At 39.9% G+C, this 144,179-nt stretch overlaps 2 protein-coding genes across 9 annotated transcripts; one reads left to right on the top strand and one right to left on the bottom strand.

Moving 5' to 3' along the window:
* The first annotated feature begins 50,150 nt into the window (after positions 1–50,150).
* On the top strand, positions 50,151–87,022 carry LOC117091908 (protein FRA10AC1). 8 transcript variants are annotated; one of them, XR_004440569.1, is made up of 15 exons: positions 50,151–50,261; positions 53,144–53,220; positions 54,844–54,939; positions 55,068–55,113; positions 58,614–58,690; positions 60,925–61,008; positions 61,576–61,660; positions 66,532–66,577; positions 68,584–68,697; positions 69,837–69,879; positions 72,362–72,480; positions 78,220–78,258; positions 84,064–84,142; positions 85,039–85,144; positions 86,576–87,022. XR_004440569.1 is itself a non-coding variant. In XM_033224864.1 (14 exons), the coding sequence occupies exons 1-14, from the start codon at positions 50,226–50,228 to the stop codon at positions 85,079–85,081; spliced, it is 984 nt and encodes a 327-aa protein (XP_033080755.1). In that variant the 5' UTR covers positions 50,151–50,225; the 3' UTR covers positions 85,082–85,215. The 8 variants fall into 8 exon arrangements, 7 of the variants coding, with proteins under 7 accessions (XP_033080755.1, XP_033080810.1, XP_033080765.1 ...); XM_033224864.1 differs by lacking the exon at positions 86,576–87,022 and having other exon boundaries at positions 85,039–85,215; XM_033224874.1 differs by lacking the exons at positions 50,151–50,261; positions 86,576–87,022 and adding an exon at positions 50,699–50,901 and having other exon boundaries at positions 85,039–85,217.
* A 1,799-nt stretch (positions 87,023–88,821) lies between these two features.
* PDE6C (phosphodiesterase 6C) lies at positions 88,822–143,589 on the bottom strand. The gene is made up of 22 exons (XM_033224851.1): positions 142,921–143,589; positions 135,348–135,500; positions 135,152–135,241; positions 134,060–134,200; positions 130,496–130,570; positions 129,129–129,193; positions 128,959–129,025; positions 125,920–125,967; positions 120,340–120,489; positions 119,605–119,748; positions 118,178–118,246; positions 115,021–115,167; positions 114,680–114,787; positions 114,189–114,298; positions 109,292–109,379; positions 99,712–99,812; positions 95,871–95,978; positions 95,711–95,774; positions 92,762–92,836; positions 92,250–92,333; positions 91,718–91,868; positions 88,822–89,558 (listed from the first exon to the last, which is right to left on the bottom strand). The coding sequence occupies exons 1-22, from the start codon at positions 143,398–143,400 to the stop codon at positions 89,500–89,502; spliced, it is 2,577 nt and encodes an 858-aa protein (XP_033080742.1). The 5' UTR covers positions 143,401–143,589; the 3' UTR covers positions 88,822–89,499.
* Between the last annotated feature and the right edge of the window lie 590 nt (positions 143,590–144,179).

Genomic DNA, 144,179 nt, shown 5'->3' with positions numbered 1-144,179 from the left:
AACACTACTATGTCTGTATTGTTGATATTAGGATTAGGGATGATGTACATGGAGAGAATGTTGCAAAAAAGGCATTGGACTACTGATAGTTCCCCTGGAAATAAGTGGGAAGGGGGCAGAGGGCCAGATCTTTAAGATTACTTAGCAGTAGTGTGTCATTAGGATTCTTTGGTAGCAAGTGACAGACACTGACTCCACCAACATAAGCATAATTTTGTTGCCACGGTGGTAGAGTGACTCACAGAATCCAAGGAAGGGTTGACCAAGCAGGATTTAGAATGAAGGAACTTATGAAAGCTTGGGAATCTATGTGGCAGGAGCTAATGGATGATGCCCTCTGGCAAATTCAGTCCAACCTGTTCTTATCCTCATGTTCCTCCCCAAAGGATAGAGTATGATGGACTGAGCTTGTGTCAGGCGCCCTGCCCACTGCCCTGGGAAAGTGGGGCACCTTGACTGGCAATCTCACCAAGAGTGCACATGGTGGGAGAGAGGTGGTTCCACAAAAGCAAGTTGGGTACTGCTGTCAGAGCAGAGAGAACAGGCTGGGCAGGTGAAACCCAGGGATGCTCATTTGGGTAGGAGTGCTGGGCTCTGATACCTATTATCATTGGCCCTTGCCCCTAACTCAACCTCATGGTTTTAAAGAGAAATGACCAGAAGACAATTTAGACAAACAGATATGAATACTTTCTCCAAGGACAGCTAAACTTGCGTGTTCTAACTGTGGAATCCGGATTTTCACCTCTTAGAGTCCATGGGAATAAAACTTGGGCCAAGAAAGGGGTTGAGAAGTAATAATGAAAGCTGACTCCTATAAAATGCGTATTATGTGCCAGCTGCCATTTTAAAGCATTTTATGCATATTAACCCGCTTAATCCTCATAATAATCCCATGGGCTAGATAGATATTACTGTTATTTCCCCTATATTAGCAGAAAAGGAAACAGAGGGTCAGTAGGTTAAGTCGTGTGCCCAGGGTCCTGTAGCTAGTGAAAGGTAGTGCTGGGATGGAAATCAGGTGTCCTGGCTCTGATGTCCACAGCATTAGTCACTGCTGGTCACTGCCTCTCTGATGGGCTGTGTAGAATGAGGGATACTGTGAGCTGCTTCAAAGCTGGTAGTGCCTCACTGGCTGGGCGCTACTATTGTACTACAATTCCCAGCATGCAACTGAGCTGGCTCTCATCTTAACCCCTTCTTCACCAAAAGTTCCTCACTGTCTTGGGTAAAATCTTTTTTACTGGCAAAATCTGATCTCCCTCATGGATAACTATGCAATTGAGGCATAAATGTAGATATAAGTGGCAGTAGATAGTGGAGAGGGTAAGATTCTAAGTTAAAATACCCTCCGCATTTTTTAGTATTTGAAGGAAGACATTGGAGATTACTATGGGAAAGATTTTTTTAACTTAGAAATGTGTACTATGAAAACGTCGATGGGGATGTTTTAAAGCACCCATTCTCAAACTTGGCTACACTTTAGAATCACCTGGGGAATTAAAAAAAATACTTAAAGTTTGGGTCACATTCCTAGAGGTTCTGATTTAATTGTTCTGGGATGTGACTGTTAAAAGCTCCCTGTGAAATTCTAGAGTTCCCCATGGGTATAAAACAGGAGGCACAGCTTCATGCAGTGGGGGCATATGGGAAAGCATCAGAGCTGGTCAGGGGCCCGAGGGAGCAAAGGGAAAATGCAGACAAGAGCCTTTATTGTGATTTCTGCGGGAATGGTAATGCAAGACAGAGTAAACAGGCTCAGAATTGGCTGCTTTGAATAAGTTCAGTGAGCTTTGGGACATATGGACTGTCCCTGGTTGTCTGTTACCTGGCCCTGGGGTGATTGGAGCAGGTGGATAGTGGCCCTGAGAGACAGCCCAATAAAGGAAATGGTTGGGGGTATGGACGCTGGCTCAGTTGGTTTGCGTTGGAAAGGTGTGCTCTCCCACATGAGTCATTTACTGTCTCTCGGAATTGGCTAACCCTGGGAGGGGCAGTCCCTCCAAGGTCAGCACAGCTCCAGTTGTCAAAGCATCAGGATACAGAAAATTTAAAAACATGCTTAATGTACCCTTCCACTCTTCAGCAGAAAGCAGCTGACCGGGCTTAAAGAGAACAGGGAACAGCTTGAAGCCTGGGGAACCATCCCATTAGGAGTGGTGTTCCCAGCGAAGGAAGCAGGGGGGCCAGTGAAACCAGGAGGATTTCAGCCCCGGCCCTATTTAGTTGACCAAGATTCCAAACCTGTCACGGAATGACACCCAGGCAAATGGGAAGAAAGGCGGCAAGTTCTGCTTTAAAAAGCCTCCTTGTAGAGACATCTGCACTCCCATGTTTATTGCAGCACTATTCGCAATAATCAAGATATGGAATCAAATTAGATGTCCAACAACAGATGAATGGATAGAGAAAATGTAGCATATATACACTATGGAATACTATTTAGCCATAAAAAAAAAAAAACAGTGAAATCCTGTCATTCATAGCAACATGGATGTTGGAACTGGAGGACATTATGTTAACTGAAATAAGCCAAAAACAGAAAGGTAAACACCACATGTTCTCATTCATACATGGTAGCTTTAAAAAGTTGATCTCATAGAAGTAAAAAGTAGAACAGGGGATACTAGAGTCTGGGAAAGGTAGGGGGAGGTGGGGGGCATACAGAGAGTTTTGTTAAAGGATATAAAATTACAGCTAGAAAGGAGGAATAAGTTCTAGTGTTCTCTACCAGTGTAGAATGACCATAGTTAACAATAATATAGAGTTTCAAGTAGCTGTAGCTAGAAAGAGGATATTGAATGTTCCCAACACAAAGAAATGATAAATATCTGAGATGATGGATATGCTGATTATCCTGATGTATCAAAATATCACTGTGTACCCCGTGCATATGTACACTTATTATTTGTCAATTAAAAAATAAATTTTTAAGAAAGCCTCCTTGAAGCAGTACCCACAAATTATTTATCTTTCTGTGCCCTTGACTAAATGATCATTACCTGGGAGAAACGGTTAAAATGGTCTTGTAAAAGAGAAAAGTTAGTTTAGAGATGTGGGCTTTTACTTCACTCTTAAAAAATAGAGTCTTTCTTAATTTTTGTTACCAAAGTTAAGTATGCTGAATGTATACATTTCTATGCCTATCTTCAAACTCGAGCAGAACCTGAATTACCCATTGATTGGAGTTTATTGCTTACGTCCCCAAGGGAAGTGCCTCCTCTGGCTCATGCTGGTGGGAGAAATTGAACCAGCCCTGCTTTCTCTCCCGGGTTTAATTCCCAGCAAAGGAAAAACAATGTAATTCATGATGATGTCAATGACAATGACGACAACAACAATAACCAACCTTTAACACATCCTTATAATGTGCCAGACCCTGTTGTAGGTGCATTAGAATCATTACCTCATTTAATCATTGTAACACAGTTTGGTTAATTTGCCCCCATTTTTCATATGAGCAAACTGAGGCATGGAGAAGCTAGGCGGCATGGAGAAACTAGGCAGCATGGCCAAGAATAAGAGGCTGCGCTGGCTTAAAAGTGAGGCATTCAGATATTAGCGTCCTTGCTCTTAATCGCTCCACAGCACCATCTCCTTGGGTCGCAGTGATTTCCTGGAGCAAAGGTAATCTGATCTTACTCACACAGGAGCAGGCAATAACTGCCTGAGTATAGAACTCCAAAGAGGCGATTGGTATTGGAACCCTGAGCTAGTCTAGTTACATAACCAGCATAACCCTTGGAAAAGCTGTCGCACAAGGGAAGGCTGCCTCTGGGACTAGAAGAAAGAATATGCCAAGATCTGGTTCTGCAGTAGATGAGCTGTTTGACCTTGGGCCCAACTCTTCACATTTAGGCTCTGATTTTCAAAGGAAGTTCTTGGGCTGGGTAATCTCTGGAGATCCTGTCCTGTAAGCAGCCCCTGCCAGCACTCCTACTGGGGAGTGATTACCATAAAGACAAGGAAAGTGTTAAGCAGGTTCTTGCACCTCCCAAAGTAAGCAGCAAATAGCTGTTTGGGTGTCCTGAGGAGTTCTGAAAACATTGGGCCTAGTTGCCTCCTGCTTCATCTTGCACCATATGCCTGAAGTTAGTGAATGAATAAACATCACTCATGGCTATTTCTGGATGCTCAAGAAACTTTGAAAAAAAGAAAAGAATGATTATTTCGCGAGGAGAGTATATAGAAGACCCAGGGGAAGACAGGGTAGGGAGGAGAGTGAGGATTCTCTTTGTTTTGATCCTAGAATTCCCATTAGGTGGACTGGAAATGCTAGACTTCCCATTGTTGGACTGGAAATGCTAATATCCTGAAACTCTTAGGACCTCTGCATGAAGAATTGTCCTGCCCCAAATGCTCTGAGCACCCCTACTGAGAAGGAGTAAAAGAGTTTCTCACAGTGGAAACACTGCGAACCTCTTTGTGCACTTTTCTGAACATCAATCAATAATCCATTAACTCAGGGAAGCTGAATGCTCTTCATACAGGAATCCAAAATAAATTACAGATATTCTCTAGGAAGAACTGTAGAAAGGTTCTGCGAGCTTGAACAAGGCATTTCATTTCCTTGGGCCTCAGTTTATTTATCTTTATAGCACTAATATTCTATAGCTTCCTAATTTCTCTCCCCAGAAAGGAGAAATAACTTGTAAACACAGAGGCTTAGAAAGAGTTTGTTTTTCCCATTTGGGGCATGCTAGGTACATGTACTGCAGTTAACCAAAATGCACATGGTAAAGTTTAAGCCAAAAGAATGCAGAATCAGGCCGGGTGCGGTGGCTCACGCCTGTAATCCCAGCACTTTGGGAGGCCGAGGCAGGTCGATCAAGGTCAGAAGATTGAGACCATCCTAGCTAACACAGTGAAACCCCGTCTCTACTAAAAAGACAAAAAATTAGCCGGGCATGGTCACTGGCGCCTGTAGTCCCAGCTACTTGGAGGCTGAGGCAGGAGAATGGCATGAACTCAGGAGGCAGAGCTTGCAGTGAGCCGAGATCGTGCCACTGCACTCCAGCCTGGGCAACAGAGCGAGACTCCGTATCAAAAAAAAAAAAAAAAGAAAAAGAAAAAGAAAAAAGAATGCAGAATCAAATTATCCCAGAATATTTTTAATAAGGTATGATTTTAACGATTTAGCGTTTTTTTCTGGAAATATATTTGAATTTTATCAGACCTAAGCACCAAAAATTTAGGCAAGGTCATGGAAGGCCACCCTTTTCACTGACTAGACTTGAATAGAAATCTACTCAAGAAAAGACGTTTGTTAGGGGATTAAAAAAAGGATAATTCTAAGTCATGGGCAAGGTGAAAATAATCTAGCCAGAAAATATATTTGGGGGTGGTACTAAGGAAAAGCAGTGGCTCTAAGAGGTATTGCCCTAGAGTGGGGCATGGTTATTGTAATATAAAGTTGAAAATATGATTACTTTTCTATCTTCCTCTGCTTCTTTATGCCTGAATCACTCCCAAGATAGTTCTTAGCAGGTTTTCTTTTGTTTTGTTTTTCAACATTTTTATTTTTGAGACAGAGTCTCACTGTGTCCCCCAGGCTGGAGTGCGGTGGTGTGATATCAACTCACTGAACCTCCACCTCCTGGATTCAAGCGATTCTCCTGAGTAGCTGGGACTACAGGCCCCCGCCATCATGCCTGGCTAATATACATATATATATAGTATTTTTAGTAGAGACGGGGTTTCGCTATGTTGGCCAGGCTGGTCTGCAGTTATTTTTTTTTTAAAAAAAGATCCTTCTTCATTCTTTCGAGGAAGCTATTAACTACTTTTGTTTTGTTTTAGTTTATTGGTTTAAGATTCTGAAGTTAAGAGGAAAATCATGCAACTAATCTGTTCATGCTTTGGAAACTTGAACTTCATGATTTTGGATTTCAGCCTTTTTGCTTTTGTCCTATCCCTTTAGAAGGGATCTGTTTTGTTTTGTTTGGCTTTATACTCTTGCTCTGGAAGAACTCAGAGCTTTCCATTGCTGCTCGTGACTTATGGCCTGTGTTACACCCATTGGTTTCTGTAGGAATGATGACCCAAGAAGCGAAGAATTTGACCGCAGAAAATAGCAAAGCAATGACGAATCTGGTTATGACCACAGGATTAGTGCCCTGAGGGTCCAGGGCAGAAATGGGTGTTAATAGCAGGGAAGCACCAGGCTTCTGCACCAGCCTACTGCTGGCTCACATTCAACACTGCCCCTATTGCTCCCAGCAGTGCAGCAAAGAAGGCAAAGGAACCCAGGCTTGCTGGGCCCCCTGCAGGCCAGGTGCTTCCCATACATTGTCTCTATTGATCATTTCACCTGCCTGTGAGCAAGGCATTATCCCCACTGAAGCTTACAGAGGTTAGACTTGTCCAAGATCATATATTTTGGCTTCAAACTGACTTCTCTTTCCAAATATATTTTTCATGTGACTTCTTATTTTTGATGTATATGAACTTATGGACAGTTCTTGAATTTTTGTCTATGTGAAGCACATATTGTGTGACATATTTGCCCGGGGCCAGGCATGGTGGCTCACGCTTGTAATCCAGCACTTTGAGAGGCTGAGGCGAGTGGATTACCTGAGGTCAGGAGTTCGAGACCCGTCTGGCCAACATGACAAAACCCCGTCTCTACGGAAAATATAAAAATTAGCCAAGTGTGGTGGCAGGCGCCTATAATCCCAGCTACTCAGGAGGCTGAGGCAGGAGAATCATTTGAACCCGGGAGGTGGAGGCTGCACTGAGTTGAGAGTGCACTACTGCACTGCAGCCTGGGAAACAGAAAGAGATTCTGTCAAAAAAAATTTTTTTAAAGTCTGCATGGTATTGTTTGCTTATATGATGTTTAGAACAAGGAAATGACTGAGGCTGACCACACTCTGGCTCTGGAGGCTCTCTGGGGATACCTGAAGGACTCTTCGGGTCATACCAATCCACTAGGATGCAGCCTAATGTGAAGATTACAACTCAAGTCTTGGCTTTGCTATTTAGCAGCTGAGTAACCTTGGGCAAGTTTTCCTACTCTCTCAGCCTCAGTTTCCTCATATATGGCATGGAAATAATACTAGTGCTTCTCTTACAGGATCACTGTGAAAAGAACATGAGATGCCCTTTGCAGGGACATGGATGGAGCTGGAAGTCATTATCTTCAGCAAACTAACACAGGAACAGAAAACCAAACACCGCATGTTCTCACTCATAAGTGGGAGCTGAACGATGAGAACATGGACACAGGGAGGGGAACAACGCATACTGGGGCCTGTGGGGGGCAGATGGGGAGAGGGAGAGCATCAGGATAAATAGCTAATGCATGCTGGGCTTAATACCTAGGTCATAGATTGATAGGTGCAGCAAACCACCATGGCACACATTTACCTATGCAACAAACCTGCACCTCCCGCACATGTACCCCAAAACTTAAAATAAAATAAAATTTTAAAAGGACACGAGATAATGTAAGAAAGTAGTTAGCACATAGAAAGCTGTTACTATTCCAGTATGTCTCCTACTACCCACAGTGCCCCTTATATAAGAGCGCCCTCCTGAGGCTGTCAGAATAACTGGGCGAGACAGGAACTGAGAGGGGACACCAGGCCTGAAGAGTGGGGAGAACAGACTGGAATGGATTCCTGACCGAAACTACACCTGCTCAACCCCAGGCCTGTGTAATAGGCACTTCCACTTTAGTGTAAGGGTAGATCCCAAAACCCTGAAGAAACACAGTCCAGAGCTGGCATCCTTCTGGCTATTTGCTAGAGCGGAGCCAGATTTCAGAGGGCTCTCTCAAATGACAACGTCAGCACTAGGAGCTGATGGTTAAAGCTTTGCAAGAAAACAGCATCCAGCCTCTTCTTTTGCTACTCTCATGGGCCAACATGTAAGTGAGTAATGGAGGACACAGGCCTTGCTTAAGCGGTGAGTCTGCTGTGCAACCTTTGACTATAATTATGTTGCTCAGATTAGAACTAGGTAAACACTGGATTTGTTTTGTTTTTTTACTACGAGCAAGTGAATCTTATTTCTTACTCAGCATAGTTGTCCAAGTTTGTTTGTTCAACAAATGTTTAAGCGTGTTCTCTATGTGTGGCGCATGTGGCACCGGGCATTCAGTAGAAAGCTAGAGGCCGGGTGTGGTGGCTTATGCCTGTAATCCCAGCACTTTGGGAAGCCGAGGCAGGTGGATCACCTGAAGTCAGGAGTTCGAGACCAGCCTGGCCAATATGGTGAAACCCTGTCTCTACTAAAAATACAAAAATTAACTGGGCATGGTGTCACATGCTTGATTCTCCTACCTCTCCTGCCGGCTGAGGCAGGAGAATCACTTGAACCTTGGAGCCGCAGGTTGTAGTGAGCTGAGATTGTGCCATTGCACTCCAGCCTGGGCAACAAGAGTGGGACAGTCTCAAAACAAGACAAAAAAACAAAAAAGAAAGCTACACCCACAGAGCTCCTGCCTTCTACTGAAGGAGATGAGCAATTAAACAAGAGAAAACAAGTGCGGTGAGGGCGATGTGTAGGCTGGCAGAGAAGCAATAGTCGCACAGAATCCTGACTACGGTGTGGGGACGGTTTGAACTAAACCAAAGGGCCCCGACTCTGCCTTGATCCCTCCAGAAAACCTCCTAGGGCCCCAACTTCCCTGTGCGTGTCAGGTGACCTCGGCAGTGGGCAGCATCCCACCTCAGCCTCTTATCCCAGTGAGATCTGGGAAACCTCCTCCCTCCTTTGCCTCTGAATCCTCACAAACATGACCAAGGGTTTTGAGGCATAGTTTTTAGGAAAAAAACCAGGGAACAAGGAGAATAATAATAAACAAGAAAAAAGTACAAGAAGTAAAAGGTATCATGCCTTACTGGGACTTGCTTAGGTGGTGAACATTGTGCTAAGAATCTTTCTATGTATATCACACTGTGTCATTCATTTCTCTGTGGTTGGTACTGTTGATATGACCATTTTTCCAGATAAGGAAACTGAAGGTAAAGAGGAGAAAGAAATAGGTCATAAACCTAACCAAAGGCAGAGCTATGATTTGAACCCAAGAAAATGTGAAAGTAAATTGATCATTTCTTAAGGGCAATTTTATTTTATTTTATTTATTTTTTGCAGGGGCAGTAGAGGGAGACATTGCTATTACCAGAAAGGGGTCTTTAGGGAGAATAAAGAAAGGAATCATTGATAGGAGTGCTAAATCCTCCGGTACGTGGTAATGCTGGCCACAGAAGGAGCTCAGTAACTATTGAATAAGGCAGTGAGGGAGGGCATGAGGAAGGGAGTGAGGGAATGAGTGAGGCCCCTCCCAGCCTACCAGGACATGTACGGCGTTTTTCTCATGAATCCCAGTCACAGGCCAGCTGCCTGCATCCTCTTTTCTTCCATCTTGCAGCTGCCAGGCTTTCAGGGTAGCTTGGTAGTTGGTTTCCACCACTCTCCTCAGTCCCTGAAATCCTCCTTACAACACTGGCTGTACCTGGGACTTGGTTTCCATGGCTTCTCCAGATGTTACTGCCCTGGAAGGCAATCCCACAGGACCATTTTATTTTAAGGGTCAGAGGGCTATAGTAGTTTAAGACCCCTGGTGGATGCCTGAAACCATGGATAGTACTGAACCGTATATATATTATACTAAATTTTGATTTTTTGTTTGTTTTTGAGACAGGGTCTTGCTATGTTGCCCAGGCTGGAGTGCGGTAGCTATTCACAGCCATGATGGTAGCTGACTGCAGCCTCAATCTCCTAGGCTCAAGGGATCCTCCTGCCTCAGCCTCCTGAGAAGCTGGGACCACAGCAGCATACTATCTTTTTGATCTGATACCTGAGATGGCTACTAAGTGACTAATGGATTGGTAGCATAGACATCGTGGATACACTGGATAAAAGGATGATTAACATCTGAGGGTGGAGTGGGAGGGCGCAAGATTTTATCACGCTACTCAGAATGGTGCTCAATTTAAAACTTACAAATTATTTATTTTTGGAACTTTCCATTTAATATTTTTGGACCTCAGTTCACCAAGGGTAACTGAAACTTCAAAAAGTGAAACTGCAGATAAGAGGGAACCACTGTATGACAAACAGTAAATATAAGGAAGTTGTAGAGGTTATATAACCATCCCAAACACTCCATGAATGACCTACTTTTAGCTCTGACTGTCTATCACATGATCTCCCCAGAGTCAGATGACAGTCTTGCCACTTGCCACCTGGGTGGTGGTGATCTTTAGCAGGTTATTTAATCTCCCTAACCGTATCTGTAAAATGGACCCCATCTGCTCAGGTTGGAGTGAGCATTCAAGATCGTTCTGTACTTGAAAGCTCTTAGTACAAGGAAAATGCTAAATAAATGTTGTCAAGGACTGAATTTTGTCCCCCCAAAATTCATATTGAAGCCCTAACCTCCAATGTGACTATATTTGGCGATAGCACCTTTAGAAGGTAATTAAGATCAAATGAGGTCAAAAAGCATGGAGCCCTAATGCAATAGGATTTCTGTCCTTAGGAAAAAGGGGGCCGGGCGAGGTGGCTCACACCTGTAATCCTAGCACTTTGGAATGCCAAGGCAAGCAGATGGCTTGAGATCATGCGTTTGAGGCCAGCTGGGCAACATGGTGAAACCCCATCTCTATAAAAAATACAAAAATTAACCTGGCATGGTGATGCGCACGAGTAGTCCAGCTACTTGGGAGGCTGAGGTGGGTGGATCGTTTGAGCCTTGGGGGCGGAGATTGCGGTGAGCCGAGATGTGCCTCTGCACTGCAGCCGGGGCAATAGAGCCAGACCTTGTCTGAAAAAAAAAAAAGGAAGAAAGAAAAGAAAAGAAAAATGGAAGAGACACCAGAGGTGCACATGCACAGAGGGGAAAGGTCATATGGGGACACAGAGAGAGAGTGACTGTCTGCAAGAGACCTCAGGAAAAACCAACCCTGCCAACACGTTGATCCTGGACTTCCAGTATCCAGAACAATGAGAAAATAGATTTCTGTTGTTTATGCCATCCAATCTGTGGTATTTCGTTATGGCAACCTGAGCAGACTAATACACATGTTCCGTCTACTTCTTTTGCTTTCCTTGTTGTTTGAACACATTTGCCAGGTGAAGTGTCAGAGCTCCTGTATCAGAAAGTGGTCAATGTGTGGGTTGGTAAGAAGAATTTACCAAAAACAGTATAGATTTGAAAAAGGAAAGTTTTAGAAAGAAAGAACGCTGCAAAAGGGTGCAGCAGGGTGCCTCAGTGAGAGAGGGCTGAGCATGCCGCGGTGATTTTCCTTAGGAGCATTTATGGACCTTATGGTGGGAGCTTAAGGGTAAGTTTGGCCATATTAGCCAGGTGGGCCAAATCAAATACATTATTACATCTGTGGACATTTTGGTGCCTTAATGTTAGCAAGGGTTGCACAAGGAGTTTTGACATGCATGAATCCTGGAGATGTATAGAAATTCTAGTTACTTATGACATTTTTGAAAGAGATCTAGATACTGACTTTAGATACTAGGGAAGTTTAATTACTTCGAAATTCCTCAGATAAGGAGTTTTTGTCCTGGAGACTGCTCGATGGTCACAGGTGATTTTCCTCTCCTCATTTGCTCCCTGACAAATATCTTGGTAAAATCTTTGACCCTTTATATTCCCCCATGTTCATGTCTACCTGCTGCTTATTGGGGTCTCAAGAAAGGGAAAATGGCCCAGTGAAGAGGGGTGATGAATCTGTCTGGCTACTTCCTGCTGAAAGGGGGCTTTAAGGGGTAAGTTGCGTCTTTCCCTTTTTTGCTGTGTCATAGAAGGAATGAAGGGTCATGAAAAATGCATTCACCGGGGATGGGGACTGGCTTCTATCAAAAGGCCCTATATAATGGAAGTTGCTGTTGCAGGCCAGTGTTGAGATTGCATAGTCATCTGTAGGTGGAATCGTTGTATTCTGGAAGATACAAACTTATTGAGAGCTTTAAAAAGGCAGGGAGCAAATATTAAAAGAAAAATGACAATGAATAAAGGTTCAAGGAATGGGAGAAGCCCAGTCCTGGTTACTTTGGGAAAGTGTCTGTAACCATTTGGCTTGTTTGAAAATTTACCGGACATTAGTTTCCACTTCTCCAGACAACAGATTTTGCTGATGACAGCACACACTCCTCCTTGTTCAGGTGGAGGTAATCAAGAACCCATCTATTATCAAAAACCGTCTCTGCTAGTGAGTCTAAAGACTTTTCTAGTGCTGATAGACTTGTGCCAGTTTTTTCTAAGGCTATTTAAAAGGAGGTGGTAAGTTATTGTAGTGTGATTTCATGGTAAGTAAAACCTCCCCAAAGAGTGACAGTTGCGATAGTTTCCACAACTCCAGCCCCAGTAAGGCCCTGTTTCTTCTGGAATGGAATTCTGAATTGGAAGTTATACTCAAGACAGTGATTTGAGTGGGAGCTATTGTTCCTAGAGCACAATCACCAGAATGAAGAGAATTATCAAGGTGGAATAGGGCCAAAGCTTGAAAAGGGTTTAAATAATTATTGGCAGAGCCACAAAGCCATGAGTCCACGAGAGGCAGGTATTACAGTGTGATGAGTTTATGAATGCATAAAACATATGTAGATACGAATCTGTTTTATCATATACTAGTTCAAAACATACACACATCTATTTTATAAAGTTAAAATTTATCAAATCTTACACAAACACTTATGGACCATACATGGCGCCATTTGCAGTCAACAGAAATGCAGCCAAGCATGGTGGCACATGCTTGTAGTCCTAGCTGCTTGGGAGGCTGAGACAGGAGGATTGCTTGAACCCAGGAGTTCAAGGCTACAGTGAGTCATGATTGCACCACTGCACTCCACCCTGGGCGACAGAACGAGACCCTGTTTCAAAACAAACAAACAACACCCAAAAACATAAAGATGTGGTATTAAGTCATAATTGCATAAAATTAACTGTAGTAATACTATGCTACTGTAATAGTCTTGTAGCCACCTCCTGTTGCTATTGCAGTGAGCTCAAATGTTGGGAGTATTCACTTAAAACACCGTGTAACACTATCATCTCCATGTGAGCCATTCACCTCTCTAGTAAATTGCGTATCACAGTAAAAATGATTTCCTGAGATTCGTGTGCATTTTTTCATCATGTTTAGTACAATGCTATCAACCTTGAATAACACCACGGAACCCATACAAAGTTCCACTAGTGATGCTGGAAGTACTCCCAGGAAGCAGAGAAAAAGTCATGATGTTACTTTTTTTAAAAAGGTGAACTGCTCATTGTGTAACAGATTGAGATCTGCCGCTGTGCTTGCCCACCATTTCAAGATAAATGAATTCAGTGTAAAGACCATTGTAAAAGAAGAAAAGGAAATTCATGAAGCTATCGCTGCAGCAACACCAGCAGGCACGACAACCTTGCAATTTTTGCAAAAATTTTTTATATTGATGCATAATAGATGCACATAGTTCTAGGGTGTATGTGATAATTTAATACATTCATGTATTTTGTAAAGATCACATCAGTGTACTTGGGATATCCAACACATTAAATATTTGTCTTTTTTTGTTATACTAGAATTGTTTGAATTCATCTGACTATTTTTGAATGTTCAAGATGTCATTCTAAACTATGGCTCCCTACTGATATATCTAACCCTATTTCTTCTATCAAACCATATATTTGTACCCAATTTTCCGCTTTTCTTCATCCCCCTGACTCTTTCCCTTCCCAGCCTCTAGTATCCACCAATCTACTTCCTATCTTCATGAGATCCACTTTTTTTAGTTCCCACATCTGAGTGAGAACATGTGATATTTGTCTTCCTATGATTGACTTATTTCACTTAACATAATGTCCTCCAGTTCTATCCATGTTGCTGCAAATGACAGGATTTCATTCTTTTTTATGGCTGAATAATATTCCAGTGCAGTATATGTACCACATTTTCTTTATCTATTCATTCATTGATGGGCACTTAGGTTGATTCCACATTCTGGCTATTATAAACAGTGCTACAATAAACATGAGAGTGCGGGCATTTCTTATGTATATTAATTTCCTTTCTTTTGGATATCTACCCAGCAGTGGAATTGCTGGATCATGTGGAAGTTCTATTTTTAGTGTTCTGAAGAACTTCCATACTGTTTGCCATAGTAGCTATACTAATTCACATTCCCACCAAACGGTGTATAAGAGTTCCCTTTTCTCCACATCCTTGCCAGCATCTGTTATTGCCTGTCTTTTTGATAAAAGCCATTTTAACTGAGGTGAGATGATATCTCATTCTGGTTTTGATTTGCATTTCTCTGATGATTAAATGATGTTGAGCATTTTGCATATACTTGTTTGCCATTTGTATGCCTTCTTTTGAAAAATATTTACTCAGATCTTTTGCCATTTTAATATCTGATTACTTGTGGGTTTGCCTTTTGTTTTTGTTTGTTTGTTTGTTTGGTATTGAGTTGGTTTGAGCTCCTTATGTCTTCTGGTTGTTAATTCCTTGTCAGATGGGTAGTTTGCAAATACTTTCCCTCATTCTGCGGGTTGTGTCTTCATTTTGTTGATTGTTTCCTTTGCTGTGCAGAAACCTTTGAGCTTGATATAATCCCATTTGTCTATTTTCCCTTTGCTTGCCTGTGCTTTTGAGGTCTTACACAAAAAAATCTTTGCCCAGACCAATGTCCTGGAGTAGTTCTCCAATGTTTACTTCTAGTAGTTTCATAATTTCTTAGATGTAAATCTTTAATCCATTTCAATATGATTTTTGTGTATGGGGAGAATAGGGGTCTACTTTCTTTCTTCCACATACGGATATCTAGTTTTCCCTGCACCAGTTATTGAAGAGAATGTCCTTTCTCCATTACATGTTCTTGGCATCTTCGTTGAAAATGTGTTGGCTGTGAACACATGGATTTGTATCTTGATTTTTTATTGTGTTCCATTGGTCTGTGTGTTTGCTTTTATGCCAGTACCATGCTGATTTGGTTGTAGTAAATTCTGAAGTCAGATAGTGTGATGCCCCCATCTTTGTAGTAAATTTTGAAGTCAAATAGTGTGATGCCCCCAGTTTTGTTCTTTTTGCTCACGATTACTTTGACTATTTGAGGTGGTTTGGAGTTCCATATAAATTTTAAGATTTTTAAAATATTTCTGTGAAGAATGTCATTGGTATCTTCATAGGGATTGCATTGAATCTGTAAATTGCTTTGGGCAGCATTATCATTTGGACAATATTAATTCTTCCAATTCATGAGCATAAAATATCTTTCCATTATTTTTGTATTCTCTTCTATTTCTTTCAACAGTATTTTATAGTTTTTCTTGTATAGGTCTTTCACTTCTTTGGTTAAATTGAATCCTAGGTATTTTATATTCTTAGTAGCTATTGTAAATGGCATTGCTTTCTTGTTTGTTTTTTTTTTTTTCAGATTGTTTGCTGTTGGTTTATATAAATGCTACTAATTTTTATATGTTGATTTTCTATCACACAACTTTACCTAATTCATTTATCAGTTCCAACAGTCTCTTTGTGAATTCTTAGATTTTTCTAAGAATAAGATTATACCATCTGTAAACAAGGGTAATTTGGCTTCTTTCTTTCCAATTTGGATGCTCTTTATTTCTTTCACTTACCTAACTGCTCTGACCAGGACTTCCAGTATTATATCATCTTGTTCCAGATCTTAGAGTAAAGGCCTTCAATTTTTCCTTGTTCAGTATGATGTTAGCTGTGGGTTTGTCATATATGGTCTTTATTATCTTGAGGTATGTTTTTTCTATAGCTAATTGATGAGGATTTTTTACCATCAAGGGATGGTAAATTTTAGTGAATGCCTTTTTTGGCACCTATTTAAATAATCATATGGTTTTAGTTTTTGCTTCTGTTAATGTGATGTATCCCGTTTATGGATTTGCATATGTTGAACCATCCTTGCATCCCTGGGATGAATCCCACTTGAACATAATGAATGATCTTTTTAATGTATTGTTAAATTCAGTTTGCTACTATTTTGTTGGGAATTTTTGCACCTATGTGCATCAGTGATACTGGCCTGTAATTTTCTTTTTTTTGTTGTTGTTGTTTTATCCTTGTCTGGTTTTAGTATCAGGGTAATGGTGGCTTTATAGGATAAGTTTAGAAGTATTCCCTCATCTTCAATTTTTTTGGAAGAGTTTGAGTAAAACTGGTATTAGTTCTTTTCTAACTGTTTGGCAGAATTCAGCAGTAAAACCCTCAGGTCCTGGGCTTTTCTTTTATGGGTGACATTACAGCTTCAGTCTCGTTACACATTATTGGTTTACTCAGTTTTCTATTATTTTCATGGTTCAGTCTTGGTAGGTTTTATGTGTTCAGGATTTTAGCCATTTCTTCTAGGTTTTCCAATTTCTTGGTGTATAGTTGTTCATAATATTACATAATGATTCATTGTATTTCTGTGGTCCTAGTGGTTATGTCTCCTTTTTTTTTGTTTCTAATGTTATTTAATCAGTCTTCCCTCTCTCTCTCTTTTTTTTTTTTAGTCTAGCCAAAGGTTTATTGATTTTGTTTGTCTTTTCAAAAAAAAAACCAAACTTTTTGTTTCATTGATCTTCTGTACTGTTTGTAGTCTCAATGCCGTTTATTTCTGCTCTGATATTTATTATTTCTTTCCTACTACTAATCTTGGGTTGGTTTGTTCTTGCTTTTCTAGTTCCTTGAACTGCATCATTAATTTATTTATTGAAAGTCTACTTTTTAAAATATAAATGTCTGTTTTTATAAGCTTTCCCTTTAGTACTGCTTTTTCCATATCCCATAGATTTTGGCATGTTGTATTTCCATCTTCATTTGTTTCAAGAAGTGTTTAAATTTACTTCTTAATTTCTTCATTGATCCATTGTTCATAATTTAATTCAGAAACTATACAAACACATGGAAATTAAACAACATGCTCCTGAATGAGTTTCCTCTTGTTGTTGATTTCTGGTTTTATTCCACTGCGATAAAGATACTTGATATGATTTCTACTTTTTTGCATTTGTTCAGACTTGTTTTATGGCCTAAGATATGGTCTATTCTTAAGAATGTTCTGTGTGCTAACGAAAAGAATGTGTGTCCACAGCAGGTAGGTGACAAATTCTATGAATGTCAGTTAGACCTATTAGGTCTTGTGTGTAGTTTAACTCTGCTATTTCTTTGTTGGTTTTCTGTCTGGATGATCCATCCATTACTGAGAGTGAAGTATTCAAGTCCCTTGCTACTATTGTATTGTATTGCAGTCTGTCTCTCCCTTGAGATCTATTCATGTTTGCTTTATATACTTGGGAGCTCCAGCGTTGGGTTGCAAATATATTTATAATTGTTATATCCTCTTGCTGGATTGACCCCTTTATAATTATATAGTGACCTTCTTTGTCTCTTTTTACAGTCTTACAGTCTTTGATTTGTAGTCTATTTTATCTAAGTATACCTACTCCTGGTCTTCTTTCGGTTTCCAGTTGCATGGAGCATCTTTTTTTACCCCTTCCCATTCAGTCTATATTTGTCTTTATAGGTGAAGTGGGTTTCTTGTAGGCAGCACATATTTAGGTCTTTTAAAAAAAAAATCTACTCTGCTGTTCTATGCCTTTTAATTGGAGAATTGAGTCCATTTACATTCAGTGTTATTATTGATAAGCAAGGACTTACTATTGTCATTTTGTTGCTTATTTTCTGATTGTTTTGTAACTCTTTGCTTCTTTTCTTACTGTCTTCCTTTGTGGTTAAGAGATTTTCTCTGGTAGTATGTTTTAATTTGTTGCTTTTTATTTTTAGTGAATCTATTATAGGTTTTTGCATTGTGGTTACCATGAGGCTTACAAGAAATATAGATATAAAAAGTTATTTTAAAGAGAGCACAACTTATCTTGGATCATAAAGAATAGAAACAAAAAAATGAGAAAAACTATGCGTTAACTCCATCCCCTCCACATTTGACTTTTAGTTATCTCATTTACACATTTTTATATTACCTATCTCTTAACAGGTTGCAGTAGTTTTTTTATGTAGATTTGTTTTTGGGGCTTCATACTATAGTTATAAGTACATTGCACACCACAATTACAATATTAGAGTATTCTGGGTTTGTTCATGTATTTAATTTTACCAGTGGGTTTTATACTTTCAAATGTTGTTGTTTTTGCATGTTAACTTTTTTTTCAGATTGAAAAACTCCTTTTAGCATTTTTTAAAAGACAGGTCTGGTGGTAGTGCATTTTCCCAGCTTTCATCTGTTCAGAAATGTCTTTATCTCTCCTTCATATATTTTTCATTTTGTTAGTTTTTTATTGTGGTATAACATTCATAATATAAAATTCTAATTTTAACAATTATTAACTATTCACTTCAGTGGCATCAAATGCATGAACAATATTGCAAAACCATTATTATTTATTTTTAGAACTTTTTCATCATCCCAAACAAAAACTCTTTTTCTTCCTCTCTTGTTCATATTTGAAGAAAAACTTTGCTGGATACAGTACTCTTGGATAGCTGGGTTTTTTTCTTTTAGCACTTTGAAAATGTTGTTTCACTCCCTCTTGGCCTGTATGGTTTTCACTGAGAAGTCTGTTGCCAGACAAATTGGAGTTCTTTTATATGTTATTTGCTTTTCTTTTGCTGCTTTTAGAATTTTCTCTTGTCCTTGACTTTTGAGAGTTTGATTATTATGTGCCTTGGGTAGTTTTATTTGGGTCAAACCTGTTTGGTATTCCCTGAGCTTCCTGTATCTTAATATTAATCTCGTTCTCAAGTTTGGAAAGTTTCTGTTATTATTTCTTTGAATAAGCTTTCTATCTCTTGCTATTGTTCAACTCCCTCTTGATCACCAATAATTCTTAAATTTGGCCTTTTGAGGTCGTTTTCTATATCTTGTAGGTAATCATTGTTTTTCATTCTTTTTTCTCCTTTGTGTATTTTTAAATAGCCTGTCTTCTAGTTCACCAATTCTTTCCACCACTTGATCTATTCTGCTGTTGAAAGCCTCTAATTAATTTTTCAGTACAGCAAATGTATTTCTCAGTTCCAAGATTTCTGTTTTTAAAAAATTATTTCAATATCTTTGTTAAAATCCTCTGATAAATTTCTGAATTGTCTTTCTGTGTTATCTTGGAGATCACTGAGTTTCCTTAAAACTGCTATTTTGAATTCTTCATCAGATAGCTCACATATCACTATCTCATTAGGGTCAGTTACTGGTTTCTTTGCTTTGTCTGTTTGGAGAGTTCATGTTTCTGTTTGCTGTTGTTTCTTGTGGATGTACATCTATGTCTTTGCATTGGAAGATCAGATATGTATTTCTCCTTTGTCTGACTTGTTTTGGTTTTTACTGGATATGTTTGCTTGAAGCTTCTTTACTGCTAGGTCACAGCCTCCTTTTTGGCTATAGGTTGTGCCTTAAGCCCAGGTTCACTTTGGCTCCAGTAAAGGATTATAGCGCTGTCCTTTCCAAATAGGGGAAGTCCCAAAGGGGATGTACTGGTAATGTGGGAAGGCTGCCTACAGGTTTGTGCCTAGGGGACCTGTAGGATGAATCTCCTATAATGTGGCAGTGCAGAAAAGCTGCTCTGCTTTGGTGTCTCCTTTGGCTGAGTGAAAGAGCATAGTTTCCAGGGCTGTAAATGGCAGTCTTACCTCCCCTCTTTGTCTCTGCCTGTTGTAGGGAATATTTCTCCCTTCAGGTGCTCATGATGCTTCCCATGAGTTAAGGCAGGGAGAGGTTTCCTGCCAGGGAAACCAAAATGTTGGAGAAACTCGTTGTCCACCTCAATTTCACTTTTTTGTGGGGGGGGGGGGAGAAATCTTTCTGTTTGGTGCTGGGAAGAATGGGAGGAGGGGCATTGCAGATGTGGAAGTCTGAGTATATTACCATCTGCTTAGAGTTTATTTATTTTTATTTTTTTAACTTTGCTGTGGCCCAAGAAACTCTCTCATGTTGATATTTGAGCTCTGGGATATTTCTGGTTATGATCTCAGAGCTGTATATTTGTTTTTGGTTTTCTGTTGGGAAGAGGGAAGCAAGCTTGTTTCTACATTACCATTTTGGAATCAAAAGTTGAAATACCCTTTAATCTTGTATTGAAAATACAGCTTTTATGTGGATGCAGGACTGCTATAAGAAAGGCATACCCATAGACTCTAATATGATTAGTGAAAAAACAAAGTTCTTATATAACAAAGCATAAGGAAGGTGAAGGATCTAAAACTGGAGCATTTAATGTCAACAAAGGATGATTTGACAATTTTAGAAAGAGCTTTGGCTTTAAAAAGGTCAATATAAGAGAATAAGCAGCTCTTACCAACCAAGAGGCAGCAGATAAATTCTTGGACACTATTAGGAAAAGCACTGAGGGCTAAGTGCAGTGGCTCACATCTGTAATTCCAGCACTTTGGGAGGCCAAGACAGGCAGATCACCTGAGGCTAGGAATTCGAGACCAGCCTGCCCAACATGGTGAAACCCCACCTGTACTAAAAATACACACACACACACAAAAATTAGTCAGGAATGGTGGTGTGTACCTGTAATCCCAGCTACTGGGGAAGCTGAGGCAGAAGAATCACTTGAACCCAGGAGACGGAGTTTGCAGTGAACCAAGATCATGCCATGGCACTCCAGCCTGGGTGACACAGAAAGAGGGAAATTGAAAGTTTTCAACATGATCTTGGAGAAATGTAAGAGCTAACAAACACCACACCAAAGACAGCAGAAGACAATTTGATGGAGATGAGTGATTTCAAACCAGTGCTGGACAAAGAAGATGTACAGAAAGCAGTTCCAGAAAACAAATTGACATTAGACAATCTAGCAGAGTGATTCTGATCATTCATGACTGCTTTTGACTTTTTTTCTATCATGGACCCTACTAAGATATAGGCACTGAAACTAAACCAAATGGTGAAAAAAAGATTGGTACCATATAGAAAAATTTTTAGAGAAATGAAAAAGCAAAAATCAAACAGAAATTATAATGTATTGCTGTAAAGTTACACTGACTGTGCCTGGCTATTCCACCTTCTCTTCCACCTTCTCCATCTTTTCTGCCTCTGCCACCCATGAGACAGCAAGAACAACCCCTCTTCTTCCTCTTCCTCCTAAGCCTACTCTACATGAAGATGATGAGGATGAAGATCTTTATGATGATCTACTTCCATTTAATGAGTAGTAAATATACTTTCTCTTCCTGATGATTTCCTTAATGGCATGTTTTTCTCTAGCTTACTTTATTATAAGAATACAGTACACAGTAAATATATCATACAAAATATGTGTTAATCAACTGTGTCATTGGTAAGTCTTCTGGTCAACAGTAGGCTATTAGTAATTGAGTTTTTGGGAAGTCAAAAGTTATGCGCAGATTTTTGACTCTGCAAGGGGTTAGCACCCCAACCCCTGCATCGTTCAAGGCTCAACTGTAAAGTAACACGTGATTGTGAAGGGTTTTTATTAACAATTTTAGCCACTGTTGTCCTGTAATGGAGATGTTTGAGGGCCATAGGGAGAAGCCCTAGAACTTTCCAAATCATGCCGATTAAGTGGCCACCTAGTCACACGGTTATTGATTTTTACCTTAGTGTAAGAGCACTTACTCCCTTGTTACCTTAAATTCCTTTTGCCACCCATCTGGTTCTCCAGTTTCTAATTAAAATGTGGAAGTTTCATGAAAATTCGGCAGGAACAGTTTTGATGAAATGTTCGCTGCAGTGGAGCAGATTGTGCTGCTCGTCCGAGGCAGTTCTCAAACTAATTTAACTCTCAGCTCTGTAGACTTCATACAGAAAGGCAGGGGAAGCAAAAATGGAGCTGTGATGAATGATGCCAGTTGAAATGCCTCATGCTTCTGACTCATTTCAGAACCATTATCGTTTCGACAGAAACATTCCCTCTACCCTCCATATTTTTGCGAGGAAACGTTATTAGAAAAGCAAGGTCCAGAGAGAAGCAATGCATTAATATTGTGATTAGGCTTAAAGACAAAGCAGCACCAGCCATCCAGAATTGTCTTGGTCACTGGATCAAAGGGAAGAAATAGCATTGGAAAAGACGGGAAGGGAAAAGTCTACATACCTAAAGCAGGGCAGACACCATATAATAATAAATAGCTGTTACTTAACTAAATCTTTACTCTGTGCCTGACATTGTGATTATAAATAAATGTTCTCATTTGATTCTCAGAATTGCTGAATTAATCAGGTGAGGCTAACAACCATAACAAACATCCCCAAATCTCAGTGGTTTGATATTGTAAAGGCCGATTTTTTTTTTTTTTTTTTTTTTTGAGACGGAGTCTCGCTCTGTCGCCCAGACTGGAGTGCAGTGGCGCCATCTCGGCTGACTGCAAGCTCCGCCTCCCGGGTTCACGCCATTCTCCTGCTTCAGCCTCCCGAGGAGCTGGGACTACAGGCGCCCACCACCACGCCCAGCTTATTTTTTGTATTTTTTAGTTGAGATGGGGTTTCACTGTGTTAGCCAGGATGGTCTCGATCTCCTGACCTCGTGATCCGCCCGCCTCGGCCTCCCAAAGTGCCGGGATTACAGGCGTGAACCACCGTTCCTGGCCTTGTAAAGGCTGATTTTTACTCATGGCACAGTATAGGCAGAAGGAGGGGGAGGGACTCAGGCTCCTTCCTGAGTAAACTCACCCTCCCTAGGACCCTGAAGTTCTTCACTGGATCATCTGCATCTCACTGGCAGATGAGGATAGAAGGAGCAAGTTCATATGGCAGGGACCCCATGGGAAGGTTCTTAAGGTCTAGGCGTGGATATAGCATGCATCACTCCTGCCAACATTCCATTGGCCAGAATGCAATCACATGGCCTGCCTACCTGCAAGAAAGGTTGGAAAATGTGCACTAGGAGTACGACCAGGAGGAAAAGGAAAGTCTGAGGAACACATAGTCTCTGACCTAAGTACTTATCATTACCCCCATATTACAGATGAAGCTGAGTTTTAGACAGGTAAAGCAACTTGCCCAATGGTGCATAGCAAGTAAATGACAGAATCAGGATAGGTCTTTGGCATGGTAAGTTCTTGGAAGAGCCCAAGAACCTGAATAGAAATTATTGAGCTTTGCAAGTAGAGCAGAAACTGTCACATTTACTGAGCACATTCTCCAAACCTGGGCCTTTTTTTTTTTTTTTTTGAATTTGTGACATTTTAGTGAAATATGTAGACATTACAGTTTTCAACACTATAATGGAAAGACAATAGTGGGAACAGGGTGAGGACAAGGTAATCTAGAGGTAGTACCTCTTTAAGTACTTGATTCCCCCAAAGGTTCAGGTCTGGTCCCCTGGCTTGTTCCCCAGGTGTTAGATGATAGAACTGAGCTCATCTTCTGCTGCACCCAAATCTACACCCTTAACCACTGCAGCCTCTCTCAAAGATTTCTTTAAGATTCGCTTGTTTAACAGCACCTACTTTGATATGGCTACAGGGACACCACCACATTTTAGACTCGGGTGCAAGGCATTAGATCTTACCCCACCACTTCCCTGTCCCACAGAGTAGTGGTAGTCCCAGTGTGTCACCTGAGGCCTAAGGTGATGAATTTATCTCCCTATGCTGTGTTCAAGCCATGTAGAACTATCAATATTCGCATAAACTCACCATGTTCTCTTGACTCCAGGCCTTTGTACTCATTGTCCCCCCAGCCCCAATGAGTCTAGAATCACTGATGTGTACCTAGATGTCGGCAATTTTCTTTAGCTACTCAGGTGGTTCTATTTTATGGCCAGGGTTGAAATCCAATGATCTTGTCTAAGCCAATTATGGCCAATCACATTCTCCTTGACCAGATCAGTGAATGAACATACTTCTTATCAATCAACATAGATAGGATTCTGGGGAGTCAATTCTCATGATACGGTCACCATCAGTTCTCTGATTGTCATAGACTGTCTTGAGTGTATTTTCAAGGGCCCCTTGTATTGGTCATTTCTCACACTGCTGTAAAGAAAAACCTGACACTGGGTAATTTATAAAGAAAAGAGGTTAAATTAGCTCACAGTTCTGAAGGCTGTAGAGGAAGCATGGCAGCATCTGCTTCATGGGAGGCCTCATGGAGCTTTTACTCATGGCAGAAGGCAAAGTGGGAGCAAGCGTCTTACATGGCAGGAACAGGACCAAGAAAGAGAAGGGGGAGGTGCTACATACTTTTAAACAACCAGATCTCGTGATAACTCACGCACTCGCTATCACAAGAACAGGACTGAGGAGATGCTGCTAACTCATTCACGAGAACTCTGCCACTGTGATCCAATCACCTCCCATTAGGCACCACCTCCAACACTGGGGACTACAATACGACATGAGATTTGGTGGGGACACAGATCCAAACCATATCACTCCTATAACACTTTTAGCTTGTTCCTATCGTATAATTATTCCTTATTATGCAATAGGCCAGCCTGGGAGATGCTGCCCTAATAATTTGGAAGACTGTCTACTCCTATGTGCCATTGTAGCTCAGTAGGGCACCCTAGGGTCACCGCCACTCTGCAGGACACAGAAGTGGTGGCAGTGGGTTCTAGTTCTCTGCACCAAGTCTAAAGTGTGGTAGAAAGGGGAACTTTCAAAGGCATTTTGGTCATGTTCTGAGGAAAGAATGACTGCCGCTTTAAATCTTGACCCCTCTGTACACCATTTGGCTCTCAATATAAAATCCGTAAATAACCCTGCCTTTCTACATCTCCCAGCTCCCCACCCTGCATGGATTCTGTGTCCAGACAAGTGAAGGTTTCTTGTGGCTGACCCTGAGTTTCCTGTTACTCTGTCTTTGGTCACACTGTTTGCTTTCCTAGTGTGCTCATCTCTTCCCCTTCCAAACCTCCTCAAACATTACCACCTTAAACTAAAGCTAAGGGTTTCTAGGTTCTCCATGGGAGAGTGCAGTCAAGAAAAGGGTTCTAGGAAAATTTTAGGGTGTGGACGCTGCATCTGTTGATCCAGCCACCCAGGCACCATAGATGTACCTTAGGGACAAAGTGGCTCTGTGTGTGTAAACTGGAAGTTCGGCACCCCACAGGTGCTGTAACATCAGAAGCTCAGACCTGATTAGTGCAGGTGTTCCAAGGGTGGGCACGGTCCCAGAGCAAGAGAGAAAAAGAGAGAGAGAGAGGAAGAGACAGAGAGAGACACACACAGAGAGAGACCATTTCTCACCTAAAAATCTCTAAGAATCTTTTAGGACTGTCAATAGTTATCTGTCTTGATACTGTAGTAATGTTAAAGCAAGTAGAGTCTCATTCTAGATAACTGAACTTTATGGTTTTTGCACTGATGTAAAGCAACACAAATAGCAGACAACAGAGCTCTTTGGTGGACTCACCAGACTTTCTGGTTTCTTCTATGAGGTAATATTAACTAATTAACAATGAATAAGTTAATCACTTTGGACTATCTGCTCCTGGTACTTCTACCAGGGTACCTCATGGGATAAGTACCTTGCAGGAGCAGGATGGACTCCCCTGATCAATAAGATGGACTTCAGTCATTATGGTTTGAGCACTGTATTAGTCCATTTTCATGCTGCTGATAAAGACATATCCAAGACTGGGTAATTTATAAAGAAAAGGCAGTTTAATGGGCTCATAGTTCCACATGGCTAGGGAGCCCTCACAATCATGGTGGAAGGCAAAAGGCATGTCTTACATGGTGGCAGGTAAGACACAGAATGAGAGCCAAGTGAAAGGGGTTTCTCCTTACAAAACCATCAGATTTGTGGGACTTATTTACTACCACAAGAACAGTATGGGGGAAATCGCCCCCATGATTTAATTATCTCCCACAGGGTCCCTCTCACAACACCTGGAAATTTTTGGGAGTTACAATTCAAGGTGAGATTTGGGTGGGGACACATCCAAACCATATCAAGCACTAAAACAAATGAGACCTCGTGTTGCACCAAAGGTAGATGAAGCAGGACATGCCAATCAAATTGATGACATAAAGCACCTTTAATTTTATGTTTCATTTACTTCCTCATATTTCTGATGTACTGAAATGATTCAGTAAGTGCATATTAAGGGCTTGTCGTGTGCTGGGCACTCTTGCAAGTGCTGGGGTGTGGCAGGGAACTGCCATTCAGGGAACAGAATGGTCCCTAACCTCAAGGAGCTTCTGGTCTGTACCTAGAAGTTCTTGCTCTGTTTGCAGAATCTCTCTTTTGCTGGTATCTGGCTGTGATAGAGGGAATTCAAAAGCAACTTTAAAATGTTTCCTGCAGAAGAACAGAGCAGTAGTTATCAGTATGAGAAGAGAATTGCTACTTTGACACCTACAACTTGAAGGATGGATGCCTTTGTTTCACATCTGTTTTCTCCATGTGAGAAGCAGCCAGCTGCACCAATTGTGTACTTGTTGAGGGTGACCAATCCATTTTTCTCTCCTGGAAACATGTAATTTAATGTGAAGCATCTATTGATGAACTGCAAGTATGAAGAATTCTCAGGATAATGTACTTGATTTTCCCCTTGAAATGCAATTCACATTTATTAAGTATCTTTTCTATATGAGGCATGGAATAAGGTGCTCCACGCACATAATCTCATTTAAGCCTCACAGTCGCCTCTGAGGTAGGTGCATCATTAGCCAGCTTTTATAGACAGGATAAAAGGAAAAAGAGGAAATGGTAGCCCAGAGTTCCAAAAAGTGCAAATTCATTTCCAGTGGATGAATACGCTTATGATCTTTTTTCTCTTAGCTGGGTTATGATAAACATCTTTAATATTAATACCTGCCTTACATTTGCATAATTCTTTCAACTTTTCAAAGCACTTCCTTTATATCTCATTTGATGCTCTTGCTAAGCCCTATGTTAATAACAGTCTAGAACTCCTTGATGGTGTCTCTTTGAGAGCCTAAATCTCTGCAGAGGAACTGGCTTTTGTTGCATAGCTAAGGTTCAGGACTAAGCTAATAAAAATCTTGCTTCCAGAAATCTAATCTACATCTTCATTTGCAAGGTCTCCTTGGGATGGCGTAACCTGCTGTTTAGTAAGAACATCAGTGCTCTTGTACCAGTGATTACTGTGGTTACATCTGCCTCAACATTCTCTAAAGCCTTAGATTTTAGAAATATTGGTGTCTTTACTACCTTGTCCTTGTCTGAATCTTCCTGTCATGCCTGAGTTAATGATAGCCAAAGGGAAAGGAACGAAATAAAAAGAAGGAAAAAGACAGCTCTGTGAGCTTGTACAATGAGGTGCATTCATTCTCAAAACAAAAACAAACAAACAAAAAAAACAGAAACCAGCCTGAATGAAGAGGGAGGGGATGGTGGCAGATGAAGCATAAAGCAGGTGCTTACTTAATTGCTGCAGCTGGTGCCAAGTGTTTGGCATAATTTTTCTCCTTATTTTCAATTATTGGCACTGTTACTCATTTTACTTTTTAGCTGAAGCATCTGAGAACAGTCTAGGAAGCTTCTCTGCTCCTCTCACTTTTACAGGAAAAGCAAGCAGACATTTTTTTTTCCCTGAAAATATTGTAAATAAACACAATCCTTGAAATTTTTTCTTGTGCCCCAAAACAGCTCATCGACTACAGAAGGAAGAGAAATTGGCTTAAATGCAACTTGACGTTTTCCTTCTGCCAAAATTACTATGGGTTGAATTTTTAATTTGTTTCAAAAGACGATTCAACTGTTCAACCTCATCTATGTGATTTTGGTTTCAGAATAGCACGTCTGAGCCCAGAGCTTCCTAAGCTGTTTTCTTTTAAAACAGAGATTGTTCAATTCTCTAATTGACGTGCCATATTCATTTTGCTATTTGACTTTTTTCTTTTAAGTAGTGAAGGTAAAAGTTGTAAAAATATTGGATGAAAGTCATTTCATGCCCTGTTATTCCACCAGTTTTTAAGAAGAGTAAGCACAGTGCCAAAACGTTATACAGAACAATGTGCCGAGAACAATACAAGGACCCATGGGGAATGCAAAGACAAATGAGATGTGGTGTTTTTCTTTCAGCAGGTTTAGTCCTGAAAGGAGAATAAAACGAGTACAAGGAATAACCTAACAGTTTTGAGGGAAGTAACAATGATATGCTAAAAGAAAAAAAAAAAAAAAAAAAAAAACACATGTGTATCAATTACTTTTGATGGCAGCTCTAACATAAAGAAAATAAAAATGTTTAATCTTCCTCCCTTTTAAAGTGATTCTGCTTAGAGAATGCTGTTTAGTCACCGTATTTAAGGTAACATTTGAATTCTGAAGCTTTTGTCTCCTACTGACTCTATGAGAGAGAGAGAGAATGCACATGTGCATAGTTTTGAGCAGAACAAAAATATTTTTATTTTAGAATTTTGTTTCAGATTGCATTTCAGGAAGAGGAAAGGAGAAAAATTGTGCTCCCAGAGGTCATTGGGAGATGCGTTCTCACCTTCAGCCATTTGTGTTTCTGGGTTCCCGAGTGCTTAGCCTGGGTAACCCCAAGGTTCCTTTCAGTCTTCATAGTCTGAGTGTGATGCCGCACATCTTGTCCTGAATCAATCCAGTGGCTTTCCCATAGGGAGCAAAGGAAACTGGAGGCTTGAGGGAGTATCCAAGGTGCCAGGAGGAGTAGGGAAGAAAGAATGGTACTGGGTGAGACACTCTTGGGCCTCTCGGTTTTCTTAACTTGCTATATAAATACTTCATCATTTGTAGAAAGCCTTAAGTTCAGAGTCATTCACAATTTATACTGGGTCTGATTCCTTTTCATTCCCAGTGTAGCATTGGCTTTTAAGAATGTAGAAGCATGGCCTAGCCAAAAAATATATATATGTATATATATATGAGATTTACAGGCTAGTTAGAGTTTGTGCTGAGCTGTGTTTGCAAATAAGCCTTTAAGGTAAATGAAGTAAGTACTAAGGAACTTCAAAAGGAAATTGGGGAGAGTGTGATGTGAGAGTGAGGAATGTCATTTCTCTCTGCGGTTCTCTCCTGTCTAATTTCACAGCCAGCAGCCTGGTTCAGGCCCTAATTAACCACATTTCCTAGGCTGCAGCTGATGCTCTAACTATCTCCAGTCTTCAGACTGTTCCTGTCCAGTTTACACATCATTGTCCTTCCTCAAACACTCCCTTCACCATGGTGCTTTCCTAGGCAGTGATTTATTATGAATCCTTGTTACCTGGTACAACTCATCTCTTTTGTTTATTTACTTATTTATTTATTATGATTACATATATTTAAAGTATACAACATGGTGTTTTGATATCCATAGAGCTAGTGAAATGATTACTGCAGTCAAGCAAATTTACACATCCACCACCTTGCATGGTTACCTTTTTGTGTGTGTTTGTGGCAGAAGCTTCTAAAATCTACATTAACAAATTTTTAGCATACAAAACAATATTATTAAACTCTAGTCCTCATGCAGTCCATTAGATCTCTAGACTCATTCCTCCTACCTAACCACACGTTTGTACCCTTTGACCTACATCTCTCCATTTTCTCCCAATCTCTGCCCCTGGTAACCACCATTCTACTCTCTATTTCTATGTACTGGACTTTTTAAATATCCTACATACAAGTGAGATCATGCCATATTTTTCTTTCTGTGTCTGGCTTATTCCACCTAGCATAGTGTCTGTAGGTTTACACATGTCACAAATGGAGATATCTCCTTGTTTTTTAAGGTTGAATAATACTTCATTGTATACACAAGAATTGCACCACACTTTCTTTATCCATTCATCCATTGATGAACACTTAGATTGTTTCCATATCTTGGCTATTTTGTGAATAATGCTGCAGTGAACATGGGAGTGCAGATTTAGCACTATAAGGTGCTAATTTCATTTCCTTTGGGTATATACCCAAAAGAGGAATTGGTGGATCATATGGTAGTTCTATTTTTAAGTTTTTGAGGAATCTCCATACTGCTTTCCATAATGGTTATACAAATTTACATTCCCATCAGCAGTGTGTGAAAGTTCCCTTTTCTCTACACTTTGCTAACACTTGTTATCTCTTGTCTTTTTTATAATAACCATTTTAATATGTGTGAGGTGGTAACTTACTATGGTTTTGATTTGCTCATCTCAAATCTTTAGCTCAGGGTTCAAGGTCCTTCATCCAGGAAGCATGGTATTAAAAAATAGGAGACTGAGCTTTAGTTTTGGCCTTTGCAGCTTTAAAGCTGTATGATTTGGGGCAAGTTGTTGAACTTAAACTTCCCTTGCCTTCATTTTCCTCTTCTGTAAAATGACTTGGGATTGAGGTCTCCAGCTCTAAGTGGAACTGCTGGAACTGCTGCTCAAACACGGCCATTTTGGTATCACATTTCCCAGGAGTGCCCAGATTCAAATAGGCTAGTCTGTGGTCCTATTAGCACCTATGAGAAACTTGGCAGACCTTGGGTCCCAAGTTTTGGTTTTAAAAATGTGGTCCCCATAGCTTTCCAAGGCTACCTCCTGTTCTTCTCCAAGGCTCCAGACAAGTCAATGGCCTCAAGGGCTCTGAACAAACCTAAGTGCTTCCATCCTATCTGTTCTGGCTGAGTTATTGCCCAAAACCCCTGGTCCCTTACATTTACCCCATGGCTATCAACTCCCATGGTGGTAACTTCAAAAGCCATATTGTTGGCCCCAGTGGCCTTTGCCAATGTATTGATTTATTTTAAAGCTCCAATTGTTGCCCCAAGAGTATTTTTTTAAATTTTATTTATTTATTTTTTTTAATTTTTTGAGACAGGGTCTCACTCTGTCACCCAGGCTGGAGTTCATGGCTCACTGCAGCCTCAACCTCCTGGGCTCAGGTGATCCTGCCACCTCAGCATCCTGAGTTGCTGGGACTATAGGTGCTCACCACCATACCTAGCTAATTTTTGTATTTTTTCTAGAGATGAGGTTTCACCATGTTGCCCAGGCTGGTCTCAAACTCCTGGGCTTGGCTGAGCATGGTGGCTCACTCCTGTAATCCCAGCACTTTGAGAGACTGAGGCAGGTGGATCACCTGTGGTCAGGAGTTCAAGGCCAGCCTGTCCAACATGGTGAAAGCCCATCTCTACTAAAAATACAAAAAAAAAAAAAAAAAATTAGCTGGGTGTGGTGGTGGACGCCTGTAATCCCAGTTACTTGGGAGGCTGAGGCAGCACAATTGCTTGAACCTGGGCGGTGGAGGTTGCAGTGAGCCGAGACCATGCCATTGCTTTCCAGCCTGGGCAACAAGAATGAAACTCTGTCTCAAAAACAAACAAACAAATGAAACTACTCCTGGGCTCAAGTGATCTGCCTTCTTTGGCCTCCCAAAGTGCTAGGATTACAGGTATGAGCCACTGTGCCTAGCTCCAAGAGTACTTTTTTTTTTACAACATAATTTTCATCATATACATGCACTCTATTATAGGCTATTTTTTTCATTCAACATTATATCACGGATACTTTCTCTCATTGTCCCATGTCTGGACACTCTTGGGAAATGTGATATCAAGATGGCCATGTTTGACCAGCAGTTCTGGGAGATTACTTGGAGTTGAATTCTTGGTATTGTATTAACTTTTCACCTAATGTTGGACATTAAAGTGTTCAGTCTTTCGTTATTATAAATATCCCAATACAGATAGCCTTTTGAATTATTTTTCTAGTTAAGACTCAGATGTGTTGCTATCGTGAGATATAACTTTCTTACTTTTTATGTCATGCTGTAGTTTGGCGATCCTCCTCATGTCCCTAGCTGATTCTTAGGCACTCCTCTACAGTCCGTGTCCCTGGCCTCAGGGTCCCCTGCTACCCTCACATTCAGCAGATGGCCTTGCCTAGGACACTACATAACTTTGTCTCAAAGATCCTGCCTCTACAACTATTCCCTAATTTAGTAGTTCTCAAAGTTTAGGTGCATCAGAAACACCTGAAGGGATTGTTAAAACACCGATTGCTGGGCCCTCCTCCAGAGTTTCTGACACAGTCCCACGCAGGGACCAAACTTGGTGAACAACTGCTCTAATTCTTCCATCTGATCTTAGACGAAATGGTTTAGATTCTCTGACTCCAACCCATGACCTGTCCTCTGAACCTCTTTCCCATCTTCACTGGGACCAAGCTACCACTCCTAACCTGTTTCCTTTCAGTGGCTTCAATACCTGCACCTTGAAACCCTCCCTTACTCCATCCTTCAAGGACTCTCTTATTACTGCTATCTCAATTAACCTTTCCCTTTCCAACATTACCCAACTCTAATCACTAACGCAAAAATCTTTCCTCCTGCTGCAGGTTTTTCTTAACTTGAACTTCTGGTCTTTGCCTGCTGCTTCAGCGTCTTATCCACGTATTTCCTTTTTCATTTCCAGAAATTTCCCAAGGATGCTCTATTGAAATTATCTGGAAAGTTAAAAATGACTCCCTTCTTTCCAAAATCAATGGCCTTTCCTTATTATGTAATAATAGCAACCAATATTAATTGACTTCCAATTGTGTTCCAGGCATTGTGCTAAACATTATATAGACAGAAACAGAAGTAGCTCATGTGAAGATTATTCTTATATCAATCTTATGAGGTAGATATTATTTTAGAGATGGAAAAAACTAGGTTCAGAGAAGTGAAATAATTTGCCCAACAGACCAAGTGAAGGAGCCGGGATTGGACTCAGCTCTGCTTCCACATCCCATGTGTTTAAACACTTTCAGAATAAGCACAGACTCCCTGAGCACCTATTAAACTGCCAATTCCAAGCTCCAGTGCCAGAGGCGCTGACCCAGGTGCACCCAGCACCTGGGAATCTGAGTTATTAATAGTCCCCCTAATGATTCTGATATGTGTGATCCCAGAACCACACACATTTTGAGCAATGGTCCCTCTGTATTCACATAAAATAATTGGCCACTTCCTCTCCTTAAAGACTTCGCTCGGTTGCTATGATACAGTATATATATATATATTTTGTCCCTTGGGCTCTCTGATTCTGTTGTTCTCCATCTCATTCTCTCTCTCCTGCCCATATCACTGCCCCCCAGAGTCTGTGCTCTGCCTGCTCCTCCCTCTGCTGTCTGTCCCCTGAAGCCCATCCTCTTGCTGTGCTCCAACTCAGGCAGATGGTCCCCAACCTAGTGCCAACCTCCTGGCAAACGCCATGGAGCAGCATGAAATAATTTTGGAATGGCGAAGAGCTACAGTCCAGGCCCTGGACAAAACTGTGAGACAGGTGACATTGATCCTGGTGCCCCATCACCCCACTGTGCCCTTGGTCTTTCCTCTTGCTCATAAGATCTCTGTGCCTTGCAGTTTTCTAATCAAATCAGTTCAGCCAAAGAGCTTATCATTTTACGCTCTCATTCTAATGTGTTAACTCTCCAAGTCATTTGCATTTTGAAAGCCTTTTATCTCTCTTTGGGGGTTCAACTGTTGTTCATGTATTGAAGACTTCTTAGGCTTCACTTGGCAGATAGTGGGAATTTAGAGGGAAACCGGGACTGAAGAGGAAGGAGGAAGGTGAGCAGGTTTGGAAGCAGATCCTTTCTTCCCCTTGAAATGTTTTGAAGTTTAGAGCCAAAAGCAGAGAATAACACTGCTGGGAGGGCAGAACTTGGCCTCTCTTGCCTCTTGCATATTCCAACGCCCTGAGCACGAGCAAGCCATAACTGGGTTGCTGCTGACCTGTCCCTAGAGGTGCAAAAGGTGAGGACAGACTGGAGAGCTGGCGGCTCTGCTGGCTTCCTGCCACCCTACACTCGGAGTGGCTGACCTCTTCCTCTTTCAAGTCTCAGCTTAAATGTTCTCTCTTCCAAGCAGTCAGTTCTAATCACGCTTATGGGGGCCCTTCTTGGTGATTCTCTGCGTTTGGTAGTTTTCCTTCATTTCATTGATCATTGTAATTATTTTATTTACTAGTTCTTCCTGTCTCCATTTGTAGAGTAAGGCTAAAGAGAGCAAAGACCATGTCTGCGTGTTCCCTCTGTGCTCATAGCACAATGCTAGTTCATAGTATAAACTGAGTATTTGTAGTAGGAATGGATGGGTAGTTACACCTCCACCACCAGGCACTCAATAAATAGTTCTTGAGCTTAACTCAACCCTCCCCCAGTAGCTATCCTGGTGCTGAAAGACTTGAGGCAATCAGAGAGCATGGTGCTCACCCCACTGCTGCGATGAGGTGGGGAGTGCAGGGAGGTGGCATCAAGAAAAGTTAGGGAAGACTTTGAAGTAGGCAAAAAGATTACTGGGTGTCCTGTCTGGATCTCTGTTGAGTTTATATTTTTATGTCTTTGAGCTATTTTACAATTTGTAAATTGTAGAAAACTGACAGTAATACAAATGATTCTTTTATTTGTTTATTTAGTTAGTTATTTTTATTACACTTTAAGTTCTAGGGTACATGTGCACAACATGTAGGTTTGTTACATATGTATACATGTGCCACGTTGGTGTGCTGCACCCATTAATTTGTCTTGCCCATAGAGATGCAAATGAATTTTTTCTAGTGGAGGTGCAATTGGGAATTGCCCTGTGGATATTGACCAGCTTTGCATCTATTTGTAAATCCATTTTCACTTTCCTGATTGCCCATATACGTGTGTGCTTGAATTTTCCTTTGAACTGGTTGTAACATCATACTGGTTCCCTCATTAATTAGTAAGATAAAATTTCTGACCCAGGTTAATTTTATATTATACACCAGTCACAGTTTTAGCTTTTAAAAAATTATCTGTTTTTGGTTGGGTGTGGTGACTCACACCTGTAATTCCAGCACCCTGGGAGGCTAAAGTAGAAGGACTGCTTGAGCCCAGAAGTTCAAGGCCAGCCTGGACAAACTAGGAAGACCCCATCTCTACAGAAAATAAAAAATTAGCCATGTGCAGTGGCTCACGCCTGTAATCCCAGCTACTCAGGAGGTTGAGGTGGGAGGATCACTTGAGCCCAGGAGCTGGAGGCTCAATGAGCCATGATCATGCCACTGTACTATAGGCTGGGTGACAGAGTGAGACCTAGTCTCAGAAAAAATAAATTATCTTTTAAAATTGGACTTTATCAAAATCAAGAAGTTTTGTGCATCAAAGGATATTACCAAGAAAGTAAAAAAAAAAAAAACCCTACAGAATGGGAGGAAATATCTGCAAATTACATCTAGAATATATATATCTACAATATATAAATGTTATGATTTAAATGTATGTGGCCCTCCAAAATTCATACATTGAATCCTAATCACCAAGGTAATGGTATCAGAAGATGGGTCTCTAACTGAGTACCCTCATTTTTCTAAGAGATAGTTTAATTATTGTTTTCTCTCTCTTCTTTTCTCTCTCTCCTTTTCCCCACTTCCTTCACTCTGTCACCCAGGCTGGAGGGCAGAGGCACAATCTCAGTTCACTGGAACCTCTGCTTCCCTGGTTCAAGTGATTCTCCTGTTAACTCCTTTCTTCTTTCTTCTTTTTCTCTTTTGGAATGGGAATGTCCATCCTATGCCTGTCCCACCATAATATTTTGAAAACAAATAACTTGTTTGCTGGAGGGGGATTTGCCTCAGGATGAATTATACCTTGAGTCTTACCCACATCTGATTTAGATGATTTTTAGGTGAGACTTCTGACTTTTGAGGTGATGCTAGAATGAGTTAAGACTTTTGGGGCTATTGGGATGAAATGAATGTATTTTGTATGTGAAAAGGACATGCATTTTGGTGGGTTAGTGGTGGAATGCTGTAGTTTGAGTGTATGTGTGTCTTTCCAAAATTCCTGTGTTGAAACTTAGTGACCAAAGTTACGTCATTAAAAGGTGGGGCCTCTGGCAGATAACTACCTAAAGTTATGACATTAAAAGGTGGGGCCTCTGGCAGATCACTAGCTCCTGAGAGCCCTGCCCTCAAGAATGGGATAACGCTCTATAAAGGAAGCTTCAGAGAGCTGCCAGCTGCTTCTGCTCTTCTGTCACTTGAGGATGCAGCAAGGTGTCACTTTGGAAGCAAAGAGCAAGTCCTTATCAGACACTGACTCTGCTGGCCCCTTGATCTTGAACTTCACAACCTTCAGAATTGTGAGAAATAAATGTCTATTACTTATAAATTACCTAGTCTGTGGTATCTTGTTATAGAAGGAAAGACTAATACAATAAAGAACTAAAACTCAACAACAAAGCAAAGAACCCAATCCAAATATGGGCAAAGGACTTGAATACTCATTTCTCTGAAGAAGATATACAAATGGCCAATGAGCACATGAAAAGATTCTCATTAGTTGTTAGGGAAATGCAAATCAAAACTACAGTGAGACACCACTTCGCAACTACTGGGATAACTATGACAATAATTTTTAAAAGGAAAAAAATAGGTGTTAGTAAGGATGTAGAGAATGTGAGAATGTAAAATAGTGCAGCTGCTGTGAAAGGAGTCTGGTGGTTTCTCAAAAGGTTAAACTTAAAACTCCCACATGACCCAGCAATTCTACTCCTAGGTATCTATGCAAAAGAAAGCAGAGACTTGAAGAGATAAGTTGTACACCAATGTTTATAGCAGCATTATTCACAACAGCCAAAAGGTAGAAACAACCCAAGTGATATGGTTTGGATCTGCTTCCCGATCCAAATCTCATGTTGGAAATGTAACCCCCATTGCTGGAGGCGGGGCCTGGCGCGAAGTGATTGGCTCATGGGGGCAGTTTCTAATGGTTTAGTACCATCCCCCAGTGCTGTTGTCATGATATCTAATTGTTTAAAAATGTGTAGTGCCCCTCTACTTCCTCCTGCTCCCACCACGTGAGACACTTTGCTCCTACTTTGCCTTTCACAATGATTGTAAGTTTCCTGAGGCCTCCCTAGAAGCCAAGCAGATGGTCGGCATCATGCTTCCTATACAGCCTGTGAAACTGTGAGCCAATTAAACTTTTTTTCTTTATAAATTACTCAGTCTCAGGTATTTCTTTATAGCAATATGAGAACAGACTAATACACCAAGTGTTAGTCAATAGATAAATTGGATAAACAAGATGTGGTATATACAGGCCAGGCACCGTGGCTCATGCTGGTAATCCCAGCACTTTGGGAGGCTGAGGTGAGAGGATCGCTTGAGGCCAGGAGTTCAAGACCAGCCTGGGCAATACAGGGAGACCGTGTCTCCACGGAAAAAAAAAAAACATTTTTTTTTTAAATTAACCAAGTGCAGTGGTATGTGTCTGTAGTCCCAGCTACTGGGAAGACTGAGGTGGGAGGATCGCTTGAGCCCAGGAGCTCAAGGCTGCAGTGAGCCGCGATCATGCCACTGCACTCCAGCCTGGGCAAAAGAGTGAGATTTTGTCTCAAAAAAAGAAATGTAGTGTATACAGATAGTGGAATATATTCAGCCATTATAAGGAAGAAAGCGATATATATAGTGCAACATGGATGGACTTTGAAAACATACGCTTAGTGAAATAAGTTAGGCACTGAAGGACAAATATTGTATGATTCCACTTATGTGAAGTACCTAAAATAGGCAAATTCATTGAGACAGGAAGTAGAATAGAGGTTGCCTGGATTGGTTGGAGGTAGAATGAAGAGTTATAGTTTAATGGGTCCAAAGATTTTTGGGGGGATGATGAAAAAGCTTTGGATATAGATAGTGGTGATAGTAACACAACATTGTGAAAATAATTAATGCCCCGAAATGTCCATTTACAAATTATTTAAATGATAAATTTTATGTTACATATATATTTTTTACCACAATTTTAAAAATCATCTTTTAATGTGGAGAGAAACCATGGCGAGAATATGCTGTCGAGGGCACCATGATTGAGGATCTGAAAGTCTTGTGGCCTAGTTCACATTTCAGCTCAATTACAAGCTGTGTGACGTGAATAAGGTAGAGTTGACTGAGTTGGGGCATCAGTGTCTGAAAGGGAGGAGACAAAGGGAATTCTAGGTTTCTGGCTTGAGCACCAGGATGGACTGTGATGAGGAGAGACTGGCAGAGGAAAGTGTTACCAAACCAAACTTGGGTCCACTCGGCCAGTGCAGCAAAGCAAAACACTGACACTGAGATTTGCAGCAAGAAAAAGAAAGATATTTATTGCAGCGTACCAAGCAAGGAGAATTGGACAGCTAATGGTTAAGACCTGAACTCCCAGATGACTTACAAGCAAGGGTTTTTACAGGCAAGGGAACATTTCAGGAAAGTAGAAGTCGTAGGCAAAATCATAAATACCTGGAAGTTATACATTCATTTGGACCAAAAAGCGTGGTATCTTCAAGCAAGAGCTTACAGGTCATAGGTGGGTTCAGAGATTCCTTGATTTGCAATTGGTAAAGAAGCAAGGCTTTAGCTAAAAAACTTGGGGCCAGCAGAAAGGAATGTTAAGTTGTGGCCTGTAGGTGTGATGCTCTTCAGGCCCCTGAGGAAGAAAATTAGAACAAAGAATGGCAGTCAGAGTGTAGTTCTCAGCTTCCCCTTATCCAACACCTACAGGGGGGAAGTCAGCATTTTCTATCTGATGGGGCTCCAGGTTTCTGAAAAACAATTCAAGGTTCTATCTTTAGTTTCTATAGGGAATGAAACATTTTGTGACTCTGGCTTACTTGGATGGCTTTTTTTTTTTTTTTTTTTCTTTTTGAGACAGGGTCTCACTTTGTCGCCAGGCTAGAGTGCAGTGGCACGATCTCACGTCACTGCAACCTCCACCTCCCGGGTTCCAGTGATTCTCCTGCCTCAGCCTCCCAAGTAGCTGGGACTACAGGCCCCTGCCACCATGCCCAACTAATTTTTGTATTTTTAGTAGAGATGGGGTTTCACCATGTTGGCCAGGATAGTCTTGATCTCTTGACCTCGTTATCCACCTGCCTCGGCCTCCCAAATGCTGGGATTACAGACGTAAGCCACCACGCCTGGCCTAGATGACTATTGTTTAAGTTTTTATTACCTTCTTGCTTTGTGGATGATTCATTTACTTCTCTAATTGCTGGTTGAAAGGTGCCTGGAATCTCCCTTGAATGGATTCAAAATTTTTCCTTTATCCCTGGGATTTGGGGCCTAATCTTGCAGCCTAGTTCACATTTCAGCTCAGTTACTAGCTGTGTGACTGTGGAAAAGGTAGAGATGACTGAGTTGAGGCATCAGTTCCAACTGATGGCAGGCGCCTAGGAGAGGTCCCTGCCCTGTCTCGGAAGTGAGGTTAGTCTGGAGCAGAAACTCCAAAAACTCAGTTTTTGTCACATTAAGTTGGAGATAGCCATGAGGAGATGTTAAGCGAGGAGGTGACTATGGGAATCTGGAGCTCAGTAAAGACGTCTGGGCTGGAGGTATTAATATAAACTGGGACTTGTCGGCATGCAGATGGTCCTTTGAGCCATGGAAATGGCTGACAGCATAAGATAGAGAAGAACACCCAATCTCAGCCCCACAGAACAGCAGGGGCCTGAGAAGGCAGTCTCTGAAGAAGAGAGCTGAGTGTGGGGTCATGGAGGCTGAGAGGGACTAGTGGCCTTACTCTTGCCCTCTAACCACTCCCTGTCCAGTAACCTGGGGTCAATTCAGCTGCTACTTAATTTTTGTCATGTAAGAGGGCAGCACCCAATACGTAAGGGTTCTGGTCATACACAGAATGTTTTTAACAGCAACAGCACGACAGCATGCTTCTTCTTCTTCTTCTTCTTCTTCTTATTATTATTATTATTTGAGAGGGAGTATCCCTCTGTCACCCAGGCTGGAGTGCAATAGTGCGATCTCAACTCACTGTAACCTTCACCTCCCAGGTTCAAGTGATTCTCCTGCCTCAGCCTCCTGAGTAGCTGGGATTACAGGCGTGCGCCACCATGCCCAGCTACTTTTTGTATTTTTAGTAGAGAGGGGGTTTCACTAGGTTGGTCAGGCTGGTCTCAAACTCCTGACCTTATGATCTGCCCACCTTGGCCTCCCAAAGTGCTGGGATTGCAGGTGTAAGCCACTGTGCTTGGCCGACAGCATGCTTATTGTCAGAAATTTTGCTAAATAGGATAGGATGCATAAGAACACTGCCAAGTAAAAAGCAAATATGCACTAAGTGAGGACAACCTTTTATTTAAAAAGATTACTACAGGAGAGAAAGGGACTATTGCAGTAGGGGAAGTGTACTATTGCAATGGGGAAAATACTGAGACTGTAAGAAAGGGACTCTCTCTTAAACAGAGAAAAGTAACCAAGGCTAAAAACAACAGGGTGTGAGGAAAGGGAATGAAAGGGTGGACTGATGGGATAGTAGGCCATACAATGTCTTACTCTGAGGCCAGCCTGTTCTCAGGATTGGCTGTGTGCTGGCTCAGGCTGGGTGGTGAGGGGGTGGGCCAAAGCGCAGGGACTTAGAGGAAAGAGATAAATTGAACCGAAGTTTGGTTAACAAGCATTTTGTTCAATTGCTCAGTGGGGGCAACCAGTTCAGCTCATCATTTATTAGATAAGGAATGGGAATTTGTTGGTTCTGTATCTAATTTTGCTGTAGGTTAAACACAGGGCATCTGTGCATCTTATCTAAGTCATATGAGAAAGAGTTGTTCTGATGGAGAGCAGATGAGTCCCAAAATTGGGGCTTAGCAGGGGAGGGTTCTTGGCTTCGTGCAGGAAAGAACTCAAGGGCAAGCTGGTGTTAGACAGCAACTTTTACTGATGCAGCAGGCAGTGTACAGCAGCAGCAGAGGTACCAATGGCAGTGTGCCCAGAGTAGCAGCTCAAAGGCAAGTCTGCAGTCATATTTATACCCACTTTTAATTACATGCAAATTAAGGGGAAGATTATGCAGACATTTTTAGAAAAAGGGTGGTAGTTTCCAGGTCACTGAGTTGTAACTGAAAGAGGCTTAACTTCAGGGTGTTGCCATGGCAATGGTAAACTGACATGGCACACAGGTGGGTGTGTCTTATGGAGAGGTGCTTCCACTCTGTCCCTGTTTTAGCTAGTCCTCAATGTGGCCCAGTGTCCAAGCACCACCTCCAGAGTTGAGTCCCACCTCTTACCTCAATTCTTTGCAGTAAGCTGTTTTCTAGAACATGCAAAACAAAGTCGGTGTTGGGGGATGGGAGGGGTTTACTTTACCCTTCACTGTCTTCCAGGAGCAAAGGACTTCAGTGAAATTCAATATTGTCAACTTGCTCTGGGATGTGAATTCCATCCCTCCAGTCTGGGTGACACCTTCATCTTCTCAACCAGCATTGACATTACTGCCCAGGAACTTAAGAACTGCCCCTTGCTGTGGTCTGGGTCTCAAGGCTCTTCTCCTGGGAGTTTAAGACTTTTGTCTCTTCCCTTGAAGGCGTCCGCATGCCTCTGTGCCTGGCTTACCTGCAGCCTGTCTAACCCCCAGGAGATGCATCCGAGACAGTGGATAACCTCTGCTTCCAAACCACCAGCAGTAAAGGCACAGTCCTGAGGCAAACGAATCATCGCTTTGGAAATTTGCAACCTATGGACTGAATTTAGCTCACAGAAGTATTTTTTCCACAGGGTGTTTTGCTGTGATTTTTAAACTTGAATTAGATACCTATATAAAAAATCAGGATATTGAATCTAAAAATCCGAATTTTTAACTTCTCCTGAAAAGTAAATTGCTCCAGCAGTTCTGGCCTGTGTTTCTCTTGTATGCTCCTACACTGTTTAACAAAAGTTCTGACAATAAAATTTGTTATTTAAAAAGTTCTATTTATGAATACAAGTGTTACTTTGAGTGCTGTTACTTTTATACAGCCTAAGTGAGGAGGAGTACAAATTGCATCTTCTAATCACCACTGTTCCCTGAATCTATTCAGTCATTTATATTTTCTGTGGGAGTTTAAGTATTTCTATTTCCTGCCACCAGTTGTCACTTTCAGTACTAGGACAACTAGTCATAGAGATTTTACTTTCAGATAATTTGTTAATCAAGGCATCATTTAGAAAAATTACTTACTGCTTATTTTTAATTGTCTGACTACATAATAATGATGACATGTATCCTTAAACACATGACCTACTTCACTGGACATTTTACTTGATCATCCCAGCACACTCTCTGCATGGTCAACTTGGTGTTCATAAATTGTGAAATCATGTGATATGGTCAACTCCTACTTGGAGCTTGCTTATACCTTATATAGGGAGAGGGGTTGTGGGGCATCACTGGTGAGTGTAGGCGGCCTGAAAGGAAGTCCTATATCTCCCTCTCCTTTGGATGCAAAGGCAGCACAATTTGGAGCCCAGAGTTAAACTGTGTTTTCAGCATTGTGAACACAAGTGTAAAGTCCTCTGTCTCTGAAGCCTTCCCTTGCTCTCTCTTAGGATTAGGGGCTCCTCCCTTGTGCCCCCGTAGCTTTCTGGGCCTATTCCTATTACTGCCCACCCCATTGTATTGTAATTACTTGTTTCTGTGTCTGTGTCCTACCTAGAGGTGAGTCTTGAAGATGAGAATGATGTCTTTCCCATGATTATAGCCCCAGGCCCATTGAGGCCTTGAGGAATGATCCAGAGACACAGCACTCTTCAACCTTGATCATTACAGTAGGTCTCCTCACTTTTCATTTTCCTAAGTGAGGCATGAAACCTTCATACCTGCAGATATTATATGACAGAAAATAAGAGCATCAGTTTCCCAGTGATGTTTAGCGTTCCTGGTTTCTGCCTCTCGTCTCATCTGACCCGGTAAGTGTCTCCCTATCTCTTAATCACAAGCCTCCTTATCCACAACTGTCTCAGAGAGGGGTTTACCAGACATCCTGTCTCTGTTCTCATCTCCTGGGAGCAGGCCAAAAATGACAATCAATTCATTTGGCTAATTGGTATACTGCTGTCTTTCCACTTTTGCTTCCCAATGTCCATTACAGGCACAGAATTTGTGCAGTGCAACCTCTCTGGCAGCCTGCTCCAGGCATTTCCACAAGCAAGGGCTTGACCTTTGGCCAGCTTGCAGATCACTATTGGGCTGTGTTGTTTCTATTCAAGGACAGAGCTTTACTATGCAGGTGTGGCGCTACCTCTTTCCAGATCTGAGCTTATAATTGTACAGAAAGTGCGGGCTGACCTTGCCAAGTGTTCAAGGCCCGGGCACTTTCAATTCTTTGGATGCTGACTAGAGTCTTTCTCAGCATTTACAGAGCTCCCACGGGCCTCTGTCTCAATGCCTACAGGAAATTTGTCTTTGAGGATGTAAGCACTTATGTGGCATAATGTCCAAGGCCCCAGAAAATTCCACCTATGCACTTCCTTTCATGCCTGAAGTTGCTTAAATCACCAAAACTTCCATTTACCAAAGTTTTGAAAACCTCTAGGAGCAAGTAAGTTAATGTAAACTTTTTATTGACTATCACACTCATACATAAAAGTGCACAAATTATGGTTGTGAATGAACCACTCATGTAACCAACACCAGGACCAGAAACAGAACTTTGCCATGTCCTCAGAAGCCACCCTTCTTCCTTGTATCCTTTGTAGTCCCTTCCCCTCCTCTCATCAGGGAAATCACTATCCTAACTTGGAAAAAGATAGATTACTTGTGTTTGTTTGTTTGAATTGACATATACAATTATAAGTATTTACCCCGTACAACATATTGCTTTGAAGAACATATACAATGTGGAATGACTAAATCTAGCTAACTAATATATACATTACCTCACATAGTTGTCATTTTGTTTATTTGGTTTTGTCTTTTATATAAATGGGATCTTGTTGTATGTACTCTTTTGCATATGCAATGCTTCTTTTGCTCAGCTCAATACTCATGAAATTCATCCATGCTGTTGCACGTAGTTGTAGTTTGTTGATTTTCATCACTGCATAGTATTCCACTGTGCAAATAAACCACCATTTACTTAACTATTCCAATGCTGATGGACATTTGGGTTGTTTCTGGATTTTTATATGCAACTAGAGCTCTTACGAACATTCTTGTTCTGGTCTTTCAGTGAATACAGATACACTTCTCTGTTGGAAATACATTGAGGAGTGGAACTGTTGAAACCTAGGATAGGCACGATCAGCATTAGTAGGTACAAGGTACTATCAAACATCTTTTGCAAGGTAACGGTAACAATTTACACTCCCATCACCAGCATATAAGAATCACAGTCATGCCACATCTTCTCCAACACCAGATCTGTATTTTCCATTCAGCCATTCTGATGGATGTGTAGTGGTAGTGGTGTGCTTACTTGATATTTATCTGATAACTAGCAAAGATGAGCACTTTGTTTTATGTGCATTGGCCATTTGACTATGTTTTGTGTGTGTATTTTCCGGTCAAGTCTTTTGAGAATTTTTCTATTAGGTTTCTGTCTTTTATGTAATAATTTTTTTTTTTCTTTGAGACCAAGTCTCACTCTGTCACCCAGGCTGGAGTGCAGTGGTGCAATCTTGGTTCACTGCAACCTCCGCCTCCTATGTCAAGTGTTTCTCTGGCCTCAACCTCCTGGGTAGCTGGGATTACAGGTGTGTGCCACCATGCCTGGGTACTTTTTGTATTTTTAGTAGAGACAGGGTTTCACCATGTTGGCAAGGGTGGTCTCAAACTCCTGACCTCAAATGACCCACTCACCTTGGCCTCCCAAAGTGCTGGAATTACAGGCATGAGCAACCATGCCTCTTGGGCTGTCTTTTATGTAATGATTTTTAAAGATTTTTATATATTCTGGTAATTTGTTGGATATACATACTATAGATATTTTCTCCCACCCTGTGTCTTAACTTTTTATTTTCTTAATAAAGTATTTTAAGTGAACAGAAGTTCTTTATTTTGTTTTCCTTATTATTAACTCCCTGTGTGTCCCATTTAAGAACATTTTTCTTACCCGAAGGAAGTTATCATATCATGAAGATATTTTCCTATATTTTCTTTGAAGTTGACTTTTGTATACAGTGTGAGGTAGAAATCCATTTTTTTACTGTATTATTCAGTTGACTTGGGTCTATTTATTGAAAAAACTATACTTAACCCTATACCATTAATCATAGGACTAAATTATGTATATAGGTCTGTTTCTGGACTGTATTTGAGAAGCAGTTAATTGTTAAACTTTTTCTAATTATTTTCTCAAGTAGCATTTATTATGTACTTCCTATGAACGAGGCATCACATTACGCCAAGCATTTCACCTGTGTCATTTCATTTTAAATTTCATCAACCCTCTATGAGATAGGAACTGTTATTATCCCCGTTTATAGATGTGAACATCAAACGAGTTACCCAAGTTCTCCTAGCTAGTACATAGCAGAATGCAGGTCTAGTTGACTTTAAAGTACGGTTCTTTACTGTTTCCCAGAGCAACCTTTGAGGGGGAAAGGAACAATAACATTTTGGGGGTTGGTGGGGGAGAAGTGATGGATAGGAGTGAGGACCTATAAAAAGATGAACAGGTGAAGAATGAAAAAGTAGAGTATGCTAAAAACGAAGTCTGCAAACATCACACTTTTGCTTGGAAGAGGTATTTTAATCGTTTGTGTGTTTTGTTGTAGTGTCAAATCCCCATTTGAAGCCAACTTATCGTTTCCCCAAGACAATGTCATTTTTTAGTCGCCTCCTCCATTTTCATCAGAGGCACCTATGTTATTTCAGTGTCTTCAGTTTTGGAGGCACCTTTCACTTCTGTATCCTTTGTGCCCTATACCCAGTGACTCATAACTTTTATCACTTATTTCTTCAACTCACTCTTAAATGAAATTTTCCATTTCCATTCCCACCACTTCCTGCACTCTATCTATATTGCCTCCTCTTTAAAACAATAGTGAATATTTAAGTGAACATTTACTGAACATTTAAGTCTTACCATGTGCCAGGCACTAGCCTAAACACTTTAAATGCAACATCTAATTGATTCTCACAAGAATACTGTGAAGTAGTTACTGTCATTATTCCCATTTTACAGAAGATGATGAAAACTTGAAGATCATTAAGTGATGCTCAATGTCACATAGCTGGTAAATGGCAGGGCCAGGATTTATATATAAATTTGATTTCAGATATCTACCAGTCCAAACCACCACTGTATTCTTTACCATACTTCCCTAGCTCTAAACTAATCTCTGTACCCTAGCATTTAAGAATGCCCCAAATCTGGCTCTAATCTCTCTTTCTGATCTTTCTTTCACTAATCCTTTTCAAAAATTCTTCTCCAGCTCAAGTGATCTACTCAAATTCCCCTAAGGAACCTGTGGATATTTCCACCTCTAATCTTTTACTGAAACTCCCTTGCCTTGACTGCCCCCTCCTCTCATCTCCTCTCCTCTTAAGATCTACATTTAAGTCATAGCTTGAGTCCCACTTCCTCTACAAAGCCTTTCCTGCCTCTTACTAATCCCTCTGTCTCAATTTATCTGGTACCATTCCTCCATAAAAATAATTTCTAATTGTTTTAAGTATCACAAACCACCATGGGCCTTATTGAAAGGCAATATGTAGGGTGGTCAATAGTGTGAGCTTTGGGCTAACCGCTGTGGCTCACACCTGTAATCCCAGCACTTTGGAAGGCCAAGGTGGGAGAATAGCTTGAGCTCAGTAGTGTGAGATCAGCCTGAGAAACATAGTGAGACCCTGTCTCTACAGAATTTTTTCAAATAGCCAGGTGTGCTGGCAACAGCCTATGGTCCAGCTACTCAGCAGGCTGAGGTGGGAGGATTGCTTGAGCCTTGGAGTTGAGGCTGCAGTGAGCCATGACTATGCCACTGCACTCTAGCCTGGGCAACAGAAAGATAATTCACTCTCCCTACCTATTTCTCTCTATATATACATATGTGTGTGTGTATATATACGTACATATTTAGTATTAGTTCTCACATTGCTATAAAGAACTACCTGGGACTAGGTAATTTGTTAAAAAAAAAAAAAGAGGTTTAATTCACTCACAGTTCTATAGGCTGCACAAGAAGCATGGCTGGGGAGGCTTCAGGAAATTTACAATTGTGGTGGAAGGTGAAGAGGAAGCAGACATGTCTTACATGGCAGCAGTAGGAGAAAGAGAGCGAAGGGGGAGGTGCTACACACTTTTAAACAACCAGATTTCTTAAGAATTCTATCACAAGATAGCACTAGGGAGATGGTGCTAAACCATTAGAAACTACCCCCCTGATCCAATCACCTCCCATCAGGTCCCACCTCCAACACTGCGAATTACAATTCAACATAAGATTTGGGTGGGGACACAGAGCCAAACCATATCATATATATATGGTGTGAGCTTTGAAGTCAGTTATATTTGTGCCCCCATTTGCCTACTCATGACTCTGGAAGTGTTATATAATTTTTTAAAAATCTGTTTTCTTATTGTGGAATAGGGATAATAATAGTACCTACTTCATTTGTTCAATAAATATTCTGAGCACCTATCATGTGTCTGGCACTGTGCTGAGCACTGGGGATTCCACACTGAAAAAAAAGAGGTATGCTTCCTGCCATTGTGGAGCTTGCATCTCAGTGAGGGAAACAGGGCTAAATTATTACTGTGTATGTAGCTAAGTGCAATGGAAAGTAACATGCATATTATCAGTAATCCTATCTAGTCTGTGGGAGAGGTGCTCATAAAAGGCCTTTCCTTCACCTAAATTGAGTTTTGAAGGATAAAGAGGAGTTAGGGAGGCAAAGAGAAAGGGTTGAAGACCATGCCGGGTAGAGGAAATGGTAAATTTGAAGAGGCATGCATGTTGAAGAAACAAAGAAAGCCCAGCGTGGCTGAGGTCTCATCAAATGTTATGGAGGTTAAGTGAGAGAGCAGATGGTTCTGGATATTAATTGGTATATAACAAACAACCTCAAAGCTTAGTGGCTTGAAAAAATAATACTTAATACTTACTCTGATTATTAATCTGCAATCTGGGTGAGACTCAGTGAAGTTACCTCATCTCTGCTTCACTCCATGTCAGCTAAAGAAGTAGAGTGACAAACCCAGGCAGAAGCTCTATCACCTTTTGCAACTTAGCCTCAAAAGTCTCTTAGCATTACTTCTACTGTAGTGACTGACATGCCCAGATTGAAAGCTGTGCCCATAGATATTAGCTTACCATAGAGAAGTGTTAGCATCATATTATTCAAAGAACATGTTTAATGGGATATATTGGTATATTTGGTATATAATGGTATATATTGGTATATTTTTGGAAAATGCAGTCTTCTCAAAGACATACAGTATTAGTAGAATGCACATTCAGCCAGTTGCAGTGGCTCATTCCTGTAATCCCAGCACTTTAGGAGGCCATGGCGGGATCACTTGAGGTCAGGAGTTCGAGACCAGCCTGGCCAACATGGTGAAACCCTGTCTCTACTAAAAATACATGGTGGCTCACACCTGTAGTCCCAGCTACTGGGAAGGCTGAAGCAGGAGAATGGCTTGAACCCAGGAGGTGGAGGTTGAGCTGAGATGGCACCACTATACTTCAGCCTGGGTGACGAAGTGAGACCCTGTCTCAAAGAAAAAAAAAAAAAAAGAAAAGAAAAGAATGCACATTTGCTGGGCGTGGTGGCTCACGCCTGTAATTCCAGCACTTTGGGAAACCAAGGTGGGTGGATCACCTGAGGTCAGGAGTTCGAGACCAGCCTGACCAACATGGTGAAAGCCCCGTCTCTACTTAAAAAAAACAAAAACAAAAAAAACAAAAATTAGCTGGGCGTGGTGTGTGCCTGTAGTCCCAGCTACTCGGGAGGCTGAGACAGGAGAATTGCTCGAACCCAGGAGGCAGGAGTTGGAGTGAGCCAAGATCAGGCCACTACACTCCAACCTGGGCGACAGAGCGAGACTTGGTCTTGAATAAAAAAAAATGCACATTAATAGTTTATGTCAGAATTATTACTTGGTATTATCACCACCATCATCACCCAACTTCCCTCATCCTCACCACATACTTAATATAGTATTTTGTTGCTTTGAGTTACACACCATTAGTGCACATTTAAATTTTTCATATCTGTTGAAATAACATTTTATAAATTAGGAACAACAGGTTCATGCACTTACTAGACACTTGGCATATGATAGAATATATTGTTGTAGTTACTCCATATATTGTCTTTCTTACTAGTCAACCTTCAAGGTAAAGAGTTGCTGTTACATGCCTATAACTCTGATGTCTGGGACAGTATCCTGCCCAGAGTAGGCACTTAATAAATGTTTGTGTTTTTTATTATTATTGAGCTATAATTGTGAACTTGAGATTTCCTAAGCAGGTAGGTTTTCTATCCTGTATTATTTTTAGTTCAGATCATGCAATCTATGCCTAATATATATTTTCTATTTACTCTTTTTCAGTAACTGCTGTCTCAAAGTAAAAAATGGAAATCTTTGACTGAATGGACTGGTAGCAACAGATCTGAAATTCTTAGAAATGTTGGAACCAGAAGCTACTTCCCACACAATCCATGAAGTGGGGGAGAGAGAGAGAGAGAAGAGAGAGAAAGAAAAAGAGAGAGAGAGAAACTGGGTCTTGCAGAGAGACAGAGACAAATACTACCCAGCTCTTGACCCTCACCAGGTTTGTGGCTTTAGGTTCTGTGCCTCTCTTCCTCATATGTAAAATGAGGCTAATAACACAGCAGCACAGGGTTGTTGGAAGAGTAAAATGAAGCAACAAACAAGAAGATGTTAGGGATGGTAGAAAAATGCTAATAAATGTCAAATATGGATAGAAAGGAAATTGGATATGAGGTACAGGTCTGTTTAGTTTTATTAATAATAAAATAATTATGTATTTACCAAAAAAGAAACTGCTTGACAAAATAATTCAATATACTATAACGTTAAATTGTAAGGCTTCCTGTTGCTTTAACTTTTTTTAGTAAATGTTTTTGTTGAAGTATAATCTGATTGCATTTTGGAATAATTTAATTTACAATAATTTAATTTATCTTATAGCCTTTTAAGATCACATTCACTGCAATGGGTAAAGCAGAATGTTTCCATAATTTATTGTTGGGGTTAGAGACTTGAACTGATAAGAATATCGTTATCTACTGTTTAGGGCAAAAGATGTAAAATGAGTGTGCATTAAGTGCCAAGGTTTTCTCTAAAAAGGGCCCACTGTAAAAGTCAGAGGCGTGCCAGTTCAATTCAACAAATATTTAATTAGCACTTGTGATTTCCAAGGCACCATTTTGGGTACTGAGGAGGGAGCAAAAATGAATAGCTGCTAATGCCAGCGAAAGACAAGACATGAACCAAGCAACTAGACTGGAAAGAGTGGGGCGTCATGATGTAGAAAAGGCAAAGCATAGGAAGAACCTAGTGGCGCTTAAAATAATCCAACTTTTCCTGCCTTTCTTCTTCTTTTTAAGATTCTATTTTGGATCCCTTTTCGCATGTGCCAGGTCGCTTGTCGGCAGAGAATCCTCAACCCTGAGAAATCTCTCCTCCCTATTCTTTCTTTCTTCACAAATTCGATGAGCTCTTCTGCCATCAGCACTACTTTTGGAATGGTATCTATTGTGTGGGTGGTGAAACGATGGAAAGATATTTTTGTTCTAATTATGAGAACTGTTTTACTGGGGGAAGGAGGGAGAGGCTGATCTGAAGCGCTGATGAGATGCTCTGCGAGGATCCTCCGAGGAGGCGTTACTAAGGTTACTAGAGAGAGGACGGCAGGTGATTAGGTAGGGTAAAACAAAATATATTTTCAAATGAGAGGAGTGGGCTGAGCAGCAAGCAGTGCCAGCGGTACTAGATGCCGGATTCCCTAGAGGGGAAAGGAAGGCGGTCCAGGGAAAAACTGGGAGCCGCCACTTGGCGAAAGCTGGAAGCCTCTTCGTCCCCTTCCGGGCTGTTTCTCCCGCTGCCCTTGTTTCCCGTAGCTGTTCTGGCTGTAGCACAAGATCGGAGCACACGGGGGACGGTGCCATTTAGATGTAACACGTGGTCGTGCAGGACCGGAAGTGGTGCCCAGTCGGGACCCGTAGGGAGAGGCGGGTAGCGGCCGACGGCGACGGCCGTTGTGCGGGGGCTGCGCGGCCGGGCGCATGGGACCTGTCCTGCAGCGGCTCTCTGAGGCTGTGGGTCGTCGCTGCAGCTGCCGGGAAAGAAGGAAACGACGAACTTGGCACGCAGGGAGGAAGGGAAAGGGTGGGTGACGAGGGCTGTGGGTATGTTTGGCGTCAGGGAGAAGGACCTCAAAACTTGCTTTTCATGTAGTACTAGCTGATTGTTGGCTTTGGTTTGGTTTGGTTTTGGATGACAGATTCTGGAGACACCTGGCATCTCCGTTCTTGAGTTTCTGCCGGCTCTTGTCAGTTGATTCGTTGCCTGAAGTGAGTGATAGCTTTTTAGTTCAACCAGTGAGTTAAGAAAGGTATGGGTTGGATGAAGCGGCCAGCTAATAAATAAATGGGAGAGTGGGAGCAAGAGTAGGACGTGGTGTCCTGGGGCGAGGGACAAGATGATGATGATGATAGTTAACATTTACTGGGTTTCACTATAGAAGACAACGATAAAACCTTTTAGATGAGGTAACTCATTTAATCTCCATTCCTATGAGGTCAGTCATCTTACTAGCCTCTTTTTATAAATGAGGACACTGAGGCTTGGAGAGGTTAAGGAACAGGCCCAAAGAAAGACAAATGGAAAGTGCAGAGCCAGGCTGTGAATTCTAGTAGGCTGATCTCAGAATATATCTCTAAACTCCACGCTACAGCTGTCCCCCATCAAGATGGAAAGAAAGTGAGGACATAGGACAAAGAGTGAGAGGACAATATGGCTTGAACAGATGTGATAAGACAGCTGGAGTTGACCTTAAAAAGGGTGTAAAATCCAGGTGTGTAAGGCAATAACAGATGTAAGGGAGGGTAGAGTTGGAACTGTGGCTTTCTAACCTTCATCTCCAACCTTAACTAGCATCTTCCTCTCTAGGATTTTAGTGGGACAGAGAAGAGAGGTATATATCCACACACCTAAGTTTGAAAGTTGAGTTACAGACTTTAAAGGTTGTTAAAGATTTAAACAACTTAAAGATTATTTCTCGTAGCTACCTTGTTAAGTCCAGGGAGATGGAATGACTTATTCAAGGTAGCCAGGACTAGAAACATGTCGTTTATCCTAAATCCAATGCAATGAAGTTTAGGGAATTCTTTCCTCTTCTTCCTGCTGCACTTGCTGTCGTTATATTAGTTTTAATAATTTGATATATCATTTAACCTGGACTGTTCCTTCCAGCCATGTAAATTAGTTATTTATGACATCAAATAGTCAAATAATCCATCCATCCATCTTAGTGTGTGTTCCAAATTCAGTGTAAAGCTGGAACCAGGAACTTCTTCCAATACAATTGAGTGACAACTGACGTCTTCCAGCATTTCTAAGAGTTTCAATTCAAAAATGAAGTCCCAGCATTTTGGGAGGCTGAGGTGGATGGATTGCTCAAGCCCAGGAGTTCAAGACCAGCTTGGGCAACATGACAAAACCCCTTGTCTACAAAAAAAAAATTTTTTTAAGTTTGACAGGTGTGGTGGTGCATTTCTATAGTCTCAGCCTGTAGAGGCTGAGGTGGGAGGATCAGTTGAGCCCAGGAGATTGAGGATGTTGTGAGCCATCAAGGTGCCACAGCACTCCAGCCAGGGCAACAGAGCAAGACTCTCCAAAAATAACTAGATAAATAAAATGAAACAAGAGAAAGCTGGCTAGTCCAAAGGGAAAGGTGGTTTACCTTAAAGAAACTCAAAAGAAAATGGAAATCTCTACATATGTTGAAAAAGATTACAGGAAAATTTTCATCAATTGATGATGTACTGTTCATAAGTGCTGTAATTCTCCTGGAATATAGTAAATCATATTCCAGAGAGGAAATTTGGAGTAGTTGAAATTGTGGGCACAAGAATCAAGTAGAGCAGATTAGCCACTTACTGGATTTGTAAAATAGATTTACTTAACTTTGATTACTTCTTTCCTAAATGAAGATAACTTTCTAACTTGCAGAATTAGAAGCATTGTTTGTAAAGTACTTAACACAAATGTCTGGAACAAAGTTGGTAATAAACACACAGTGATTACTACTACTCTGAATCAAAAGTGAAGCATTGCTAAACCTTGTAAGCACTCACTGCAGCTTCTAGGCCTGGTTTTCAGTGAAAAGATCAAAGAGTAGCCTTCTTTGTTCACCTAATGACAATTAAGGGTGAAAAATGTTGATGCATTTTCTGAAAGATGTGTCTCTTATTTAAAAGTGAATGAAAGTTTTAGATGGCTAGTTGGCCTGTGAACAGGAATCTGCCCACAATGATCCTTTAAAACTGTAACTTATTTTTGAATTATTCTGTTTCCTGGACAATTGGCAACCTAGATTCTAAATAGCTGACTTTGTACTCCTTTACAGATGCATGGTCATGGAGGCTACGATTCTGATTTTAGTGATGATGAACACTGTGGAGAATCCAGCAAAAGGAAAACAAGGTAAGTAATTTTTTTTATTGATCTGTTTTTCACATCCTTTCTAGATTAATATGAAGTATAAATAAGAGTGAAATTTTCAAATTGTGTTTACATGTGAAGACAATTCCTCTAGTGAATGAATTTTTCATTAAATTAATACATTGGTTAAAAATTGGAGAACAATTGTGGGAAAAATAAAACATTAATTCTGCGAAGGGGTTTATTGAAAGGGAAAGAAGAGTTTCAGATTTCTGGAATCTTTTCAGAAATCAGTGAAACCTTTTCATTGCATATATTTTTCATTCAACTGTCAAGGACTGTTTATTTGCAAATGTAGCTCAGAAGGGGCTTGAATGGTGGTCTCTTGCCAGTACTTGCCTTCAAAGTGAAGTTAATATGGAGGATGAAAGTATAATGCAGCACAGTTCTTACAGATACATGAATGAGCAAACTAAGAGGTCACGGGAAGAAACGCAAGAAAGGTTTTATTGAATTGCAAGAAACAAGAACTCTTAGCACATAAAGCCTGTGCATTATAAGCAGGATACGTCTTGGTGGAGCTGCTGTGCGTAGGAGCATTGTTCTTAGCTTTCAGTGCATAGAAACTCAGTTTTATACTTTGACTCAGGAGTGGTTGACTGATGTCTGCTAACCAGATTTACACACCAGGCTGTTGACTAATTTTTGCTAAGCATACTTATAGAAATTGGCTTATTATTTCACACTGAGAGCAATATATTAGGCATACTCACAGGGTCTGAACATTTTTGTAGGATACTCAGTCTTTGCAATAACTCAAAGGATAATATTATTATAACATTTTTGATGCTTTACATTTTCTAGATTTTTCATTCAAAAATATTACTTTGTAAGAACAGAATTTGAGCAAATCTAGTTGGATACTCTGCTCCAGGATTATATTCATCACTATAACTAGGGCTGATTGTCTATGCCAGGGTGTCCAATCTTTTGGCTTCCCTGAGCCACGTTGGAAGAAGAAGAATTGTCTTGGGCCACGCACTACAGTGGAGCACACACTATTGTGAATCTGTTGGCTCATACTGTTGGCCTGGAGCAGTGCTGGGCCTGCATAAAATACACTAATGGTAGCCAGTGAGATTAAAAAAATTGTGAACAAATCTGTTAATGTTTTAAGAAAGTTTACAAATTTGTGTTGGGCCACATTCAAAACCATCCTGGGCCACATGAGGCCCACGGATTGGACGAGCTTGATCTATGGTTTGTTTTCTCTATAATCAGCCTTGCTTTTTGCTTATTATTAATTACCAGAAACTTCCTTATCACTATGTTACAGATAGAGAAATTAAGAAACAAAGATAAATAATCGAATCTTATTAAGATTAAAGTAGCAATTGACAGAATTAGGATTTGAATCAGGAACCTAGGTGATATAACACTAGAGTCCATGCTTTTGTTAGTTTCATCTTCCCCATGTTATGGGTATTAACGTTAAGGTATTAATTAAGCTATTTAAGGAAATGTAAAATACCTCATTAAAGATCAGTGAGTCTTCTTAAAGCTAAGACTTATATTCTTTAAAGTATATTCCAATTATGAAAATATAAAGAATTAGAAAATAACATTTGGAAAAAATGAACTCTTATTTTCTTCTTAATATACCAGGACAGTTGAAGATGACTTACTGCTCCAAAAACCATTTCAGAAAGAAAAGCATGGAAAGGTGGCCCATAAACAAGTTGCAGCGGAATTGCTGGATAGGTATGGTATTTCAGTGTCAATTCTATTTCTTGGTTTAAGTTGCTTCATCAATTATGGACTAAAGGGTTTGATTATGTTAATTTGAACATAGACATTTTGAATTTTCTTAAAACAATTTGTTTTAACAGGGAAGAAGCAAGAAATAGAAGGTTTCATCTCCTAGCTATGGATGCTGTATCCTTTTTGTATTTCCAGATTTTTATAACTAGTAGAACATTTTAAAATCTGCTTTTTTGTTTTATAAAATCTTGTGAAGTCAAATAGGTCTTTTTATATTTAAAGATAAGTATTTAGTGATGTAGGATTTTGCCGTTTGTACTTTTGGGTACAATTCTCTTTTACTAATGTATGGGAAAGATTTAGAGACAAAAATAATGAAACATATTACTAGTACTCTATAAATAGGTTTATAAAGTACATGAATCTGCAAATATATTTTCCTAATTGTTTTTTCAAGCTTTCAACATTTCCTTTTCCTATACTTATCTTTAGTCTCATTTTAATTTATGCTTTTCCTACCTGGTTCTTTGCTATTTAAGGTCTCTACAAAACTTGTATTTAAAATTAGGTCTATCCAGCCTGTCCCTGGATCTAAGGAAAAAGTAGAAATAAAATGAGGCCTGCCTGTGGACTGTCCTCAGGCCTGCCATGGCTTTAATTTTTAGGCATGACTTAAAGCTATCTTTAAGATAAACCCTGCCTTCTGGTTATAGCCATTTCTCAACTCAGTTTTTTAATAAGACTGGCTCATGACGCTTAACTGCTACACTGGCCATCCATACTGCTGTTGAGAATATTGGAGAATTAAAGAGAGACCAAGCAAGAACTGAAGTATCTTTGGGTATTTATTGCTGTGATCAGAATAGGGAGAAGGAGACAGTGTCAATTTGATACGCCCCCTACCTATAATCATCTGTTTCACTGTGTTATTCCAATATTTTTCTTTAAGTTATAGAAGTACCATTGTGTCACTAATTGATTTATTTCTCTTATCTCCTAACCCAGTAGCTTAGCTTTTCCATGGATCTCATCTGCCATTTGTTCCTTTAGCATTTAAACATTTGCTCTGCCTTCTCCGACACCCACTGCATTGGGGGCACCTAGTTATAGCCTGGTGAGAATGAAAGTATAGCCACTCCTTTTCTGGCTAGGTGGAGATGGAGCCACAGTTTTTTTGTTTGTTTTTTGTTTTGTGTTTGAGGATTTATTTTATTTTTTTCTTTATTTTATTGTATTACTTTAAATTCTGGGATACATGTGCAGAACGTGCAGATTTGTTACATAGGGTATACATATGCCATGGTGGTTTGCTGCACCTGTCAACCCGTCACCCTCGCCCTTCCCTGCCCACAGGCTCCAGTGTGTGATGTTCCCCTCCCTGTGTCCATGTGTTCTCATTGTTCAGCTCCCATTTGTGGGTGAGAACATGCGGTGTTTGGTTTTCTGTTCCTGTGTTGGTTTGCTGGGGATGGTGGCTTCCAGCTTCATCCATGTCCCTGCAAAGGACATGCTCTCGTTCCTTTTTGTGGTTGCATAGTATTCCGTGGTGTATATGTACCACATTTTCTTTATCTAGTCTATCATTGATGGACATTTGAATTGGTTCCATGTTTGCTATTGTGAATAGTGCTGCAGTAAACACACATGTGCATGTATCTTTATAATAGAATGATTTATATTCCTTTTGGTATATACTCAGTAATGGGATTGCTGGATCAAATGATATTTCTGGTTCTAGATCCTTGAGGAATTGCCACATTGTCTTCCATAATGGTTGAACCACTTTACATTCCCACCAACAGTGTAAAAGCATTCCTGTTTCTGTACAACCTTGCTAGCATCTGTTGTTTCCTGACTTTTTAATAATTGCGATTCTGACTGGGAGCCACAGTTTTCTCTGGGTTGTTTGACAAGAGTAGAGTAGTTATTGTCTAAAAGTTGTCTTGCTAAACTGACTCTTGGTCATTTGGTTAGAGAGAACAGGCTTTTGTTGAGGCTTTTTTAGTCCGTGCCTGTTGGTGTTTCCAGGTTGTCAGCTTCTTTACCTCCAAATCTAGGATATATGAGACAAAAAGAAAACCTAGGGAACTCGCTATCATGTCATACCATAGGTCTTCAGGAGGTCCCTAGTGGTGTGCCTTCTTCCCTCTACCTTTTAGAGTGTTTTTATGTTTGATATATAATGTACAAGGATTTTAGTTGTTGTTAGTATGAGGAATAGGGAGAAGTACATCTTTGCCTACTCCATCTTCCCGGAAGCAAAAGTTCCACCCACCACCTGTTCTTGTACATAAAATTATATTGGAATACAGCCATGCTTCATTTATATGTTGTCTTTAGCTGCTTTCATGCTAAAATGGCAGGACTGAGCATTTGCAACAGAGACCATATGGCTTGCAAAGCCTGAAATATTTACCATCTGGCCTTTTGCAGAAAATGTTTGCTGACCCCAGCTCTGATAGGTTACATGACTTGCCATGGTCATGTGACCAGTTAGTGGTAGATCAAGAGCTAGAATCCAGATCTCCAGATATTTGGCTTTTCTTTCTTTCTCTCTCTCTCTTTTTTTCCCCCCAAAATAGTAACTGGTTTGTTACAATATGAAAATATCACTTTCTGATTAAATTGTCTGTTAGTACACATTATGATCAGTTAAATCACTATATATCTTTAATGTAATAGTCACAGAGTATTGTAGAAGGCGAGGTTAGCTATTATATGTTTGGCTCTAGAGAGAGTGCTGTTGAGCTTTTTAAAACAGTAAAATGCTCATATATTTTGTTACACTGCTTTGAAAGTAAACATGGCATTTTATTCTTTGAATTTAAAAGACTATATAAAAACTGATTTTTTATATTTGCTTTTTTTGAAAGTGTAATGTTAGGATTTCATGTTATAAAAGTTGCATCTTCTACTTAGAGGCTTTATCATTACTAAAATAGATAAATTATATTTTATGATAATGAAAGATAAATTCTACTCTACTTTTAGAAACTATAATTTTAAAATTTTTCATATTGTGATTATTAGAATGAGTGGTGGTAGGAGGCTATATGCAGTTCAGCAATAGAATAAGAAGCTGTCTTTCTCCCCAGATGGAGATATATTTTTATCACAAGAGTAGTATATGCTTGAAAAATATTCAACAGAAAGCCTCTACTTTGCAGTCTTCACTTTCAACAATATATACCCTTCTAGATTTTCTGAATGTATAAGCATGTATACTATGTGAATACTTTTATTTTTTATTTTTATTTATTTGTTTACTTTTTTGAGACAGAGTCTCGCTCTGTTGCCCAGGCTGGAGCGCAGTGGCCTGATCTCTGCTCACTGCAAGCTCCGCCTCCTGTTTTCACGCCATTCTCCTGCCTCAGCCTCCTGAGTAGCTGGGACCACAGGCACCTGCCACCACGCCCAGCTAATTTTTTATATTTTTAGTTGAAACGGGGTTTCACCATGTTAGCCAGGATGGTCTCGATCTCCTGACCTCATGATCCACCCACCTCGGCCTCCCAAAGTGCTGGGGTTACAGGATGAGCCACCACGCCCAGCGGTGAGTATTTTTAAAAAAACTAAATAGACTCATACTATGCTTTTTTTACCCCCAATCAACAATATATTATGACACCAAACAACTCCTGAGAGAATAAAATCCTTAATTTTTTGCATTTCAGTATCAAAGACATACAAAGTTTGTAAATGACTATATTTTATATTATGGTGGCAAAAAAGAAGATTTCAAGCGTTTGGGGTAAGTATCAGGAAGTTTACATAGAAGGGAATGTGGGTTATGGAGAACTTTAAAGACCCACAGCTACTGTGCCTTCTGATTCTGTCATTCTTCCCTGATTTCTATTCCAGTTTGCCTTTTTTTTTTGTTTTAAGATGGAGTCTCACTCTGTTGCTCAGGCTGGAGAGCAGTGGCTTGATCTCAGCTCACTGCAACCTCTGCTGCCGTGGTTCAAGCGATTCTCCTACCTCAGTCTCCCGAGTAGCTGGGATTACAAGCTCCTGCCACCGTGCCTGGCTAATTTTTGTATTTTTAGTAGAGACGGGGTTTCACCATCTTGGCCAGGCTGGTCTTGAACTCCTGACCTCGTAATCCATGCGCCTTGGCCTCCCAAAGTGCTGGGATTACAAGCGTGAGCCACCTCGCCTGGCCCCTGTTTCTTTTTTATCTTATAAGGTAGAGATACCATCCACAGGTCCTAACTGAGTAGCTCTTCATGAATCTAATTTCTTTGAACAGGCCTCAGGTAGACTCTATACATGCTGAGCCGGGCACAACCCTGGTGATAAAAGGATATGTGAGGTATACCATGTGTCTTCTTGGCAAGGATCTTTGAAATAAGGAAATTTTTGGACCTTAATGTTTGGGATTGCTTTTTAAAAGATAGGTAAACAAGAAATCTCACTCTAGCATTTCTTGCATATCAAAGTCCTTCCCATGTTTAAGGCTCTTATATCAGAACTTCTTGTTTTGTTTTGTTTTTTGTTTTTGTTTCTGTTTTTTTTTTTTTTGAGAAGGAGTCTCGCCCTGTCACCCAGCTGGAGTGCAGTGGCGCGATCTCGGCTCACTGCAAGCTCCGCTTCCCTGGTTCACGCCATTCTCCTGCCTCAGCCTCCAGAGTAGCTGGGACTACAGGCGCCTGCCACCACACCTGACTAATTTTTTTGTATTTTTAATACAGACGGGGTTTCACCGTGTTAGCCGGGATGGTCTCGATCTCCTGACCTGGTGATCCGCCCGCCTCGGCCTCCCAAAGTGTTGGGATTACAGGTGTGAGCCACCGCGCCCGGCCTTGTTTTTGTTTTTTTAATTTTTATTTTTATTTCAATAGTTTTTGGGATACAGGTGGTTTTTAGTTGCCTGGAAAACTTCTTTGGTGGTGATTTCTGAGATTTTAGTGCACCCATCACCCGAGCACTGTATGCTATTCCTAAAATGTAGTCTTTTATCCCTCACCTCCCTCCCGGCCTTCCCCCACCTTAAGTCCCTAAAGTCCATTATATAACTCTTTTGCCTTTGCGTCCTCATAGCTTAGCTCCCACGTGTAAATGAGAACATAGGATATTTGGTTTTCCATTCCTGAGTTACTTCACTTAGAATAATGGCCTCCGGCTCCATCCAAATTACTGCAAAAGACATCATTTCATTCCTTTCTGTGGCTGAGTAATATTCCATGTTGTATATGGAATTAGTCTTCAAAATATACACCACATTTTCTTTATCCACTCATTGGTTAATGGGCACTTTGGTCGGTTCCATAGCTTTGCAATTGTGAATTGTACTGCTATAGTGTCCACAGGTCTTAGAACTTCTTAGTTTTATGTGAGTTTTTTTTTTCCCCTCTAACAATTTTCTGAGTTGGCAGCGCTCTGAGAAACTTTAGTACCATCTCATTTACCCCCAATTTATCTCCCCTATCAATTTATCCTGTATCTCCCAACAATCACTTTTTTTTCTTTTTCTTTTTTACCCCCAGACTGTTAGCATTTTATTTTAAAAGATCAATCCCTTTGACTCTCTTCCTCCTTTACTCAGTCTTCTACCTAGGAAACTGTAGTAAAATGAGATATGGAAAACTTTTCATATTTTTTAAAATTAAATCTCAGCAGAGTGGTGTTTTATAGACTTTTGGTTAGATTCTGAAACTTATTTTCATTCGCTTTTCTTTATTCATTTAGTGTTTAGTCAGGTTTCTCATTCTAGCTTTGGTAACTTAGCACCGTTTGTATAATTGAAACCAATGCTACAGACGGATTCCTTATGCATTTAACTTGCTTCTGTAGTACTTTTTTTTATAAGTACATTTTGAAAATACTGAAGTATTTTTATAAATATATGAACAAATATATATACTCACAAAAGAACTATATTCATGTATTATATTTTTAATAAAATTTTCCAAAACCTACAGAGCTATTTAACCTAAATTTGACTACTTTTGTTTTTGTATTAAATTAAAAAGTTCTGTTTTCCAGGGAAAATGACAAGACAGACTTGGATGTTATACGAGAAAATCATAGATTCCTATGGAATGAGGACGACGAAATGGACATGACTTGGTAATTAGCCATCAGAGGCATAATGCATCAAATGCTTTAGTCCTGTTTCTCCTGTTTTCTGAGTGGTTTTTTGTCACTTCGTCAAGGTGTTCAGCCCCTTCATAGAACAGTTCAGAATCAAGGACATAAAATCATACCTAGGATTATTTGGTTCTTTTGGTAATTTTTGGCAGTTTTAACTGACTTCTCATTGTTTGACTTAGTCTTCAAAAAAAAACATTGTTTTTTACAGTGTGTGTTATCTTGTGATATGCTATTATATGCTGCTGCTTTAATTTTTAAAATGTTTTGGAAAAAAGTCATACCTGAAAATGTTTTTTTAAATTCAAACATTACAAAGGGTAAACAGTGAAGAGTGATTCTCCTTCTCATTTGTGACTGTCATTCTCCAATTTCCCTCCCTGAGTGAACCACTTTTAATAGTTAGTATCCAGATATTCCATGCACATGTAAGTAATAGTTCTCTTAAAACTTTAATATTTATGTCATATGTATTCTTTGACATCACTTGAAAGTAGCAAACTGTGGTGAGTTTCTAAATGTATAATTATATTTTTATGGATCTAGGGAGAAGAGACTTGCTAAGAAATACTATGATAAATTATTTAAGGAATACTGCATAGCAGATCTCAGTAAATACAAAGAAAATAAGGTATGCTTTCCACGTATTTATAGAAAGAGGTTCTTATTCAAGTAAAATATTAACTTTTATTATACTATCATGCCCTCCCCCCACATTATTCTTTTAAAGATGCTAATTCTAGACTCAGTTGTCCTGCATTTATGATGTGTCATTTGGACCATTTAACCTCTGCAGCTGTGGAGTTTACAAAACGCCTTGGAAATTTAGAAGGAAATTTATGCTTTTTTTCTTTTGTGAGCTGAGGCATGAAAAGTCTAAAATTAAACACAAGTGGGTATTGGATCCTGTTTCATCCTGACTCTAGTCTAGAGCCTCTAGTGATTGTGATGAATGATTTAACTCTACAGAATAGTGTCTTATTTCACAGATGATGTTTGCAATTGATAGATTTTAAAAATTGATTACCATTTATAGAGATCCAGATGTACATCTTCTATTACGTAAATGTCTATTATAGTAAAATTAACATTTCAATCAGTGCTAATTAGTAATGGCAGATTTCCTTTCCCACTTTACATCTTACTTTAGTTAATATTTTTAGTTTTGGTTGGCTGTGATGGCTCATTCCTGTAATCTCAGCAGTTTGGGAGGCTGAGGCAGGAAGATTGCTTGAGGCCAGGAGTTCAAGACCAGCCTGGGCAATATAGTAAGACCTTGTCTCCACAAAAACTAAAAAAAATTAGCCGGGTGCATGCCTTTAGCTCTAGCTACTTGGGAGGCTGAGGTTAGAGGGTTGCTTGAGTCCAGGAGTTTGAGGCTGCAGTGAGCTCTGATCATGCCACTGCATTTCAGTGTGGGTGACAGTGAGACTCTAAAAAATAAAAAGTTATTTTTATTTCTATCTCTAACATCAAATTATAGCTGGAAAAGGTGACCCAGGAGCAGATCTCAGTTAGAAATGTGAGAGGAGGGAATGTTGCATAAATATGTATTGTAGATACTGTATATTTGTATTAAGACAAAAACCTGTTTAAAAAGCTATCTTACATTTATGTATCATGAAGATTTCTTTGTCATTTAAATCGTTTGATCTCATTAGAACCAGGTTGATTTAATAATTTTTTCAGTAGTGCCTTTAGTAAGTGTGTTGCTTCACAGTTTCTTATAGAAAATAGTAATAATGTTCATTTTGTATACCCTATTTATAAACTCATGTACTTAATATAGCCCCAAAACTTCTGTTTCTTATAAACTAGTTGTGGACTCTAGTTCACAGCTGTCTTCTCTGTACCACATCTGATTCAAAAAGCATCACAGTAATTGGAGTTACCTAACGTTACTATATTATAAATCAAGTGTGAAAATTATCTCTTTCTAGGAGCATGTAACAAAGGAGCTTTTTCAGCCCTGGCTTATTCATAAATTGTTCTTAAGTTGTTGTTTTTTTTTCTTTTTTTCTTTTATTTTTCCCCACTTCCTAATACCATCATAATTCTTCAGTATTTTGTTTTTGTTGTTCAGTATCTATTGAAACTGGACGAGGTACTGTGGATTAATAGTACTCTTCAGAAAAAACTAGTCTAGTTGAGGGGAGAAAATATACATAAATAAAAATCAAATAATTGAGTTCTCAGTTTTTTAAAAAGGAATACCCCTAGAAATCGTACTTTAAAGAGAATAAGCTTGAAAAAAAGTGTATTTTCCTGCTAGAACATGATGAGTGATTGTATTTGAGGGTAAATGCAGCAAGAAATCAGATATGACTCACAGATTCTGAGCACGGATGCTGAGAAAAATACAGAATTTGGAGGGTGATTTTTTTTGCTGGAGGGCAAGAGTTTAGTTTTGGTATACCATGTTTGAGGTGTTGGAGAAAGAGTAATGCCTTTGGTTCCCTCACTAGGATGCATTTTCTCTTCCCTTTATTTATACAAAGACAGTGTATTATTCACTTAATTAAAGACAGCTCCTAATATATACAGTAGATTCTTTTAGAGCATTTTTAGTGAATTTCCATATTTGCCTCTTACTCCTATTCCTTTCTTTATTGCATTTCCCCTTTTTAGTTGGATCAATGTATCATTGATAGGTCCAGCTACAGGGACAGAGAACACTCCCCGAAAAAAACCACTGGCTTGAATGAGCTGGAAAGTTTATTTTTCGTATACATAAAAGTTCAAGTCGATGGTGATAAAGTCAGAATCCTTGTTTACTGCTTGCATACGTGACCTCATTGTGATGAGTGCAGAGTGAGAAGAAAAGGAGGCTCGGCACCAAATCCTGAATAACTTCAACTTTAATCCAAACTAGGACATTTATGTCAGGAAACAATATACAGTCTTTAACTAGTAGGATATAATGTAATTTGTTTTGTTACATTTATTATTTCCTCATAAGATTATAACCTTCTTGTTGACACACTATTTTAATAATCACTTTTTATCCTCAGTGGAATGCCAAGCCCAGTAGGTAGTTGCTTAATAAGTTATTTGGTGAATAGATTAATGAATGAAGAAGAAAGTTTGGAAACTGTTACTGTTACACTTGGCTGTGCTTCAGTAGACATCCTCACATATGTTGGATGCAAGCAATCTCCACATACATATATATAGGCTAAAAAATAGAATTAAACAGAGTTATCCTGAAATTTTATTTTTTCCCCTAGATTTGGAGGATTTTATTTTTGTTGGGTTTTAATCAGAATATTTTGAAATATTTTGAGCCTTTATTTGCATTTAAAATACAAAATTGCCAAATTCAAGTAATAGATTGATGATTTTTTTAAAAAAATAATTGAAATTGCCAGGCACAGTGGCTATTGCCTGTAATCCCAGTACTTTGGGAGACTGAGGTGGGAGGATAGGTTGAGGCCAGGAGTTCGAAACCAGCCTAGGCAATATAGTGAGACCTTATCTCTATAAAAAGTAAAATTAGCCAGGCAGGGTAGCACATGCCTGTAGTCCTAGCTATTTGGAAGGCTGAAAACAAACAAAACAAACAACCCACAACAAACTGAAGTTAGCCAGGCATTGAACACTTTATCTGAATCCTCTGTCTTACTATAGCAATCCTGTGAACTTAAGGTTGTTACTATTTCCATTTTTATACATGAAGAGGAAGTACAGAAGTTAAGTAACTTTACGGCCGGGCGCGGTGGCTCAAGCCTGTAATCCCAGCACTTTGGGAGGCCGAGACGGGCGGATCATGAGGTCAGGAGGTCGAGACCATCCTGGCTAACACGGTGAAACCCCGTCTCTACTAAAAAAATACAAAAAATTAGCCGGGCGAGATGGCGGGCGCCTGTAGTCCCAGCTACTCGGGAGGCTGAGGCGAGAAAATGGCGTAAACCCGGGAGGCGGAGCTTGCAGTGAGCTGAGATCCGGCCACTGCACTCCAGCCTGGGCGACAGAGCGAGACTCCGTCTCAAAAAAAAAAAAAAAAAAAAAGAAGTTAAGTAACTTTCCCAAGGTTAAGACCTAATGAGTGACAAGAGCTTCTTGAGTTGGGTACAGGTATGCATGTTTCTAGCCTTGAGTGGTTTTTTGTTTGTTGTTGTTGTTTTTGTTTGTTTTTGTTTGTTTTGAGACAGGATCTTGCTCAGTTGCCCAGGGTGGATGGAATGCAGTGGCATGATCATGGCTCACTGCAGCCTCCACCTCCCGGGTTCAAGTAATCTTCCCAAGTGTATTTTTTGTTTGTTTTTAATTTTTAGAGCATTTTTAGGTTTACAACAAAATTGAGCAGAAAGTACAGAGTTCCCATATACCCCCTGCCCTCATGCATGCCTAGCATCCCCTACTGTCAGCATCCCACACCAGAGTGGTACATTTGTTACAATCAGTGAACTTACATTGATACATCATTATCATTTGAAGTCCATAGCTTACATTAGGGTTCACTCTTGATATTGTACATTCTACTGCTTTGACAAATGTGTGATGATGTGTGTCTACCATTATAGTATCATAGAGAATACTTGCACTGCCCTAAAAATCCTCTGTGCTCCACCTGTTCATCCCACCTTCCTTCCTAATCCCTGGCAACTACTGATCTTTCTACTTCATCCATAGTTTTGCCTTTTCCGGAATATCATATAGTTGAAATCATATATATGTAGTCTTTTCAGATTGGGTTCTTTCACTTTGTAATATGCACTTAAGTTTCTCCATGTCTTCATGGTTTGATATTTCTTCTTACCACTGAATAATACTAATTGTCTGGATGTACCACCGTTGTTTATCCATTCACTTAATGAAGAACATCTTGGTTGCTTCCAAGTTTTGGCAATTAGAAATAAAGTTGCTGTAAACAGCTATATTTAGGCTTTTGTGTGGACATTAGTTTTCAGCTCATTTGGGTAAATACCAAGAAGCATGATTGTTAGAGTCTACTAATTACTATTCTGAGTGCTTCATATGTATTATCTCATTTAAACCTCTTTAAACCTCTATGAGTACCAAGGAAGTAGGTACTCATATTTCTACTTTACATTTATGAGGAAGCTGAGGCAAAAAGAGATTAAATAATTTGCCCTGTACTATACAACTGTTAAGTGGTAGAGCTAAAATGCAAACATAAATAATCTGACTCCAAAGGCTGTACTTTTTGTACTAGAATATACTACCTCTTTACTATACCATAACCTCTTTTTTTCATGTCAGTCTTATAGAACAGGACATCTTATTTGTTAACTTAGGTATCTTGTGGTCTGGCACCTATAACTTTTAAGCTATCTTAAAGTAGTTTGTTCTTAACAGATAAATTGCTAATTGTTCAGTGTATTTTCTTCAAATCCTGTAAGAAGAGAAAAATCTGTCATGGGAATTACATTTATTTTTTAGATTGGTGAATGTGATTGTTGGCTCCATGTTTAGATGTCTGTATAATTTAAATTTAATTTAAATTTACATTGACATAAATGTAATTTTTTTTATTGTCAGTTTGGATTTAGGTGGCGAGTAGAAAAAGAAGTAATTTCAGGAAAAGGTAATTCTTTAAAATTTTTGCTTTTTAATAGGATAAACTTATTTTGTTAAGCTTCTGAATTGGAGTCATTAAGATCATTCCTAACATATACAAGAAATTCTTATCTACAAAAGTAAAATTAGAGAAGGTGAATTCATGGTACATTATTAGCAAAGGTCAGAATATAATGCTTTAATGATTGTTACCATTATAATTTTGCCTTTAGAGCATTCAGTTGAATGTTCTATGATTTTCTAAATATGTAGAAAATATTTAACAAATTAAAGATTTCATAGCAAGACAACTTTCAACAAAAAGAAAGCGTTATTCTTTTCCATTCTTTATTAATTTTTGGAATAATGAATTGGTATTACTGTTTTCAGCCAAATCCACATTTTGAAAGTAGAAGTATCATTTTAAACCCAATAGAATTTTGGGTCAGGCTAGTACTCATTTTTGGAAGTCCCTGAGATTGAGCCCAAATACTTAGTCTAATAGCAAAAGACCAGACATTTGGTAGGCAATCAGTAAATGCTTTTTATATGCATTATTGTAAATCTATTCATAACATTTTTCCTGGAAATTGTGTATCTCCATACTGTCTCTTGCTATAAAATTAGCTCCTTACTGAGTAATTGCATTTTGAGTGTTAAAGTACTGAAAACTATGTAGTAGCATTAAGGAAATAATTTAAAACTTACTTTAAAAAATATTTTAAATGGAAAGATTACATTTTTAAATGATTAAATATTTATGTTATTGTAGCTCATATATATCTTCCATAAATTGGATGTGTTAGTTGTGAAATTGGATATGCCATGAAACAACATTAAGGAAAAAGAATAAATTTAAAGCTATTTTAACTTTTCCTAGGGTTATACTTTAGTGTATGTTTTTATCTAAAATAATGAGAAATCCTGAAATGTCTATCACAATTTTAAGATGTACTTTTATTGAATGAGATTTTCAGGTGAGTTTATAATGTTACCTTTTAAAAAAAATTGATGGGTAGTCTCTAAATTCATATAACTGAATAAAGGACTAGTTAGGGAAGGAAAAGAAAGCTACTGTTGTGATTTCTTTTATAAAGTTATAATTTTGTTACTATTTTAACAACAAAGTCTTACCTACTAAAAATATAGATTTAATAAAATACTCATTTGGAATGAGTTTAAAAGGCTGATTTAGAAATCAGTCTTTTTAGGGTGTAATTTTCTAAATTCATTTTGATAATTTCTTAATTTTTATGAAAAAAGATTTGCTGGTTACAGATTCGCTCCTGTTGGTGCAAATTATTATGATATAAATTAATAAAAGTTTGTCTTGTCTTTTTGCCAAAGTAAATTACTGTTGAGTCGTTTCTCTTTTTTTCTCTCAGGTTATCAGTCTTTTTTGGAGGTTTTAATATATTGTGGACATGGTGATGTGGGTGATGTTAATAATAGTGTCAAGTTATACTAAAATGTAGAGTATCTGGTTTGACTACATATTGTACTTTGCCTCAAAGTGCTAGAATTTTTAATTGTGTTTTCAAGGCCATCTGTGCTAGTATTTAAATGTCATTATGCTAATACTTAAAAATATTAATTTTATTATGACCATTAAATATTGAAAGGTTTCATCCAGCTATAAGTGCGTGTACTTTGGAAAGTGTGTTTTTTTCTTTTGGGGTATTTGTGAGTACATTTTTTATTTGTTTGTTTGTTTCCTTAAACCAACTTTCTGAGAAATATGTCCATTCTTTAATACTGTCTTTCCAAAGTATAAGATTCCCTAATAGGGAGTCCTTAAAATGTCTATCTAAATACAGTCTATCAAGCAAGAATTCTGTGACTGATTTTTTTGGTAACAGTACTTTGATTCGATACTTGTTTACAAGTTGGTTGAACGTATTACTCTGGTCAGTTTTTAAAGGCTGACTATGGCTAATTTACATATTTTAGAAGTGCATTTTAGGGATAATACTAGATCATATAGATAAATATTGTCACCAACTACCATAGCTAATATTCCTTTCCTTTCTGCAGGTCAGTTTTTCTGTGGAAATAAATATTGTGATAAAAAAGAAGGCTTAAAGAGTTGGGAAGTTAATTTTGGTTATATTGAGCATGGTGAAAAGAGAAATGCACTTGTTAAATTAAGTAAGTTGATTTTAGGGGGGATACGATTGATTCTTCCAAGTTTGTCTTTAATTAAAAAAAATATATATAGACTTTAAAATTCGAATACAGTTTTTAAAATATCTTTCTGGAAGTGCTCTTTTTTCTTGGAGCTTCCCAAAGTCTCAACTTTTGAGCCTCAAATTTTTACATTTTTAGCATTACAATGGTGTTTCAGTAAAAAGAATTCTAATGTCAAATGTAAACTGGTAATTTGTAGAGTGAGGCTCTGTCTCCATTAACGTGAGAATGCCACCACATTACATAGCTAAGAGGCACAATATCGGAAAAGGCAGTGTAGAAACTCACATTAGCTGATTACTCAGTGATATTGTTGTAGCACAGATAATAAATAAATTCACTCTGTTTGACAGTATTAATAAAGAAAAACTTTAGGAAGGCGTCATTATTCTTGACCTCAGTCTTAAAACCATAGGGAATAAATACTGCAGAATACAGCAGTTTCCCTTAGGATGCATGTTTTAGAGTCTGTCATTCTTTTATTTATTTTTTAAGCTAGTCTTCATGTGTCAGCTGTTTCTCTCCCTCATCATATTATTGCCTTTAGCCTTCTCTGGGTTCTAAGTAAATGTGTCTTGAGAGTTTTCTGCTCACACCTAATAAAAGTCAAGAATGTCCCCACATGCTACTTATGCACGTCAATACAGACTGGTTTCTGAGTTCCTTCTGGAAGTCCTCAAGAGGAAAAGTCAGCCAGTGTGAACTGAGATTAAGGGGGGAAAAAAAAAGGAACTATTTGAAAAGTTCCTTTGCGTTTGAAAGTTCTTAGAATACTTCAGAGGAAATGACTATACCCACATTATTATTAGATATCTTTGATGTGAGACACATGTTAACGCGCCTGTGGAACACAATTTGTTTTTAGAACAAATTGACAACACATTTTTCTAAAATAATGTTAGAATATTTTCAATTCCTCAAGAAATCTAATATTTGTATTATATGTATGTGTGTATATATTTGCATTTTTGAGGTGATGAAGGTCGGATTGTTTCCCCTCTTACAGTAATGGAATATAAAGTGCGAATTTATGATATTAAAGCTAGATTAGCAGTGTGGTTATTCAAAATCAACCATTCATTGGTGTCTTTTCTTTTTAGGGTTATGCCAAGAATGTTCCATTAAATTAAATTTTCATCACAGGTAATGTCTTTTAAAATGCCATTCTTAATGTTTGGTAATCCAGGATATAGCCATTTACCTGCACTAAGTGTCTAAATGTAGACTTGGGTGGTTGATGGTTGAATTGGTTGATCATGTAGAAAATCTGGCGTTGTCGTATGGCTACGTAAACTAGGGGTTTAGAAGTCCACCATGCCCTATTCTTGCCAAGCAGTTTTAAATGTAAAGGCCTAGGTGGGGTGGTAGATGGATGTTAGAGTTTTTAGTTTGGAGCCAATGTCCTGACACTTTAATGTTAGAAATTACGTTGTAAAGCAGACTTCATAAAGCGGTTCTTGTGTCTCATTTAGACAGTGTTTTAGCTGGAGTTTGCTGTTCTTACAAAGGATTAGACACCTCTATGCTCATTTTAACGTTAATATCAAGGACAGACGCTGTGGCTCATGCCTGTAATCCTAGCACAGTGTGGGAAGGCCAAGTTGGGTGGATCACTTGAGGTTAGAAGTTTGAGACCAGCCTGACCAACATGGTAAAACCCTGTCTCTACTGAAAATACAGAAATTAACTGGGTGTGGTGGCAGGTGCCTGTAATCCCAGCTACTGGGGAGGCCGAGGCAGGAGAATTACTTGAACCTGGGAGGCGGAGGTTGCAGTGAGCCGAGATTGAGCCACTGCATTCCAGCCTAGCAACAGAGCGAAACTCTGTCTCAAAAAAAAAAAAAAAAAAAAGAAAAGAAAAGAAAAAAAAGTTAAAATCAGGCTTTTATTGAATGAGCTTTACTGTATCTGCCACATTGAATGTGTGGGAATACCAGTGACCTGCAGTCATGGGGTTTGAAATCAGACCTGGGTTTTTAATCTCAGCTTCTCCACTTGCTAGGCTTCCTCTTGGACAAACTGCTTAACCTCTGTAAGACTTAATTTTATCACCTGTAAAAATGAGGCTACTCAGGCTATTGTGGGGAATAAATGAAAGTGCATGTAAATTGCTTGCCACAGTAAGTGGCATTAAAGATGTTCAGACTGATTCTTTGCAACTTGCCTTTGTGATGGTCAGGTTTTATGCCCTGAATAACAGTTAAATTAGTTCAACTTTTGCAACTTTATTAAATGTATACATAAGCATATTAATTTTAAAATAGCTTTCTTTTTTTTCAATCACATGGGTTGTCAAAAAAATAACAGCTTTGTCATAAATGTGCCTATATAGTACTTTAGCTATTAAAAATAAATGTTAAATAATATTTTTAATTCTCAAAATTAGCAGAATTATTTTTATTATTTTCATTATTCTTTATTTTTTTGAGACAAAGTCTCACTCTATTGGCTGGGCTGAAGCACAGTGGTGTGATCATGGCTCATTGCAGCCTCAGCCTCCTGAGCTCAAGTGACCCTTCCATCTCAGCCTCCAGAATTGCTGAGACTACAGGTGTACATCACCACACCTGGATAATTTTTTTTTTAAGTTTTTGTAGAGATGGTGTTTCCCTATGTTGCCCATGCTGGTCTCAAACTCCTGGACTCAAGCAGTTCTGCCTCAGCCGCCCAAAGTGCTGGGATGATAGGCATAAGCCTCCACACTGAGCTGGAACTTTTTTAGATTACTGGAATGGCCTAAACCTTGATTTCCCCTTCCCATCAGTGATAGTGAAAGAAACCAGAGATTTGTTTTGACCTTAACTTTTGAACTTCATTTCAAAATGGAAATGATTCTTAAAAAATAGGCAAAAGTGGTTACTGCATTAAATACTATTATAGCATTTGGTATATGTACTTTAACTTGGAAAATCTACTGAACAAGTTTTTTGAAAGTAATCTTTTCTTTGTCTCTATCCTCCTTGCCAGTCCCAATTTCAGCATTATCACCTTTTCCCATTTAGTATTTTTTTAACCTATTAAAATTAAGTAATTGCTTGCCAACCTTGTAAACCCGGCCTAAAAGAGATAAAGCTGCAACAATAAGAGTATAAATTATAAGTGGCCTGATGTTGATATATGAATTAACAATAAGCCCTTTCCATTTTCATTCCATTATGCTTTTACTATATTCCTTTATTCTTAAGAGAAGAAATTTCTATTTACTGGTGGCTTAGAGTTGTTCAGCAGTTTCACCTTATTTGTGCTTTTTTAACATGTAGGTGGATATGGATTATGTGAAGAGAAATGAGATTTGTTCTTGTAATTTTGTTTTAAAAGGCTAAGTGATAGAACATAGAAAGAAGAAAACATACAATTATAATTTGTATTTACTATAGTTGTATACAGAACTTACAGAAAATAATTATTTGTCTCAATGTTAAGACTTTATTGTCTTACAGAATAGTTTTAATTAATATACTAGCCTAAAATATTTACAGACTCACTTAACATCCCTTATTATATAAATCACATTTAAAAAATAAGTATTTTAACTGATTTTGGGTTTTTGTTCATATGATGGTTTTTATTTTTGAAAAGGTCAGATGGAAAAGTTAACTTTAATTTTGTATTGTTTAACACAAAGGAGAAAAGAAATCAAGTCAAAAAAAAGAAAAGATAAAACCAAAAAAGATTGTGGAGAGTCATCATGTAAAAAATCCAGATTATCTTCTGCAGAAGAGGCCTCCAAGAAAAAAGATAAAGGTAAAAGGAAATTAAGATAAAGCATCTACTCACATTTATGAGCATGAAATATAATCTGCCGTATTTCATTCATCTAATTGGTGAATGCAGTTAAAATTTCATTTTATGGTAATTGAGAGGAAACTGACTGAGGATTTAGATATGAACTTAAAGTGACTTACAGGAGTTTTAAGAACTCCTCTAAATTAATTAAGAGTTAATTTTAGTTCATTTTTGGCAGATAGTATAATATTGCCAACAGTTTTCTAATTCCTGGCTTTGTCACCTACAGACTTGTTACTTTGGATAAGTCACTGAACTGCTTTATTTCTCTTATGTGTATGGGGTGAGGTGAATATCTGGCCTTGATGCTGGTCAAGCTTATTGTGGAAACTCAAATGAGAATGTGAAAGGCACTTTGATCAGTGCCTTTAAACAGTCTATAATGTATAAATCAATATAAAATTATAATACTGATTTTATTTATAATGGCCTGTGTGGTTTTTTCACTAGTTTATGAGTTTCTAGAAATGAGAAAAATTGTCATGTATCTGTGTTCTCAGAACCTAGCATAGTGCTGTGCACATATACTTAGAACTGCCTGCTTTTTCCTCAGCAGTCCTTAAGCTCTCTAAGACTCAATTTCTTTTTTTTTTTTTTTTTTTTTTTTTTGAGACGGAGTCTCGCTGTGTCGCCCAGGCTGGAGTGCAGTGGCCGGACCTCAGCTCACTGCAAGCTCCGCCTCCCGGGTTTACGCCATTGTCCTGCCTCAGCCTCCCGAGTAGCTGGGACTACAGGCGCCCGCCACCATGCCCGGCTAGTTTTTGTATTTTTTAGTAGAGACGGGGTTTCACTGTGTTAGCCAGGATGGTCTCGATCTCCTGACCTCGTGATCCGCCCATCTCGGCCTCCCAAAGTGCTGGGATTACAGGCTTGAGCCACCGCGCCCGGCCAAGACTCAATTTCTTTATGTGTAAAATGGTCATGATTCCTTTTAGAATTGTTCAGAAGTTGAAATGAGATAATTCATTAAGCAGTTTGCATAGTACTTGGCACATATTAGCTATTACAAAGGTTACTTCTAGTTGCTTTTTTCGTCCATAATAGAGTCAAATCGGCTGTAATTTATAGTGAATCATACTTAATCTAGATAGGTAATTGAATTAGATTCAAGCCAATGTTAATACAATATTTGGACAGGAGAGGGCTCTCTCGCTCCAGCTATGAAGATCATTAGCTATGTTGCATTCTTAGAAGCATTTACTTCTTCTTGCACATCATGATATATTCATTATGTAGCAGAGTTTAAATCTACATGCCCTTGTGATACTGTCTACTCCCATAGCTTCAAGTATATGGTGTCACCAAGCTTTAGTCTTCGTAAAATTGATAGATGGTGAGAGGAAGATATTGTCATTTTATTGCTTATTGAGAGATGGCATTTGTAGCAGAATGCCTTTTTGTCTCTATGTTAATTATTTTCCCCTCTAAGGTAAATTTTAACCAATAAATGTTAAAAATATCTTTTGAGTCTTAGAAAGTTATTTATCCTTATATGCTAGTAAAATATTTAATGTGCCACTTAAGAAATTTGTTGCCCTTGGCCGGGCGCGGTGGCTCAAGCCTGTAATCCCAGCACTTTGGGAGGCCGAGACGGGCGGATCACGAGGTCAGGAGATCGAGACTATCCTGGCTAACATGGTGAAACCCCGTCTCTACTAAAAACTACAAAAAAAAACTAGACAGGCGAGGTGGCGGGCGCCTGTAGTCCCAGCTACCCGGGAGGCTGAGGCAGGAGAATGGCGTGAACCCGGGAGGCGGAGCTTGCAGTGAGCTGAGATCCTGCCACAGCACTCCAGCCTGGGTGACAGAGCGAGACTCCGTCTCAAAAAAAAAAAAAAAATGAAATTTGTTGCCCTCATTGTATTATATGTTTATTCTTATCACAACTGTGATACCATGTTAATCACTGCATATTCCAAATGAAAGAACTAGTCTCTACTTTATAAAATGTTACTCAGTGCAATCAAAATAGATGAGGTAGATGAATACTGAGGTTCAGGGCTGGGATTGGACCCTTCATATTATGCATACATATGCATGTGATCTTCCTTATAGACGTTTTTCCTTTAGTGTTCCATCAGTAGATGACACCTGTGTTGACCTAAAAACTAATATCAGAAATCTGGGGATTATCCTTGATACTTTCTTTCACCTTATTATTTATGTTTGATTTGTCACCAAGTCCTGTGAATTTTACCCCCAGAGTATGTATTTCTGAAGTTCTCTCCACCCTACTACAAACCTCTATATTTTCTCTTATAGGCTACTGTTACATTCTCCTTACGGGTTCCGCCTCTGTCCTGCCATTCCACCTTCCCTCCTCTTAATCCATTCTCCATAAATCAATTATTTCCTGTTGTTTTTAGGCTGATAACCAAAATCCTGGACAAAGCTAAAAGGTTCTGTGGGATGCAGAACTTGTGTACCATACAAGGCTTGTTTCTCACCACTCCATACCTCATGTTCATACTCCCCCCATGTAACCTTTCAGTTTCTGCAAAATGTCAAGCCTCTTTCAATTTTAGGGGTTACATGGATGCTGCATCTTCTCTTCCTAAAACCCTCAGTTCTATTCCAGCTCATCCTTCAGGTCTAAGCTTTTAAATGTCTTTTCCGATCCTTTCCTGATTTCATCCCCCACCTTGAATCTAAATTAGGACTCTCATTTGTAATGCTGTCATGGCTTCTGACATTTTCCATTATTACACATATGACGATGTAAAAGCCAAAAGCCAAAAAGAGGCAGAGATTCTTCCTACTTTGTTCATTGCTATATCCCTGGCACCCCACTAGCTCATGTTCAGCATAAATAATAGTGAGAGAGTAAAAGACTTTGAAGATTCTTCAGGGATAGAAGACCAAAGCCAGGTGGAATTGAGATATCTCTTTCCTATGTATTCTCTATTTAGAGTGCCTTTGAAAGCAAAGTCTCTAGAAATGCAGCTTTTTTACCCCCAACTTCTATGGTATATAACAGAAAATAACAAAATTTTAGCAAACTTTTAGGAAAACCATGTGGAACTCTTTTATACTTTATCTGGGATCATCTGGAATTAGCTTTATCATTGATTTGATTCTTTCTTGCCAGACCACCTTAATTTGGACCAGACTTGAAGAGTAATTAATACATGCTTAACATCTCAGCTGCGTTTGGACTGTGTTGGCATGCCTCAAAACAACTTCTTTTAATTTTATTTCTGTCTTTCTGGCCTCTCCTTAGCTGAAGCTTTTTTTTTTTTTTGGTTGTTGTTGTAAGACAGGGTCTTGTTCTGTCATCCAGGCCCCAGGCTGGAGTGCTGGAATACAGTGGCATAATCTTGGCTTACTGCAGGCTTAACCTCAGAGGCCCAAGTGATCCTCCTTTCTCGGTCTCCCAAGTAACTGGGACTACAGGCCCACATTACCACACTCAGCTAATTTTTGTTTTTTGTTTTTGCATAGACAGGGTCTTGCTGTTTCCCAGACTGGGCTCAAACTCCTGACCTCAAGCAGTTCTCTCACCTTGGCCTCCCAAAGTGCTGGGATTACCAGCATGAGTCACCACACCCGACCTCCTTAGCTGCTTTTAACTGAAGTTCCTTCTCAGTCTTACATTTAGCTGTTAAAGTTCCTTGGTGCTCTTACCTAGATTTCTCTAGTTTCTCTCTGTACTCCCAGTGTAATCCCATCAACTCTCATAGCTTTAGGTTACTATCTTAGAAAATGTATAAGTAATAGATGGATGAACTAGATAGTTGAATGAATGGATAGAGAGAAAAAGTGAGAAAGATCAATAACTGACTTTAAGGACCAGTCCACTTTGGCAGGTATGGGGAGAACAAGATATTTAGGTAGACTGTCTTGGCAAAATGTTCAGAATCTTATCCGTCTCACCATCACCCCTTTCCCAAAAGCTACCTCATCCTTCAGGTTTCAGCTTAGCTCAGTTCCTTGGAAAGGCCCTTCCTGGCACCCTTTCACCTCACTTCTCCAAATAAGATGATGTTCCTCTTACATAATCCAATAATACCTCTCACTTCTCCTTTAGAAATACATAATATCCTTGGAATAATTTGTTTATTTTCTGTAAGGGAAGGGACTATGTGACATGTTTACTTTGTTATCTCTAATTTCTGATAGTGCTTGCTCCCATAGTAGGCATTCAATAAATGTAAGTGAGTGAATCAGTGAATTCAACCACATTTTCTCAAAGTCAGAGGAACTTCAGAGACCAGTTCTGGAATCATGACTGAAAGGATATTATTTAGTTTTGCTTTTCAAAGTATAGTCCTCTGGGCAGCATTTGGGAACTTGTTAGCAACTCACAATCTCAGACCCTTCCAGATCTACTAACAAGTTCCCAGGGCGAATCATATGCACTAAAGTTTGAGAGAGGCACTGCTGTGTATCATGTGATTGTTCTGCATTGGTTCAACATTTCCAGGGAAAAGGAACCCACTACTACCAAAAATAATGCTTTATATTTTCAGGTAGTTGTAATTGCTAGCATGTTTCTCTTAACATTCAGCCCAAATCTACAGCTTCCTCCCTTTGGTGCTAATTATGTCCTTGGGCCTCCAAATTAAGCCTAACGTCTTTTTTACCTGTAGAACTTTGGATATTGGGAAGCAGGTATCATGTTCCTCATTAGAGGATGACAGGAAAGAATACATTTCCTATTTCCTTACCCTGTAGTTCTTATACTCTTCACCTGGTCTAAAGGGGCCAAAAACTTTGGGTTATGAGGCCTCCTATCCGGGAACATTGGAGGAATTGTTACTGTCTATCTGTCACCTGCCCTTTTTTACTTTATCATCCTTCAGAAATATTTTCCCTGAGGTCTTATTGCAGGAAACTCTATCATGGTGATTTTTAAAAAAATTACACTGATAGATTTTCAGTGCCTTTCTCTCTCTGTTTCTGTCACTGGATGACCGTTGTAGAGCCAAGAATTTTTGTTTTATGACATAATTTTTGTGTTCTTATCAATTACTGAGAACTAATGCTCATCTGCATATGACTTTAGAAAAGATACTGTAAAAAGCAAGTATTTATTTGTAAACTGCTTTCAAATGTTGAACATCTCTATAGATAATAAATTATTGCTTATATTGCAGCTAATCTGTGAGGTGTTCTTTTTAGCAATACGAGATTTTTTTTGCAGGTATTCATTATTTTTTAAGTTTTGTGCTGGCTATTACAGACCAATGAGAACATAAGATATGATCCCTGCCTAAAAGAATGTAACATTTTAATTAGGGAGATAAGACTAAGGAACATGAAAGATTAGAAAACAGTGTGCGGTGGCTCAAGCCTGTAATCCCAGCACTTTGGGAGGCCGAGACGGGCGGATCACGAGGCTAGGAGATCGAGACCATCCTGGCGAACACAGTGAAACCCCGACTCTACTAAAAAAACACAAAAAACTAGCCGGGCGAGGTGGCGGGTGCCTGTAGTCCCAGCTACTCGGGAGGCTGAGGCAGGAGAATGGCGTAAACCCGAGAGGCAGAGCTTGCAGTGAGCCGAGATCGCACCACTCCACTCCAGCCTGGGCGACAGAGCGAGACTGTCTCAAAAAAAAAAAAAAAAGAAAACAGTGAAGTGCTTATCTGTAAGACTATAAGCAAACTAGAATATTGCTAAGAATTCTGGTTACAGCTACAATGATTGCACTACTACAGGATGATACTTAATAAATCAATGATGTTTCCTTTTCAGGGCATTCATCTTCAAAGAAATCAGAAGATTCTCTAAATAGTAAGTAACAAGTATTTATTTAATAAAAATATGCATTCGATGTATTTGCATTTTAGATTTCCCATGAATTGTATCTTACTCTGATGTGATTATTTGTTGTTTTTGTTAATTATTTTTATACATGAGAAAAACTGTAGAAAAAAGGCCAAAAGTGTATAGGATTTATTCCTCAATTAAGGGCATTAAGAAGTTTCTTATTTTAAGTATAGAGAGCATTAAAAATGTTTCCAGTAAATACAGTGGATATATCTTTCAATTTCATGTTATAAAATGTGAAGGAAGAAAGATAAAGGGATGAGGTTGAAATGGATTTAAATTAGTCCTATGGTTTTCCCTAGTTTGGATCAAAACCGATTGGATTTCGTTGAGTATTTGCTGCAAATTTTATTATTTTTTTCCCTGCAATATTCCAAAAAGTATTCACAATGACTTATAAAAACATACACAATACTTTTTTTAAGGTTAAAAAAGTCAGAATAATGGAAAAATAAGATAGAATAGCAATGTAAAGCTACAGTTATACACACAATTGTATTCTAAAAAGTCCTGCATAATTGCAAAGATAGATCACAGATTTGTCAGTGTTCTTCCTAACAACCAAACCTAAGAGTGAAACCAGCAGTAGAAAGATTAATTGTACCCATAAGATAATAATGAGAACTCCTAGAGTGTTCAGCTTTTTCCTGGCAGTTTTGAGAGAAGAGTCTTCTATGGGTTTATAAAAGGGTACATCAATTTGTGTCATAACAAACAGTAGCTTTGAATCTAAACAGTAATACGGTGTTGAATTTTTTAAAGACTTGTATTAGGCTCAAGGCCTAATAATAAGGTGTAGTTCAATAGCATATCTAATTCATTTTATACTCTCTGGACTTATTTCATAGAAATTTAGAAACTTGAGATTTCTAGGCTTACTTGATTATTTTATTTTATGTTTTTGGAGACGGAGTCTTGCTCTGTCACCCAGGCTAGAGTGCAGTGGCACGATCTCGGCTGACTGCAACCTCCGCTTTCCAGGTTCAAGTGATTCTTCTGCCTCAGCCTCCCGAGTAGCTGGGACTGCAGGCACCCATCACCACGCCCAGCTAATTTTTGTATTTTTAGTAGAGATGGGGTTTCTTCATGTTGGCCAGGCTGGTCTCGAACTCCTGACCTTGTGATCTGCCTGCCTTGGCCTCCCAAAGTGCTGGGATTGCAGGCATGAACCACCACACCTGGTCACTTGGTTATTTATAAACCTAAGAATTAAGAAAAAAAATTTTTTATGACTTTAAGATTTATTGTGGCAAACTGAGGGAAAAAAGTTTGATAATTATTCCAAATTCCAAAACTCAAATATAAACATTATTTGCATTTAGTATAATTCTTAAGAAATTTTAAATATTCAATGATCAGAAATTTTGCACTGAGAAAAATAGAAATTTTAAGATATTTCTTGTTTAAAAATTTAGTGGAGAGGGAGATGATGGAGGTATTCCTCTAGCTTAGGAATATAGTATATTCCTTATAATTATTTTGCTTGTACCAACTTTGTTTTCAACATATTTGAAGTATCTTAAAGCACTGATACTTTCTCTGCATGTAAATTCTAATTTATCAGGAAGTCCTTTCCTAAATTAGGTAAAATGTAGTGACAGTTTCAAAAATACTGCCAAGTATAAGATCAGTGGACCAATGTTATCTCAGGATGAAATCATAGGTACATACTTCAACAAAGGTGTACCCAGGCTAAAGTGGGAAAGTGTATTTTAGTTTTCATCTATTTCCAACAGTGAGAGGTGTGAATGTTTATGTAGTATAGAAAAAATTCCCCTTTTTCAGTTCTAATTTTTTTTTTATTAAAAAGTATTTTGGGGGAAATTCTTGAATCACTGATTTACATTATTCTTTTATTTCTTCTGCCTGCTTTCTCCCTCCCACTGTCTTTCAGCCCTGCCCTCTGCATCCTTCCCTGCCTCCTAGAAGTAGCACTTAATGCTCTTTTACCTCTCCTCAGCTAAGTCAAATTTTTACTAGTAGAAGCAGGGTGAATACTGTGAAGACTATATCCAATCTGAGAAACCTCTAGCTAGTTTGGCCTTAAAAAAACAAATTATCCACTTCAAGCTGACCTTCTGTTTGGCAGCCAGAAAGTTATTTCCCATAATAAGCAGGAAACATATACATTGTTATGGTATGCCAACCCCAGATATCCTCTCAGGCGGTCAGTCATCTGTATTACATGGTCTTGACAATTTCAGACCTCACATTTTGCTATTTATTTTATTTCCATTTGGACAATACTCAGTTACCTTCTTAACTCATTTGACTTCTGGATTATTAAAACCAAATCCATGGAGAAAAACTCAATTTCTGTTGGCACAGTAACAAGTGCTTTAGATATGTTACTTCATTTAATCTAATAATGTGCATTAATATTCTCATTTTGTAGATGAGAAAAATCAAGACCTAGAGAATGTCTTTAAATGAATGAAGAAACTCAGTTTTTAAAAATTATATATTTAAAGTGTACAACTTGATGATTTGCTGCCCTCTTAACAAATTTCAAGTATTGTTATCTGTGGTCACCTTGCACATGAGACCGCCCAAGAACCAGAGAATTGAAGCAAAGTGTCCAAGGTCAAATGGTTAGTGGCAAAGCTAGGGTTAAACATAAGTTTATAATTCCAAAGTCTATGCCCTTTACCTGTATTACCAATCAATAACTGCTCATCAGTGAAATCAACTGTATGTCTGTTCTTTATACCCCAGTTTTGGCATATGCATTGTACAGATCCACATTAAATGATTTCATCTGTCTATGTTTCACTTCTGTCTGTAAAATGGGTATAAAGAGACCTACTTTGTTGGATTATTATCAGAATCAAATGAGAAAACATACATGTAAAGTATGTGCCTGACACAAAATAAGTCCTTAATAACCTGTAGTTATCATTGTTATCGGAGAAAAGAAAAATACAGACATGTAAATCCTGTGTTTGTTCTCTAGAATTGATGAAATCAAAAGTTAAGTCTATAAAAATCTGACCTGTCCATTTGTTACCATGATTATTGGAGACATTTGCCATTGCTTCAGTAGGGCAAGTTATTAGTTACCATGTAATATCCACAAAAACCAAGATGATAGACCTACTTTCATTATCCAAAACATGTAGGGAAAATTGTGTACAATTTATTTAGGCACTACACTCTAAAGGGAACACTGAAAACTTGAAGCAGGTCAAGAAGAAAAAAACTGAGATATTGCGAGAACTTGAAATTACGTTGTAGGAAGAATGTTGGAGTAACTCCAGATGTTTACCTAGGAGAAGAGTGAAGGGATGGGAGGGAAGAGGTGAGGAAGTAGACATGGAAATTACTGTATGGAAATTACTGCAAGGCTGCTACTGTGTAGGAGACTTATTTTTTATGACTCTGGGTTGGCAGAACTGCCCGAAGACAGATTTTTGCCTTAATTTAAGGAAAAACTTGTCCCTTAGAACTGCCTGACAAAAGAAATGGAGAAATGGGCTGCCTCTGGAGTAATGAGTGTTCCAGCATGGATTGAATTGGCACTTGTTACTGGAGGTGTTGCAGTGAGAGGTTCATTCATTGGATAAGTGTTGGATTAAATGACCTCCGGGTTCCCCTTTCAACTCAGAAAGTCAGTGACTTAAATTCCGATCCCTACTTACCAATAATTACTGAATAGATTTGACAGTGATGCATTCTTTCGTGTTGCCTGTTCTTCCAATTGTTATGTCCTTAGTAACACCCCTCCCACCCCTGGCAGGTTGTAACAGTTACGATAGTAATGATTTGTAGTGACTGCCAGCCCTCAGGGAACCAGGATACTAGAGATTCATAGGGTTATAAGGGACCGTAAAGGTCATTTAGTCCAGTCTTGTAGACTTGATTCTCTAGGGATATCTGGCCACTTTTTTAATGGGTATTTTTTAAGACAATTATTTTATAATGTTACTCTAAACTGACTTGATTTTTTAGTAAAATTGATTGGTATCAGAAAACTGGTGTAAGAAAGCTGGCATGTGGAAAGTACTCTTGAAAGGGAACAAGATAACAGCTGTCCACTTCTAAAGGCCTTGTAGGTTTTGTTCTCTGGCATCATTAACATTAGCAGAGTAATATACTAGTAATAACCTTACTAGGCCTAATTAGTTTTTCTCTGCTTTCTTTATCTCATACTAGTGAGTTTTCATAAAAATAAGAGAAGATTTTAATTCTTTTTTTCCTCCACATTATCAATTTGGGACACTGGCCATTCCAGTGATGGCTGTCATTGAGCCAGGAATCTTGTTTTCAAGATTAAAATGTTATCATTTGTATGTAGATCATTAGAAAACAAAATACCCTCCCCCCTTTTGCCATTTTTGCTGGAATTGGTGCCAGAATAGATTCAGTTAGGAGCAAAGTTCAGACACACATGTTGATTCAAGGATCAGAGTCCAACAGGTAAAAGGCTAGATCCACCGTAACAAATCAATGCTCTTTTACTTTTGTTGTGTTTAACTAAAGGACATTCTGTATTGACAGGCCACATTTGTGCCACTTCTTTTTTAGACTAATAATCATTATTGGAGAGGAATTGTTTGCTAATGTAACTACTTTGTGGATTATAGTGTTATTGCGTGATAATTTTGCCATATTTTTAAAATTTTAGTTGACTAATAAAGGTGATTTATTTGAAACATGTCTATTTTGTCATATTTTTACATATAAATAAAGTATCTTTATTGTTTTTACTGATTTTGAAGGTAATTCATGCTCATTGTTTAAAATACAAACAATTTGAAAATGTTTAAAATAGAAGGTAAAATTATTCCAGGCCCACAGGTGATATAATCACTGCTAAATTTGGTTGGCTTTTACAAACTTACAATACATATATAAAATTACATGTATGTATATAATGTGCCTATGTTTTTAACATATGTGTTATACTATACATACTTTTTGTAACTTTTTAAAAATTTGATATAGAATGGACATTTTTCTATTGCAGTACATACAGATATGCTAATGTTTTTAAACAGCTGTATAGTATTTATTTAACCAGTCATTAATCCCTAATTGGTGGGGAATTAGGTTGTTTTTTGTAGTTGTTCTTATACAGTGTGCATCTTTGTACATATGTATCAGAGGTGCTTATTTATCTGTGTAAGTAATCAAATTCCTAAAAGCAGCATTGCTGGTCACAGGGTATGTGTTTTAAACTGATCTATATTGCCAGATTTTTCTCCAGAAGAGGTTTACAAAATTTCATTCACAGCAATGTGTGAGAATGCGAGTTTCTTCACTGAAACAGGCTTCTTCTCATTATGTAATCAGCATTAGTTTTTTAAAATGTCTGACAATTTTTTAAAAATAATTTAACTAGCTGGTCTTACATACTAGCTCAGTTCTTAAGGTGCTAATCTTAATGTAAACATGTTCTCTACAAATGTAAATCTTAACTTGCATGTCTTCTGTTAACCAAGGAAAAGAAGAAACTAGATCAGAAACTGTACTGCAAGAGATAATTCACTTATAAGAGTTAATATTGGAATTGCTACTTTAACTCAGTGTAACTTAGAGAAGTTTCCATGAGACTTAAAATCCTTGGCCTTTTTGCTGTGACTCTTTGTATCCCTTGGCCTATTTATATATGTTTTAAAAGAATTTATTGTACATGTGAGAGTGAATTAAATTTTTAGAAAGCCGTAAAAGTTGAAGCTGAGTTAAATAAAAAGTTAATTATTGGCGAATAGTTCAAAATGTGTTTTAAGTGTAATAGATTTTTAAAAATCATCTCTTTTAAATGAACAGGAAACTCTGATGAGGAAGAAAGTGCTTCAGAATCTGAACTTTGGAAGGGTCCACTACCAGAGACAGATGAAAAATCACAGTAAGTGCTGATATTAATAGATAATATCTATACTTTTCAATCAGTTTAGGAAGCTATAACCATGGCTTTATTAATGGAAAAATACAACATCATGGTGATCTATTTAATGCCAAAGACTGCCTAGCCTGGTAAGATTAGAGCTTATTCCCAGCCATTGTCGTAAGAGCCAACACGTCCAGCTTCCTCCTGGTAAATAAATCTTTAATCAGTTCACTTTAACAGATGACCCTCTGGTCCTTGATTGGATTTCTTCAGAGATGGCTGTTTCCTAAGCTTCCAGAGAAGCCTGTTCCATCATACTGTGATTATTATAAACCTATGCAAGGGAGCCCCTTGCATGGGAAGTACACTTCTACACTGCTATACTGCTGTCACACTGGTCTTTTAAAAGTAAAATAATATTTACTGCTACAAATACATAATATATTTACTATGCTCAGTGTAGTATAAAAACTACAGCCTAAGGAGATTTACCCAATTCCCCAGTATATCTTAGGCTTACATTTTTCCTTAAAAAGTTTCTTTTTTATTCACTTCTTGAGCAGACTATAATTTAAAATGAGAATGAACAGAGAAGTTATAAAGTAAGCCCAAAAAGTAAAGAGAAGCAATGACATTTTACAGATATTTCAAAGCAAAATTTTAGGTAATATATTTAGGGAGAGGTGCCAACATATGAAATATTTTTATTTTAATCAATCTGGGTATAGTTATGATTATTCTAGAAACCAAGAATTATTTGATGGCTGAATCATGGGAATATATTGATATATAGCAGAATCAGCCAATATGTTGACTTAAAGTATTTTATTTTTATTAATCTCATATAATGTATCATGTAGTAATTTTTTTACTCTATTTATCGATCTTAATATGTATGCTTTTTTTTTAAATAGGGAAGAAGAATTTGATGAGTATTTTCAGGATTTGTTTCTATAAGACGAGAGAAACTTAATGTGAAACTTCATGAAGTTTTAAACTTCATGCAATTTGAAATTTCATGTAAGTTTTTATCTGCGAGTTACAGCTTGTGTGGTTTGTCTTTGGAAATAAAAATCTAGGTTCTCTCAGAATGTCAGATGCTTTGGAAATTCATTAGTTCAATTAAAGACTTTCCTGTCCTTTAAATATCCTTTCAATTGCTTATCTACAATTCTGTTTTATCTAGCTCCTGGAGGATAGAGCTGGACAGATTCCATTGCTCCTACATTTTGTAGGTTTTTTTGCACTGCCTTCATTATTTATCTTCTCTTGCCTTCATTATTTTATTTTATTATTTTTTCTTTTTCTGTTTTTTAGAGCCACCAATACTGGATTTGTTTGTTTGTTTTTAATTTTTTTCTTTTGTAGAAACAGAGTCCTCTTGTGTTGCCCAGACTGGTATTCAAACTCCTGGCCTTATGCATTCCTCCTACCCTGGCCTCTCAAAGTGCTGGGATTGCAGGTGTGAGCCACCATGTTCTGCCAGTTACTTTAAATTACTAGGATTAAAGTAGATTATGTATGTCTTTAACCTTTGTCTTTCCCATTGATAAACTGGCACCCATCTTTTAAATACCTGCTTTCCCATTACCACCTATTTTCGGCTGCTTTTTGAGGTTTTTAGCTAACCTGTCTCTTGCTTCCTTCTTAACCTCTACCACTTAAGAGAGTTTGTTATAATCAAATTTGACTTCCTAGTCTGTGGATAATTTACTATTCAGTAAATGATTACCACAGGGAGCCAGTGAGGTCCTACTAGTCTAAAACAGTTCATGTGTTCACAAAACTGACTCCCCAGCAGAGATTATGCAATAAGATAATAATTTAACTGAATAATACGATGTGCGTATATCTTACCTCAGATACACTCATGCAAATATGAATATAATTCTGATATGGTTTGGCTCTGTGTCCCCACCCAAATCTCATCTTGAATGTGTACTCCCATAATTCCCACATGTTATGGGAGGGATCCGGTGAGAGATAATTTGAATCAAAGGGGCAGTTTCCCCCATACTGTTCTTGTGGTAGTGAGTAAGTCTCATGAGATATGATGGTTTTATCAGGGGCTTCTGCTTTTGCATCCTTCTCATTTTCTTTTGCTGCTGCCAAGTAAGAAGTGCCTTTTGCCTCCCACCATGATTCTGAGGCTTTCCCAGCCATGTGGAACTGTAAGTCCAGCTAAACCTCTTTCTTCCCCAGTCTCCGGTGTGTCTTTATCAGCAGTGTGAAAATGGACTAATAGAACTTCTATGCAGAAATATATTATAAAATGTTAACTTCTTAACATAAGATCCTACTTGCAAGGGTCTGTGGAGGTACTTCAGGAGATCCAAGCCTTTTTAGAAGCTATGTGTAAACTTCTGTGTATGTTTTTTGGAGGAAAAGTACATAAATTTCAAATTTTCAAAAATCTGGTTTTCAAAAGGGTTTATTGATTTCTGAAAACAGGTAAAGATCTGCTTTTATAAAGAGCAAATGGATAGATATAGGAGAAGATGCTTGACTTGATGAATAAGAGAAAGAACATATAGAAAATGAACTGAACATAAGCAGGTATTTTATTGAAGATATACTATTTTAAACAACATTTAAACATGGAATGATTGGCATTAAACTGCAAAATAAGTAATTTGGTATCTTATTTTAAAATGGTTATTATCAGAGATTTTCCTTTTATTAAACAGTTGTTATTCATTAATTCCACAAATATTTATCAGGCTTCTGTTACGTGTGAGGCACTGAGCTGGGCATGGCTGTAAAGGAACCATCTAGGAAGTAATTAGGCAATCATTTCTGAACCTGTTTCAGAAAAGTAAATCAGTGTTGGGTTTATCAGTGTTTAACATTGTTTGATAGTCCTCTCACTTCTTGAAGAAATTGTTTTTTTTAACCTCACTACTTATAGTATGTAAAAATCAATCTATATTTCTGAGGAAAAAGTGTTTGAAATGTCCAGCAGCAAGACTGATATTAGTAGTAGAATATATGCAGTTAAACATTCATATGGTAAAAATATGTCCATTGTTTAGTGGTTGTCAGAAAATAAAATTCCTGCAAAATTAAAATTAAGAATTTAACTAGGAAGAATATCTAAAGACCCTTTAAAAATAGATCAGTGTATTTGGTATTTCAAGTAGGTTTATGACATCAGGCTCATTTATAAATTTATATAAAATCACAACACTTAATCCACTCATGCACAATGACAGATAATGAGAGTCATGTTTTTAAGGAGTCTTGAAAAGGCCTCTAATACTATGAGTTTAAATAGTAATTCTCCTACATACCTGTCTCAAACTTCACTATAGTGCAGTCAGTGGTGGTCAGCAGACCACTTGTCTGGGGGTATTGAAGTTAGGCCTTCTTACACTCGCTCTTATACAGAGTTGATGTATTTGGCAGACATTCGGTGGTCAACATCTCTACCCTCAATACAATTTCTGGTGACTAAGGAGGGGAAGTTGTTTGAGCTGACTGATATTTTGGGGTCCAAAATTACATAGGGCTAAAGGAATAAAGTTTCTTGCATGGTTTTTAAAATAATAGTGATTCTGGAAGTGGAGTTTCACAATTATTTTAAGCAGTGGAAATGAGGGAGCATGCATCACTTAGCTAAGTTGATTAATAAACAATACTCATTTGAGTGTACATATGACTTACTGTCATACCTTATTTATATCTGTTTGTTGTAACATTTATTCACATAGTATTCATTCATATTACTGAGTGCCTACCTTGTGCCAGGCACTGCTCTAGGTGCCAAAATAGAGCTGTGAACAAAACGGACAAAATAGACAAAAATCTTTCCTCATGAACTTTACATTCTAATGTAAGAGAAGCTGTCTTGCAATTCTAAGTACCTAACTTATAAAAATAAAACAAATGGTGATTCATTTCTTGGCTGCTCAAAATTGAACATTATCTTGTCTATTACAAAATATATAGGTTCATTGATCTTCAATTCATTAGAATGTAGAGAGCTTGTGACAAAAAAATCTACGACAAAATATATGGCATAACTATATTATTATTCTGTTTTCTAATTTTATCTATGATTATAGATAACTAAAGGAAGAAATCTTAATTTCTCTAATATCTGGACAGACATATACCATGCAGTGGAAGTAGTTGATCGCCCTTAGTTTCCCTTAACAATTTAATATTTAGAATGCCTGGTAGGTAGTTCTATTAATCATTTTTAGGAAGTCATCTTGGTTGAAGTTTTTCGCCACTATTTTTGATAACAAGGTTCTTGCATAATCCAATCACATGCTTCTTAATGCATAATATTCATTAGCTGCTTTAACTTGCATTATGATTATCCGGTTAGTATCTTGTGCACTGATAATCTTTTTAATGAAAAGAATCATTCTGAACCATAAAAAATATTCTTAGTTGCACCCAAAATAATTGATTTCAAACTTTGAAGGTGGAGTATAGGACAAAGGCATAGTTTTAATAAACTGCCAAAAAATAGTTTGGTCATCGTTCCATTCTCAAAGGTAAAAGTAGAGGAAAGGGATAAGCGTTTCAGATGGAATAACATTGAATAAAATGACTTCATTACTTTATTTTCTATACCATATTTACAACACTATACGTTCTGTATTGCGTTTACTCTTTTATTAAGACATGTTGAGAGTTTTTAGTTCAGGGAGTGGCTCGAGGTGTGAATCACAGTTACGAATGTTGTGGGTGAATTGTGTCTCCTCCACCCCTCACCCATTTCATATATTTAAGTCCCAATCCCCAGTACCTCAGAATGTGACTGTATTTGGAGATAAGGCCATTAACGAGGTAATTAAGACTAAAATGAGGTCACCTATGTAGGCCCTAATCCAGTCCTACTGGAGTCGTTATAAGAAAAGGAGATTAGGACACAGACACACACAGGGAAGACCATGTGAAGACACAGGGAGGAGATGGCCATCTGCAAACCAAGTTGAGAGACCTCCCAAGAAGCCAACCTTGCCAACTCCTTCATCTTGAACTTCCAGCCCCCAAGACTTTGAGAAAATACATTTCTATTGGTTAAGCACCCAGTCTGTGGTACTTTGTTATAGCAGCCTTAGCAAATAAATACAATTAATGTTTTAAAAAAGAATTTGTGACTAGTTTCAGGATTGCATATTTTTAAATTTAAATTGGCACCAAAAATGTACCCATTTTTGTCATATTTTGCACTTTTGTTGAACTTTATTTTGCCCTTGGGGTTTTTGGGCTAGCAATATATATTTTCTTCATAGTCACAGGGTAGTTTTTCTGAAGATCTCTTACTCTGTTACTTGATGATTTGTTGAAGTTCTTTTGAATATTTTCTGGTTTTCTTCAAAGGTAAAACGATATTTGAAGTTTAGACCAGTTAGATTATATTACAACATTAAACATGTTTTGGACTTTTTATCATCACCACCTCCTGAATCTTCAGCAGCTAGTAAAATCAAGGAAAGCAATATTATTAGGAGTTAATGGATATATAGTGTTTTTATTCTAACACTCCCATGATAGTAGTGTCAACTTTATAGACTAATTAGTCATTTTAACCTAGCAAGTACTGTGGATTTGACCATGTAAAAACTTGAATTCATATTCAGAGTTGGTCCATTCAAAAAATAGAATCTGGGTTGGGTGCAGTGGCTCCTGCCTGTAATCCCAGCTCTTTGGGAGGCCGAGGCGGGCGGATCCCTTAAGGTTGGGAGTGCAAAACCAGCCTGGTCAATATGGTGAAACCTTGTCTCTACTAAAAATATAAAAATTAGCTGAGTGTGGTGGCATGCGCCTGCAATCCCAGCTACTCAGGAGGCTGAGGTGGGAGAATTGCTTGAATCTGGGAGGCAGAGGTTGCAATGAACTGAGATCAAGCCATTGCACTCCAGTCTGGGCGACAGAGTGAGTGAGACTCCGTCTCAAAAAAATAAGTAAATAAAAAATAGAATCTGATAAATGGTTGGCCAGTTAACATCTTAGTTTCTCACTGAGACAATGCAATCTGGAAATCTGAGCTTGATCCACAAAGCTCCATGCCTGGCAATACAAAATAATGATCTTAGTCCACAAAGAATTCTCTATGTAGTAGAAAAAAACTCAGAAGTAAATTTTTATGCAAATAAAGTATAGAGCCATATCCAATGTCAGAGGTCACTTAAAGGACCTGATCATCTCTTCATAATAAAGTTGAGATAAAGGTTAAATCCAGTAGTACTAAGAAATACCCTCACTTTTCACTTGCTGGGTAAAAATCACTTATCTTTTTGAAATGCAAATCGTATCTTCCTTTAAATCTCTCAAATGACACATGAACATTTTTAGCCCAGCTTTCAAGGTAATACAGTATCTGGCAGCTACCTGCACTCCCAGCTTCATATGTACTTTGCACTCTGCTCTCTAGACTCCAGCCATATCAGCTTAAAAATTTTTCAATTGCACCAAGCTTATTCCTACTCCAAGCCTTTGGACTTTTTCTTCCTCCCCATGCCTGTTTTCAGGAAAGCCTTCTCCATGCCCCATGTACACACAAGTGCTTTCTTTGAGATCATTAGTTGTGCATTGGTTCACAATGTTTAGTTCCTCCACCAAATGGTAAAATAGTTCAAGATAAAGGATCCCATCTTTTCCCAGGGCCTGCCTAACACAGGGCTTTCTAGAGAGAAGATGTCTGATTCACATAAATGAATGGATATCAAGGAGTCAGAAACTCCTGTTTTTATTCTGTTGAAGAACATCCTTAACTTTGTTAAGAAAAGTATTTTCTCCTACGAATTATTTAAAATTTCACTAAATGCAGTAGAACTACCTAAAAGGAACATGTCAGGGCCTTTCCGCATAGAGATGATTTCTTTGTTAAGCAGTAACAATTGCTTACAAAACCTTTAGAGTGATTAACTTTCAAGACAGAAATTAGCATTCCACTTTCAAGATGATGTTTTGGCTATTTGATGAACTAATAGTTAATCGTAAGCATTTTAAGAATCCAAAAACAACATTAAACTTGACAAAGTGACTTTAGGAATAGAAATTTCATGCCAGAAAAAAATGGCACAGGAATCTCATGCCAGAAAAACATTTCCCAATGTGGAGACATTTGTGAGACAGGCAATTTCAGCCTTACTCTACATGTAGGGCTTCCTTAAGCTGAAGATCTATAAAACCACCTCATTACATGGAGAAGAATATTAAGCTCAGCGAGGTTAAGCAAGTTGCCCAAAGTCTCACAGCTAATGTATAATGATGGGACAAAAAGTTTTTTCTCACCTAATCCCACAGATTCTGTGGTTTTCATATTCCTAAACACCCAGTGTTCTGTAGAGGAGCCACCTTCTAGAAGGATGAGGAAGCCTAGCTCCAACCTCTACTTCAGCTGGGCCGGTCAGTTCTATCTGGAGTTACACATAAGATGTTGTTTCTGGCGGGGCTGGGGGGTGCGGGTGGGCGGGAACCTGAAAACCAGTAGTCAACCTCTTAAAATTATCAGTCTGCACCAGTAAAGCAGGTTTTCTGTTTGTAGTGACTCTTTATGCCTTTGTCACGTGCCACTAAGCTCAGTCTAGCTTCTGGCTAAATTACAGGGAGCAAAAACAGAGCCCATCTAACCTTTTCCGGCTCCTTCTTCTTGCTTTTTTGCCTCCTCTTCAATGACTTTCATCTTTGCATCATACTCATCAGCTAGAGATTTCCATTCTACTCTGTTATTCTGAAGACCACTCAGCATAGGTGTGATTTCTTTGTGAAACCGTGAGAACTCCTAAAGAGAATTTTAGGTCAGAAACTACATAAATCATACAGTTAATTATCAGCATCTTTCATATGCAGAGAAGGAGCTGTAAGGAATTGTTACAGCACTCAGAGCTGCTAGGATAAGTTTAACCCTGGGACTGTGAAGTTTGGGAAAGAGACAGGTGATGTCTTTCCTGCCTGCCTAACGAAGTGTTCAATTCGCTCACATCTGAGTTCTCCCCTTTTATTCCAGCCCTGAATGAGATTAGGGTAAAACCTCAAACTGCTTTGGAGAAACAATGACACCCCTGATGGCTTTCCATATGGGTGACTTTTAAATTTTGGTGATAGTTTGAAAGAAAAATCCTCATCCAAATGTTTATTTCATTCAAATAATTTGCTTACTTACCTTATATACAAAAGTACAAACAAAATCAATAAATCCAACTTGAAGTTTAGGTAGTTCATCTCTTTTGTTTCTGTCCATCATAGGCTAGAAAGAGAAATAAATCCTTTTAAGACAGGTTTCTAAGATGTAGTGAACAAAACAGACTGATTTGTCCTGATAACTTTGGTTTTTTTTTTTTTTTTTTTGAGACAGGGTTTTATTCTGTCTCCAGACTGGAGTGCAGTGGCACGGTCTCAGCTCACTGCAACCTTTGCTTCCCAGGTTCAAGCGAGTCTTCTGTCTCAGCCTCCCAAGTAGCTGGGACTACAGGCACGCACCACCATGGCCAGCTAATTTTGTATTTTTAGTAGAAATGGGGTTTCACCATGTTGGCCAGGATGGTCTCAATCTCTTGACCTCATGATCCGCCCACCTCGGCCTCCCAAAGTGCTGGGATTACAGGCATGAGCCACCGAGCCCGGCCTGTCCTGATAACTTTTAATAAGTAATGCATTTTTATGTCAAGGTCTTACAATGGGTTGTTGCTGCAATACTGTTCTCTCCAGATCTCCTTGTTCCCAAAATTCATTTGCAACCATAAGTGCTACCTGCAAATGAGAAAAGCTTGGTTCACTAAATCCACTTATGAATAGAGAACTTGAATTTTATTAGTACAAGTGACATTTAAGGATCAAGTTTACAATCAATGCTTGAGGCGCTATCAAACCATATGCTCTTAAGTTTTAAAAAGAGGTCATTTACAGATTATATTGAAATGGGAAAGGGGAGCTTTTTCTTCCTATTTCAGTGTTCTAGGCTTATTCTGGGAGTATCTATCTCCCATTTACTATTGCCGCCACTTCTCACCAATGAAAAGGAGAAATAAGAGGATTAAATATTATGCTTCAAGTTCCAACACTTCCCAAGTTCTTCTTTGTCCTATCTGTTAGCATCTAGTATATATCTGTGAATGCACGTGTCACATACACCCATTAGTATGTAGCTTTACCTAATTACAGTGTGAGGATATTCCAGCATTAATTTATATCACTAAAAAAAATATTTATCAAGTTCATTGAACACCTGCTAGCTGCCTTTACATTGGCATGATCCAGGCTTGCCAAGAGGAATATGGCACGATCTTTTTCTTTAAAATGTTCACAGTCTAGTGAAGACAGTCATGTATACAGTGTGGTAAGTGCTGTAACTGTAATAGTATAAGTGCTATGGGTCAGGGAGAAGGGAGTAAAGATAAGTTTCATGAAGGAAGGAGGTAGCATTTATGTTGTATGGTCAAGAATAAGAGTAGTTTTCCAGGAAAAGAGGAGGGGAAGAATATTTGCAGAGATAAAATGGAACGTACAAAGCTTCCGTGAGTACAGTGTGAAGCAATGGCATGAGAGAAGGTGATGGGAAATGATTCTGGGAGTGTGAGTTAAGGACAGGCAGTGACAGGACATGTAAATTTTGCCGGGAAGCTTGAATTTGATTCTCTAGGCCATTGCTTTTTACTCTTGGAGCCTAGGGTTCCTCTGAAGTGCTCTAGGACCCAAGAAGGTGGAGGCCAAGAGAGATGAAAGCTAAAGTAGCTTTACTTTTTTCTCTTTTATAAAGTGATCTTTGGGCAAGTTTTGTTGGGAGAAAATAGACTTTACTTCTTTGGGGAAAAAAAGTTGGAAACCTCTGGCAATGGGGAGTATGAGGCTTTTAAGGAGTAGAATGGTTGAGCTGAGCTCTGTGTAGAGACATCATGGCAGCAAGTCAGAGGATGAGTTGTGGAGTTGATGTGAGGATCTATTAGGAGGCTGCCACCACAGTTCTGATAAAAGTCTGAACTGAGGTACTAGCAAGGGTGATAGAAATGATTTTGAAATGAGGGAGATAAGCTCAAGCAAGACCTCAGGTTTCTAGCTTAGGTGACCACATCAATAAAGAACAGAGGAAGAAGAGCAGGCATGTTGAGGTGGAAGGAGAGGAAGTGTTTGGCTTTGGACTTGATGGTGACGGAGTTCAGGACACCCTGTCCCAAAATATTTTAAGATGATGGAATTTGAGGAAACTAAAGCAGCAGGAAGATCAGTCTCACCTTCCCCCCACCTTTTCCCCTGAAGTAGGTCATAAAACCAGGCAAGGATTTTCTGACCTTCCCCTGAAGCAGATAATAAGACCTTCATTCAAGAGGTGCCCTCCCTATTCCTGGAGGAAAGGAGCCAGAGACACAAGGATGCCAAGAAGAATCTGAACAAATTGTCCTTGCTAAGCTGCCCCATGATTAGATCATACCCTCTTTGTTGAATTCTGTTTCTCTGTGACTATCTACTTCATCCAACCTAGCATAAAATATACAAGTTGAACTGTTTCTTAGGGTCTTTGTTTCCTTACGAAGGCTCCTGTATTACATATAAAACAAATAAATGTATATGCTTTTCTCTTGTTAATCTGTCTTTTGTTATAGGGGCCTCAGTCATGAACCTAGGATGGGTGAGAAATAGATATTTTTTCTCCCCTACAATGAGTTCCAATTATTCTATCTTTTTAAAAAGATACAACCCACTTTAACAGTTAAACCCATTTAATTCTGGGCTCTCTTCTGCTTAGGGGTTTCCCTAGAAATTCTTGGAGGAAAAAGAGATTTTTTTCATCCAATTAGTAAGAAAGCAAGTGGTAGACTAGTGCCTCCCCAAGGTGGGGGAGAAACTTCTGTGGAAGGCAACCTTAGACATCATGTCACAGTCAGTGCCTTCTTATAATTCACAGCACATTGAAGAAGAGACTGTGGGAGCAAAAACCCTTGATAGAGGAAAACACTAATGATGCATCCTGATCTTGTTCTGACATCTCATTGATATAGTTTGGCTATGTCCCCACACAAATCTCATCTTGAATTGTAGTTCCCATGATTCCCAATTCATGGGAAGGACCCAGTGGGAGGTAATTGAATCATGGGGGCAAATCTTTCCCGTGCTGTTCTAGTGATACTAAGTAAGTCTCACAAGATCTGATGGTTTTATAAAGGGGAGTTCCCCTGCATACGCTATCTCTTACCTGCCACCACATAAGACATCCCTTTGCTCTTCCTTCATCTTCCACCATGATTGTGAGGCCTCCCCAGCCATGTGGAACTGTGAGTTCATTAAAACTCTTTCCTTTATAAATTACCAGTCTTGGGTATGTCTTTATTAGCAGCAGCATGAGAACAGGCTAATACACTCCTCTATTTAAAAACTCAGACATTTCTTGGATACTTTTATATAAATTGTTTACAGTGTTTCAACGTTAAAGAATTCTTTCAAGAAAGCATTTTCCTTCCAAAGTTCTTTCTATTTGCCTTATTCTAGGGCCTAATCAAATTGCCTACTGTCTCACTAATGTTTATAGTTTTTCAGAATTCTGAGGTTGCCTAAGATTTTTAGGTAGACATTTACATGGGACCTAGGCAGTACCTGACAGTGTGACAGAAAAGAAAACTTAACTGGACTCACCTGACTTTGTACCTCCCAGGGCTTGGTGATAGCAGACAAGTCACATGCAGTCATCATCATTGCCCTTAGGAAGAAAACAAAAAATTTTAAACTAGAAATAAGTACAAAATAAGTTATTTTTACAAAAAAACAGGAGAGAAATACAATTTTAACTACCTACATGATAATCTCTTTTTTGGTTGGATCAACAGTTACATATTTGATGGCTTCTTCCTCCGTTTGCATTTGTTCACAGGCATCAACAATTTTTTGAAACATGGTTCTCTTCCTAGAAAAGATACAGCTGTGAGCAACAATTTTAGCATTTGAAAACAGAGAAAAAAAATACCTTAAATACATGCTTTTCAGATTTCATGTTCCCACTTTGCATTGTGATGTCCACATAGCAAAGTCTACAGGGCCAGAAGATAAGAGAGCAGAGAATGGTGGTATAACTTTGGCTCAGAAACGGCTTAAGGCAGAAAAAGCACAAACCATAAAGAGAGGAGAAAAAAAAAACAACAGGTAACTGGGAATACATTACAACGAAAAAGTTATATACAAGGCCGGGTGCAGTGGCTCACATCTGTAATCCCAGCACCTTGGGAGACCAAGGTGGGAGGATTGCTTGAAGCCGGGAGTTTTAAACCAGCCTGGGCAATAAAGCAAGACCCTGTCTCTTTAAAAATGAAAGCAAATTTAAAAATTACATATGATAAAAGAGACCGTAACCTAAAAATGAAGACCCCAAACTATGAGAAGATATCACAACACATAGCCAACAAAAAGTTGGAACTCAAAACACATGGATATTCAGCTGGTCTCACTGCTAATCAAGAAAGTACAAATTTGAACAATAAGCTATTATCTCACACTGATTATATTAGCAAAATAAACTTCAAATGTGCTGAGTTCAAGAGTACTTCAGATATGGTATTTTTCTCTTCTTTTCTTTTTTCTTTTTTGAAACAGAGTCTTGCTCTCCCACTCAGGCTGGAGTGGAGTGGCTGGATCCTAGCTCACTGGAGCCTTGAACTCCTAGGCTTAAGGGATCCTCCCACTTCAGCCTCCCGGGTAGCTGGGACTACAGGCATGCTCCACCATGCCTGGCTAATTTTTTAATTTTTTTGTAGAGACGGGGTCTTGCTGTGTTGCCGAGGCTGGTCTCAAATTCCTGGCCTCAAGTGATCCTCCTCCCTTGGCCTCCCAAAGTGCTGAGATTACAGGCATGAGCCACCTCACTCGGCTGGAACTCTTGTACATGTGGGTGGGAGTGCTAACTGGCACAACTCAGGAGTGCAGTTTTGTAATGTAGCATGAATTGAAGACATGCAAACCCTACAGCATTCTCACTTTTACATTTCTTAGAGAAACTCTCATATATATACAGGGACATACAAGGCAGCATTGTAGGTAATGATGAAAAAATAGAAACAATTGAAATGTCTATGAGTAGAAGAGTGGGTAAATTAATTATGAATATTCAAGAGTTGAATATTCAGTTAAAATGGATGCATTGGAGCTCCATTTATTATCAATGATAAGTCTTTGAAACACAATGTTGCATGAATAAAGCAAGTTGCAGAAAGGTATGTACAGACAGTACACTTAATGGACAATGTGAAAACAGAACAGGTCGGGCAAGGTGGCTCACGCCTGTAATCCCAACATTTTGGGAGGCCGAGGTGGGTGGATCACGAGGTCAGGAGATCGAGACCATCCTGGCCAACATGGTGAAACTCCATCTCTACTAAAATACAAAAAAAAAAAAAAAAAAAAAATTAACCAGGCGTGGTGGCACGTGCCTGTAATTCCAGCTACTCAGGAGGCTGAGGCAGGAGAACCACTTGAACCCGAGAGGCGGAGGTTACAGTAAGCCGAGATTGCGCCACTGCACTCCAGCCTGGTGACAGAGTGAGACTCCGTCTCAAAAAAAACAAGAAACCAAACAAAAAACAACAATACCATCAGAGAAATGCAAATCAAAACCACAATGAGATACCATCTCACACCAGTTAGAACGGCAATCATTAAAAAATCAGGAAACAACAGGTGTTGGAGAGGATGTGGAGAAATAGGAACATTTTTACACTGTTGGTGGGATTGTAAACTAGTTCAACCATTATGGAAAACAGTATGGCAATTCCTCAAGGATCTAGAACTAGATGTACCATATGACCCAGCCATCCCACTACTGGGTATATACCCAAAGGATTATAAATTACTCTACTACAAAGACACATGCACACGTATGTTTATTGCGGCACTATTAACAATAGCAAAGACTTGGAATCAACCCAAATGTCCATCTGTGACAGACTGGATTAAGAAAATGTGGCACATATACACCATGGAATACTATGCAGCCATCAAAAAGGATGAGTTTGCGTCCTTTGTAGGGACATGGATGCAGCTGGAAACCATCATTCTTAGCAAACTATCACAAGAAGAGAAAACCAAACACCACATTTCTCACTCATAGGTGGGAACTGAACAATGAGATCACTTGGACTCGAGAAGGGGAACATCACACACTGGGGCCTATTATGGGGAGGCGGGAGGGGGGAGGGATTGCATTGGGGAGTTATACATGATATAAATGATGAATTGATGGGTGCTGACGAGTTGATGGGTGCAGCACACCAACATGGCACAAGTATACGTATGTAATAAACCTGCACGTTATGCACATGTACCCTAGAACTTGAAGTATAATAAAAATAAATAATAAATAATAAATAATTAATTAAAATTAAAAAATTTTTTAAAATACCATATAAAAACATGGATGGAAATGATGAATACACATCATGATATCTTTGTGGAAGAAGGGAAGGGGTTTTTCATAGTGGAGTAGGGGTGGAATGCCTCAATTGCATCACTAGTTTTTTTCTCCTTATAAAGCAAAATCTGAGGCAAATATGGCAAAATTTAGCATTTGTTATGTCTGGGCTATGGATATTTGGATATCCATTTTATTCTTCTTAGTATTTGTCTTCACGTTGAACTATTTAATAATTAAATATTCAGGCCCAGTGCAATGGCTCATGCCTGTAATCCCAGCACTTTGGGAGGGCAAGGTGGGCAAATCACTTGAGGTCAGGAGTTTGAGACCAGCCTGGCCAACATGGTGAAACCCATCTCTACTAAAAATACAAAAAGTAGCCAGACGTGGTGGTGGGAGCCTGAAGTCCCAGCTGCTCAGGAGGCTGAGGCAGGAGAATTGCTGGAACCTGGGAGGCCAAGGTTGCAGTGACCGGAGGTGGTGCCACTGCACTCCAGCCCAGGTGACAGAGTGAGACCTGTATAATAATATATATAATAATAATAAATAATAAAAATTTAATGAAGAAGGATCAGAAAGGCATAATTTGACAATGCCCAAGCCACTGAATATTTGGATCCTGTAACTAGTTCATCTTGTTCTAATCCATTTTCACCAAGCAACTTTATAGTTCACTTATGAGAAAATGTGGAGATACTGGGCGTGTCTGGTCTCCTTGGCAATATTACTGTTGTAAATAGGCTGGCTCTCTGCTATGTATGACTCAGTTTTGTAAGTTTGGTTAATGTGTGTCAATGCCACCAAAATTTTTCAGCTCCCAGACTTTGACAGAATTAAATTTCTGAGCCCGAAACATGAAAATACCAGATTCTGGACCATAGAGAATTCACCTAGACAAAAAGCCACCTTGAGAGTTCTCTTGGCTTCACTCTTTTGGCAAGGCACAAACTTGGCTGCATATTCTTCAATTCAAACTTCTTCAGCTAGCAACCTACTTAATATTAGGAGCTTATGTTTTTAAAATGTGTTCCTGGATGTCTAGTAAGTTTACCGGCAGGCATCTGTCTTGAAGATACTCTACTTGGTAATCCAAAAGGAAAGCAAATGTGTATGTGTGTGTGTGTCTGTGCGTGTGTGTGTGAATAAATGCCTTTTAACATTAATGCAACAGATAATTTATGGAAGGCAAAACCACACAGAGTATAGGGCATTCCACTGTGCAGAGTTATGTACTTACTTGAAATATAAAGCCAGGTCAGTTGCTATTATTGCGACCTCGAACAAATGAATAACTGTTTCAAACTGCCGCTTATTTAGGTTCTGGAAGATGTTTAAACTCTGTAAGGTGAAAATTCACAATAAAATGCAATCAATAATTTGCCTCCGATTGAACAAATGAAACTGTGCTTAACAAGAAGAAAATCTAAAAGTCTTTCAACATCTTTTGGTTGGTTGGTTTTTTGTTTTCCTGCTTTTTTTGTTTTGTTTTGTTTTGTTTTGTTTGCTTTTAGTTTTTATCTCATGGACTAAGTAAACCCCTCTACTGTACTTTGAGTAAGATAATTTAATTTAAACTATAAAAATAGATACTGTTAGCCAATATTCATGTCATCAGTATTTAAGTTTTTGGAGTAAATAAATGTTTTCTTCCAGGACCATTAAAATAAATAACAATAGGTTTAAAATGTGCTTGTTATTAATTGAGGAGCTTTAATAAAGAATTTCTGGGAGAAGTCCAACTGTCAGACATGTTACTTTATCTACCAGCTAATTTTAGAGTGATCATAGAAACCACTGCTCTTTCAGAAATTGCAAATTACACTCATACTCATGTATATGTAGGAAAAAATAATGAAATCCTTCCATGTTATCCTTAAAATATTTTCATGCAATTCTATTTTACCAAGACTTAACTAGACCTTTCTTCAAAGAGTTTCTCTTTACCTCTCTTCACATATAGATCAGCTTCACTTCTTAGTGTTCTAGAAAATGAGAATTGGGCTGAGCATGGTGGCTCATGCTTGTAATCCTAGCACTTTGGAAGACTGAGGTGGGTAGATGGCTTGAGCTCAGGAGTTCAAAACCAGCCTGGGCAACATGGTAAGACTCCTGTCTCTACTAAAAATACAAAAATACAAAAATAGCTGGGTGTGGTGGTGTGTGTCTGGGGTCCCACCTATTCAGAAGGCCAAGGTGGAAGGATTGCTTAACCCTGGGAACTGGAGGTTGCAGTGAGCTGAGACTGTGCCACTGCACTCCAGCTTGGGTGACAGAGCGAGACCCTGTTTCAAAAAACAAGAAAGAAAGAAAGAAAATGAGAATATAAAGCTGGGGGAGAGAAGTAGCATAATGCCAAAAACAATACTGGCCTGAACACCAAATAGTAACAGTAAACACTTCCTTAATTCTTGCTACCTACCAGGCTCTAAGTGCTTTGTGAATATTCTTATCTCTTCACAACAGAACCCAGCACAGAGAGGTGAAGTAGTAACTTGCCCGAGGTTAAACAGCTAGAATGTGGCAGAACTGGTGTCTAAACCAGTGCAGCATGGTTCCAGAGTTTGTGCTCCTAATCTCTGCATCACACTACATTACCTCTCAACAGGGAACCCAGGTTCATTTCCTGGCTTCCCCACTTTGGCAGTCGTATAATCCTAGAGACCTAACATCTGTGAGCATTTGTTTTCTCATATAGGCATAATAACAGCTGCCCCACCTAACTGCCTAGCACTTAGTCTCTGCTCAATTAATATCTGTGGAATGCTGAATCAAATGAAATGACAACTGGGAATACATTTTAAAACTGTAAATTGCTGTTAAAATGTATTGTTGATCATTATTATTATTATGTAAAGTTGTGAGGCTAGCTCCAGGTAAAAATAGAATTGCAAACCTAACACCAAATATGGCTATCAGTCATTTCAGAAGATTGAAATATTAGAAAGCAATAATTGGACAAGAACTCAAGTTTAAGACACTACACTATGCCTTATATAACTCTTCACTTAAGTCATCTTTTTATAACATTTTCTAGGACAAGAAAAGTGGTGTTTTACAAAGCATATATAAGTAATAGAAAAATTGTGATTTGTTTTGTCAACATAATGAGTTCATCATAGCAACTAAACTTTTAAAATAGCTAGAATGAAACAATGGGTGTTGACCAGTTTAAATTACAATAAACAAAAAGATTATCTGGATCAAAATCAATGTTTTTGTTTTTGTTTTTGTTTTGAGATGGAGTCTCACTCTGTTGCCCAGGCTGGAGTGCAGTGGCACAATCTCAGCTCACTGTAGCCTCTGCCTCCTAGGTTCAAGCAATTCTCCTGCCTCAGCCTCCCGAATAGCTAGGATTACAGGAACCCGCCACCACGCCCAGCTAATTTTTGTATTTTTTAGTAGAGATGGGTTTTCACCATGTTGGCCAGGCTGGTCTCAAACTCCTGACCTCAAGGGATCCGCCCATCTCAGACTCCCAAAGTGCTGGGATTACAGGCGTGAGCCACCGTGCCCGGCCCCAAAATCAATTTCTTACTTGGGACATTTCACAGAAGCCTATTGGACATATCAGTCCAGAATCTCTGAACCAAATCTTCTGGATACAGGTTCTTTCAACCTGGTCTGGATTACCAGGGAGGGGAAAAGTAAGCGGGGTCATTTTGATCCCACTTAACCTGGCCCTGATTTTGGAACAATGATGACCTTCCCTTTGGACTTGGGGTGATCCAGTGGCATACTGACATCAGGGAATCACTTTATTTGTTCACTGATGAACATTGCTATGTTCCCAAAGTAATGTTTATTATGTGACTCAGGTACATACTTGGCAAATTAATAATAGTTAAAGCCAACCTTGATTGCTATACTAGGAAAAAAGTAGGGGGAGGGGTGGAATGTGTGAAAATGCCTTAAACTTTTAGACAAGCTAACATTTATAGCACATTAAATCATTTTAACAAGCAAAACAGACTGCTGAATTCAAAGAAGTAATTCCTTGGGACGGAGACCTCCTCGTCTCTACCAAGTGTCAGATGGTGCAGAGTATATAATCTACAACCAATCAAATAAATCAAATTTATTATGCACCAATTGTTTTAGTGCATATTGCTTAATTTGTAAACCTGGACACTTGTTGCTATTTTAATAAATGTGAAAGAAAAAGCTACATATGAAGAAATACATAGAAACATATTCGACAAATACTGTTTATTATACCTTTTTCTAATCCAAAATAATACAACAGCTGTATTAAAGTTGACAGATTATCAAAAATTCTCTTACATTTCAAAATGAGTCAATACTGGATTTTTAAAAATTGATATAATGAAGAAAAAGGATTTATACTGACGATTTCAGCACCGCTTCCTTTGTATATAGCACTACATATCTGCATTTCATTCATACCTTTTTCTTCTCACTCATTTTCATTTTTATCTAAAAACATGTATAAGGCTCCTAATTGAAAAACTCTTTCTTAATACTGCATTCTTTTAGATTTTCTCTGTTCTCCCTTTCACACCTGAGGTTCTTGAAAGAAGAGCTTCTAATTGACTTACTAAGTTGTGGATATAGATTCATATAAAATATCCCATTCCTGTTTTTGTTTTAGTTGCTAGAAAGCACTTGGCCAAATTTGTGGCCTATGTCTGATAAACATTTTGGCCAAATTTGTGGCCCATGTCTGATAAATACAATAAGGTACATTATGTACCTTATCTTATATATTTTGGGTATGTATGGCCTCTACTATGCTTCATCTCATTTTTATTTTTCTATTAGTCCTCATTTTCTTTAGTGTTGTATATATTCTTCGAAGCTCCATTAAATCCTCTTTGGAACAAAGTAGTACATACACACGTGCACACACATGCACATACACACATGCACACAAGTTGGTTTTTTTTGTTGCTTAGTAAGTAAACACAGACTCAATGATCCTTTAATTAGAGCAAGAGGTCTCAAGATGTGCCCAGCACACAGGAGAAGCAAGGAAGTCCTTTCAAGACCTACTTTGACAACACAAAACAACAGTAGAAGAGAAGTTGATGGAGAAGTTATGCTGATGTACATTTGTATTGACTTCTGATACTCAATCTCCTAGACCAAAGAGATTGCGATAGGTAACAAGAAGTGAAGGAGGGAAGGCAGACAGCAATGACCAGATCCCAAATAGAGGGCCTGGAGCTTCATGGGCTTCACTCAATATGAGCTTTACCAACTTCCAGAAAACAAAATCAAAGAGGTGTTGATATGGCTGTGTGTCCCCACCCAAATCTCGAATTGTAATCCCCAGGTGTTGAGGGAGGAACCTGGAAGGAGGTGACTGGATCATGAGGGCAGTTCCCCCATGCTGTTCTTGTGATAGTGAGGGAGTTCTCACAAGAGCTGATGGTTTTAAGTGTGCCATTTCCTCGCTCTTTCTCACACACTCTTGCCTGCCACCATGTAAGACATACCTTGCTTCCCCTTCCCCTTCAGCCATGATTGTAAGTTTCTGAGGCCTCCCCAGCAGTGCAGAACTGTGAGTCCATTAAACCTCTTTTCTTTATAAATTACCCAGTCTCCGGTAATATCTTTATAGTAGTGTAAAAACAGACTAATACAGGTGTGTTCCTTAGAATTGGTGAGAGAATGTTTGAGCAACAAATTGGAAGCTGAGGATTTCCCCAGCTCATTCCTGCCCTTTCTCCACGGTACTCAGCAGATAGTTGGCTCCATTCAGGGATGAGTAATTTTCAGAGGGGAATAAGTGCAAAACCTATGCGTAAAATGACCACAAGAACACAATCCATAGAGCCAGTGCAATTCCAACCAAAATACCAACAAGTTTGTGTATGTGTGTTGGTAAATTGACAAATCAATTATAAAATTTATATGAAAATGTAGAGTCAAGTACTGGACTCAATTAAAAGTTGAATTAAACAGTAGTGGAAATTACAGAGCAAAATGTAATTTTATAAATATTGATAATGGTAAAAAATAATACCATATAAAACAGATATGTGGGAAAAAGTATGCCAATTCCTTCATATTTCATAGAAGGGAGTTAGTAGATACTGTAAAGTTAACACATATAGCTTAAAAATGTCAAACCTCTAAATGCTCAGCTGCAGCTTTTCATAATTTTTCATAGTCATTTGTTACTCATTTTAGAGGGCTCTTTAAGAGCTGACATTTCTTGTGATAAAGACACCATTATGTGAAGTTCTGCAATTTCTTCCATTTCAAAAACATTTCTCCTGTTAAATTCAAATAAAGTCAAATGCAATACCTTTTATTTAAGATAAAGAGATTCTACTTAGTAATGAAAAAGAATGAATTGGCTAGGCACTGTGGCTCACACCTGTAATCCTAGTGCTTTGGAAGGCCAAGGAGAGAGGATTGCTTCAGCCCAGGACTTCAAGACCAGCCTGGGCAACATAGCAAGAATGCATTTCTACAAAAAATACAAAAATTTAGCCAGGTATAGAGATTCATGTCTGTTGTCCCAGCTACTTGGGAGGCAGAGGTAAGAGGATTGCTTGAGCCCAGGAGGTTGAGGCTGCAGAGAGCTATGACCGTGCCACAGCACTCCAGTCTGGGCAACAGCGCAAGACCCCATCTCTAAAAAAAAGAATGAATCATGGATATACACAACATGAGTAATCTAAAAATTATTATTCTGCATGAAAGAAACTAACGCAAAAGAGTGTGATTGATTGCATAATTATTCTAGTATTGTGCTAATTATATGGTTGCACTTATATAAAATCTAGAAAATGCAAACTAATCCATAGCAACTGAAAACATTTCAATGGTTGCCACCTAGGGCTGGGAGTGGAGAGTGGGATGTGCTGTGAAGGGGCATGATACAAACAATTACTTGGGTGATAGAAGTGTTCTGCATCTTGATTGTGGTGCTGGTTTCCCAGGCATATAAAAGAGTCAAAACTCATGGAACTGGGCACTCTAGAGATGCAGTTTAGGCTAGGTGTGGTGGCTCACGCCTGTAATCCCAGCACTTTGGGAGGCCAAGGTGGGTGGATCACCTGGGGTCAGGGGGTTCAAGAGCAGCCTGGCCAACATGGCAAAACTTTGCCTCTACTAAAAATACAAAAATTAACCGATAATGGTGGTGCAGGCCTGTAATCCCAGCTACTTGGGAGGCTGAGGTGCGAGAACCTCTTGAACCCAGGAGGCAGAGGTTGCAGTGAGTCGAGATCACGCTACTGCACTCCAGCCTGGGCAACAGGGTGAGACTCTGTCTCAAAAATAAAATAAGAGATGCCGTTTATTGTACATATACTTCAATGAAGTCTATTAAAAACCAATTCTGACTTTAAAAAAGAGCTTGGGTAGTGAGATCACATTTTTCAAAAGTCCCTTCTCTCCATACTTCCTGTATATATCCACAGGGTGGCTGCAATGAGGTTTATTAGACATTAATGAATATTGATTTCTGGATGGTAGGATTTGAAGCAATTTAAAAATATTTGACTGTGATGTTTTTCCTGTTGTTTGAATTTTTATAATGGGCCTGTGTAACTTTTGCAACTATTAATGAATATTGAAGACATATGTGAGTAAGAAAGATTCCATTTGTTTTTGAGCATTGTGTTGAAGACATTATGTGGAGACAGGTGCACCAGACGAGAAAGGAGACCTACTTCCCAGTCCCTGGCCACGGGCCCTGACTTGCTCAGCTGCTTTTATTTGCTCACGGAAAGAGTCTGTTTTATTTTCCCTGACTATTAAAATGGCAATAGAAATATGAATTCTGCATAGCACACCCCAAACAGGTAGAAATGGCTTTAATTCATTCAGATTGTGGCTCTCGAGTTAGCTGAGGCCAGGGAAAGTACAGGCCATTCTAATCTTCAGTGTGGTCCCTGTGACGCCCACAAGAGAATATTGCCAACGTGTTCTTGCTTTGCTACTGGCAGTGCACAAGGTATTTGATTTCTCCTTCACATTTCTAGGTGTAAAATGAGGCAGGCTGATGGGGTTGGTATGAAAAAGCATAAATAAAATTATCATACACTTTGGAAAGAGATGTTCTGAATAATAACAGGATTTTGTTATTTATGCTGAGCAATATATTCTGTCATTTCTATAGTATATTCTAGTATTAAAATTTATACTCATGCAAATTCGGCTAACAAGGTTTCCACCCATTCATTCAGGTTAAACCATTGATTTCTGTCTGGTTTAGAGTACAGGCAGTTCTGTTCCTCAAAGCAGTGGATCCACCTCTGCTGGGATAGAAGGACATTGCAGTTCAAAGCCTTATAATATGCAAAACAAAATGTCTGAGTAATGCCCACAAATGCTGAAATTACTGAATAAATCCCAAGGATTTCCCTTATTTAAAAAAATTAAAATTTTTAGTGTGTATATTTTCTTTAGACAATGAAAAAAATAGAAGAACTACATTGTCTCCCCAAAATGTAAAAAGAATATCTGATAGGTAACAGTCTTTTTGTGTGTATGTCCAAGTTGACTGCTCATAAACAGGCTGTGTGTGACTGCATTGCCTAGCGACTCTATTGACAAGGCTTTAAAAGTCTGCAATTAGCAGATTGAATGGTATTACAGAGAGGTCCTTGAAAAGATGGTATAGATTACTGAGATGCAATATTCCTCTTTAGAAAGAATAATAAGTCTTTATATAGCCATCAAAGCCAGTTCAGACTGCAAAGTAAATAACATTAAAAAACTTCAGATGGAAAACTGTAACTCTACTCTAAACTGCAAAATCCCAGAAGGAAAAACATTTAAGATACTAGGAGCCTTCCAGTGTTAAGCATTTAGATATTTGGCAGGTGTTTTAAAACTGTATTTTGTTTTAGTAGGTAACTGTATGATTATGTGATACATGACATTTGACACTACCTCACTGTGGTATCATGTAAACAGTGAGATTTACAGAAAATTCTTACTCAGAAACCAAAGATTGTCCCAACCAGCAAAACAAAGACTTTTAACAAATTAGGTAATAACAATTTACTCTTAAATTCCTGAGTTACTTTCAGTTCCGCTTCTTCTTTTAATTCTCATAGAACAGGTGTTACCTATGCTGTGAATTCTGCTGCAGGGAGAGATTCTGTCTGCATATCAGAATTAAAAGCGTTCTGGTTCGCAATACAGATTCCCAGGCCCAAATTCCAGAAAATCTGGTCAGTAAGTGGAGAATGGGGCCTGGGATCTGTGCCTTAATAGCCTGCCTGGCCCTGCCCTGTTAAATTAATGAGTCCGAAAGAGTTGGTCCAGGTACCCATTTCTGAAAATCACCATCTGGACTCATACAAGGTTAGCGCTTTGCCAAGAGCATTGCAGAATTAGAAATGCCACAGCAGGTTTGGGATGGCAATGGTGTGGGGTGCTGTGTCAATCACAGATTGTTAAAACAACACAAGCAGTTTTCTTGTTTTTCCATTTGCTCTGCCTTATGAGATTTTCCTGCTTGGCTTATGAGGACCATCTTGGATTTTCATTACCTAGAAGAATTTAGTATTCTCTCTAAACTTGGATATCTTTCTGTATATTCTCCCTGAGCTTTTAATAGAAGATTATTATTAAAACTGAGAAAAGCCCACTCTCCAGAGGGCTCATGTATCCTAGTGAGCATGTGATTCTAAACAAGTTCACTGCTTGTGACAAAACAGTGCTCCCCTCAATTTAATGACTCACCTTAATCATTTTTGGTTTGGAACGTTCTTAAGAAAGTGTAATTAGACAACATCCACAACTTTCCACATGCCCATATATATCCCTTCAATAAAATTGATCAAGGGAAGAAGAATGACTACCCTCTCTGGAAGATTAGTAGTACGGAACATGTGCAATTCACAATGAATTCAAAGGGCTCAGAGCCGCTCCTGCAGAAAGCCATCTCTGATCCCACCCTCTTTGCCCCTTTCTGCTGCCACAGTCTTCACACAAATGTGGTTTCTCCCTTTGGAACTCTCAGAGCATGGTTCAGTGCCTCTCTGATGGTGGCTAAGTCATGCCTACCTCCATGATATAGTTTGGATCTGTGTCCCCATCCAAACCCTATATTCAGTTGTAATCCCCAATGTTGGAAGTGGATCCTGATGGGAGGTGATTGGATCTTGGGAGCGGTGTTTCTTATGAATGGTTTAGCCCCATCCTCCTCGGTCACAATGCTGAGTGAGTTCTTATGAGATCTGGTTGTTTAAAAGTGTGTGGTACCTCCCCGCCACCTCTCTTCCTTCTGCTCTGGCCATGTGAAGTGCTCGCTCCCCCTTCAGCTTCCACCATGATTGTAGGCTCCCTGAGGGCTGCCCAGAGGTTAATGCTGCCATGCTTCCTGTACAGCCTGCAGAACCGTGAGCGAATTAAACCTCTTTTCTTTATAATTACCCAGTCTCAGGTATTTCTTTATGGCAATGTAAGAATGTGTGAATACACTCCACTATGAAAGCTTGACTTTCTTAAAGGCATAGACCATGCCCTACAGCATATGCCCCATGAATGAATAAGAAAATCAGTGACCATGTTACCTCCTTTCCCCTTTACATTTATATATGCTTGGGGTGCACAGAGCCTTTTTGCATCCACCATAAGCTTTTTCTTCTTTCCCTACAGACCCACAGAGATTCTGTGACTTTCCATGGCTCTCTTCACCTGTCTCAGCTACTTCCAACTTGGTTGTTCAAAAACTGTTTCAATATAGCAGTTTCTATCCATTGACTTCAATAAGGGTATACACTATCAACTGCTATAACTCAAGGCCACTCTTTTTCCAGGCATTTTCTGTGGATTAGTGCTTTGATCCAGAACTTGTGTTTAACTATCCTAAAGAGAGGTTTACGTACCTCATCCTGCAACAGAGTCTTACTGTACTCCAGGTGGTGCCTCTCCAAAATAGAAGAACCATGAAGTCTTGCTAATGGAGACGTGGATCTAGAAGGAAAACAATATGCCATGATTCTAGCTGTTTAAAAATTACACATAGGTTCCTATAATACAGAATCTTTATTGTTTCAGGATTTTTCTTAATGTCTGTCTTCTCCCTCCCCACTCAATTATCTAAGTGGTCAAAAATAACATATTGGAAAAGATTTTCTAGATTTAGAAGATGAGAATATGCTCTTTTGGGAAAAAAAAAAACCCTAATTTGTTGAATGCATAAATGATTGAATTGTTTAAATTAAGGAGTTCAGCTCCGTGTATCTAAATTCTTTAAGTTCCCTGGGGCTTATGGTGGTGGACTATGACTTATAAAACGTATAGCAAACATGTGGAAGCCCATAGATTATCTGCATAGAACCAAGATGAAAAGCACTATAAGGTAACATTTCTCTCCTCCCCCGAGACAGTGACATAAATGTAAGCTGAGAGTTCCCATTTATTAACAATTAGATCACAGTTTTATATAAGTAGGGGTCCCAGTCTTTTGTACCCTGTTTTTCTTCAGTGCCTTCAGGGTAAAAGAGGCTGACATCAAAGGTCTAGAGATTATGTGAAGACTGTCATGAAAATATAGAATAAATTTTAAAGAAAGAAGAAATCAAAAACATGGCTGGCAGCCTTAGTAGAGAAGTTTTATTTATTTCATGGAGAACAAAACTTTGGTCTGGGAGAGGTCATTGCCAGGTTACTGGCAGGTCGGGGAAAGCAAATACTTTAGTTGGGGAATAATTAGGCCATATCTAATAAATATTACAATTGATCATAATTTTAACACATATTTAAACAACTGCTCTGTGTTGGCATTGGAGATTTTTTTTAAAAATGAGTAAATCCCAGTTTCTATAACCACTAAGCTGCTCTCTATCTTATGCGATCCACTTTTGAAGCCTCCATATATGAGTGAGAACATGATATTTGACTCTCTGTGCCTGGCTTATTTCACTTAACAAAATAATCTCCAGTTCCATCCATATTGATGCAAATGACAAGATTTCATTTTTTTTGGTGGCTGAATAATATTCCATTATATATCTATATATATACACACACACACACACCACATTTTCTTTATTTGAAGATAGTAGTTTGGTGGTTATCAGAGGCCAGGAAAGGTAGGGAGGTGGGAAGGATGAAGGCTGGTGACTAATGGTTACAAATATACAGGTAGGTAGAAGAAATAAGACCTAATGTTCAATAAATTAATAGAGTAACTATAGCAAACAACAACCTATTGTATATTTCAAAATAGCTAGTAAAGAATAATTTGAATATTCCCAGCATAAAGAAATCATAAATGTTCAAGGTGATGGATATCTCAATTACCCTGATTTGACTATCGCACATCATATGAATGTAGCAAAGTATCATATACCCCAAAAGTATGTACTCTATTATGTAGCAATTTAAAATCTATATTTTAAAAAATGAATAAAGCTCAATTCTAGTTAGAAAGGAGTGGTATCTTTAATTCCTTTAGGTTTAGAAACATTAGTTTAAAAATGTTATTGGGAAGTTAGATATTCATCTGATCTCAAAATAACATTTTGCATATTACTTATTAATTGCAAAGGAGAAAATGTTCCTTTACATAAAGAGATCTTCTGGACATCATCCGTAAGTAAAATTGGTATCATGGGCTTCGTGACACAATGCACTGAGAAGGACACAACATCATCTATGTAGTATTCCTGCCAAAAAATGTTTAGTCTGAATTTATTAATCAGGAAACAAGTGGTTAAATCCAAATTGAAAGATACTCTGCAAAATAGTTGGCTTAGACTCTTCCAAAACGTCAACATCCTGAAACACACAAAAAGGTTGAGCAACTACTCCAGATTAAAGGAGATTAAAGATATTTGACAACAAAATGCAAAGTGTGCTCCTTGATTAGATATTGAATTAGAAGGAAAAAATAGCTATAAAGGACATTATTGTGGTAATTGGAAATTTTTGAATAAACATTTTATATTAGATAATATTATTGTCCCAATACTGAGGGTGATCATTGTATTGTGTTTATGTAGGTGAATGTCCTAATTCTTAGTAAATATATGCTGCAATATTTAGGAATGAAATCTAGTATCTGCAGCCAACTCACAAATGATTTAGTGAAAAAAAAGATTTAGCTGGCCACGTACAGTAGCTCAGGCCTGTAATCCCAGCACTTTGGGAGGCTGAGGCAGGAGGATTGCTTGAGCCCAGGAGTTCAACACCAGCCTGGGCAACATAGGGAGGCCTTGTCTCTACAAAAACAATTTAAAAGTTAGCCAGGCATGGTAGCATACACCTGTAGTACCAGCTACTTGGGAGGCTAAAGTGGGAGGATTGCTTGGGCTCCAGAGGTCAAGGCTGCAGTGAGCCGTGATCGTGCCACTGCAGTCCCTGAGTGACAGGGTAAGACCCTGTCTCAAAAAAATATTTATTATTTATATACACACACAGACATTCACACACACACTGACAGTCTGCAGTCAGGAAGCCCTTCTGTCACCACATGCTCCTACAGTTGCGTTCACAGAGGAGGAATGATGAAAGAAAACCCGACCAATGCAGAAGGCAGGGTGTGGCTGCATGCATCTTTCCTGCAAACCTGGAGGCAAGATGCCAACTTCAATCCTGCTACTTCCTGTAACCTAGGGAAGGTTTGACTTCATCTTTTGACTCATCAGTTAAAGTGGGGGATAATAGTACCTCCTATATGGTACCTCCCTTCACTGTGCTGTGAAGGTTAAATGAGGCGGTAGGTATCAAGTCCTTAGCTTGGTCTCCAGCACACAATAGATGCTCAATTTGTTCCTCTGGAACTGAATTGGCTAGTATACTACTGATCAAGAAGGAGGACCAGAACTTCAATGACTGTCAGGGGACTTGGATTCAGGAGGAGTGAGTGGCCAGTATAGGCTGGAACCTTTGAGATGAAGATGTCTCTTGCCTGAAGTCTGAATGGAGATCGTCTTTTCAAGACAGAGTCTAATAGTAGGCAGAATTGCTGAAGATGAGGAGTCACTGCTTATAAAGTGCTTTTCGCTCAGTGAAATTATATATGTGAAACCTGCCTAGTAGGCACTTTCTCAAGTGGGTTTCACATATGTAATTTCATTTGATTCTCATAACAATCTTTGAGAGGTCAATACTTTATCCATCTCACAGCTAAGAAACTGAATCTCAAATAGATTAAATGACTTGTCCAAGATCCCCAATCAGGAAGTAGTTGGTCCTCACAAACCCCAGACTCCAAAGACTGTTCTGTCTACAACACTTCACTACTTCTGGAGAGGGGTAGGTCATGTGTCAGAAATGAGAATGAAATGTGGCTAAGGCAGATAGACCATCTTAAAACCCATTATCAAGAAGCTGGGCTGGCCACGAGCAATGCTGGTGAATGAAGAGTGCCAATGACATCATAACAATAATAGTAATCATAATGCCTAGTGCTTGTTTGTTTGTTTGTTTTCTGAGACGGAGTCTTGCTCTGTCACCCAGGCTGGAGTGCAGGAGTGCAATGGCGTGACCTCAGCTCACTTCAACCTCTGCCTCCTGGGTTCAAACAATTCTCCTGCCTCAGCCTCTCAAGTAGGTGAGATTACAGGCACACACCACATCATCCGGCTAATTTTTGTATTTTTAGTAAAGATGGGGTTTCACCATGTTGGCCAGGCTGGTCTCCAACTCCTGACCTCGTGATCTGCCCGCCTCAACTTCCCAAAGTGCTAGGATTATAGGCGTGAGCCACCATGCCTGGCAATCATACCTAATATTTATTAACTGCCAAGATCCTACCTTGAATTGAGGGCTTTATATCCATGATCGCATTTAATCTTTACAACAACCTTATGTTCTGGGTACCATTATTATAATTCTTACTTCCCAGATGAGGAAATCGTGGCTTAGAAAGCTTAAATAACTTGTGACCCAGTGAATCCAAATCTGCCTGAGCCCAGAGCCTGTACCCTTCTTATTGTACTTCCTTTCTTGGGGCAAGAGAGAAAGATGGCATCGATGTTAAGATAGAAGACCAGCTGAAGGAGAGTTTGGTAGAAGCAAAAAGACCAGGGAAGTGAAGGGTAGTGAGCCCAAGGGTAGTGTCCTCTAGCCTGAGCTGGGGAGTATTCCATAGGAGTGTACAAGTGTAAGCCTAACATTCATGTACCTTATGTATTTGTTTTTTATTTTTTATTTTTTTCAAGACAGAGTCTCGCTTTGTCGCTCCAGCTGGAGTGCAGTGGCGTAATCTTGGCTTACTACAACCTCCGCCTCCTGAGTTCAAGCATTTCTCCTACCTCAGCCTTCCAAGCAGCTGGGATTATAGGCATGTGCCTATAATCCCAGGTGTGCCACACCTGGCTAATTGTTGTACTTTTAGTAGAGACAGGGTTTCGCCATGTTGGTCAGACTGGTCTTGAACTGACCTCAGGTGATCCGCCCGCCTCACTCTCCCAAAGTGCCGGGATTACAGGCGCAAGCCACCGTGCCCAGCCAGATTCATGCACTTTAATATAGGAATTCAATACCCTGATTAAACAAAGTTGAGAGAAGAAAGCCTGAAGGCCTATAGGAAGAAGGCAGAGGCACATCTGGAAATGAAAACAGAAAGGAAAGGCAGATATAAGCACCTAGGGAGAAAGAGCAATGTTATCGTGAAGGCAGAAGCTTGGGAGGGAATAGAACCCAGCCCTGGGATTTCCAAACATGGCAAAGAGGGATTGACTGGGCCAAGGAATAGGGAGAAGCATTTTTCTCACTCTAAGTACCTTCCAATGTCCACCAATACAGGTCAACATTGCACATGTGTTCACTTACTTCATCTGGTACAAATTATTAGTGCCTCTGTGGTCAATATCATGGCAGAAAGCAGCAGCGAGCATGGCAAAGGCTTCAAGATCCGTATAGTATTTCTTTAATCTTCCTGTCTAAAAAAAAATAACATAAATACATGTATCTATAATTTATTTGAATTAACATACTCTATACCAAGTGCAGCAAGGCCTGCCTACAGTAGAGAATAGGCCCACTAGTTTTTGGAGCAAGTTCACTTTATTTGTTGTGAGTATTGTAGCATTGTGGGTAATGACTGAACTTTCCTTTAAGAAGGTAAGTATGTGAATGTCTGAGTGATCATCCCACCGGTGCTCAAGGATACCCACGTTCCCTGGAACTCATCTGCAGCAGAGAGGGGTTTGTGCCCTGAATTTTTAAATTACTGATCTAAAATGATGAACCATACCTATTTGTCACCATGCTCAAATGGGAAATCTGCAGGTTTACAAGGATTTACAATCCTCTGCACCTACCATCAGCAAAGTAAACATGGTTTGTCCCACGTTGAACCCATGCCGCCAATTGTGGTAAGTGACAGCTCGGTACCCTTTCCTCACAGTGTACATCCATCTGGTAAGAACCTAAAAGAAGACGACACCATTCAGACTTTGGAATAGAATTCTAAAGGTTAGAAGGTCTATGGCAATCTTATCTAAAAAGATGTGTTGGTCTTGTTGACAGGGGTTAAGCTGATGTATTCAGAAAGTTAATAATAATTTAAAATTCAAACTGAGTCCATTTTTTGAACCACAGAAAACATCAGTGAAGCAGAGCCACAGAATCACACAGTATTTTAAATTAAATACCATCTGACCTCTACAGGTACTTTGAATTTCTCCACCACATTTATTTCAAAAAACAGTCGTATTCCACATTGAATCAATCCGTGCTCTGTAATGGGGAAGTCACTGAAGCGGAATTCGTACAGTTCTGCAGAGCGTGGGTCTGGCAAGTCCTCTTTCTGTTGAGATAAGGATGGATTGTTTCAGATTACATTCATCTGTTTTCCCTTTCCACTCCCATAGCCAACATTGGGTGTAAACCAAAATTACAATAAAAGAACACAATATGTGATTCACTGAGCCACCATGTGCCAGGCACTGGATGATGCAGTTTGCAGATTATCCTCACGGCAGTCCTACACAATTTTCTCCATTTTACAGGTGATGAAACTGAGACTTGGCTATATTAAAGACTTTCTAAGTGATGGGATACCATTCCAAATCCAACTCCAGTAGCTGTTTTCTTTCTATGATGCAAAATAAAATGTTTAGTTACAAAAAAGCCTTACTCATTTTCAGTACTCAACTTTTTTTCTGTTCAGGAAATATTCAGTAAACAGTAAACAACTGCTTAATTCAATTCTTTTGAATTTTCTTTATGTGCTCAGTGACAGTTTTTCACTAGAATGTGAGCTCCCCGAGGGTGGGGATCATCTGCTTATTTGCTGCCGTATCCCAAATCTGCAGGGCCTGTCCCATGAAGGTGCTTGGGAAATGCCTGTTAAATGAGTGGATGGATAAACCAATGATTGCCCTGCAGTACAAAGATACACTTGCAGACATTTCATTTAACCCATATCTGGTTAGGATTCCAGATTATGTGAAAAAACAGTGAAGTAGACACATGGCATTGCTGCGACTTGAGAATTAAAAATATGGATCTTGCCCTTAAGGAACTTAACTTATTAAAGTGACTATGAAATATAGATGAGTGAAAAGTAAGCACTTAGAATAATCAGAGAGTATGGCCAGTGCTCCGTGCTGAGGGAGAAACTAAATGTCCTTGGACAGGTGGGGAAATTAAATGAGGAGAGATGCTGGAGGGACATGCATGCAGCTGAGCTGGCAGAAGGAAGCGGAGAGATTCCATGTGGGTGAGAAAGTGCCAAGAGGCAGAAGTTAGCAATGACTCTTTAGGTCTACCAGACAGACCTGCAGGAGCAATTCAGTTCAATGGGTATTTATTTGAATGTGTACTATGTCCTTACTAGCACACCGAGGAGGACACAAACATAGGGAAAGGCAGGACACTCCCCTTAGTTAAGTTTAGTGTTTTTCAGGGGACAGCCATGCTCTATTTACACAGATTTCAACACCGAATAGTATATAGCTATTTAAAGCAAAATTATGGTTTCCAGTCCCCCCAGCCCCTGAGCCTGGGATGGCCCCTCACACTCTTGCACAGAACTGTTGCTATACCCAGAAAATCGGCTGAGCCTTCCCTGGAGGTAACATTAAAGTGCAGGCCTGGAGAAAGACTCACGTACATGAAGATGGAAAAATAATTATGTAGCTGAGAAATGATGCCAGGATAATTTTGGAGAACTCCTCCGAAATATTTATTACATTCCTCAGTTTTATGCAGCAATGATATGGGATTTGCCATGAGTAGATTTTACATTCAAAATAGGCTGTTTTATTTTTTTTTAGGAAGTCTACTAGTTCTTTGTCCACTTTATTGCTTCTACAACATGAGATCCTTCTTCCTTTAAATAAGAAATTAGAGAATTTCTAGTGACACGGATGTCAGTGAAAGTTTTGTTTTCCAAGAAGATGTCTATTGTTGAGGGCAGGTGGGGAGAAGAAAGGGTGATCTTCTGGGCCAGGCTGAGAGGATGGTGCTAAAAGGGAGAGCCAAGCAAAATGGGAGAAAAGGAAACCTCAGATGACATGAAAACATGGGGGTGGGAAGTAAGCCCCGAAAAGGGGCCAAAGGCCAACAGTCCTAAGGTAGCAGAGCAAAGGCCCCGGGTGGGAGGACAGAGCCCATAAAAGATGGAAAGGGAGAAGGTGAGATAGTCGATATGTCTTAATTTAGAAAGAACACTCGCATCACAGATTGGAAAGAGAGAGTGGAAAACAGGTTATAGCAGTTAGTAAGGAAATTAAGTGTGATATTTCCATTTCAATCAGATGGAATTCAACCCTCTGAAATTCAAGGTCTGGGGGTCTTGGTAAGTATCCCAGGATTTCATGTGATTCCAGAAGAGCCACATTCTAGAAACAAGGGCTCCACCCTAACAGGAGGAATAAAACCAAAAAAGATCATCCCAGATGAAATCTAAAACAACTCTCTCATCTGCCGGAAGAAACTCTAACCCTCTTTGCAGAAGGATAATATCACTCAGAGCCCCTACAAGTTTTTATCTATAATATCTGATTTTTTATTTTAAAAGCATGAGACATGCTTTAAAATAGGATCAAATGACTAGAACCCAGGTGTAAAAATGAACAGTAAAATCAGATCTATAGGTGTTTCTGGTATTAAGATGAGTACCTTAAAATAATACACACCAATACGTTTTTTAAAATACAGGGAAAAATAGTCAAAATAGATCAAATGATGAAAAGTTTTAACACAGAGTTAGAACCTTAACAAAAGAATTAAATGTACCTTCTAGAACTGAAAAAAAAATCTCTGAAATTAAGAATTTATTGAGCGAGTTTAACAGTTGATTGGACACAACAAAAGACAGAATTAGTGAAGTGGGAAAGTTAATTTCAACCAGAAATAATAGGGATTGCCTACTGGCAACAACAGGAAAGAATGGAGCCTTCAGATTCCGGAAGAGAAGCTAGAAATGGCAGGGGGTGCCAGTGCCTAGAAGGATCCATGCTCCACGCTAACTCTGTCATGTCCTCTGGGGTGGCCATGGTGTCATCCAAAGCTATTAAAATACACTGTGCCTTGATATCCCTACATTCTGTGCCTGAAGTCCCCTAAGCAGTAGTCTAGCCTAGCTGCAATTGTAAATTATCTGTGGGAATTGGACCAGAGGCAACAAAGATGAAGAAAAGCAGGGAATCAAAAGATCAATCTTAAGAAGAATTCTTTCTTTTTAGCTTTGAGAAATATCAGAAAGAGAAAACTCAATATTTACTTGAAAAACAAGAAAGCATGTCCTAATAGATTATAGATTTCTATATTATCTATTTAACAGGCATTAAGGTTAGAAAGAAAACACTTACCAAAATTGCAACAAGTTGTTTTTCTTCACAGTCGTCAATTACATCAACATTTAACTTCTCCTGAAATTTCTAAAATATAAAAGCAATTGAGGTGTGAAATTCCTAAAGGAGAAGATTTCCATCTGATTCCTCTACTATTATAAACTTAGTTAAGATATCTTTAAACTATGCGGGAGGAAGAGGCTGGACAGATCCCTGGAGCCCAGGAGTTGCAGGATGCAGTGAGCTGTGATGGCACCACTGCACTCCAGCCTGGGTGAGAGAGTGAGACCCCATCTCTAAAAATAAGTAAATAAATAAAATATACTACAATGAGTTCCATGGCAAAGATGCATTCTTTGTCATGGATACAAAGACCTATAGCACCTGATTATGAAGATTTTTTTTCAAGAAATAATCTAATATATTTGATTTTTAAAATTCCCTCAAAATGGTTACAGTAGCTGGGTTTTTTAAAGAGGTGTGGGTTGTTTGCACGTAGGAAAGAGCAAATGAGTGGTTTACATTTATTTTTCCATTAGCTTATCACAGTTCCCTTTATTCCCCCCAGATCTTCTCATCTTTAACATCTCAAACTCTCAAACTGAGTTACACTCAAACCAGTCTGCAAAACCAAAAATCAACACACTCACCAAAAACAACCCACTCCAGCAAAACCACACACACGCGCGCGCACACACACACACACACACACACACAGAGCCAGGGAAATAAAAGAAATAGAAATGGTGGGCACATGATATTTTTTCCTTCATTTTGTGGTGAGTAGAACATGGTTAGCAAATATTCACTTGCTTCCCCATCATCTATAAGATTGGTCTTCGTAATGTGACTTTCTTTAGCCAGTGAGCATTTTGGTGAATGTGATGTGAGCGAAAACTTGAAGTATGCCTGCACAATTGGACTTGCTCTCTTGCACTTCTGTCATCTCTGTGAGAAGGACATCTATCAGGTAGCTCCTGGTCCAAAAAGGATGAGAGATACATAGAGCAAACCAAATTCACAGCTTGGAGCCAAGTCCAGCCACTGTCAGTCAAAGCCTGGTCAACCCACAAATGTGAGTGAGAGACAGAGATTCATTACTGCATGCCACTGAGGTGTTAGGGTTGTTGTTATGCAGCATTATATGACAATAGCTGACTGATACATTTCCTTTCCTAAAATATATATTTTTTCTTGCTATAGCTCCCATAGCCCCAGGGCTATTTTGAACAAAGTGCTATTCCAGCCAAGCAGCTGTACTTCCAGTAAGGGTCTCTGTACACTGGGCCATCCATGATTTCTTCCAACCCCTCCTTCACTGTCTTTCTCTCTCTCAGCCCAGGAGTAAACCATTCGCATTTGTCAAACCCATGGGTAATTAGATGACTTCTAGAATATGTGGTTAGGTAACATCTTATGTCCACAGGACTGAATTTCTCACTTACCAAAATGGACTTAATTTCTTCAGGAGTGGCTTTGGTTTGGTTCATGAGCATTTCCTGAGCAATGTCCTTTCTGTTTTCTAGCTTATTCATCTTATCATAGGTGTCAGTATTTAAAAGAGACCATCCAAGAAATTGTGTGAGAGTCTGAAACAGATAAAAGGTGATTCCAATTCTCTTCAGTTAAAGCAAAACTGGTTTGGAGGCCACAATCTGCATGCTTTTCTATCAATCTCCCTTCCATCATCAACCACCCTGTTCCTTCTTTTAATTTAAGAAAAACATACTAATAATCAGCTTCAGACAATAAAACTAGCTGAGTTATTGCTTTTTAAAGTGTACCATGTACCATGAATACTTCATTAGAAGAGAGAGGGGTTACCAACACCAGTATAATCAAGCAGGACCTAAAGATTAGGCAGGGTGCTGGGAGTAAGAATAAGAATGAGAGGCAATAGGAAGGAGGAGTGGGAGAAAGAAGAGGAAAATCATCTTTCCCGTTTTCCGAGTATTATAACAAATTTTGGTTAAGCTAAAATTTTGTACTTTGGTAGAAAATGTTGCAGTTTATAGAAGTCAGGAAATAGAAACGACAAAATAACAACATATTGTTTACAGCTATGTGTGACTCATGTCTTAATGGCCCTTCAAAATATCATTCCAGAATAACAAATAATGATGCGTCCTCTCGTATTTTGTGAATTGCATTGACTTCCATTATCTTATGATTGCACTTACCTCAGTAATGTATTCATCATGCTCATCGAAAGGTTTTCCATCCTTCCTGTTGTAAAATGTAGCCACTCCCACAATATCTTCTTTCTTGTTGACAATAGGCAGTGACAAAACATTCTTAATGACCCAACCAGTTTCATCTACAGGTCCTTTCTACAAATGAGAAGGGGCCTCAAGTTATTTTTTTTTTTTTTGCCTTTTATTTTGAAATAATTGTAGATTCACAGGATATTACAAAAGAAATGTACAGAGAGATTTCAGGTATACTTCACCCAGTTTCACACAATGGTAACGATGGTTAGACAACTATAGTACATTTTCTACTGTCTTGAGTAACTATAATACAATGCCAAAACCAGAAAACAGACATTGTACAATCCAGAGCTGATTTGGATTTTACCAGATTTGTATGCACTTACTTGTACATGTATATGTGTGTGTATACATATAGTTTTATGCAAATTTATCCCTTGTGTAGATTTTCAACCACCGTTAGAATCAAGATACAACACTATTCCATCACTACAAGACTCCCCCGTACTCCTCCTTTCTAGCTACCACCCAACCACTTGTCACTTAGTTTATTTTTAATTTAAAGAAAGAGGCTGGGCACAGTGGCTGGAGCCTGTAATCTCAGCACTTTTTGGGAGGCCAAGGCAGGTGGATCACCTGAGGTCAGGAGCTGGAGCCAAGCCTGGTCAACATGGTGAAACCCCATCTCTACTAAAAATACAAAAATTAGCCAGGCATGATGGCCGGCACCTGTAATCCCAGCTACTCGGGAGGCTGAGGCAGGAAAATCGCTTGAACCCAGGAGGCAGAGGCTGCAGTGAGCCGATATCATGCCACTGCACTCCAACCTGGGCAGCAGAATGAAATTCCGTCTCAAAAAAAAAAGGAAGAATAATCTTTCGGCATTAGATGTCCAATTCCTACTTTGTGTCAGAACATTGCTAGGGCCATTATATGTACTCTAGCACATCCAATAGAGTGAACTAGAACCAAGTGTCTGTTTTCTGACAATTCTAAACTTTTCCCTTTCTTTCCCAAGCCTGAGGGATGGGAAGTGCTTCTTACCACTATGTTACCTCACTTTTCCGTTTACACTTTTTCTATCCTCCAACACTTGTTTAGCTAATTCCTTATATAAAATTCTCCTGTTGAAATGCTAGTGTGGCTTTTATTTTTCTGAGTGATCCATGAAGATAGTCTTTCATTCTGTGGTGTGTTGAGTTGAGTAAACATTTGTCAAGCCTCTATGGTATGCCAGCAATTGGGGCAGTTGCTGAAGGCACAAAGAATAAATCACAGGTCTTACCCTCAAGATGCTTAGGGTCTAGTGGAGGGATATAGGCACAAAAGTTTAGGAGTGTTTCTCAAAGTGTGGTCCAAGGACCATGTGCAACAGATTTGTTTTAACTTGTTTCATTTTCTTTTCTTTTCTTTTCTTTTTGAGACAGGGTCTCACGATGTCGCCTAGGCTGGAGTACAATGGCATGATCTTGGCTCACTGCAACCTCTGCCTCTCAGGTTCAAGTGATTCTCCTGCCTCAGCCTCATGAGTAGCTGGGATTACAGGCACTGCCATGCCTGGATAATTTTTGTATTTTTAGTAAAGATTAGGTTTTACCATGTTGGCCAGGCTGGTCTTGATTGTCTGACCTCAAGTGATCCACCCGCCTCAGCCTCCCAAAGTGCTGGGATTACAGGCATGAGTCACCATGTCTGGCCTGGGCATGCATCTTCAATAAGCTTCCCAGGTAATTCTGATGCCCTCTGAAGTATGAGAACCATGATGTAGCATTTGCACAGTATGTAGCTAAGGCAAAGGTAGACAAGCACTCAACACACCACATTGTTTGTGCTTGAAGACTTCCCGTGGCTCAGTCATCCTTACAGGCCCCTATTAAGTCTTGACTCTCCCATGAAGCCTTTTCTAATTTTTCTAAGTCATAAAGAACTTTTCTGTTTTGGAATTCCAACTGCACTTATAGCCTGAACCACAATTTAGCATTTAGACTGAGCACGTAATAAGTGCTCAGTCTAAGTAACTTGTTACTACTCTATGTAGTCATTATATGTGGAGTGAAAAGCAGAAGAATCAAATCTCAATGTCTGTGTCCTGATGGTCAAAGCTTTAGAAGAAGATGCAGTGCATAGTGCTTGCAAAGACTGCATCTTTGGAAAACACTGAGAAATATTTATGTACTTATGCCATCATACAGACCAATGACAAAATCAATAATAGAAAATATATCACATGCATAGGAAAGAACTTCATGTGTATTTGTTAAAGCTTCCAAAATAAGCTTTGCTGACTGCTTCTCAGTGTTTCAGGAAATATTCATTTGCTACCAGTTCATATTCTTGTGTTTTGCCATTCGCTAGAGCTTGTTGACAGACAAGTGACAGAAGGAACCTAAGGTTTTAGAAGAATTAGTAGGACAAAAAACTGAGGAAATTCTACGCACTTTTCCTCCTGTGAATTGGGATCACTTTAACTGGTGTTAAAGGCAGACCCCTTAGTCCACTTCAAGGAACACTATGGCAGGCAGAACAATGGCCCCCAAACATGTCTATATCCTAATCTCTGGAACCTGTGAATATGTTATCTTACACAACACAGGGGAACTAAGGTTGCAGATAGAAGGACGGTTGCTAATTAGCTGGCCTTAAGATGGGGAAATTAGCCTGGATATTCCAGGTGGACCCAATATAATTACAATGATCCTTAAAAGTAGAAAAGAGGTTGGAATCAGAATGGGAGAAGGAGCTATGATGACAGAAGCAAGGTCAGAGTGATGGTGCTGCTGGCTCTGCCAGGGGAAGGGTCACTAGGCAAGGAAGGTGGGCGGCCCTGAGAAGCTGGAAAACGCAAGGAGATGAATTCTCCCCAGAGCCTCCAGAAAGCAACAGAGTCCCACCAGCACCGTGATTTTAGCCCAAGAAGACTCATTTTGGAATTCTGACCTCCAGAACTGTGAGATAATACATTTCGTGTGGTTTTAAACCACTCAGTGGCAATTTGTGACAGCAGCAATAGGAAATGAATCCATTATGCCCCCAAGGAACATAGTCCGAGAACCACTGCCTTTGCAGGTTTGCTCTGATGGCAGTTCTTTTTATATCATTGGCTTTTCCATCAAACTTCTCAGGTACAAAAAGGAATCATAAGAATCACGGTGGGGCCTGAGCAGGGAGAGAGAGAATCAGAAGATGGAACACAAAAGGAGGGTGGTGGTTTGGGGAGGGTGGCCACCCAAGTCCGCTCTGCAGAATGATGCACAGGTGACGCCATTGAGGCGAAGTGGGGAGGGAGGCTGGGGATCCTGAGAGAGACGTCAGATAGAGATGCAGTCTCGACCCTGTGCGAAGGAGAAATGGAAGGATGGAAGGTTGAGGGGAGCCCCTTAGACTACCATGCTGTTCTGAAACTGTTTGCAGAACTGTTAGGCATTCCTAGGGCCAAAGCTGCCTGGCAGGGGATCTGGCTGTCTTCCAGGAACAGGCCTGCTTTACTGTCCCTGCCACACTTAGTTACCAGTTGGGAGTGGCCCGTGGAGCCTGTGGCCTCGGCGCAGATGTGACCATGGATTTCAGTCCAGCAGCCACTGCACAGCTACACTTCCCACAGGTGGAGATCTGAGACGCACAGTTTCATGGGCACCACGCTGATGTTTCCCAGAGAACTGGGAAATCCCTGTGGCCTGGAGGTTTATCCCACACTGGGGACTCCCCAAGGCCCCAGGCCTCCTCTCTGCCCAGGCCATCAGAGCACATCAGAGCAGTAGCTGCAGTGGAGCATGAGAGAAAGCAAAGGGCCTCACATTTCAGAGCAACCTGCGTTCTCCTAGGCCAGCTCCATCCCCACTCGCTGTTTAGACAATGACTGCTTGAAGTTCAGACTCTAGAAAATCATTGTCCCCCTTTTGCTGGCATGCATCCTATCCTGACATCCACCTGCCATAAATATAGGGGTCAGGCCTGGGCACAGCATGGTCACAAATAAGCTTCAATTGCAAGGAGGAAGGAGCTAGAGCAGCCATATGGTGTTTACATGTTTTCCATGTCAATCAGCAAAGGGAGGAGCAGGCAGATGCACGTAACGAAGCAAGTGTGTACAGCTTTCCCCAAGGCGTGGTGTGGTTCTGCAGCTAAGGAGGCACGCCAGAGCCTGGGGAAGGCTGGCTTTTCTTAAGAGGCAGAGATGGGGCTGTGTGTGTGAGAGAGACAGAAAGACCCCAATGGTACCCACCGGGAGGGCAGTCTCTATTTCTGACTGAGATCAGAGCTCTACGGGGATGTTTTTTTAAACGCAGGACAGAGAATAACAAGTGCCCAGAGGCAGAAAAGAAGAGGCTGCGGAGCCAAATGCCAGTTTATCTCTAACAGTCAGGCTGGGAGGAGGTGACAGGTGGGGAGTGGGTGGCAGAGATGACAGGTGAGGAGGAATGGGCAGGTAGAGAGGGGAGTGGCAGAGATGACAGGTGGGGGGGTGACAGGTGGGGAGGGGGTGGTGAAGATGACAGGCTGGCCTTTCTGGTGGGCTGGATGAACTCGCGGCGGGGAGGGATCAGCTCAGGTCTGTAGACGGGTTCCAGCAGGAAGCCCTGATGGGGAGAAGTGGGTCAGCTAGAGTAGCACATACAGAGGCTGATTACCGAGAGCATCTGGTGGTGAGTGGAGGCAGATTCCCCAGGCAGTGGGTCTCTGCACAGTAGAGAAGGAAGGATATAACCGACTCTAACAGCAGGAGAAGCTCTAAGGACTCAATCAGAATTGTTGATTTTCCTGAGAACCATTGCAATAAGCGGCAGGGAAGGGCTGCTGAGAAAACCACCAGGAGAGCTGGATTCAGGATGTAGGATGTAGTCAGCCAATCATGCATGCAGAGAACGTTTACTGAGCATGAATACTGTGCCAGGCACCGTTGCTGCCCTTAGATCAGGGGTCCCCAACCCCTGGGCTGCAAACCAGTACTGGCCCATGACCTGTTAGGAACCAGGTTGTACAGCAGGAGGAGAGCAGTGGGCACTCAGATGAAACTTCATCTGTATTTACAGTCACTCCCCATTGCTCGCATAACCGTCTGAGCTCAGCCTCCTGTCAGATCAGCAGCAGCGTTAGGTTCTCATAGGAGTGCGAACGCTATTGTGAACTGCGCATGTGAGGGATCTGGGGTGTGCCATCCTTATGAGAATCTAACTAATGCCTGATGATCTGAGGTGGAAGTTTCATCCCAAAACCATCTCCCACCCCATCCTCATTCTGTGGAAAAATGGTCTTCCACGAAACCGGTCCCTGGTGCCAGAAAAGTTGGGGACCACTGCCCTAAATGACCAGGAGTGTGAGCAAATGGAGGAGTGGCAGGTCCCCTCCCTGGCCTTCTGTCTTATCTTCTTTTATTTCTTCACTGAAGAATCTGCTACTTGCTGGCCCAGCCAGGGTGAGTGGGAGATGGGCCCGTGTGTGCCTGTGGCCACACCTGAGCATCAGGCGGACTCTGGGGGTGGAGGAGAGGCCAGAGCATCCGCCCTCCTACCCCAGCCCCGAGAGGTGAGGCCGGCGCCGCAGTGCAGTTACCTGAAATGTGAAGTATTCATCCGCAGGGGCATTCATCATGTTACAGATCTGGAAGGCAAGAGGAGACAAATGTTCTGAAACATTGTGTGGTGGAGCCCTCTTGAACCACAAAGCAGCATAAGAAAGGACACATTGGAAGTGAGGATTTCCCACATGGCTCTTGACTACTTGCAGGCAAATGGACCTCAGCTAGGCCACAGCTGCTAACAACTCATTCAAGACGGCTTCCCTGTTGCTAATTAAATTACTGGAGGACACGTGGTACCGTCTCTGCCCCTTCCCACGCCCCCAGACTCTAGGGAATCCCCTCCAAATTCAAAGCAACAGGCTGTTCAGACCAAGGAGAGGAGAAAGCTGAGAAATCCTAGCTCTGCTACAGCCAGTATGAGCAGCAGAGCTAGGATTGCTTTTTTTCTCTTCCCAAAGTGAGATTTCGGTTAGAAGATGATGGCTAAGAGGCAGGAGGAAAAAGCCAGATAAGTTTTTAGTTACACCAAAGTAAGGATTCAGTGAGAGATATATCACTTTAATTAGTGGAATTCAAAGACTATTGCTCACATCTATAAGGACAAGAAATCACTCCATTTTGGGTCATTTTAAGTTTTCTGTACCTTGGGTCATAGTCACAAATGGATCTTAATAAAAGACCATGTCTTTCCAAGAGATAATTAAAATCATAACATTTTATTTCATTTTAGTTTTTGTATTTTTAAAGATGGAGTTCTGGCCGGGCGCGGTGGCTCAAGCCTGTAATCCCAGCACTTTGGGAGGCCGAGACGGGTGGATCACGAGGTCAGGAGATCGAGACCATCCTGGCTAACACCGTGAAACCCCGTCTCTACTAAAAAATACAAAAAACTAGCCGGGCGAGGTGGCAGGCGCCTGTAGTCCCAGCTACTCGGGAGGCTGAGGCAGGAGAATGGCGTAAACCTGGGAGGCGGAGCTTGCAGTGAGCTGAGATCCGGCCACTGCACTCCAGCCTGGGCGACGGAGTGAGACTCCGTCTCAAAAAAAAAAAAAAAGATGGAATTTTTGCTCTGTTCCCCAGGCTGGTGTGCAGTGGCACAATCTCGGCTCACTGCATCCTCCACCTCCTGGGTTCAAGCAATTCTCCTGCCTCAGCCTCCCAAGTAGCTGGGATTACAGGCATCTGCCACCACGCCCAGCTAATTTTTGTATTTTTAGTAAGAACGAGGTTTCACCATGTTGGCCAGGCTGGTCTCAAACTCTTGACCTCAGGTGATCCACCTGCCTTGGCCTCCCAAAGTGCTAGGATTACAGGCGTGAGCCACCACACCCAGTAATCATAGCATTTTAAAGCCAGAAGGGATCTTAGCAATTAAGTTCACACTTAAAAAAAATGAAGAAATGGAAACCTAAAGAGGTTAAGTGATTTGCTTAAATCTATGGGATGGAACTAGAACTGTGATCTCCAGAACGAGTGCTGGGGAAATCAGCTCTCCTGGCTGGGAATTGGGGAAATCCTTGGCTTATATCAGTTGCCAATATCCATGGCCCCAATTCTCCCGCCATGGGAGATTTCGAGCTGCCAACAGTTTAACAACTTGCTCACAAAAGTCCTAAAAAACTAACAATCTAACAAGATCTAAGAGGGCTCCCTCCTTAAATCCCCACCTCACCAAACTCTGCCTGTCTCTCGGTCCCAAGGTAAGTGCTTTCTAAGAATGACTGAATGAACCATGTCTACTATTTTTGTAGTACGCTTACAAAAAAAACGCAAGAATATTTCAAAGTTTTTACAAGCATATATAGCCTAAGAATTTAAGGAATCTTTCATGCCACACATTAATTTCATGATCTAACTTCAATAAATTACATCATTTGATGGGCTGAGCATGCTTCAACTGTGTTTTTGAAGAGTCAAAAAGCAGCTTATACTTCTTTTTTGAGCTTTTCATCAGCATTATCTGTCTTAGTCCTTTCTTTGAAGAACATTATGTTCTAAATGTTATAAGAACATTTACAGGTGGGTCAAGACCTTAGAGGCCCAAGCTTTTAACTCAATATTGAAAAGTTCCACATACCACACCATCCCCACCCCATCCCTCTCATTTATGCTTTAAAAAATTGACTGATGTACTTGAGATAGAATTAAACCCAGTCATTAAATCATAGTCATTGGATTCCAAAGGATATCTGAAATGTGTGTGGCTGCAGAATAAGAAATTGAGGGATGGAGGAATCTTCCTCATGCTGACTAAATTTTTTTTTTTTTTTTTTTGAGACGGAGTCTCGCTCTGTCGCCCAGGCTGGAGTGCAGTGGCCGGATCTCAGCTCACTGCAAGCTCCGCCTCCCGGGTTTACGCCATTCTCTCGCCTCAGCCTCCCGAGTAGCTGGGACTACAGGCGCCCGCCATCTCGCCCGGCTAATTTTTTGTATATTTTAGTAGAGACGGGGTTTCACCGTGTTAGCCAGGATGGTCTCGATCTCCTGACCTCGTGATCCGCCCGTCTCGGCCTCCCAAAGTGCTGGGATTACAGGCTTGAGCCACCGCGCCCAGCCCTTGACTAAATATTTTTGTGTAGAGTTCAGAAGTCTCCGGTTAACCTACATTTTAATGTCAAGATTCTTCTCTCCTTTGGCCTATGCCAAAGGAAGTGATCCTCTAGCTTTTTTTTTTTTTTTTTCCTATGGAGTTTTGCTTTGTTGCCCAGGCTGGAGTGCAATGGCGCAATCTCGGCTCACTGCAACCTCCACCTTCTGGGTTCAAGCGATTCTCTTGCCTCAGCCTCCCAAATAGCTGGGATTACAGGCATGTGCCACCACGCCTAGCTAATTTTGTATTTTTAGTAAAGTCGGGGTTTCATCATGTTGGTCAGGCTGGTCTTGAACTCCTGACCTCAGACGATCCACCCGCCTCAGCCTCCCAAAGTGCTGGGATTACAGGTGTGAGCCAACGCACCCAGCCCATCTAGCTTTTATTGGATGCATTCTTGCTTTCACAACTGTATCTATCTCTTAGCTAATACGAGTTTCATACAATATTATTTAAAATTTGAATTTGTTCAATAACTTACAAATCCATTTTCAGCAACATATGTTGGCAACCCACTAATGAGCGTCCAGTGGTCTGCAGGAGGTGTCCTTGGGGAAGAGAAGAAGAAAAAAAACCATTGCAATATAGAGAAATGCAATGTGTGCAAAAATACAATGGCAACTGCAGCAGCAACTTCCTGTCAATACTCACGGAATCACTTTGATCTCTTCTTTTCCATGTAAAATGTAATCAATGATTTTATAAAAGTTGACCTCCTAAGAAAGAAAGAGGATATTATGGAAATAATGTTATTTCCCAAATAAATCATTTTTCATTGGGGAACTTGTACTTTAAAACTCTTACAAATAGAACCTTATTTCCCAACAACGTTATATTGTAACATAAATTATCAAACTACTTCTATTCTGACTACACACTTATAATAAAACCAGAAATATTATTGGCTGTTTATCTACATGCACAAGGCTAAAATAAATTTTGTTTTTAAAAAGTTGAATTGCCCCCAGTTTTGGGGTAGGGGGATCTCTGGCTACTAAATCATCAGATAGTCTGTTTTTATTTTCAGGTAATCCCTTTTGTTGTCTAGAAATACCTGACATTAACAGCTTCACTAGAACAAATCACGTAATTTCTCAACTGCAGTCAGTTATACATCATATATAGTGAGCCGATAACCTCCTTTTTTTTTTTTTTTTTTTTTTGAGACGGAGTCTCACTCTGTCACCCAGGCTGGAGTGCTGTGGCCGGATCTCAGCTCACTGCAAGCTCCGCCTCCCGGGTTCACGCCATTCTCCTGCCTCGGCCTCCCGGGTAGCTGGGACTACAGGCACCGCCACCTCGCCCCGCTAGTTTTTTTTTTGTAGTTTTTAGTAGAGACGGGGTTTCACCGTGTTAGCCAGGATGGTCTCGATCTCCTGACCTCGTGATCCACCCGTCTCGGCCTCCCAGAGTGCTGGGATTACAGGCTTGAGCCACCGCGCCCAGCCGATAACCTCCTTTCATCAGTGACTTATCTGAACAGGTGCCTCAGAAACAGGAGGTTACATTGCCAAAGCTGGAAGGGACTAGAGAATTATTCTCTCTGTTTCATGGGGCAGATGATGAACCTGAGGCCTGGACACATTCCATCCCCTTCTCTTTCCTGTGTGCTGTGGACACAGGGGTTTCTGCCTTCATGAAGCTTGCAGTCAAGGGGGAAAGTAAACCTAACTCAACCCTTCCTTAGAGATTCTAATCCCACATATCTGAAGAAGGGCCCGGGTACTTCTTTCAAATGTTGTGCAGGTGGCTCTGATGCATCCCTCCCTGTTGAGAATCACTGGTCTACCAAGCCCTGGCTTTATGGAAGAGGAAATGGAGAGGTTTAACAATGATTTAAGGCAAGGGCCAATAGCTCTGGCTTGGGGCAGAGCTGGGACTAGAACCTCAGACTCCTTGTCTAGTGCTGTTTCTACTACTCCAGGTCTTCCCAGGCCAGTGCTCTATGCACTGTGGCCTCTTAGTTTTAGCACCTGACACCATGCACAGACAGCATCAAGGAAGACATTTGCACGTACCCTGCCATCAGGTGTCTTTGGACCTTTATAAGGCTCTACTTCTCCCAGCTTGATTGGCCATTCATCGTAGAATTCCTGCAGGCAATTAGATTTAAGTATCATTAAACACACTGTTTCATGACCTACCATATCTTATATGAATTTTCTGTGTTTGTATATTTTATGTTAATCTACATAATTCTGGAATTTTAGTGCTGAAAGATCTATAATTCCCAGCAATACTGGTTAGGAATTTTTAACTGTAAACACGTTACTTAATCTTTTATATCTGTAAAATAGGGATAACAATAGAATTTGTACTAAAGAATTGTTGTGAGGATTAAACGAATAATACAGATGTAACATTTACCTTGACACATAGTTCAAAGTACTCAATGTATAGCAATTCTTTCATAGACAATTAAGCTAAATCTAGTTTGATTAAGAGGCATGGCCAAGGTCACACTGAGTGGCCAAATGTTGATAGATTTACCCAACATTCATTCTTCCTCTTTTCCTTGCTAGCATAACCTGATATGATTTGAGTATCAGGTGGTAATTTTCCATCAGACCACAGCTCATGAGTGGTCTACATGAGGTGCCTAGATCAGTTTGACGGCAGGTATGTGGCCCAGCTCTGGAAAAGGAAGAAAGGGGAGAAGTCTGCTGAGAGACTCTGGCAAAAGGTATTCCTCAGATGAAAGCTGATGAGAGTGACATTTGGAGAAAATGCCTCCCAGTTGTGTCATGTCTATGTGCCATTATTTGAGCTGCAACAGCCATCTTTCCACCATAAGAGGAGGCCTCACCAACATGCTGCAGGTAGCAGAGACCTTGCCAGGAAGAAAGAGAAAGCACCTGGATTTTGACGACTGCACTGATCTCTGAGTCAGTACTAGCGCTGCCCTACCTTGTTAAGTGGGAGAATAAATATCATATTGTTAGAGATGCTTTTAGCTGTGTCTGATATTTCTTCCAGCCAAAAGAATCCTAACCAACATACTCAGCAAGAAAGTCCCAGAACCAAGATCAGAACCCAGCTCTCCTAGTGCTTCATCCTATGTTTATCCACTTAGAACAACTACTCTGAAAAAATAACTTCCAATCACACGAATATAAAGAAATATAAATAAGGCCAGGTGTGGTGGCTCATGCCTGCAATCCCAGCACTTTGAGAGGCCGAGGTGGGTGGATCACTTGAGGACAGGAGTTCAAGACCAGTCTGGCCAACATGGTGAAATCCTGTCTCTACTAAAAATACAGAAAATTAGTGGACATGGTGGTACAGGCCTATAATCCCAGCAACTGAGACAGGAGAATCGCTTGAACCTGGGAGGCTGAGGTTGCAGTGAGCCAAGATCATGCCACTGCACTCCAGCCTGGTGACAGACTGAGACTCTGTCTCAAAAAAAGGAAAGAAAAGAAAAGAAAAAATGTCTCAATAATATGGTATCATTAGTTATTTTGAACTAGAAGGGGAGCAATAGAATTAAAGAAGATGACACAAGGGCATTATATTGTGAATAATATTAAATGTTTCAATAGTTCTACTTTAAAATAATTAAATTTCTTTAGAATACAGAAACCTAAAGTTGGTAAAGATAATATTGATTATCCACCTACTGTGTAAATTCTAGACACTATATACATACAGTGTTTATATATAAAAATATATCTATATATAATCTCTAATTCTTACAATCAGTAAGAGAGATGTCCTCATTTTACAGATGAAGAAGCCAAGAATCAGGTAGGTTAAAAGATTTGCCGACAAGAAGAACAAAATCAAAGAGCTGACACTACCTGACTTAAGATTTGCCATAAAGCTGCAATAATCAAGACAGTGTGGTATTAGTGAAAGAATGGACAATGAATCAATGAAACAAAATAGAGAACCAGAAATGGACCCTCACGAATATAGTTAACTTGGACAAAGGAGCGAAGGCAATGAACAAAGGATAGTCTTTTCAACAAATTGTGTTGGAACAACTGAACATCTACATGTAAAAAAAAAAAAGTGAATCTAGAAACAGAGCTTGTACTTTTCACAAAAAATAACTCGAAACGGATTATTCACCTAAATGTAGAACACAAAAGTGTAAAAATTCTTGGAGATGACATAGAAGATCTAGGTGAACTTGAGTTTGGTGAGACTTCATACATACAACATCAAAAGCACAATCCATGAGAGAGAAAATGTAGAAAAATTAGACTTAATTGAAATTAAAACCTTCTGCTCTGCAGCAGACACTGTTAAGAGAATAAAAAGATAAGCCACAGACTGGGAGAACGTATTTGCAAATCATATATTTGGTAAAGGACTTGGATCCACAATATACAAATAACTCTTACAATTGAATGATAAGAAAACAACTTCGTGCGCAAAATATCTGAGCAGATATCTCTCTAAGAAGATATACAGATGACAAGTAAACATATGAGAAGATGCTCAACATCATATGTCATTGGGGAATTAAAAATTAAAACAACAATGAGATACCACAACTGATACCCCAAATACTGACATTAGCAACTGCTAATACCCAAAATACTGACATTAACAATACTGCTGGTGAGAATGTGCTTCTGGTAGACATGCAAAACAGTAAAGTCACTTTGGAAGACAGTCTGCCAGTTTCTTACAAAGATCAATTAGTCTTACAATATAATCCAGCAATTGCCGTGTTCGGTATTTACCCAATTGAGTTGAAAACAGAGACACATATAAACCTACCTACAATGATTACAGCAACTTTATTCACAATCACTAAATATTAGAAACAACCAAGATACCCTTCAACAGGTGAATGGATAAACAAACCTGCCATACAGTGGAATAATATTCAATGATAAAAAGAAATTAGCTATTGAGTCATGACAAGACATGGAGGAAACTTAAATGCATATTTCAAAGTGAAAAGCCAGTCTGAAAATGCTACATACTATATGATTCCAACTATATTGCATTCTGGAAAAAGCCAAAACTATAGAAACAGTAAAAAAAAAAAAAAAAAAATAGTGGCTACCAGGAGTTTAGGGGAGTGAGGGAAGGTTGAATATGTGAAGCATAGAGGGCTTTGATGCACTGAAACTAATCTGTCTGATACTGTAATAGCAGATATATAACATTACACATTTGTCAGAATTCAGAGAACTGCACAAAGGATGAACCCTTATGTAAACTATGGACTTTAGTTAATAATAATATATCAATATTGATTCATCACACCACACTAATGCAAGATGTTAATAACAGAGAAACTGAGAGAGGAGATTGGGAGGGAAGAGGAAACTCTATACTTTCTAATCAATTTTTCTGTCAATACCACTCTAAAAATAGTCTATTAATTAGTGTAATAAAAAAAAAAACAGACTTGCTGAAAACCCATACTGCTAGGAAGTGGAAAAACCAAGATTCAAGCCTACATCTTTTTTGCTCCAAGACACACATTTTTACCTCTGTTCTTGTGATCAATCATGACTAATTATTTACATAGTGTATCTGTTTTTTGAGGATCACATTTCCTGTGGTGTATGTTTTATAGGCAATGTTAGATGAGGCAAAATGTCTAGAATAATAAGAACCTTCTCCTTGGTCATGTCCAGCAGTCCAATGGAGTATCGTTCACAGTTCAGATACGTTCTAACTGTGTAGAGCGCTTTGTGAAACTGTCGCTCGACATCTGTGAGTTCTTCAAATACTTTATTGGCTGACCACATAAGGATCTGAAAGTAGGTATCAAAAAGAAAACAGTTAGAATAAAGTATGCTATGGAGAGAGAGAGCATTCGCCACAAGAAAACATGAGGTGCTTCAAATAAAATGAATGCATATCGTTGGAAAGTGCAATTCTGATTTTGAACATGTGTACATCCAACAAGCTACTCAGATCCTCTAGGTGACATGATGAGTAGACCTGTGCAAGGCTGAGGGTCTATGGAGAGAAAGAAGCTATGATTGGTCCCTGTGTCTAAATGTTTTGGCTCCAAAGGGGCAGTGCCCTGAAATTGGATGCAAAGGTGGTCCCTGGGTGGAAAATCCAGTATTGGTGGCCCACTGGCTCCTGCTGGCCCTCATGTGGAGAGAGCCACCTACTTCCTTCCATGCATCCTGAACTAGTTGGAGGTAACCTTATCTGGAGAGTTGGAATGGGAAGGAACCTCCCTCTCAACCTCTACCTGTGCATTGTACTGGTGAGGAAACTGAGGTCCAGAGAGTGGGCCAGACTCAGGTATCTTGGGTACCAATATTACTCTTTATCCCTCTGTCTCATGGAAGCAGGAATAATGTGCTCCTCAAATTAATAGGTTTCCTATGACCCAGGAATTGCTACAAGCTTTATGTGAGAGGTAATCGCTAATAGTCACAACAACCATCTGAAGTAGGTACCATAATCGTCATCACCATTTCATAGACAGAAATGCCAAATCCACTTGGGATCTAGACTGAAGAAAGCCAAGCCAGTTGTGCACACAACTGGAGAGCTTGGGGTGCAGGGGAGTGTGGGTGGGGAGAGTGGCAGGAAGATCATGAGAGGACACTTGGGACTGAAGTTTGGGGGTCTGCTCCACGTGGCTTAAACCCCCAGGAGGAATAGGAGGGGTCTGAATTTGTTGTCTCTGGGCGGCTTTGTCAGAATAGGTCAGTGTGGAATGATTAGTGCTGCCTTCCTTTTACCTGGCTTCTTCGGGATTCAATATTGTACATGTAGCTGGTATGATGAAGCTTTAGGATGATAGACACAAAGTTGAGGTATTTGGAAAAGACCTACAGATGGCAGAGAAGAATAAGTTAGAGTTGTGATATCTTTTCTTTGGTTATATAACAAATAAATTTCCTGAGCCTCCAACCAGATGCCCATGGTTAGCATTACCTCTTCATCCTGTTTGGAAAATTCAGATGCATTTACTTTGTTAACTGCCATGATCACAGCAAGAACCTCCTTGCCCATCACGATCGGGGTTGCCAGCAGGTTCTTAGTGACATATCCAGTTTGCTTGTCCATGAAGTCAGAAAAATGGCTGTTCTGAAAGAGATAGTCACACGTTTGCCAAAGTGGCACAGAATCATAGAGTGGTAGATCTAGGGATGATGACAGATCATTCTCTCTCATTTAAATGCTACCAACAGATAACCAGAGCTCCAGTACAGTGGTCCCCAGCAAACAATCCCACTCCACCTGCCATCCTATGACTGCATAGAATGGAATTGCCCATTTCAGAATAAGCACTTCCCACCTGAGCTATGGCCTATTTAGGTTAGGCTGAGGTTGGGCCAAAAGAAAAGAGGTGATGAGACAGCCAAGTGGAAAGTGAGGTGCTAAGAGGAAAAGAGGGGAAGGCACAGGGTTACAATAGACAGCAAGTGCATGCAGGGAAGGAGAGCACAGCTAGGAATACAGACACAGTTCATAGAGCGCTTCTCTCTCATTACAAAGGGAAAACATGCACTTGAAATCATCAATCCATATGTCATAACATAAAGCAAAAATTATCATTCCCCCCAATCTAGCCTACTAGAAGAAATCTCTGCTAACTGCTGGTGTGTCTCCTTCTATGCCTTTCTCTGTGCTTGAACAAAGAATTTTCTATTTTTTCTAAAATTTGCTTTTCTAATTGCTTATAATAGTTTCATCACTTAACAATGTCTTACAGACTTCCCTGAAGACCAGTGCATATGGATGTGAACTCACCTCTTGGATTCGTGCACACTACTCCACTCTGGGTGCTGTACGACCCACTCAACTGTCCTCTATTGATTCTGCCTGTTTATAGTTCTCCCCACTACCAACAGTACTGCACTAATCCTTCTTACTTTTATTTTTATGTGATAGATTCCCAAAAAACGAAATCCCTTTTGCTGGATCAACAGGAACATACAGTTTTTATTTACATAGATTACTTTGATGAAAGGTTCACATTCCGTGGCTGGGCGCAGTGGTTCACGCCTGTAATCCCAGTACTTTAGGAGGCCGAGGCAGGCGGATCACCTGAGGTCAGGAGTTCGAGACCAGCCTGGCCAACATGATGAAACCCTATCTCTACTAAAATACAAAAATGCCAAGAATGGTGGTGTGCCCCTGTAATCCCCGCTACTCAGGAGGCTGAGACAGAAGAGTCACTTGAACCCGGGAGGTGGAGGTTGCAGTAAGCCAAGATTGTGCCATTGTACTCCAGCCTGAGCAACAAGAGCAAAACTCTGTCTCAAAAAAAAAAAAAAAGAAAAGAAAAAGGAAAAGAAAAAGAAAGGTTCACATTCTAACTTCCACTGAGCCTGTGTGAAAGGACTGAGGACTACCCGCTTATCAGCATCAGATGCTTATCAGGTTTTTAATGTTCTACCAAGCTTATGTCTTTCATTCCTTTTTTTTTTCTTTCTTTCTTTGGGAGAGAAGAAAGTGGATCTTCCCAGATTCAGGCCTCTTAGAGTAGATTCGAGGGACGATTCTAATCCACTGGCCACTGCAGAGGCTGAGTGATGAGTCTAGAGAAGTGCACAAACGGGAGGGCTTGAGAAAAAGGTCGAGGAAGGCAATTATCTTATTAGTTGTCATTTCAGAGAATAGCCACTTAAGGTGAGTTTAGACCCAGCCTTCCTTGGGTCATGGCATTTTTCCCTTTGAACCTAGGACTGCAGTTAGAACTGAACTCTCAGCCTTCACTCTGAGACTTGTTGGCCAAAATTAGTGTGGTGTTCCTTCTGCAGTTGTATTATTTTCATTTCCCTGTGTTGGCAGTGCCTCTAAAAGCAGCACAAACCTTGGAGACTGGATTCTGTCTGGTTTCCTGAACAAAAAAAATGTAAGAATTTTCTGTGTGCATTTCCAGGCTAGAGTTTCCACCAGGGAACAAGGGCTGGCTGGCCAATAGAACTCACAGAGCTCAAATGAGATTAGCAGTCCTAAGACATGCCTCAGAATCACCTGCAGATTAATGCAGCAGATGCACTGAATCCTAATCTCCTACAGTGGAACCTGCACTTTTACGTGGCCCAGGTAATTCTTAGGCTCAACCCAATGGGGAATCACCAGAAATGGTGCTGCTCTCAGAGGAAATGTGTGATGGAAAGGGGATCAAGGCAGCCCCTCAGCCCAGATCTCTTCTATACCTTTCCCAAAGTGGAAACACACAAACCAACTCTTTAGGCGTCAGCATTGCATAAAGGCAAGGAAGGTATTGGAGTCAGACTTTCTTGGCTGAAACTGGGCCCCAATGTACTAGCTGTATGGTCCTGGGTGTGTGACTTACCTTCCTTCCGTGTCCTCGTTTTCTAATCTGAAAATAGGGGTAACACTTCCATCTACTGCCTAGAATTCCTGATGTGAAGACAGAATAACAAAGTATAGGCTGAGCACTTAGGAAAAAAAAAGTGTCTGGCACATAGTTAGATATTCAGTAAGTACTGGGAAGAGAAACTTAGTACTTTTCTAGGCTTTCCTGAATGAGAAGTAGTTCTTTTGCAATTACCATTTTGCTTCTAGCTTTAATTTTTCTAGCCAATTCAACTCACTGCAGAAATCAGATGCCCGTAGCTGGATGTAGGCCTCCCATCCTGCGGAGCACCCTTCCTCCAGAGGGCCAGCACACTCCCTCAAGCCACCACGAACCACATTTCTTTTCTATCCACTTTATCTGTTACTTCTCTCTGTTTCCCCATAGGATCTTCACCCTCAGACCAAAGTGTCTGCAGGCTTTCTTACATTCTTTCTCTTAATCTGCTGCTTGTCTAGGCCAGCTCCCATTGTTTCCCTTCCACCCTGTTATCCATGTAGATCATACCACCTTCATTTACACAGCCTGGGCACTAAAGGAATCATCGAAATACCAGAAACATGCGCCATGGGATGAAGTTAGCCAGGACTATTTTTCTGAGATGGAGTTTCGCTCTTGTTGCCCAAGCTACAATGCAATGGCATGATCTTGGCTCAGTGCAGCCTCCGCCTTCCGGGTTCGAGCAATTCTCCTGCCTCCGCCTCCTGAGTAGCTGGGATTACAGGCGCTCACCACCACACCTGGCTGATTTTTGTATTTTTAGTAGAGACAGGTTTTTGCCATGTTGGCCAGGCTGGTCTCAAACTCCTGACCTCAGGTGATCCACCAGCCTCAGCCTCCCAAAGTGCTGAGATTACAGGCGTGAGCCACCGCGCTTGGCTGGCAGCACTTCTTTGCAAACACATTTCACTCTGCGACTTCAAACTTAATGCCACTTTATTCCAGATTCTAAACACAAGGAAATGTTCTTAAGTTCAATGGACTGTTTTGAGAAAATGGCTTGCAAGTTTCAAATTTTAATACTTGCTTATTATTGCATCTGAAAGCCCTAGATAAACCAGCCATCAAGTTACAGGATGGACGTGGGGAACGGGTTTTTGTGTTTTATTTTCACTAGCTCAAAAAATCTTTAGTGAAGTTTCTTTGCATAAATCCTGTGTGTGTCCCTTGATGGTTCTTCAGAGAAGCCCTTGAAGGCAGCTGGAGAACATTGTTTAGAGCAACAGGAGGCCTGATCCCTCATCAGATGTCAGTATTGCTAAATCCTGATTAAATACCCTTTAACCCCTGAGATCCAAGGCAGAAGTAGAGGAGGAAAGAAAGAGGAAGGAGGACTTTTAAACCACAGTCAGAATCAGGATCACCCATAGTTTATGGACAGTTTTCCCAATAGAGAAAGAAACAACTTAAAGAGGATATCTCTCAGTTTCCTATTGGTAAAAGTCTTCCTCTCAGCACTTTGGGAGGCCTACGTGGGCAGACCACAAGGTCAGGAGTTCGAGACCAGCCTGGCCAAGAAGGTGAAACCCTGTCTCTACTAAAAATACAAAAATTAGCTGGGCATGGTGGTGTGTGCCTGTAATCCCAGCTACTGAGGAGGCTGAGGCAGGAGAATGACTCGAACTTGGGAGGCAGAGGTTGCAGTGAGCCGAGATCGGGCCATTGCACTCCAGCCTGGTGACAGAGCGAGACCCCTTCTCAAAAAAGAAAAAGTCTTCCTGCCTTCAGCTTGTTTTAAAACAGGCAATAGTCATTGACCCTTTTTTGGCCAACCATATCCAGCTCCTAAACCCCTACTGGCATAATGACAATATTATCACGGCTATCATTTATTGAGCATCTGCTATGAGTCAGGTCCTTTATACACATTTAATCTGTACATTGGCTTATCTCCATTTCTTAGGGGTAGAAACTCCATCACACAGTTACTAAGTCACAGACATGGATCTGCACCTAGCTTTGATGCCAAAGCCCTTTCCCTATACCAATGGCTTCCCTGTTACCTTCATGGACCCTCCAAGGCTGGGAGTATGTAGCTCTGTACCTTTGTCTAGGCGTGAGAAGCCTTTCCCTCACCTGCGCCCACACTGCTAATCAGAGGAAAGTTGTGTGTGGTCAGGGGTGTGGTAGAACGAGGGAAGCCCTCCAAGACCTGAGTTATTGCCCCAGATCTGCCACATCCTGTCTACCTGACTTTGAACGATTCCTACTACATAGGCTGGAAATAAAAAACATGATCCTTGTCAGCGAACGTTGTTTAAATTGCCAAGTGCAATGAAAAGAGGAAGAATTAATCAGATATTTCATTGGAAACATTAGTGTCTACTTCCTTTCCCGTTGCAAATCTTACTGCAGTGGTTAAAGCATGTGAAACTGCAGGGGTGTAAGGTAGGCAAACAGAGCACTGGACACATACTCAGCTACCTCTGTTCCAACCCTTCTCATCCACAGACACATACCGTGGATGCCGGGGAGATACAACTCCTGTGGCCTCAACTTCCTGTCCTCCATTGGACAGAGCCCTCCATTAGACAGGGCTAAAGACTTGATAAGCCCCTTCCATCTCTAATATTCCACAGTTGATTTGAAATTCACTTCCTCCTCCTGTATCTGCTCACCCAATAGACCAGTGGTTTTCAACATTGGCTGCATATTAGAAGTACTTGGGGGAGCTCTTTAAAAATACCAATGCCTGGGCCGGGCACAGTGGCTCACGCCTGTAATCCCAGCACTTTGAGAGGCCGAGGCGGGTGGATCACCTGAGATCAAGAGTTTAGTACCAGCCTGGCCAACATGGTGAAACCCCATTTCTGCTAAAAATACAAAATTTAGCCAGGCATGGTGGCGCACACCTGTAGTCCCAGCTACTCAGGAGGCCGAGGCAGGAGACTTGCTTGAACCCAGGAGGCAGATGTTGCAGTGAGCCGAGATTGTACCATTGCACTCCAGCCCGGGTGATGGAGCAAGACTCTGTCTCAAAAATAAATAAATAAATAATAAAATAAAAATACTGATGCCTGAATTCTAATTTTTGAGAGTCCGCTGTAACAGTAAAGCCACTGATACGGTTTTCTGGATTATGTTTGTTTTTTGAGACAGGGTTTCATTCTGTCACCCAGACTGGAGTTCAGTGTGTGAACACAGCTCACTGCAGCCTCAGCCTCCCAGGCTCAAGCCATCCTCCCATCTCAACCTTCCAAGTAGCTGGGACTCCAGGCACACACCACCATTCCTGGTTTATTTTTGTATTTTTGGTAGAGATGGGGGTTTCCTATGTTGGCCAGGCTGGTTTCAAACTCCTGGGCTTAAGCCATTCACCCACCTTGGCCTCCCACAGTGCTGGGATTACAGGCATGAGCCACTGCACACAGCTTAATGTGGTTTTAATGTACAGCCAGAGTTGGAAATCCCCACTCTAGAGGGGAAAAAAAATGAAGAAGCAGTTGAAATGAAGAACCAATGAGGCCTCTGTCTTTCCCGTAAGCACAGAACCGTATCTGTCTTCAACACACATTTCTCTGTGTCCCACCCAGAACAGCCAGGAGCCCTCCAGAGAAGAGAGGAGAGACTCCCCACTCCCAGATGAAGTGCTCTGTCCATGCCATGATGCTCACCATGGATAGCCGCAGACCAAAACCACCTCCAAGCAGCTCCATGCTCTTATTTCCTTCTCACCACGGAGAACTGGGCTCATCAAAGTATAACAGCAGAAATCATTTTACCCATCTCTTCTTTAAAAGCCTTTCAAAAAAATTCCCGAATGTCACTTTTTAGAGTTTGGTGTGCTACTGGGGACGGGCTCAGTTCAGGACTCTCAAGGAGCATCTTCCCATGAGAAAAACCTCAGGATGTGCGGACATTGCCTTTCAGTTGGTTGTCTAGAGAACTTTTCCCTAAGGAAGCGCATCTGTTTAGACATCTGAGCCACAGTCAGCCTCAAAAGCAAACTTAACCCAGCTGAAACTCACTGAAAGGAGGAATTATTCAGGACTGAAGGCCCTACCGGGCCCCACGGTAACCCTTGCACCTGAGCAGTGTTCTGTGGTTGTTTGCAGAGTTGCTCATGTTTGACGACTTTCATACCTCTTGGGTCTGTGTGACCCTCCCCCTGTAATCAGCTTCAGGAGGCATTTAGGAGATTATCCTCCTGCCTCTCCAGCTGCGCTATTCACCCCTGCACAGAAAGCATTTCACAGGCTGTTCCCATTCAACTCTGTTCCATCATAATCCACTTCTCCCTTTTTGTTAATGGTAAACCGTAACAATGGAACACATGTGTAGAGAAGGAGCTGCCAGGAGAATCTCCAAGCTGGTACCCTTGATTATTGCTGAGGGGAGGGATGATGGGTGATAGCATTTCCTCCTTTGGTTTATTTGTATCTTACAATTTTTAAAAAATGAACATGTATTCTAATGGTAAGAATAAAGTTTTTCTACTTCTATAAGGGTCATCTCAATGCCTTGTATTTGTGCAGTATGCTGTTGGTCTTCAAGAGGGTCCAAATGTCCCACTTACATGATTGGAATTCATTCTTGAAAGATCTGGGTTATGGAGCAGTGGGAGTGGTCAATTGCACTTAATCATCACCTAAATTCACATATGTAATGAATTCCAAATTTGAACATCTGAACTTTCAAATGGCATCATTTTTTTTTTCCCACATTTGGTTGATAGATGAAAGCACTGATTTACTAGCAAATCTATCCAACAAACCTGAATGTTTTCAAAGGACTGTGAATGAGAGACATGGGGAGCAGTTGACAAGTTTTGGCATCTGGGCACGTTGGCCCATCTCCCTGGTGGGGTGGTTTGCTTTGCTGATGTTGTGAAAAGGAAAGTCCTCCAGAGCACTGGAGGAGGTGTAAGGGAGGGGGTGTGGAATGCACCAGGTCCAGGTAGGATCGCCTGATAAAGTGCCCAACTTTACATGGGACATACTTACGCTTCAGAAAATGATAATTCATTGTTTATCTGAAATTCAAGTTCAACTGGGCAACTTGAAATTTCATTTGCTAAATTTGGCAACACTAGGCCTGACTGATCCTCTTCCCTGCCACCCACATTCCCCCGATGATTGCCAAACTAATGCCACAAAGATAGCACTATCTCTCTTTCCCATTGGTTCCTCCCTGACCCTGCCAAGACCTCTGCCCCACTGTCATAATGCCACCTACCTTTTTCACATCTGGGACATTATGAGTTTTCTTCGTGTGAGCAGCCCAACCCACTATCCCAATGTCCAGTGGAAACACAACTTCTTTGTCAGGACCCACCAGGTTGTCGTCAAACTTGGAGGTGGGGGTGACATCCAGCAACCTAGAGGCCACCTCAGGTATGCCGTTCCGGGACCGGCACAGGAACATGCTGCAGCGGTCAGCCTGGAGCAGGTGGGCCAGCCTCTGCAGGGCCCTGTGAACCCCCTGCTCTGGGGTGCCCTCCTCCTCCTGCACGGTCCACAGCAGCTCCAAGCACAGGGCTGACTCCTCCACCTGGGTCAGCTCAGAAAAGGACATGCTGGACTGGACTGGCACCTGGCTGTTCTTGAAGATTTCTCCCAGCACCTCCACCCGCAACTTCCTGTCAAAGTACTCCTTGGCAAACTGAGGGTTCTCTTCCAGGTATTTCTCCACGGCATCTTGGTTGATCTCACCCATGGTGCGGCTTGCTTTGCTGCTGTTGTTCAGAAAGGACGACCTTCAGAGCACTACCTGAGGCAGAGTGATGAGAAGGAAATACATCCTTGTGGAAATTACTGAGGGAACCGTAAATGGTCCCTCATAGGACTTCCAAAGGTCAAGCGGAAAGCAGAGCTTTCAAACTGCCTGTAACTCTTGGGATGTGACAGAAGGCACTGGCTTAGGGTGGGATTCAGGAAGCAGAGGATTAAAGAGTTCTTCAGGACAGTAAATCCCTGAGCATTAGTAGCTCATAAGTCCCCAGTGAATCTTCAGAGCATCTTAGATCAGCCCAGCAAGTAGCAAGTTGAGGTGTCTATTCCAGAAAAAATAACTGAATGTCAGCTGCTGTCCGCAGCACGGAAGAATCACTAACATATCCATGAATGACATGACATCGGCAACAACTGGCACCTTGAATCATTCTTGTATGATAGCTATAGGAAGTAAAACTACTTAGACCTCAGAAGTGCTTGGACTGTTTTTGTTTATATAGCAACTTCAATGAACATCTGGGGAATATGGAACCGTTTAGCATCACCACAACGTAAAGGTGAATATGAATCTTTCCTTTTCTTAAGTCTTTTGATCACCAAGGTTGCTTGGCCTCCTCTTTCTCTAAAACCCTCACCTCTCAATCCCCCTCACTTTAGAAAGCTTGACCTCAGAAGTGTTTTAAAGGAATAAGCCTCAAGCTTATTACTAAAGAGGTGGACATAGCAAAACATTTGCCAATGATCCAAACCTAATCAAGTCAT

This window comes from Trachypithecus francoisi, unplaced genomic scaffold (assembly GCF_009764315.1).
Source record: "Trachypithecus francoisi isolate TF-2019V2 unplaced genomic scaffold, Tfra_2.0 Contig01436, whole genome shotgun sequence".
Classification (NCBI taxonomy): domain Eukaryota; kingdom Metazoa; phylum Chordata; class Mammalia; order Primates; family Cercopithecidae; genus Trachypithecus; species Trachypithecus francoisi.
This window is presented reverse-complemented; position numbering and strand designations above follow the sequence as displayed.

Coding starts and splice junctions, on each gene's coding strand:
- LOC117091908 (XM_033224864.1), top strand. CDS start 50,226: ATGAGCTCTTCTGCCATCAGCACTACTTTTGGAATG. Junction 58,691..60,924: donor GAAGATTTCAAGCGTTTGGG/GTAAGTATCAGG, acceptor TCTGTTTTCCAG/GGAAAATGACAAGACAGACT. Junction 61,661..66,531: donor GTAAATACAAAGAAAATAAG/GTATGCTTTCCA, acceptor TTTTATTGTCAG/TTTGGATTTAGGTGGCGAGT.
- PDE6C (XM_033224851.1), bottom strand. CDS start 143,400: ATGGGTGAGATCAACCAAGATGCCGTGGAGAAATACCTGGAAGAGAAC. Junction 114,299..114,679: donor CCATGTTTACTTTGCTGATG/GTAGGTGCAGAG, acceptor ATTTTTTTTTAG/ACAGGAAGATTAAAGAAATA. Junction 109,380..114,188: donor AATAATTTGTACCAGATGAA/GTAAGTGAACAC, acceptor TTTTCCTTCTAG/ATCCACGTCTCCATTAGCAA.